Source organism: Zalophus californianus, chromosome 12 (assembly GCF_009762305.2).
Source record: "Zalophus californianus isolate mZalCal1 chromosome 12, mZalCal1.pri.v2, whole genome shotgun sequence".
Lineage (NCBI taxonomy): Eukaryota > Metazoa > Chordata > Mammalia > Carnivora > Otariidae > Zalophus > Zalophus californianus.
In genome coordinates, this window is record NC_045606.1 from 64,416,555 (window position 1) to 64,523,785 (window position 107,231).

The 107,231-nt window shown below is 35.5% G+C and overlaps 1 protein-coding gene across 3 annotated transcripts; it reads right to left on the reverse strand.

The window, feature by feature from the left end:
- Positions 1-11,314: 11,314 nt before the first annotated feature.
- On the reverse strand, positions 11,315-103,032 carry DPY19L2 (dpy-19 like 2). Of its 3 annotated transcripts, XM_027575068.2 has the most exons (22): positions 102,530-103,032; positions 98,171-98,195; positions 96,743-96,830; positions 94,530-94,667; positions 84,900-85,020; positions 81,908-82,001; positions 77,064-77,121; positions 75,254-75,345; positions 74,004-74,103; positions 59,670-59,747; positions 58,838-58,924; positions 52,799-52,858; positions 47,370-47,450; positions 45,100-45,201; positions 43,692-43,763; positions 40,567-40,613; positions 32,263-32,287; positions 26,387-26,506; positions 25,277-25,451; positions 21,910-22,009; positions 20,269-20,394; positions 11,315-13,361 (listed from the first exon to the last, which is right to left on the reverse strand). In XM_027575068.2, exons 1-22 carry the CDS (start codon positions 102,900-102,902, stop codon positions 13,211-13,213), a joined length of 2,313 nt encoding a protein of 770 aa, XP_027430869.1. In that variant the 5' UTR covers positions 102,903-103,032; the 3' UTR covers positions 11,315-13,210. The 3 variants fall into 3 exon arrangements, with proteins under 3 accessions (XP_027430869.1, XP_027430872.1, XP_027430871.1); XM_027575071.2 differs by lacking the exon at positions 20,269-20,394; XM_027575070.2 differs by lacking the exons at positions 32,263-32,287; positions 40,567-40,613.
- Positions 103,033-107,231: the final 4,199 nt, after the last annotated feature.

Below are 107,231 nucleotides of genomic sequence, written 5' to 3' on the forward strand. Positions count from 1 at the left end.
AGCCGTTCACCTGCATGTTCTAAATTGAGCACCTTCCCTGTCTGGCTGAATGCGACATTTATCGTATCTCTGGGAACAGCTCCGCATCCTCAGGAACTACACTGAATCACACACACACACACCTCACACTGTCACAAAATTGCTGCAGAGGGGAATTTGATTTCCTCCAGAGAATTTTAAATTCCAGCAAATGGGTGCAGGTAAACAGAAAACGCTTCAAAGACCTGTGCCATTGACTTGGGCTTCACGCAAGGGGGCAGCCCGAGCCGAGGTAGCCGGGAATCTCCGTAATCTGGAGAGCAGACACCTGACCGGAAGCAGGATCCTCTCCTTTGCTGGTGAGCCCACGGCCGGGCCGTGAGCTGTGGGACTCCGTGAATGTCTCTGCAGCTCCCTGCTCATTAGCCAGTCCTTGTTCCTCGTCTCCTTCACCGCCTGGTGGTCAGCGTCCGGGATTTGGGCCTTCGGGATTCGTTTTAATCGTGCGTGGCAAGACACGCGGCCATGGCAATGACTTTCACGTAGAAAGCTCACACTTCCCCCAGCGGAGGGGGCACCCCGTGCCAGGCTGCAGGGGAAGTCCCGAGGCCAATCAGGAGGTGGAGGGAAGCGGCGGGGAATGTGGGCATGGGGCTTTACTGTGGTTTCAATGGGAAGGAATGGGCAAGCAAATGTAAATAAATTTGGAATTGGTTAGTTTGAATAATTGCAGCCGGAGCTGGGGTAAAGGGGCTGTCCCTTGTTGCCCGGTCCCTGGCTCTGGTGGTTAGGGCAGGTGCGTGACGGCCCGAATCGTGGGAGCATATAAAACAGGCAGTAGGGAGGAAGGGCCAAGGATTGGCTAGTGTGTACATGAAAGGCGCCCTTGTAGCTGCCTATTGTCTCCAGGAATTAGCTCACCCAGAGAGGGGCCATCCCTCCTGGGTCAGCAGGTGCCCAGATGTCAAAGCATCAAAATATAGAAAATAAAAATCGTGGTTAATACCTTGTCTTTACCACTGCTCCTTCTGTCACCGGCCATGTGAGTCCTTACCAAACGCTTCACCGAGTTAAACTGGACTGAATTCCGGGTCTGAATGTGTTGTTAAGAAATCACCCACTTCAGCTTCTGGAGCTACCTTGAAAAAACACTGAATGGAAACTTCCCTGCTTTTCAAAACGATGCCTATGCTGTTCTCCAGTCTCTTCGCGACCCATTTTTGCTTGTGTTTTTCAACCATAAGGATTTTCATTATTTCATCTATGTCCTCAAATTTCTTGTGGTGATAGACCTCTCCAGAACTCCAAGGCTCACATATTTTCCACCCCAATCCAAAAGCTTTGGTCATTTTGTCATTTTTGTGTGTTTTTAGCTGCTTCTCTCTTCTTCCCCCTCCCCCTGAAGGAAAAGCATGGGTGCCAGTGAGTCATACACAGAGCACGGGCTTTTTTAGAGCTGAAAGCCCCTTAGAAATCATCTAAACTAGAGTGAGTTGCCTGCAAGAGAGGTGTTCTCCTGGTCAGGCAGGAGAGAAGCAGCTGCAAACAGAAAATCTAGATATGTGTCCTCAAAGAGTGGACTCCATCAGAGCAATACCGTAAGATGCTCCACTACTTTTCTCTTTTAATCTCAAGACCCCCATTGATTTCCCTTATTTGTCCAGATCTTGTTCTCCATGGGAACCGTGCATGTGGGATCTGTTTGAATAAATTTATTCTGAAAACATTTACCAAGTGCTTGTGAGAAGCCAGGCATTGAACTTGGTCTCGGGCATGCAAAGAAATTGCTTTCCTATTAAGGCACTTTTTGTACCCTCAAGGAAAATGAAAGTAAGTAGAGAGTAAAGGCACCAAAATGCTGTAGATTCTGCAATGGGAGTCTTTATCAGCATAGTGGGGACCTAAAACAGGAAGCAGAAATTTCCTTCCTGCCTATTTTTCTGATCTGGAGAACAAAATAGGGGACTTTGTAGAGAGTCTCTGTATACTCTTGCTATATCCTCATATTTATCTTCTAATGTCTGATGTCTCCAGAGACTCAGTTGAGAAACTTGTTATAACACCAAATTTCTTGCCTTTACTATGGTGACTATATTAATTTTCCCACAGGAGGGAGTGGTGTTGACAAAAAGTCTCTTCATGGAGGATCTCTTTCTACTTTCTACTTCTCGATGGCCCTGCTTCTGGCATACTGTGGACCTATTGAATAGAAGTATGGGCTTTTGTGTATCAGAAGATTTAAAAGTATGAAAGTATTTGACATAGAATATTTTATTTCATAGGAGTGTATGCGAATCCGTAATTATAAACCACCTAAGATGAGACCATGGCATTAGCTAAAATATTCTGAAATTGAAATTTAAGTTTGTTTTTACTTGGGTGGTGGTAGTAGTGGGAAAATAAAGCCCAGAGAGAATCACCTGTTATGATAAGTAAAAGCCATGGCTAATACAAAGAGCAGAATGTGGAAATCTGAGGTGGGCTAGACTGACTCTCCAACTTATGTGGATGATCTGAGAAATTGATCTTAAAGCCCATGTTTCCCACTGGAAATGTCCGTGTCATGGCTCTACCCAGTAAGAGGTTCTGGGAAACTGTTCCAACATGGCGCAACCTAGACACCTGCTGTCTGTCAACCATCACTTCCTTCCCTTTCCCTCCACATCTCTCTTCACCATTCCTCTCCTTCTCACCTTGTTTCAGGCAGTGGGACTAGCAGGTAGGAAAAAGAACAACAGAACCACTTATTAAAGAACCAAGCCACAAACTTTTGCTTCTGTTTACCTTTTTGTTTTCTGATTCTGTCAAGGTAAAATCATCTGCTGTAAAAATGGAAATTTAGACAAGCATTTACAAAGTCCTTCCAAGAGTAAACAGAAATAACCACCTTCCCTCAGCTGCTACTCAACTAGGCTGTGACATTAGGTAAAATTTGTGCACAACACCTCACCTCCCTTGATGGTATTTAGATTCGTTTCCACTTGAGAAGCAGTTATTTCTCTTTTTCAATTTGCTTTGCCTTTACTGGTGAGGAGTTTGTCAGAAGCCAAACTCCAAAGGTTGTATTGTTGTGTTTTTTATATTTGGAGGGAAAGACCACCTGAGTAAAGTCAAAGTTATTTTAAAATTTAAAATACCACTATACCATAGCCATCGCTATTTTGCCAGATAAACTATAATCATATATTTACGCTGTGTGCATTTTCTATGTCTAGCATAATGACCTAAAATTAAAGATATAAGTTAGCCCTCATCAGAGAAACAACACCATAGCACAGCTTCCCAAATTGGCATAGTGAAGTGTTGATAGTAGACTCTAGAAGGGACAGACGGCCCCTGAAGAATAAGCAAAGTATTGAGTGGAGAATAGAAACCCAATCCACTCAGCAGGTGCTCTGTGCTGATCTGACTTTAGCAAGAACAATGACAAAAAGAACAACAGCAAGCAACCTGCTGGGCACTTACTCTATTTTATATGTTTTAGGTGTATTACCTCACTTTTTACTTCAAAAGATCATTTTGAGGGATACCCCTTAATACCTCCATTGTGCATATGAGAAAAATTTTAAACGTTAAATGAATTGCCCAGCTAGTAAGTGATAGAGCAGGAATTCAAGCCCAGTCTTAATCCACATCCTAATAGTTTGTATTTGATCCTTAGAACATCCAATAGGGTACTGGCTACCTAAGAAATAATTTAAAATATATTGATCCACTTTGGGGTAAGTTAGCCATGTAGCACAGACAGAAAGCAGGGGAAAAAATGACCCAAGGGGATCACCAACCACCCTATCTTTATTTTTTTCCTTTAGCCTAAACATTTTCCACATTATGCCTTCATGCAACATATACTGAGCATCTGGTATGTGCCAGGTACTGTGCTGGGAGGAACCCAGAAATAATTAAGGCACAAATCCTGTATTTAAGTGGTGTGTAGCTCAATAAGAGACTTCCGAAGGCAAACAGATAATTTTTAAGCAATCAAACAACGTGGCAAGTGGAGTGGTACTAGCAGACCACGGAGGAGCTGGGCAGGACCGGATTCCAAGAGGAAGGGACTTCTGGGCAGAGATGGGAAGATGAGCAGCAAGAGGAAGCGAGAGGACAAGCGACATCTTACTAGATTGAAGGGATCAATGTGAGTCCAGATGGGACAAAGAGATGCTGGAGATTTCCAGCAGTTCATTATTGCTGAGTGAAATGTGTGATATTGGCAGCGCCCGTGATCTTGGACAGGGAGGGAAGGGCCAAAGTGAAGAGAAGTTCCGGAGACGCAGGAGAAGGAGGGAGATAGATGGAAGACCTAGTACAGACGGGGTAAGGCAAAGAAGAGCCAGGAATGACTGTTCTATTACTGTCTGCCGACATAATCACAACTACAAGTGCAGTTCATGTCTGTGAGTTCTCTTTGTTTCTCCCGGAATTTCTCCCGTTTTCTCTTAAAGCGCCTTTACAACTTTTGTAGGTAGTTCATGACAAATGTTATGATCCATTACAGCCAGCAGATGGCACTAAGTATATATAAAATGAACATTTCTGCACGCTAACTTTATTGGGTCTTTCATATTTATTAAAAAAATTAATCCAGTTTTTATAATATAGTAAACCATTTTGATAAGTATGGGGAATAAACAAGTCTATATTTCAGGTTAAGATAGTTTTGCTTTTCACAATATCTTAAAGAGACTCTACCAAAGCCCAGTTCTTCATTTAAAATAACTGGACTTGGCTAGATTACTTTTCTGACCAAATTTCAGCATTTAACTCTTCATATAACTGCACAGTGTGGACGTACTGTGCCTTAATGGTTTGAATGCCTGGCCTCTATCTTTCTCAAAGGACTTTTCTCCGTTTGGGGAACCCTGAAATTTGATGAAGGTCCAGAGCTGTGAGAAAAGATGGGCAACCACCTAGGCATACGGTCCCTTCTCTCGACAGTGGCTCCTGTGGGATAGGCTCCTAGGGATTACCCTGGGAACCGCCCAGTAAGGTTCTAAAAAGAGAGGCGTTTCCTTGGTGGCACCATCTCTGAGTGGTCGGGAAAATTCGTGGGAAACTAGCATGGGTGAAGGAGTGAAAGTGGTTTCCTGCAGTCAGTAAGGTTCTCTGTATCTGTAAGCCCCACATACACAGGGAAGGGCAGAATGTCTCAGACACCCCGTCAGACTGAAACAAAAGCCCAAACTTGCTCTACCTAGGATTTGGGCTGGCAATCCGCCTAGATTAGCCAGGTTCTCCAGGAAACAGAAGCTGAGACAGAGAAAGGAGGGCAAGAGGCTTGATGGAAGGGGTTATATGGCCATGAGAGGAAGTGGGACTGGTTGGGGAAGCCTGTGGGCTTCGAGGTGCATCCTATGCCCAGGAAAGGGGGAACAAGGGAGATCTGACCACGTCTTGGCTGACTCAGTGAGGATCTTCGGAGAAAAGGTTGCCTGTTTGAGGAGTCCAGCACTGGGCAGCAATGGCCAGGCCCTCGTACCCGCCATGCTGTCATGGGCCAGGACTGCCCAGAAGAGTGGGGCCTCTGCTTGACGACCAGGCCAGAAGCTGCAGGCGCTTGGATTAGAGGCCGTCAGTGAACTGTATTCCTGCAAATGAACAGTAAGTTCCTCCCTAGAGGAATACGCTAGGGGTGGTGTGCCTTTGTGGCTGCCACGCAATACTAGTTTAAAAAAAGTTATTCTTGATAAGATCCCCTTTGTATTCCCTAAGTCTCTTGGATGAAGCTGTGTGAACAAGGTATTTCCCCCCCCAATAACTGCGGTGCTATTTTTGTATAGATGTCAGTTTCTACGCCCTTGGGTCATGGTTCAATTCAGGATATTCCATAAAGGGGCTTTGCAGCTTCATTTGATTAATCTCAAAATCTATCAGTGAGTTAGCTGTAGGTGTTCTGTGGAATTTTTAAAAGGGCCATTGTCTGTATGTGTTCAAAGGATACAAATGAATTTTAATCTCAGCCAAGCTTAGTAAGAGAGTCAGTATCTGCAGAAGCTTCTCTAACATAATTCAAAGCCAAATAAAACTGATCTTGTTATTTGCTCTTTTGGATGACTAATACCTTTCAGAGCCTCCTTTTGTTAATGTCCAATTCAAAGTGGACTCCATCAATCCCATGTATAATACTTTATAACGCACTTCCGCGTGGAGTATCTTGTTGGATCGTCACGATTCTGTGAGGAAGGTATGACAGTTTACAAAGAAACAAAGCCCCAGAGTCACCAGACTGCGGAGTAAGGGCGGGTGTACTGTCTGCCCACAGCAGAGGCGTATCTTCCTTCAAACCCTGCTACTTGCATGACCTGCCGGTCTCTCTCCTGTTTACAGGAGGTACTTCAGCATGCCCGTGCTTTCACTGAACCAAAATGCATGTCCGGGACCGAGCCACCGGCCTCAGTGGTTCTGGGCTGTTGCACATGCTGCTACCCCTACCTGGAAAGGTGCCTTCCCCCCTCCCGTTTAGTTGGTTACTTCCTACCTCCAAGATACAGATCAAGCAGCACCTGTAGGAGAAAAGTCTTCTGTGAAGTGATGTGTTCTGCTCAAGTGGCCCTTCTGTCGTGCCAGGGTGTTGGTCACAGGTGGTTATCACCCACTAGCGTCTAAGCTCTTTGAAGCTAGAGAATCCCGTTACAGTGCATGTGGACAGACTTGCACACTGCATCCATACCGTAGGCGGGGTACCAAAACTGAATGCTGGATTAGACCTCATTTCAAAGAAAAGCAATGTCTCCTGTTCAATATTGCTGAAACCCAGGCTAGAAGTTTTTCTCTTTTGGAAAAAAACATCTCTTTATGGATGTGTTATTAAGTAGGTACATTTTGTATTTTTTCTAATTTTGGTAGTTAACTACCAGAAGAGACGAAAAAATAATTTAACACAATTCAAGAGAAACAGGGAGCCTAATTTGAGGTCCAAATCAACATACTAAAGTTGGATAATAAAAATCTTGACATTTAAAAAAATAAAAACAAATTCAATTTGTAATTTTCCTATATATTATAGAACATGGGTGTTTGTTTAATAGACAAAGGCCATCAAACAGACTGTGCTGGGCTGCAAAAACAGAGTTCTCATCCTATGGAGGCTATTTTAAGGCCAAGACAAAGCCATTATATTGCTCATCTTGACAACAAAAAAGAATTATAAATTGTAATACAGTTTCTATGAATGATGTCTTTCTTCAAAGTCCAATGAACCATATGTGGCAATTTTTAAAAAGCTGTACTAGAAAATCTTATATTTTCTTTTCACTACTATTCAGGATTTTCCAACTTTCCCTTAACGCATGTGAATTATTTTCATACAAAAAACTTTAAAATAATCAAATTTCTATCAAAATTTCTATTAAGTTTGTGCTATTCCATAAACGCATGGTCACATCATCTACCATTTCAAGAATCTAATAAAGCACACGAGTGGAAGCTCATTGAAATCTACAGTCTGACAATTTGTTTGGCTACCTAGACCTCAGTCATCAGAACAACTCCTGTTGCTTGTTTAAGCACATGAGGGCTACTCAAAGAGATCTGATGCTTAAGAACCACTGATGTGATATCAAAGCCCTACTTTGAAGGGTGTAGAATATATTAAACAAAGTATATGAAAGTGTATGTAGATCTTAAAGAACTATAAAATGAACACTTACATACTTAACACCCAGTCAAGAACCAGAACAGGATTGCTGAAGCACCCCACGGTCCCTCCTAGATTGCGTTCTCTCCTAGAAGTGATCACCAGCCTACGCTCTGCATTAATCATGCCTGAGTTTTTATTGTTTTGCCACACATCGATCTCCTAACAATATTGTGTTCTTTGCTTTTAGGCTATATATAAGTGGCATACATATTTACACACATACCCCACCCTTGATAACTTAGTTTTCTATTCTTAACATTATATTTGAGATTCAGTCCTCCTGATACATGAATAGATCATTTTCACTCCTGTACAATATTCCATTTTATTTGGTCTATTGGTGACCCTTTAGACTGTTTTCAGCTTTTTTTCTCTCCAGGTACAAATAATGCTTCCATAAATATTTTTTTTTTTTGAAGATTTTCTTTCTTTATTTGACAGAGACACAGCGAGAGAGGGAACACAAGCAGGGGGAATGGGAGAGGGAGAAGCAGGCCTCCTGCCAAGCAGGAGCCCGATGCGGGGCTCGATCCCAGGACCCCGGGACGATGACCTGAGCCGAAGGCAGACGCTCAACGACTGAGCCACCCAGGTGCCCCTCCACAAATATTCTTTTGTAAAGATCTAAAAATTTTACTTATTTGAGAGAGGGAGAGAAGGAGCATGAACGGTGGGGAGGAGCAGATGGAGAGGGACAAGCAGAATTTGTGCTGAGCATGGACCCCAACACGGGGCTTGATCCCACAACCCTGAGATCATGACCTGAGCCAAAATCAAGAGTTGGATGCTTAATCAACTGAGCCACCCAGGCACCCCGTTTCCATAAATATTCTTGTAATTGTTTTCCCTTGCATATTTGTACAAGCATCTCTTTAGGGTAAAATTGTTGGTTGCAGGGACTACATGCTTTTAAAATTTATTAGGTAATAACAAATTATTTTCCAAGACAGCTATACCAATTTGTCCTCCTACTACAATTTCATGAGATTTCTTGTTGCTCCCTGCTCTCACCAATTAGTATCAGACTTGTACATTTTGTCATGTGGTTTTAATTTACATTTCCCCATTTTCTTCTAAAAGTTTTAAAGTTCTGCCTTTCTAAGTTCTTGACCCATCTAAATTTTATTTTTATACATGAAGTTATATACCTATTCTTTTCAGATTTTCCTTTTGTTTCTCATGGTTAAAAAAAGAATTTTCAAAAAGAGATTTTTTCTTCCCGTTATCTCTAACCCTACCTCTTTTGAGAATACTCAATGGATTTATCAAAGAATATGAACAGAGCTACAGAGAATATAATTTCTAAAGATTAAGAATATAGGGAGTTATTACTGGACATAAAACTCCACTGCTTCACATGAGGCCAAAAACTGTTGAAAATTTACTAATCTTGCTTTCTATGTCCTATTAAGAGAAACTCAGGTTAGAGTAATAACTGTTTAAGAAATTTCATACATAAACGTAACTTAAAAAGTTGACAGTATCCAACCATGAAATTATGATCACTGAATCTTTAAACAGGTGAGGCACTGAGATTTTGAAACTTGGTATTTAATATAAAACATGACATATTGAATATGGTACAAATTATAAACTATTTTAGACAGCTGAAGCATAATCTCCAGCCTACAGAGTAGTAAGAATATACTAACTCACATGGCATCTTCATCAACATTACTAAGCGCTCAATGACAAGACAGACACTAAAAATCAGTACCTGTAACAGACAATCTCAGTGCTGGGCTAGGCCCACATAAACGTGGGTGAATGTAAAGAGGCAATAGACAAAAGGAAATGCAGTCTTTTAACAAACATGAATAGGTACCCAACCTCAGAAGCCATGGAACAAATGTAAATTAAAAAAATAATAATTCTGAGTGTCACAAATTAGCAAGAAATAATTTTAATAAGTCTGACCAATGTCAGTGAGGGTGTTGTGAAATGAGCGTTGTCGTACACTGACTTCGGGTGGTGTATATAATTCTTTTGCAAAGGTAATTTGAGGCAACCTGCATTGTAGGCTTTAAGGGTACCCACATTTTTTAAATGAAATTTAACTTTATGGAATCGATCCTAAGGAAATAATCTGAAAATCAAAAAATCTTACTGCACTAAGATATTCATTGTAGTGTTGTTCTACATACACATACATGCAGTAGCAAAAATGGAAATAGCTCAACAGTGGTTTAGATACATCATCTCTGGCCACACATACACGATGGGCTATTAGGTAGCCATTAAAAATAGTCTCTGTAAAACATTTCCATATCTGCTGTCTGTATAAAGAACAAAACCTAAGACTGTTTGAATTATGTTAAAAGAAAACAAGCAAAATATGACTACAAGTTGGAAGAAAACAGTAAGACAGTAACTGTGCTTGTTTGAATATTTTTCCTTCTTTCAAATTTTTTTCAAAACAAAAATTCCATGAGTTCCTATTGCTTGTATAATAGACACATACCAAATGAAATATAATTTTATTATTAAAATCAGCATGAGAGGCGCTGGGTGGCTCAGTTGGTTAAGCGTCTGCCTTCAGCTCCGGTCATGATCTCAGGGTCCTGGGATCGAGACCCACCTCGGGCTCCCTGCCTAGTGGGGAGTCTGCTTCTCTCTCTCCCTCTGCCCCGCCCCTCCCCCACTCAGGTTCTCTCTCTCTCTCAAATACAATTTTTTTAAAAAATTAAAATTTACATGAAAAGTACTCAATGTTTTTTGATGTGGTGTCTATTAGCAGCAAAAAAGTAGAAGACACGTATCATTCACAGAAGCTATACATCAGCTTCTGACAAGTAGAAGATGGGGGGATGGTTCTAGCTTGTGTGCAACTCACTTCTAGCTATAGTTTCAAATAGGTGTGCATAAATATGATCATAGGAAACCAAGGAAAACTCTTCATTGCACTGAGGAAAATCTTCCCATCACCCAACCCACAGTGTTCACTCATAGTCTTCACATTTCAAAAAAGTAAACAATAAAAGAAATGCAGGGAAGAAGCCAATAGCATTATTTGTACCAAAGCAAAAGCGGTAGCCCGGTATTCCTATTTATTGACACAGAATGAACGTAGAACTGTTTGAGTGCTCGCTTCAGCAGCACATATACTAAAATTGGAACGTAGAACTGTTTGAAATTCTGAGATGAAACAACCTACCATGTAACTTGATATTACTAAACTGGTTATTTAGCGGGCAGGGAGAATGAGCATATGGAACTAACGTTTGTTGAGTGAATAGCTACATGTGCTGAACACTTTAACACACTATCTTACTAATCCTCATCATGACACTGCCAAGTAGGTAGTGTGAGTTCTAATTTCCAGGTGAAGAGACTGAAGCTCACAGTCATGCAACATGACGAAGCTTAATTAGCACAGTGCCTGGCATACAGTAAGTACTCAATAAATACCTTTTGAATGGATGGTAGGTAATACGCCCCGTAAATAGAAGTGCCAGGATTTAAAATTAGACCCATCTGGTTACAAAGCCCACACTATTTCCATCACAGTACACTGCCTTCTGTGTGAGATGATGCAGAATTGTTTTAAAATGGTTAAGAAAGATTTATTGCCGATGTAAACACAGTTAATAAATTCAGGGACTTGTGATTTCTAACTTCATATCAGAATTATTTCAATGTCCAAATGTATGCTTGGGAAAGGATGAGAAAAGACAGAAAACACACAGAGGATCTTCAAGGGTTTTTTTAATTTTCAGATATACATAGTACATGAAAGTAACACAATCCATATTAATACATTTTATCTGTATGGAATACTTAACTAGTTAATACTATTCTTCCCTTTTTGTTGTTGAATTCTACCAACTTCTTCAAAAACTATTTTTTACGACACCATGGAAAATGTGTTAATTTTATGAATGTTAGGTTTTATATCTTTTTTCCGTCTTTGCCCCACATACCAAAACAAATTATTTGAAAATGTTAAAATAAGTAAAACATGGCACGCTTTCTTAGCAGCTTTGCATCCTGTTAAAATATTTTACAACTATAAAAGTTGAAAATAATTTTAATTGTTTTCCTATGTGTAAATCCACATAAGTACACTTTTATAAAATATTTTATTAGCTAATACAGCTCTTCTTTAAAAAAAAATTCTACCAACTTCTTTAAAATATTTCCTATGAAAACATCATCCAGAATTTTAATTTTTATGAATGTTAGATGTTAAGTCTCCTTTCCTTCTTTGCCCCATACCTAGGCCCAAACAAATTACTTGAAAATACTGATAAAATGGGGCATGCTTTCTTAGATGTTTTGTATGCTGTATTAAAATATTTTACAATTATAAAAGTTGAAAAGTAATTTTATTGGTTTTCTTGAATATAATCTCCTACCTACTATACACAAACTAACCTATAGAATTAAGTCATTTTGTTTTCCCAAATGTGGAGGACCAAGAACATAAGGGAATTACAAAAACTCCGAGATGATTAATTTAGAGTAGACAGATATTAAAATAGTAGCATATTCACTGTCTCTCAAGCAGAGAAAGAGTGTTTATCTTTGCATTTGGCAACATCTTCAAGATAACTATTTCCCACTTTCAAAGCATTATTGTTGCATAGGTTTTATATTGGAGGAGGAGATTTATAAAACATCAGTTTCCTCATCCAAAAACAAAGGTAAATGAGGATTCAGAAATATGTTATTAATGAAAGATGATGATTAGAAAGATGGTAATCAGAAAGAAAGACTATGTCCAGTGAGTACAGGGCTATCAAGATGAAAAATGCCTTTGCTTCATTCAGGATCTAGGATCTAAAAATCTCATATGATAAATTTAGCTGGATTTTCTTTGCTGATTATGTTTTAACCCCCAAATTTGGTCATGTACCATAGCAATTTTTATTTTGCCTGGATGTTAAAAGAAAACCCACTGGATTACAAAGACAGATTAATAACCTGTTGAACTTCGGTTGGGAATTAATCAATAGAAAATACTTATCTGGTTGGGTAAATAAGTTTCAAGAGATTCAAAACATTACAAAATAAGTTGTTTTTGAAAATATTTAACTTGAAATGATAAAATATTAAAAGCTATTGAAGATCTTTCCCGAGGGCTAATAAAAGCAAACACAACCTTAATAGACACATGGTTACACACAAATTTCCTCACAGAGGTAAAGAAGTTGTGATTAGTATCAGGATTTTAAGGAAGTATCTTTTCAGAAACTGCATTAGTCTATTCTAAGTGGTTTAAAGAGTTTGAGCTGGTACATACTGGCAGTAGAGAAAATCTGAAGCACCCAGTTGAATACAAAAGGACTTAAATAATACCTTTCATTTATTGAATTTCATTGTTCTTTTACATATATTTTTTCTTTAGAACTTTTAAGATGGACATTTGGTTTATGCAGTATGAAATGATTTAATCATTTAAAGAACAAGCTTAATAAGGCTGACATTCAATGGAAAACAATGAAATAATTTACCTTTTAATAATCAGAATAACTTGAAACCATTTTTATTATCTTCTTTTTACGGGTCCCTTATTAAAGCTTGTGATTTTTATTAATGTAAATAAGGCAAAGTGATTGCTTTCTACACACAGTGTGATGGGTTATCTTGTTTTCAGTTAACCTTTAGTACTCTGTACATACTATTTTGAAATACTGTGGTGAAGTAAGGCCTCCCATCCTTGAGCAAGACGCTACATAAGGGAGGATTAGCTGTATTGGAAGGGTCTTCCACATCCCAAATTTCCAGCATACTGCAACCAGGCCTAAAAAAAAAAAAGGCACATATATATCCATATTAAAAATGCATTCATATACGAAGAGAATATATAAATTATAAAGTAGCTCTAAGATTTTTAGAGACTGTTTTTTTTTTAAGATTTTATTTATTTGAGAGTGAGAGAGAGAGAGAGAAAGAGATAGCAAGAGAGAGGCATGAGTGGGGAGGAGAGGGAGAAGCAGGCTCCCCGCTGAGCAGGAAGCCCGATGCAGGGCTCCATCCCAGGACCCAGAGATCATGACCTGAGCTGAAGGCAGATGCTTAACTGACTGGGCCACCCAGGCGTCCTGAGACTAATTTATTTAATAAAGATTTTATTTTATTTTTTTTTTAAGATTTTATTTATTTATTTGACGGAGACAGACACAGAGAGAGAGGGAACACAAGCAGGGGGAGCGGGAAAGGGAGAAGCAGGCTTCCCGTGGAGCGGGGAGTCTGATGCGGGGCTCAATCCCAGGACCCTGGGATCATGACCTGAGCCAAAGGCAGACGCTTAACAACTGAGCCACCCAGGCGCCCCTTAATAAAGATTTTAAAGTATCATTTCAAAAAATATAAGTTCAACACTTAAGGATAAAAATGAAATTAAGTATATGTTGCATTTTCATGTTCCACTTAACCAAATAACCAATATAGTATTAAACTTAACAGTAAAGGTCCAATATACATTCAGAAATACATATTTAAAAATTTATTTTCAAAATTAAATATACATAAATACATTTTCTAGGTGGTAACACCATCCAGACATAAGGCCCATGAGTAGTAGGAGACAAATTGAAGGAAAGCTACTCTAATTCCTGATGAATTTCACATTTGGGGGCTTCACCTAACTTAAATTAGCATGAAAACATATAGTCCAAGGCAAGGAAGGAAAGCTCTTGTTTGACAGATTTGTTCTCCTCCACCCTTTCCTATTTTGGGTGGCTATATGATTGGACTGACTGGCATACTAGTTCTCACTAGGGAATATCCTTGCAGTAGAGGCAGTAAAGGGAAGAAGTCAGGCAAAATTGGCTATTATTTTTAACAGCTATATTGAGGAATCATTTATGTACAATAAAATGCACCCATTTATGAGTAAAGTTTGATAAATACAGGGAAATGTCTATGGAGTGTGAGTGTGAGTACCACCATAACCGTAATACAGAAAATTCCCAGCACTGAAACAAGTCCCCTTGAGCCCTTCTGCAGTTGGTCCCCTCGCTCCAACTTAGCCCAGGCAAACACTGATCTTTCCACAATATAGTTTTGCCTTATCTAGAATATTCCAGATGTTTATACTCACTGCAGCTTTCATATGTTACATGATAACAATATCATCCCTTTTCCTTCAATCTATACATGTATTTGTATTTAAAATGCATGTCTTACAGCCGACACAGTTGGATTTTGCTTTTGTATTCAGTCTACCAATCTTTGCCTTTTGATTGGAGTGTTTTGTCCCTATTCAGATTTTTGATTACTGATATTGTTTGATTTAGGCTTTTTCCCCTTTTTTCTGTTTGTTTCCTCTTTTTTGATTGTTTCTCTTTCTTGACTTCTTTTATGTCAAGCAAAAAGTTTTACTATATCATCTATTTCATTTATTGGCTTATGCATTTTTTTTGCCTTTTTTTGTGTCGCTCTAGATATTAAAACAGGCATCTTCAATATATCACAATTTACTTAATATTAAACTCAGATTATTTCTAGACAATCATACATTTTATTTTCATTTATTCCCTTGCTTGTGCTATTGCTGTCTCATATATATATGACTTATAAACTCAAAAATATAATGTATCATCTTTGCTTTAACTAGTCACAGGGTTTTAAAAGATTTTCAGAGAATAAATATATATGTACATATAGTGATTAATATTTATCCACATTTTTACCATTTCCAGTGCATTTTAGCCTATCCTGTGTATCTGAATTTTGAATTATCATTTCAATGTCAGTTGACTTCTTTATGAAAAGAAGTCAGATGTTTATCATATCATTCTTCTCTTGCTTTTTTCAAGATTTTCTCTCTTCTCCTTGTTTTTCACCAGTTTGACTATGATGTACCATGGCGCGGATTTCCTTGGGTTAACCTAGCTGCGTTTGTTAACCTTAATTGGATCTCTAGGTTAATGGCTTTCAGTGAACAAGAAATTTTTAGCCAACATTTCTTCAGGTATTTTTTTTCTGCCATTTTTCTTTTCTTTCATTCTTCTGGTACTATATTACCCATATGTTGAACTACTTAATAACACACAGGTCTCTGTGGCTTTTGCTATTCTTCTTCAATCTTTTTGATCCCTGTTCTTTGGATTGGCTGCTTTTTCTTGATTTACCTTCAAGTCATTGATATTTTTCTGTTGTCATTTCAAATCTCTTGAGAATTTTAAAGAATTTTCCTTCATTTATTATACTTTTCAGTTCTAGAATTCCCGTTTTTTCCAGGGAGGATGCACTGATTTCACTATTGAGAATCATATCTTGTCCTTTATTGATATGTCTTCCTTTAGTTCTTTGAACATATTTTCCTTAATTCCTTGAATATAATCATAACAGCAGCTCTGCAGTCTTTCCCTGCTCAATCCTACATCTCAACCTATTTGAATCAGTTTCTACTAACTTTTTTCTTGAGTATTGGTCAGACTGTCCCATTTTTTTGCAGGTCTGGCGATTTTGAGTTGGAAACTAAACACTGGAGAAAATACCTGGCAGTGAGTCTGGAATCTGTTTTGTTCTTCTGATGACTGTTACTTTCTTGTTTCTGTTCTGGTAGAAAATTAACTTGTCTGGATCTCCTGTCTTGTGCAGCAGCTATCTCTGCTCATTTTTTTCAGATTCCAGCTACTTCTTTCTTTTAGCCCTGGGATTTTCATTGAGTTTTTATCAGCCAAGGATTTGGGCAGAGTTATATTTGGAAATCCATCTTCTCCATATTTCCCTTGCTTTGGGGGTTTTCCTCAGAATGTGTAGTTGCTTTGTTATCCCTTATTTCTGCCCTGACACCTTGAACCAGTAATGACTCTGCTTTCTGCTTCCTAGGGTGTGTGCAAGTTGGGAAATGTACATGGTGAAAAGCACAGGGAATTTGCAAATCTCACCAGAAGTTCTCTTTCAAGGATAGATATCTTGGGGCACCTGCATGGCTCAGTTGGTTAAGCACCTGACTCTTGGTTTCAGCTCAGGTCAAGATCTCAGGGTGGTGAGATTGAACCCTATGTTGGGCTCTGTGCTCAGTGCAGAGTCTGTTTGAGATTCTCTCCCTCTCCCTCCCCTTCTGTTCCTACCCCTGCTCATGCTCTAAAATACATAAATAAAATCTTTAAAAAATAAATAAATAAAATAAATAAAAAGGATAGATATCTTGCCCTAGTTTCCACCTGCCCTTTTCCCAAGTTCCCAGAGGTTTCCCACAGGCATGTGCAGAATAGGTTTTAGGCAGAATCTATATTCAGATTTTAGATTTTGGTCTTTCTGTAGTGCTCTTGCTTCTAAAATGTCCCCTTCAAATATCCAGCTGCTTTGCTACTCACAGCTCATCTGTCACCATCTGTCCCCTCAAGCCAGTGGGCTGTGATTTTCTGCTATAATAGAAGAAGGGAGGGGATGGTTTAGGAAGTGCTCTCAGGCAAGTTCACAAATTCAGAGAAGTCCTTCAAGAGCAAATGTTTCTAAGTTTCTCCCTGCTTTTATGTCATTTCCCAGAGACTTCAAGTGGTTGTTTTTAATACCATTAAACCTAACTTTGGATGCATCCTGTTAATTGAAGTATATGCATTTGGAACTATGTCCTTGCTTTAAGTAGTGCCACGGTAATTCTTAATTCCAGTTCCAATTCACGTAAGTCTCAATTAACATGACACTGAGTTCCATGGAACCATGCAAAGAAAAAATAATTTTGACATGCTCAAGTTTCAGTTAATATAGTACCACACAAAGTGAAGAGTGCCTGTGTTTTCACCCAGTTCTTATAACTGTAATCTCTGGGAGCAATAAGTCAAACTCTTCTTGCCAATATTAACTGAACTCCCTCCAAAACTGTTTCTTATGGGTCCTATGTTCAATTTCTTTGGGCCTTCGACAGACCAATAACTCCTAAATTCAGTTTGTCCAAACTATAAAATCCAATTAGCACTTTTCATTATTTTCTTTAACACAGCCTTAGGCCGTTAGGTAAGGAGTATGTAATACTTAATAGAACAGAGTTGTGGAGAAAAGTGGAAGAAGCCAATATTGTAAAAAGAATTGCCTTGAGAGACAATTTGCTATTCCTTCTTTAGAACTTATTCCTGGTGTCTCAGACGGCTATTAGTGATAGCTGTAGAATGATTTTCTAAGTCCCAGAATTTTAGAAGAATTCTTCTTTGCATAAATATTTATTTGTATATTTAGGGTAACTTTTTATTAGAGTACAATTACAGAAGTAAAAACACACAGATCTTAGTGTACAGTTCCATGAGTTTTCACAAATGCATACACTCATATAAAAAACATGCCAATCAAGATAGTGAACACTATCATTAAGAAAAAAAGTTCTTCAATCCCGTTCCAGAGGGTCTTTCCACCACCACCTCTACCCCCTGGTTCCACCACAGCCAACCACTATTCTGATTTCTGTTCCCATTAGTTTTGCATATTTTGAACTTCATAGAATGGAATCACATAGTATGTACTCTTCTGTGTTTGGCTTCTTTCATTCAGCATATTTTTGTGATTCATCCTTTCTTCACACATCAGTATTTTGTTCCTTTTTATTGCCTAGCAGCATTCCATTGTATGAATATACTATAATTTGTTTATTCAGTTTTCTCTTGATCATTGGATGTTTCCAGTTTGAGATATTATGAACATCCTCGATGGACAGCTTTTTTTATATCTCTTGTTTAAATTCCACAAGGAGTACAATTGCTGAGTAATAGGGCAAATATATACTTAAATTTTTATAAGAAGCCTCCAAATACTGCTCCAAAGTGGTTGTATCATTTTTATTCCCATTAGCAATGTAAGAGATTTCTAGTTAATCTGCATCTTTGACAATATCTGGCATTTCAGTTTTTAAGATTTCATCTGTTCTAGAGTATATGTTAGAGTATCCCATCGTGGTTTTAATTTGCATATCCCTGGACACTGACAATATGAAGCATCTTTTCATGTATTTACTAGTCATCACATATTTTCTTTCATGAAGTATATCTTCCCAAGTTTTTGTCCATTTTCAATTGTATTGTCAATTTATTATTAATTTGTAAAATTTCTTCATGTAAAATATGTATCTCTCCTTTATCAGACACGCACTTTACAAACATTTTCTTCCAGTCTGTAGATTCCCTTTTCATTTTCTTAACATCTTTTGAGGAAAAGATTTCAATTTTGATGTGTATGATTTATTGATTTTTTTTTAATGGTTAGTGTTCTGTGTTCCAAGAAATCTTTTAATTTTAGCTTTTACCTTTAGTTCTGTAATCCATGTCGAGTTAATTTTTGTGTATGGTGTAGTATGAGTCATGGTTCACTTTTTCTTCTGTACAGATATCCAGTTAGATCAGCAACATTGTTGAAAACACCTCTTTTTGCACTCAGGTAAAAAAAAAAATTATTTTTTAATTTCCTTTGTGGTTTTTTTTTCTTTGACCCATAAGTTATCCATAAGTTTATTGCCTAATTTCCAAGTATGTATGGATTTACCAGATATTTAGATGTCTAATTATTAATTTTTAATTTAATTCTGTATGACTTCAAATCTTTTAAGCATACTGAAGCAATTTTTATGGCCCAGCGTATGTTTTCTCTTGGTGAAAATTCCATGTACCCTTTAAAAAAATGTATATGCTGCAGAATGTATTTTTCTGTACTGTTCTATAAGAGTAATTAGGTCAGGTTATTTGATACTGTTTGATGTTTCTATCTTTTAATCCTTACACTCTTTTTATCTAATTTTCTCAGTAATAAAAGGAAAGTTAACATTCCCAACTATCATTGAAAATTTGCTTATTTTTTCTTTATATTCTGCACATTTTTACTTTGTGCACTTTGAAGCTCTGTTTAGATATGCACATTTTAGAACTGTTATATATTTTTGATGAATTAATCCTTTTGTCATTATAAAATGTCCATCTTTATTTGTGGTAATACACCTTGATTTGAAGTCTACTTTGTCTTAATAAATTTTAAAATAATATAATGTACACACACATCAACATTATGATGTTCTTGTTTCTTCTTTTACAAGATGCCATTTCTTCCTCGATATATTAGGTATTAAAATTACATATTAAAATTAGCCACTAGAACTTATGAACATCACTTTTCCAAAATGTTTTATGATCTAATTCCTAACTATCCATATGAGAAATGAAAATTCTTAATGTTCGACTTAATACAACTAAGAACCTCTTAGGTCAAGGAGTCTAAAAAAAAGGCCTCAAGATATCCATTAACCATTTTAGAATTTTGTGATTTTTCAGAAATTAAAAATTATGGTTAGGAATGTTTAAATTACTATGACTTCTTGAGTTACCTGAAACTTTTCTCATAAATCTTGTAACTTCAATGTTATCCAGTTGTAGTAAAAAAAATGCTAATGTTTCACACTGCTGTAAATTCAAATCTGTATTTCATACATCTAATACAAATTATCATAAGAATTTGAAAAAGTATGAAGGAAAGCAACATTATTTGTTAAATTAAAATGAAAAAATCTGGGAGCTAAAATACACTATAGTTTCTTGAAATTAGATTCTACTTAAATGATACTTTCCTACATGAAATAATTTTAAATAAAATACTAGAATAATATTTTAATGGAATTTATTTAGAATAAAAATTCTTAAAGAATCACAACTATTGTAATAAAGTAAAACAGTTGTTGCTTAAAGATATTCCATATCATATAGCATAGGGCTCATACTCACTTAGTTCTCACAACACACCATGCCTCTTCTAAAATGTAATAATTCACATGTAACTCCAACAATTTATCTCTCACTTCTTTTGCAGATTTTCGACTATATGTGGAATAAACTATTTTTGTCCGGGCCCTTTACATTCAAAACACAAGTTAAAAATTTTTTTAATAAGTCATAATAGAATGGACTAAAGAAATTTTGCTAGTAAATTAAAATCTCAACACTCACTGGATGGAGCACTGGATGGAGCATTCATATATATGACCTCAAGCAGCATGAATTGTTTTGGGGATAGCATAGATTATTTTTGGAGAGAAGTTTCCACCTTCCTACTTATACTTGGCATGTGCTAAAACTTACAGTGGTTTGAATTTTATATGTACTGCTTGTTAGTGTTTACCAGAACAGACAGACATAAACTGGTTTAGACTCTAGACCTGGGTAGCAGGATAAGAGTTCAGGATATAAATTTGCTTTGCATATGCATAAAATTAATCTGCTCACAGAACACATTCAGATAAAGGTGAACAGAGTAGAAACAGATTTTGGTAGATAATTTCACCTATTGAAATTACCCAAAAAGCATATGAATTGAAGTTGAAATGTAGCAAATCATACATTCAGACAGAGGGCATCTAGTGTAGCAGTCAGGAAGCTTGACAAACAGGATTAGTCACCAAAGTACGGTACAGCTGACAAGTTGGTCCTAAATACGAGTTTTTATGAAATCCTGAATAATTACCATTTATGCATTGGATATTTCTTTTCTTTAACTTATTTTATTTAAGTTCAATTAGTTAACATATAGTGTATCATTTGTTTCAGATGTAGAGTTCAGTTATTCATCCGCTGCATATAACACCCAGTGCTCAGTACATCACGTGCCCTCCTTAACATCCGTCACCCAGTGCCCCTAACCCCCACCCAGCACTGGCCATTTCTTAAAATTTCAAACATATAAGATGTTCAATGTCCAAAACCAGATATAAAGCTTTAAATGATTTAAAATTTTACCTCTAATAATAGGCCAAAGATGCATTAACAGGAAAAGATTACCCTGACAATGACTAAAATGATTAAAATAATTTTTAAAGGTATTTAAAGAAAACAAAGCTTGCATACCTCAATGAAAACCAGAGTTCTCATAACTAGCTAGCAAAACACACCCTAAATTTTCATAAAAGCATGTAATATAGCTAATGTCATCTACTTTTTCTGTTAGAAAATGTTAGTTATAGGCCACAAGTAAGATAGATAATGGTTTCTTAAATCAGGGGAGGGGCTTGTGGGGTTCAGAGCAGGGGCCGGCAAACTATGGCCCTGGGCCAGATCCATCCCATCTCCTAGTACTAGTACTCAGCAGTTCTACTGGAACAAACAGACATACACAGCTTCATCATAAATACGTGACATTTGCACTTTGAGAAAAACTAGCTCTTTTTTTTTCATTTTTCAGAGGTTTATTAAGCTTCCTTTAGAGTCGAAAGGTACAAATTACGATTTCTGGAAGGTTATTATATATTTTTAAACTTCCAGCATGAATATGAAGATGAGAGTGTGTGTGTGCATATGTAAATTTTTTGCTATTCTTAGGAGTCAATATAAGTTGTAAGCATGTCTGGTTGAAATATTCAATCAGTTGCCAACCTCAAGTCTGCATCCTCGTAATGTGGGTGATTCACAATGGGGTGAAGAGTAGACAGCTTGACACTGGCCATCGTAGGCATGGCACCTGCAAAAACAGCATCTGAAAAACAAGGATATATTCCTTAGTGACATATTTTAAAGAAAACCAAAGATCATTACTTATCTATAATATTTGAACTCAAATTAAGAAAGACGAAATACATTTAAATAACCACCATTGGCATTATTCTTTTTCTTTGTTCAATATTGTCTACTATGACAGCTGGCTTCTGTTATCTCTGTGCCAGGAACTGTGTTAAATAAGTATACTAGGATTAAACAATTTAATTTGCACAGCTTTATGAAGTGGGTTCTATGTTACTCTTACTTTGTAAATAAGGAAACTGAGAGCCAACAAAGTAAGTGACTTGTCCAAGACTACACACCTAGGCGGCACCAGAACCGACCCTCAGCCACTTCAGTACAACTTCCTGCCATGTTCAAGCTCAATGTAAAAGACAATACTACAAAAACACATATGACCAGAAAGAATTATAAAACTTCATATCTTGTTCTAATAATTTAAAATGCCAAGAACTGAGAGACTGTTACAAAGGGCAAGTCTAATGCTACATCTTTTATGGTGAAACTGTGTAGTATCTTGGAAGACAAAAATGTTTACTTACCCTCTGGCACTTCTCTATAATAAACTATTATATAGTTTTGAAGGTCATTATCATTTTTTAAAAGATTTTATTTATTTATTCATGAGAGACAGAGAGAGAGAGAGAGAAGCAGGCTCCCAAGGAGCAGGGAGCCCGATGTGGGACTCGATCCCAGAAGCCTGGGATCATGACCTGAGCCGAAGGCAGATGCCCAAACATCTGAGCCACCCAGACACCCAGGTCATTATCATTTTTAGTCAGCATAGGAAAATTACAAATAAGAACAAGGCATGTCATTCAGATCTACCATAAATAACTGAATGTCTACTTGCAAATTAAGTATTCTAAATGTAACTTCAAATGAAAATCTTTACATATGATTGAAATTTGAAGATATGTAAGCCAATCAGTATAGAAATATGTATTTACTATCACAAGGTTCAGTAATTAATGATGAAAAGCTCTTAGGCTAGTGCAGTGGTTCTCAACCAGACGTGATTTTATTTCCTAGGGATATATATGGTCAATTTCTGGAGACATTTTTGATTGGCACACTGTGGGGGAGAGAGGAGCTGTTGGCAACTTGTGGGTTGAGGGAAGGGATGCTGCTAAATATTCTTCAATGCACAGGCTAGTCCCTAAATGTCAATAGTGCCAAGGCTGAGAAAATGTGGGTTAGAGGGACCCAAAGCCCAGGGACACAGTTATCAGGAAGAAAGTATGTGGGTCTGTCCAGCAAAAGCAGGACTCACTGAAGAGAAACCATCTATGGCAGAGAGAAGGGGAGAAATACTCTGCACAGTCTTCACTCTTTTTTTTTTTTTTAAAGATTTTATTTATTTATTCGACAGATAGAGAGACAGCACAAGCAGGCAGAGTGGCAGGCAGAGGGAGAGGGAGAAGCAGGCTCTCCGCTGAGCAGGGAGCCAGACGTGGGGCTCGATCCCAGGATCCAGGGATCATGACCTGAGCCGAAGGCAGCCACTTAACCGACTGAGCCACCCAGGCGCCCCTGCACAGTCTTCACTCTTGATGGTGAGATAAATATGAACAAGATGGGGAAAGAATAGGATACTTTCCTAAGTTTACTGAAGTCTCCACATACACTCTACCAAATGTATTAGAAAATGTATATCCTTTTGACTTGACAGAGCCTCACTAATACATGACTTGGTAAGTAGACCATGGGCTGGATTTCAGTTTCCCCTTGTCCTCTCAACTGAGCACCCTTATGCAGTACACAAACTATACAACCCTGCATGGGGGACCTGAACACAAGCATTAGTCTCACCCATACTAAAGAACATCATGCTGCTTTTATTTTTTTTAATTAAATTTATTTTATTTTATTTTTGAGAGCGAGAGAGAGAGAGAGAGCGCGCACACAAGTAGGGGCAGGAGCAGAGGGAGAAGCAGGCTCCCCGTAGAGCCAGGAGCCCAACATGGGACTCAATCCCAGGACCCTGGGATCATGACCTGAGCGGAAGACAGACACTTAACCAACTGAGCCACCAGACCCCATCATGCGGCTTTTAATAAACATGTGGTAACCACGAGGGAAGTCATAATAGAAGGATGAAAAAGATTTATAAGAAAATCGAAGAAGAGGTGTCTAAAACTGAAGTAGGAGGAGTTTGTGGGAGTTGTCTTAGGATAAGTTGCCAAATGTAGGCCCTCTCTGCCAGGAACCCAAGACAAACACACTGGAACAAAGACAGAAGCAAGAAAAGATTCTAAAAGTAGGTACCTCATAAAGTTTGGAAAAAATAACTGGTAAGGGGTAAGGGAGAGTAAAGGGAGCACCCACGCCTTATACTCCTATAGGGAAAAATTCACCAGAGGATTAATTTTAAAATTCTGATTAAACTGGTCTGGCAGCTGTAAGTGATGAGGAACTGTCACTTCTGAAAACCTGATATCTGAGTTGAGGCTTATAAAAGTTTACCTTAACAATGGCTAATTAATAAAATGGTGACTATCAAATAAGCAAATGAGGAAATCACCCCCAAGGAGTCACAGGATAAATTTAAATAAGCCACAGTGAAGAACTTGTGCCACAGAAAATTACTAAATTTCAAAAATAGTCTTGGGCAAGATTATGGATTACTTATAGAAAATACTGTAGAATATACTTATTCTCTGGAAAGATTTTTTAAAAAATGAAATAAATATCTGCTTCAAGTGGTTTTGGATAAAGACAGGAAGAAAAAAAGGTAAGCTAAAATGATATTTTGGAGTATTTACAAGTAGAATTTATACTCATCTCTTTGAAATGATTTAGTGAAGAAAATAGAGTATCTGAGGTTTTAACTCGTCTTGTGTGCAAATGGTTTTACAGAGTTGGATGAGAGAGCACTGACTGAAGTTATAGAAAGGGCATTGTTGACCTCCCCATGGTCAAAAGTATCTTCTCCAGTGGTCTGTTCACAGGTGTGAAATTTTGTTATTGAAGATTTGTCATTGTTAGGGTTAAAATACGATAATGATCTCAGCATTACAGTACATAACTATGAACAATCATTAATTCCTCATGTTAATTAAAATTCTTGACAATTATCTAGGAGGCATCTAAAGAGGGCACAAAATTGTTTTTTGAAAAGGTTTGACTCGGTGGACACTGCAATTAGCATGCTCAAAATCTGTGAGTGAATAAATGACTGCATGTGTCTGTTTCTACATTTCTATAAATACCTAGCTATACACAGAACTAAAGAGCTACATACCTGGTCTGGTATTATATTTGATCCATTGTATCAGTTCTTCCTGAGGCAAATTATTAAAGTCTCCTATTATGCTCCATTGATTATGGAGGTTTGCACAACCTTGTATTGACATCACTGTTAGAATGCCAAAGATAACATTCTCAAAGTGAACTCTGCAAAAAAGCCATCCAAAGAGCTGAAATGAAAGAAACCATTTATTTTTAATTCTTATATCAAGAGTGCTATAAGGCCAATAATGAACTCTTACCTTGCTACTTAAACCAAGGTGGATTATCATTTGATACTATCAATGCACTAATAATATAATATAACTGTGGTCACCTATTGTTTAAAAATAGTACATATTTTGGAATTATAGGGCCTAGTAAAAATGGAACTTTCTTTATCCTCAAAAGACTAAAGGAAGAAGCACACCTCATCCTTCTAGTACTGATTTACTAACAAGGATTAAGGTTAGCAAATCACAAAAATGTGAAACATCCTAGAGCTAAATCCTGTAATATCTGGCTTTAATGGACATCTAAAATAACTATGGAAACCCCACTAGCAGTAACACATATATTCCTATCAGGAAAATGAACATTATGATATTCTAACACAAGACTCTTTTCATCAAAACTAAGTAAGGTGTTTCTAGAAGTACATTGGTCCCCAAATTCTAGCTTCTTTGTCTAGCTCTTTTGTATAGCAATGGTAAGAGAATGCCAGAACTGACACCTTTTCCTAGGGGTTCTCTGAGCCAAACAGGACAATACTAGAGCAATTACCCTGCATCTACTCTAGCATTAGAAGAACACTTGAGGATCGTTGGGGTGGGCCAAGAAATTCTTGCCCAGACCTGAACTCCAAAGGCCTATGTCTGTGGATAGAATACTAACATAGGGGAAAGTGTATCTTCTCACTTATCATAAGAGTTATCAGTTAAAATCTAGGAATAATTTTCAAAGCTACTGGAAATTGCTTTTATTATTCATAATTGATCATGAAATAACCTTTTAAATCATTTAAACCAAGTGTTTGTATATTTTGGATTACTCAGCAAAGCCATGGTAACTACAGTGCTGTTGCTATAGTTACTATAGTGTAGTGACACAAAAACGAATACATTACCCGTCGAGAGCATATCAAGGAAGCCATAACACACATGTGAGGTGTTAAAAACAACTTCAGCCTCATGATTAAAACGGCAAGGACAGTGAATGCTAACAGTTGCAATGTGTGAAAAATCAGCTGTAAAAACAAAACAAAATTATATTTTCAAATTAATAATATATACTAAAACTATTATCATTCATTAGGACAAGGATCTTTTAATTTAGTAATAAGTCTGGTAATATTTACTCATTCATTCAACAAAGATTTAGCAAATGTGTATTATATGCCACCTACTGTTCTGGGGGCTTTGGATACAAGAGTGAACAAAACAACAGTTAGCAATTTCTGCCCTTGTGAAGCTTACATTTTAGAACATTTAGTAAGGAAAGACAAAAATAGTCATGGCAAGTAAATGAATCCATTATATAGTCTCTTAGAAAGTGGTAAAGGCAGTGAAGAAAGTGGAACAGGGAAAGGGGACTGAGAGTGCAGGGTGTGGTATGAAGTTCCAGGCGGGAGAAGTTGCAATTGCAAGTAGGACAATCAGGGAGAGCCTCAATGAAGAGGTGGCATTTGAACAGGACCCTCACAAGGTGAGGAAGTGAGCCACAGAGACATACAAATATGGAATGCTTCACAAATTTGCATATCATTCAGTCAGCAATAAAAACTGTAGAAAAACATAATCTAGATTATTTTTAAAGTAATGGAATTATATATATAAATATTTGTACTGATGAGTAGGACACCCATTTTATTAAGATGGGGTTCCACCGAGCAAAGGTTTCAGACAAAACTTTTCTAACAGACATATTCATAAAATATCAACCAATTCTTCACAAGAAAAATAGACAAAGAATTAATGCAACCAAAATTTAATACATATTAACTAAATATGTTCTAACTTGCTAATACTCAAACATTAAAGATAATAAGATATTCTCATCTATAAAATGGACAAATATTAATACTGAATGTTAGAGAAGATGCCTTGAAACATACACTAAAATAATTGGTACATTTCTGTAATTTAGCATTATTTATCAAGATGCTACAAAAGAGCCAACTCTTTTGACTTAAATTTCCATTCTAATTTAAGGGAATAATCAAGACCAAAAAAATGCCTGTACAAAGATGATCACTGAAGTGAATTTTTAGCAGCAAAAATAGTAACAACCTATGTGACCAATATAGAGGAATAAGTAAATTACCACATTTCCCACATGCATACAGCCATTAAAAGATTACATGTTAGTAGATTATTTAATGGCATGGAAAGTTTTCAATGTGTATAATTATGTACATACAAAATTATCAATTTTGTGAAAACCATCTATGTGTATATATACATGCATGTGTGGGGTGGAGAAGGCTACAAAAATATGTACCTAAAAAGTTAATAGAGGTTATTTCCTGAATGGTGATTTTCCTGAATTTTCTAACACTTTTTAAACACATGTTATTTTAGAATTAGAAATATCTGATTTATGTTTAAAACAGAATGCAAAGCTGTGTTTTTCCTTTTTAAGTAAATATGTTTGAAAATGGAATTTAATTTTTTCATAATTCTTGAATCCAAAGTTGGGATGTGGAAGATTTATTTCAAAATCAATCCTTCATTTTTCTTTAGTCAAACTCCTCCTTGGACAAAGTCGGGGACATGTTGTGGAGGGAACAAAAAAACAACACACTTCACACCTAAATAGGTCTTTTTGGTTAGGACCATTAAATCACAGACTGGTAGATTACATGGGCCATCTTCTTTAATCATCTATCCAAAGCAGGGGATCTCTTCTGTAAATCTATGAACTGGTTATTCACTAATTCCTGAAAAAGAATATGCCATAGAAGTGCCTATTATAATTATGGATAGCTGTAAATGTTAGAAAATCTTCCCTAAGACTGAACCAATGTCTCCCCATAATTTCCACACCTCTGCAACTGCACAAAATTAGTCTAACCCATTTGTACATGACAGTTCTCTATTATCCAAATGCTGTACTCATGACTTTGCACTAATCCCACCTTCACTCTTAGAAAGCTTTCTATTTTTAAGCTAAATATTCAGAAACTTGGATCATTAGTTCTGTGGTGTCATAATTCTGGATGCCTTGCTCTGGACATGGTACAGATTGCCCATGTTTTGTTAAAATGTGGCATCTAGAAACAGACTACCATAGATGTGGTTCTAATTTATGAAAGTGTACATCTGACTTCTCCCAACATGCCTTCCTTGGGTTATCCTGAGCCACAGGATGAGACTATCATCATCTCTCTGAAATCCAATCACTTGTACTCTTTTTCCATCAATTCTACTTTAGCACCAACTGCTCATATGACGAGAATTAAATCCAAAGGAGTAATTCTTCTTGACTTTCCTCTATTATCTAAAGGCTGAAAAGACTGTTTTCATATGGAGAGCTGAAAGATCCCCACCATTTCCTTATCTTCCCTGCATTTTTTTTGTTTTTTTTTTTTGTGCAGGAATGACACAGAACGACCATTCCAAATGGCACCACTTATGTTTGTTTTCTATTGTTATCCACATGCTCTAACCACTCTACTCACAGGCTACTGACTTTCCATGGACCTCTCTTGCCATAGTTATTTTATCTCCTATTCTATCAAATAGTTTTCTTTTTAACTACTAAGTAGAAGACAGAGGGCTACAGTCAAAAAGCACAGTCCAAAATCCTTTACTACCCTACCCTCAATTTGTTAGTACCTCTTTCCACATAAAAATTACTAAGAAAATCCTCACAATATCTTTTAGAGGCTGGAAGCAAGGAAAGAAGAGAACCCCAGGAAACTATTCACTATCCATCCTTGATATAAGTGAGCCCAACTGGGTAAAGTGTGAGGTAGCAGCTCCCAAGCATAAAGAAAACAAAGACTAAATGAGAAGGCCAGTCCAAATGGCAGACTGTCCGTGTCAAAACTACCTTCCACCACAGTTGTGGAGGTGTCTTGAAAACATGGCAGAGATACCCTTCACTGGCACAGTTAACAGAAGGCAGAGTATTAACTGGAGCGCCAGAGGTCTTGGTCCAGAAGGTACACGAGTTTAAAAGTGGGCATGTACACAGTGATTAACTTAACATTAGGCAGTACTGTAACTCTCTTACATATAACCCATTTAATCCCACAGCCACCATATGAGATAACTATTGTTATTACTGTTGTTTTGGTTGTTCCCAAAAAGATGTAATGTAACCTGGCTATGATCACACGGCCAGGAAGTGGAAGAACAGGGATCTGGGGCCAACCAACTCCCAAGTCTGCTTCTTTAACCACTACACTATGCTTCCTCTCCAGACAATAAAGTATTCAACCACATGGTTCTATTAGTCTGAGAACATAGACGTGTACAGACACCCCAACATGTATCACTCAATCCATTTTTTAAAAGAAGTAACTCTTCCCCCAAATTCTGATTACCTTTTAAAAAGCCATCCTCTTTATGGCCAACAGGACAAATATATATCTACAACTCAGATCTGATTATACCTAATCTCTTGCTTAACAACAAAGTCCAGGATAGTGTTCAGCTTCTTTGCATATAAAGTCTTCGTAGTCTGAACCTGTGTCATTTTCTGCTACTTCTTGCATTTTCTATGCATCAGCAATCCTGATTTGTCTGTAGCTCTGAACGTAACGTACTACCTTATGCCTTCTTTGTACATGCACATGCTTTGACCTTGGTAAATTCCTCCTTTAAGGTCATTAAAAAAAAAAAATCTGTCCCTAACTACCCCATCTCCTTCACACAAATTTAATCATTTTTTCTGTACTACTTTTCTACCTATTTCCTTTGTCAAGGTACATATAATTATCTGTTCACTTTGTCTTCCTCCACTACACATTAAATTCCACAGAAGCAGGGACCTGGTGTATAATAAGCACATAATAAAGACTGAACTGATTAGTATGCAGAATTAACATAAAAGATTAAGATGGGCAAAATAAGGATAAATGGAGAAATGAAAGACAATAAGAAAGCAAAATTAATGTGAGAAAAGAAGGCAGAAAATTAAGGAATACTGTGTTTCTAAAAAGCAGTGGGAACACTGGGTGTTACACGCAAACAATGAATCATGGAACACTACATGAAAAACTAATGATGTACTGCATGGTGATTAACATAATAAAAAATTTTTAAATAAATAAAGTTAAATGAGAAAAAAAAGCAGTGGGTTTAAAAAAATAAAAAGGAGTGGGTTTTAAATACCATATGATAAAATATAAAGTATGAATGTGCACTGTTAAGTAAAACTGGGCAATGTGACAGGACTGATGTGCGTAAGTACAGTTCACATTAGGTGGTAGCATGTGGAGAACGATTAACAGCAGGGACTCTGCTGCCACATGGCCTAGGTTCATAGGCCTTGGTTCCACAGAGCTAAGGTCCCTTCAGCTTTGTGACCCTAAGTTACTCAACTTCTCCATACCATAGTTTTCTTTCACCTGTAAAATATACAGAATAACTGTTCTTACCTCAACGGGTTGTTGTGTGAATGAAATTATAACTGTATGTAAATCCCTTCCCCAAAAGCCCTGCACATAGGAAGCTGTAAGTTCTGACTACTACTTTGAAGGCACTGGAAGTGGGCTGTTAGTGTTCAAATGCAAGCTTTACTACAAATTAGTGGCAGACTTGAGGAAAGTTATTTAATTTCCGTAGGTCTCTATTCCGTGGCCAAGACCTCTTTGCTTTTCATCTTAGACATGTAGCTAGACTCCATTTCCCAGCTCCCTGCAGTCAGGTGTGGCCGTGTGCCTGAGGTCTGGCTGAGGGCAGGAAGCTTACATTTCCATTTCCAGGCCCAGCCCTTACAAAAGCTCTAGTGCATTATCTTCCCTGTTCTTTCTCCCTTGCTGCCTTGATGTAGACAAGCACATCAATCCTCCAGGGCAGCGTCTTCCCTGTTCTTTCTCCTTTGCTGACGTGACGCAGACAAGCACATCGACCTCAGAAGCCTCACACTGCAGATGGCCGAGCTATAAATGGAAGGAGTCTGGGTTCCTCAATCACTGCTTGTTGGTAGGGCCACCCACTAACCAGGAACTCCTGGTTTCAACTTTATGTGAGCAAAGAATCAAACTTTACTGAGTTAAGTCATTGAAATATTAGTGTTTGTCTCTGTTAACAGCTACTTTCTTCTAATTAACATAATTTTCTGATTTGCAAAATGGAAATAATATTACGAGAATTAAAACAGCACAGTACATGGCACATAGTAACTACCAAAAAATATTTGTTATCATTATAGGCTGTTTTTATCAGGTCCAAATTCAGTTGCCCTCTCTTGTAAATTTGGCCTTTCCCTTAAAACTCAAAGTGCTTTTTTACTTAGGAAATCATATTTCCAGCCCCTGCTGGGCTTTCTCTTCATATGCCACAAAATAATTTAGCACCATATAAAATGTTGTCTTATTTGTTTCATGTCTCTGTTGAAAAATTATCTGAGGGCAGAAACACTGCTATACCATCTTCTGTATCCTGTAACACTCTAAGATTGTAACAGATTGCCCATCAAGTCTGGGTGTGGCCAAAGGCCACCAGTCACAAGGCCACAGATGTCTGCCCTGGTGGGCTGAAGCTGACTAGCTCAGTGGGTTAGGAATTAACACTTTTATTGTTGAACGAATAAATGAATAAATAAAAGTAATTTAATTATGCTCTGTGGTCATAAATGAGCCTTCTGTTTTTCAGAAATCCTTACTACTATTCAAAAAAGATGAACACATGGGAAGGATCAGCATTTATTACCAGTGCTGAACCACTGAACCACTGCTGACAGTGCATCTGCAGCAAGGCAATACCTTTGTAAATTATCCTTGAACTAGAAATTAATACACAAATGCAGCAGAGATTAAAATGAAAGTTTTACCTCACCATGTTCAAGGAGCTGTTTTCTGAAATAAAAAACATTCTCTATTTACTGAATGTCCATTATGATTACATATATATAAACTTCATTTATTTGTTAAGTTTAAAAAATTTGATTCCCTCTAAACTACTCAGTAACATAAAAAATATTAGATAATATCACTAAAAATTATAGCAATTTGAAAGGCATGATTACATGATTTATATAGGATTATGTAAAGTATATAAAAAAACCATGCTCTGGTTAAGATAAAATAGGTTTTACTGATTGCTGGAGATTGTACCTCTAGAAGGATTTAAAGAAAAATAATTTCTATGAAATATTCAGCCACGCAGAGTATATACACTGCTTTAGATGTAAGTACTGCTGGACTTCTGAGTTGCTTTTATTTTTTACAACTATAAGTACCATGAACATCTTTGTACATAAAACTCTGAGCATCCTTGAGTGTTTCTTCAGGATAAATTTCTAGAAGAAAAGTGACTGGGTAAAGCATATAAATATTTTTAGTTCTACAAAAGTATATGTCTAAAGAACCTACTGAGCTCTAGGCACTGTGCAGTGAACACAGCCTGAATAGTGTCGATGTAGTTCTCCTCTTAGCCTGCAAGTTGGACTCGTACAGGAGGTATGGGCTGCCTGGTTCAACGTTCCATCAAGAAGATGGAAGACTTTCGTTTTATATGCAGAGGCTTTCTTCTACTATGGATTTGGGGGTTGGAGAGAAAAGTAACACAGTTCAGGTATGACACTAAGAGGTAAGGAAATTCAAGGGCACGCACAGATCCAGAGAATTTTTTTTTTTAAAGGCTGGTCAGGGGAGAGCCTGTCAGGAAAGCAGTACAATCACCAAATTACTCTGTCTCCATTGCAGCTTGACCCTGACTTGCCCAATGGAGGGGGTGGGGCGGGGGGCTTCTTACCTGTCCTGAAATCTACTGGTCACAACAGGACCCTGTGGTGAGCTGCTGTGTGCAAGGGAGGACAGGCCCTGACAATAACTGCTGATGCAAATAAATCTAGTAGCTAATTTAAAATGTGAATGCACAACCAAATCTGCAAACATACAAATGAAACAGATAAATTGATAAAGAGCAATAACAGATGTTCAAAAAAGAGAGGCTAAAGCAAAAGATTAAGAGAACCAACAATTCTCTGAGATAAAGATGTGAATGTTCAGATTAAAATGTCCCATGAATTAATAAACATACAAAATACACACACTCATGTGTACATATGCACATGCGTATCTCAAACTCCATAAATTTCCAGAGAGCAAAACTTTATATAAAAGTTCTCATCTATAATGTTCAATGCTAGAAAACAATAATTACCTAAAAAATGCTGGAAAAAAACCCAGAAATACCTATTAACCAAACCATCAACTTAATGTGAAGGCAAAGTAAAGGTGTTTATCACGTAAAAAAGCGCCCAGCAACCCTTGGGAGGGAGACACTGCAGCACTACTGCCCAATAGGAGCTGCTGGGGCACCACTCTGGAACCTGGGCTGCCCATCCCCAACAACCCTGGGCACAAGCCCCGTGTGGGTCAGCTAGAGAGACACGGCTGCTCTGCGTATGCCAGCATTTCCTTCCCCACACACCAGTGCCTTAGGTGTGAAACTAATGCTGCAAGATAGCCAGAACCCCAAGCCCGCTGTTACTTTCTGAGTGCCTGCACCCCAGACTCCCAGCTTTGTGGCCACCTGATGCATACCCGTGTCCCACAAACTGTCACCACTGTGGGCTAGCCAGGGGCCCACACCCTAAAGCCATTGCTGCTCCATGAGTGCCTGGGCCTCAGTCCCTGAATGGTGGACCCCACTACTGTGGGCTAGCCAGAGCTGCTGGACCCCAGAGCTGCCAGTGCTCTGCAAGCATATGAATTCCAATCCCCATAGTTGCTCCATGGGCACCCACGTATCAAACAACACTGTCACCACTACAACCAGGGCATCCATAAGATGAACCCAGTGCCAAGGGGAATCCCCTTGGCCATGATATGCTCCATGGGGAGAAGATCAGGTGGTCCCCAGCAGCTTCACCACTGCAGATCCTAACAGATCACCACCGTTACAGATATCCATAGCCTTGGTCATTGAGGAGCCCTGCAGTCTTCATTGACGCTAACCTCAGCTGATAAAGTTGCACAGGCACTATACTGCTGAGCTTTCCCCAGGAATGGAAACAGCACACCTTACCCAGCTGGCTCTTTACACCCACCTGCAGGTGAAGGTCTTTCCTCACCAAAACTAGTCCCTAAAGTCTGAAAGAGGTGATTGCTCCATCAAATGTGAAGACATCAATGAAAGGCTATAAGAAACATGAAAGATCAAGGAAGTATGACACAATCAAAGGAACACAACACGGAAATAGAGATCTGTGAATTGCCAAAGATTCAAAATAATTGTTTTAAGATCGGTGAACTACAGAGAATATAGACAATACAGTAAAATCAGGAAAACAATCCATGAATAAAACAAGTTTAACAGTGAGCTAGAAGTTATTAAAAAAAAGAACCAGAAACATCCAGAGGTAAAGAATACAATGAATGAAAATGAAAAATGCAATATACAGCATTCCATCCAACAGCAGGAGAATACACATTCTCCTCAAGTGCACACAGAACATTCTCTACAATAGATCCTATGTTAGGTCACAAAACAAGTCAACAAATTTAAGACTGAAATCATATCAAGTATCTTTTCTAACCACAACAGTATGACATTAGAAATCAATAATAGTAGGAAAGAGAGAAAATTCACAAATACATGGAAATTAAACAATCTAATCCCCAACAATTGATGGGTCAAAGAAATCAAAAGAAAATAAAAAACACCTTGAAACAAATGAAAATAAAAACACAACATACCAAAACTTACAGGATGCAGCAAAAGTTCCAAAAGGGGATTTTATGTGATAAGTGCTTACATTAAGAAAAAAAGATTTCAAATAAACAACTATACACTTCAAGGAACTGGAAGAACAACAAACCAAGCCCAACATTAGTAAAAGGAAAGAAGAAACAAAGATCATAAGATAAATAAAAGAAACAGAGACAAGAAACAATAGAAAACATTTATAAATGAAACTAAGAGCTGGTTTTTTGGAAAAGATGAACAAAATTGATAAGCCTTTAGTTAGACTAAGAAAAAAAGATTTAAATAAATAAAATCATAAATGAAAGAGGGAACATTAAAACTGATACCACAAAAATACAAAGGGTCATAAGAGACTTCTATGAAAATTATACACCAACTGGATACCCTGAAGAAAGGACATATTCCTAGAAACATACAACCTACCAAGACTGAATCACGAAGAAATAGAAAATCTGAATAGACTTAAAACTAGTAAGGAGGTGCACCTGGTGGCTCAGTGGGTTAAGTGTCCGACTCCTGGTTTCGGCTCAGGTCAAGATTTCAGGTCGTGGAATTGAGCCCCGCATCAGGCTCTGCATTCAGTGTGAGGTCGGCCTGTCCCTCCCCCTCTGCTCCTCACCCCTGCCACGCCCACTCTCCCTATCTCTCTCTCTCAAAAATAAATAAAATCTTAAAAAAACTAGTAAGAAGACTGAATCAGTAATCAAAAATTTCAAAAAAAAAAAAAAGTGGAAGACCAGATGGCTTCACTAGAGAATTCTACCAAACATTTAAACAAGAATTAATGCTAATCTTTCACAGATTTTTCCAACAGATTTAAGAGGAAAGGACATATTCTATCTCATTTTACAAGGCTAGCATTACCCTCATACTGAAGTAAGATGAGGATGATAAAAGAAAAGAATATTGTAAGCCAATACTCCTGATGAACATAGATGCAAAAAACCTCAACAAATACTAGAAACCAAATTCAACATGATTTGCCTTAAAAGGATCGTGTAACATGAGCAGGTGGGATTTTTATCTTTGTAATGCTAGGCTAGTTCAATATACACAAATCAATAAATGTGATATGCCACATTAAAAGAATGAAGGATAAAAACCATATGATCATCTCAGTAGACATAGAAAAAGCACTTGACAAAATTCAAAACCCCTCTATGATAAGAACTTTTAACAAATTAGGTACAAAAGGAATGTACCTCAACATAATAAAGGCATGTATGACAAGCCCAAAGTTAACCTCATACTCAATGTTGAAAAATCTCAAAGTTATTCTAAGATCAGGAACAAGACAAGGATGCCCACTCTTACTATTTCTCTCCAGCATCATACTGGAAGTCCTAATCCATTCAATTAGGCAAGAAAAAGAAATTTAAAAAATAATAAAGGTAGAAGTAAAACTATCTGTGTTTGCATATGACATGATCTTATATGCAGAAAACCCTAAAGACTCCACCAAAAAACTGTTAAGACTAATAAATGAATAAAGTTGTAGAATACAAAATCAACACACAAAAATCAGTTGCATTTCTACACAGTCACAGTGAACTATCTGAACAGATAATTTAGAAAGCAATCTCATTTATAATAGCATCAAAAACAATAAAGCAGTTAGGAATACATTTCACCAAGGAGAAGATAGACCTCTACACTGAAAACTGTGAGACACTGATGAAAGAAACTGAAAACAACACAAATAAATAGAAAGATATTCTATGTTCTTGGTTCGGAAGACATTATGTTAAAATATCCACACTACCCAAAGCAATCTAGAGATTCAGATGCAATCTCTATCAAAATTCCAATGACATTTTTCACAGATATAAAAAGAACAATCCTAAAATTCATATGGAACCACAAAAGACCCTGAAGTTCCAAGAAAATCTTGGGAAAGCAGAACAAAGCTACAGGTATTACACTTCCTGATTTCAAACTATATCACAAAGTTACAATAATCAAAACAGTATGGTACAAGAATAAAAATGGACACATGGAACAATGGAACAGAATAGAGAACACAACAATAAACCCATGTATATATGGTCAATTCATCTTTGATAGGGGCACCAACACACAATGGGTAAAGGATAGTGTTTTCAATAAATGATGGTTGAAAAACTGGATATTCACATGCAAAACCATGAAATTAAACTCCTATCTTACACCAGTCACAAAGATTAAGCTGAAGTGGTTAAAAGGCTTAAAAGCAATACCTCAAACCTTAAAGCTCCAATGAGAAAAAAAAAAAAAAACAGGGGAAAAGTTCTTTGACAGGGGTCTTAGCAATGATTTCTTGAATCTGACACCAAAAGCACCAGCAACAAAAGCAAAAATAAACAAGTGGGATGACATCACCTAAAAAGTTTCTGCACAGCAAAGGAAACAATCAACAAAATGAAAAGGCAACCTATGGAATGGGAGAAAATATGTGCAAACTCTGTATCTGATAAGGGGTTAATATCTGAAGTAAATAAGGAACTCATACAACTCAATGGCAAAAAAAATAATCTGATTTTTAAAATGGGCAAAGGACTTGAAGAGACATTTATCCAAAGAAGAACAGGAAAAATGCAAATGTACTCAATATCACTAATAAAGAAATGCAATTCAAAACCACAATGAGATATCACCTCACTCCTTTTAGAACGGCTATTATCAAAAAGACAAAAGACAAATGTTGTTGAGGATGTAGAGAAAAGGGAACCCTTGTGCATAGTTGGTAGGAAATGTAAACTGGTACAGCCATTATGGAAAACAGTACGGAGGTTCCTCAAAAAATTAAAAATAGAACTACCATATGATCCAGCTATCCTACTCTTGGGAATATATCCAAAAAATTCAAAATCCCTATTTTGAAGTGATATCTGCACTTCCATGTTCATTGACGCATTATTCACAATAGCCAAGATACAGAAACAACATAAGTGTCTGCTGATGGACAAATGGATAGACTATGTGGTATATACATATAAGCAATGGAATATTATTCAGTCATAAAAAAAGAAGGAAATCCTGCCATTTGTGATAACATGGATAAACCTGGAGGGCATTATGCTATGTGAAATAGGCCAAAGAAATACAAATACTTTATGTATCACTTATATGTGGAATCTATAAAAGAGAAAAAAGTCACACTCAGAAACAATAGAATTATGGTTGCTGTGGCTCCATAATGGGGGCTAACAGGGGTGATGTTCATCAAAGGGTACAAACTTTTAGTTATAAGATAAAGTTCTGAGAAACTAATGTACAGCATAGTGACTACAGCTAATAATACCATATTATATAAAGTTTGCTAAGACTGTGGATCTTAAGCGTTCTCAAACACAGAAAGGTAACTTTGAGGTGATGGATGTGTTAGATGTGTTAACTGACTTGATTGTGGTAATCATTTCATAATGTGTTTAAATATATATATCAAATCATTGTGTTGTATGCTTTAAATATATTCTTATTTGGCAAAAAATGAAAAATATGAAAGAAAATATTTGGAAATAATTTAATGATTTTGATGTGGGTGTTTCTAAGCAATAAATTAACACAGAAAATGTATAGTTGTGACTGTATAGAAATTTTAAACTTCTATAAAGCAAAAACCATTAATAAACTATAAACTGATATCCTAGAAGAAATGTTATATACATGTAATAGGCAAAAGGTTACTGTCCAGAATTTAAAATACCCCACACATCAATTTTCAAATGGTCAAGAAATGTAAATATGTCACACGCATTTGGAAGATGTAAAACTTCACTGGTCAAGACTGATAAAATGAGTTCCTTTTTTTTAATCTGTCAGAAAGAAAATGTTAAAAGTTTGATAATACTGGTGTTCACACACTCAGCATAAGTTCTCAGTATTTATCAAATTATAAATATTCATATTATGACCTAGCAGTCCCATTTCAAATATTCTGAACATTAAAATAAGTATGCAAAGAAATATGTACAGATATGTTCATTACTCTTAGCACTGGCTGTTATGACAAAAAGATAAATATAATCTTAACACCCATTGCTGTGGGAATGGCTAAGTACTTGGTAATCACTCATTATGATGAACAATAAAATGTGGAGACCACTACAAAGTATGAGGAAGATCTAGGCAGACACCCAAGATACGCTATTAAATAAGAATAAAAAGTTACATAATAATACTGATTCTATTTTTTTATAAAAATATTGTGTTTTTGGAAATGTTTTCTAGAACAATACATACAAACCATTTACAATCAGCACCAGTGAGGAGTAGATCTAAGGGACAGAAACACTCCCTCTTTTCTTGAAATATTATTTCATCTGTATGCATTACTATATGCATGTATTATTTTGTAATTTAAAAAACTGCTCTACACACACACACACACACACAAGGCTATCACTTTTAGGAATGTAATCACCTCCTTATTTTGAGCTAAATATCTTCCCCCCTTTGGTCCCCTTGAGTCTGTCCTCTTCTACACTGTACCCTCTCAAATATTTGAAGACAGCTGTCATGTACTTCTCAATCTTCTATTATTCAGTTAAATATCCCAGGTGCCTTCGTGCATTCCTTATGTGAATAGTTCTCAGAGCTCTAAAACACTCTTTTTACAATGTCAAGGCATTTTCCTCTGGGCTCCATCTGACCAGAACAAAGTAGAGTGGGTCTATTAAGCCCTTTGATTTGGATTTCAACAAATAAGATTTAACCATTTCAACCATAAAGTTCTATTAAGTCCTTCTGACAACCATATGAAACTGTTTACTGAAAATACAAGCATGGAGTACGGGGCTCATGAAATCTCTCTGTACTATCTTCACAATTATTCTGTAAATCTGAAACTGTCCTAAAAAATAAACTTCATTAATACATCAAATTTAATCATATATCTACAAGTATAAAATGTAATTTAAGATTTTCCTCATAAGGAAGTTTTCTTCACAATCTCTCAAGTCCTGTAGCAATGTGTGATTTATGTTTTTCTCACATAATTTGTGCCAGTGAAGTTAGTGACTTCACTTAAACCACCAAAAAATGTGATACAGCAAATGGTTTTAACAAAAATGGCAGAAAAACTGTATCATGAATACACAGAAAAATTTTATTTTCTTTGAAATTTGAAAAAAGGAATTGCCAAAGCAAAACTTTAGCTTACTTCTGTTTATGGACTTTAAATTCTAGTCATATATTAAAATTAAACTAAATTCACTTGAACTTTGAGTTAAGTCAAATAGAAATATCTCCAAAACAAGTCCAAAAACATAAAAGAGATATCTAAGAATAATACATTCTTTTTTTTTTTAAAGAGAACACCTAAGATTGGTTCATGTCTCCTTTCTTAATCAAAATGCTGGTTTAATATACATTCATTTGCTATTACAGTAGTTATTTAATAACTGAATACAGTATGGTTTAAAAACAATTATGATATAATTACCTTAGATAAGTGTTTGCAGATAAGACACATAAAATATCACGATAAACCTGTGAATAGAATAAATTAAGCTTTTCTAAGGAATTATGTGACATTTAACATGCTCTGATTCATTAACATAAACACCCTCACTAGAAAGAAATGTTTTTATTGTTTTTTTTTAAGTTTATGGATTCTTTTTTTTTTAAGATTTTATTTATTTATTTGAGAGAGAGAGAATGAGAGATAGAGAGCATGAGAGGGAAGAGGTTCAGAGGGAGAAGCAGATTCCCTGCTCAGCAGGGAGCCCGATGTGGGACTCGATCCCGGGACTCCAGGATCATGACCTGAGCCGAAGGCAGTTGCTTAACCAACTGAGCCACCCAGGCGCCCAGAAATGTTTTTATTGTTAAAGTGAGTCCTCAGTAACAGTTTAATCCCATCTCTGCCTCAGGCAAATATTTTCTTGAAGTTCTAAATTCCTCTTTTATAAAAAAAAAAGAAAGAAAAAAAAAAAGAAAGAAAGAAAAAGAAAAAAAGAAAGAAAGAAAGAAAGAAAGAAAGAAGAAAGAAAGAAAGAAAAAAAAAAGAAAAAAAAAAAAGAAAGAAGAAAGAAAGAAAGAAAGAAAAGAAAGAAAGAAAGAAAGAAAGAAGAAAGAAAGAAAGAAAGAAAAAAAAAAAAAAAGAAAAAAAAAAAAAAAAAAAAAAAAAAAAAAAGAAAGAAAGAAAGAAAAGAAAGAGAAAGAAAAAAGAAAGAAAGAAAAGAAAGAAAGAAAAGGGTATTGGGGTAAATCTTTTTTTTTTGTATAATTTTTTTTATTTTGTTATGTTAATCACCATATATTACATTATTAGTTTTTGATGTAGTGTTCCATGATTCATTGTTTGCATATAATACCAGTGCTCCATTCAATATGTGCCCTCTTTAATCTTTAAGGTCCATTTCAATTCTAAAATTCTAAGCTCTTACATGTGGGCAACTCCTTATTAGAGTTGAAGTTTATATTTTACTGGGAGGGAAGTGGGCTGAAAGAGGGGAATTGGTTTCCACCAGGGAGGCAGCTTCTTCCATGTACTTTCAGAGGCTATTTTATCTTAACCTTCCAAGCAAAGTAGTAATCTCTCTCTCCTTCCCCCCAACTCTCCCGCGCCCCACCCACCCCCTCCTCCCACCCACGCCATTTATATTCCTGCTTCACTGAAGTTTCTGATTATTATAAAATTAGCTCTGGCATATCTTCTTCTCTGATTTATCTCAGCCAGAAATAACCCCTACAGAAGGCCAAAGAGCACTTACCACAATGTACCACATGATGGTGAGAGAGGGACAAAGGGAGGAGTGAAGGGGAATGTGGGGGCTTCACTGGGCCAAAGAGTCTTTACCTTCAATCCTAGGCAACTTGAAGGTACAGTAAAACATTTACAGTGAACTTCAAGTTTTATACTGTGCACAATATGTGGTTTATAACTTAGAGATAAACAATGAAAAATACATAGTGAAACTTGAATTTTAAAATGAAATCTAAGTTTAGAATTTTTAATTTCTCTCATTCATTCAAGAGCATTTTTTATGGATGATGTTTCAAGTGACACACATGAGATTCTGATCACTTAGGCAAGCAAAAAGCCTATTTAGGGGTTTAGTTAATAGAATATATGCGCTTATAGGAGTTTAAGATTCAGTAATTTCACAGAAAAATCATTCAATATGCTTTTCTTCTTTCTTCCCAGAAGCGATTTCACACAAGTGAAAAAGTAAATGAACATCAGAAGTATTCTTGAGGTAAAAAAAAAAAATAAGCCACAATGGGACAAATAAAGAGAAGGGGTTTATATAGAGACGGAAAGGTGTTAAGCTTTAATAGCTGCAGGGATGGGGACATGTCTGTGTGCACACGTGTGTACACACGCAGCAAATGCACAAAAATGCCTGTTAATGCATACGCATGGTTTGAGCTGTGGTGTGTTTGGGGGCTAGTACTATGTTTATGAGTCGTGGATCTTAATTAAAAAAAAATAGTAATAGTAGATCTAGCTATCATCTTCTCCCATGTTCACTATCTCCCCACTGAAGAGTTAATTCCTGCATTAGCTCCTCTAAGTGGAGCCTTAAAGAATAGCACCTTTTGTCATGATAGAACAGAAAGAGGCTAGTGGAGAGCTAGGTGGAGCCTAGGGGACACTGGGTGTAGTTGACCCATTCCTTCTTACTACCTCTATCCTCTTTCCAAGTGGTCCCTAGGGAACTGGATCAAGGGGAAAACCACAGAGATGTAGAGGCAGATGCCTTCCTCACTCATAAATTTTTCACATTTTATGTGCAAACACAGGAATGAGAAATGTGGGAGCTGGAACTGTACAGAGAAGATATGCAACTTGACTTTAAATAAAGAAAACTAGTTTCAACAGGATCACACCTGGTAGAGTAGTAGAGAAATGTTATTGTTATCTACTTGAAGGTATAAAATAAATACATACTGACTTAAACAATATAAAGATGGTTCAAAAATGCTAAAAACTAAGACCCAGTTTCTTTAGCTAGGCTTTCAGATACACCACTCCCAGACCAAGAAAACCTGCCAGAGGTATTTTAGAACGTTATTCTTTCTCTCGTAATAATACTTTCTTTCATTGAGAAAATAGTGAATATATAGACAATGTTTTAAAGAATATCTATACAGATTTCTCCTGTGCATGTCTTAAAATGGATCAAGACTTCCTCGAATGTCCTTTATATTTAGAAGATATCGAACTGTTGTTTTCCTTTCACAACACCTATGACAATTTTAATTCTTTAGTCGTTTGTGTGATTATTTGCTTAATTCCCCTGCACACCCACTGAGACTGTAAGTTCCAAGATAGGAGCAGGCCTGTTTTATTTGCCCCAGTGGACTAACACTGTGAATGTAGTTCATGGTACATAGCGGGTAACTGATAAATTTCTTTGGAAAGAATAAAGAATATCCTTTCTGCTGAGGCTTTCTAAAAAACCCATGTAATACTAAATAAAGAGAGATCTGAATAAGAAATTTTTTTTAGGGGGTATGGGATCATCCTAAAAATAAAATGGAATTCCGAGCTATTAGCATTAATCCACTTTAGTCCTTATCTTGAACCCAAAAGCAAATGATAAAATATTTTTAAAATACCTTTTTAAAGATAAAATAAGTAATCATCATAACAACTGGAAGCAATAATGTCTTCGTGTATCTCAATGGAGTCTGAAATAAAGCAAATTATTTCAATAGCCATTTATTATTAAATTTTACATTAAATGAGTAAAAATCTATGTCAAATTGACTATCACAATGAAATTTCTTAAAGGTAAAAATGTTTTTGTCATTAAGATTATATATATTTATCAACCTTCATCTTCTAATACAAGAATGAAAATTATAAAAAGTTATACACATGTACCAAAGATTTTAACAGTAAAAGCCATTAAACCAAAAATAAGTTATGTTTATTATTTTTTCCTTTCTTTTGGTTTTATCTTTCTGTTATTTACATAGTATTAATTCTTAAATTTTATGTTTACTGAACCCCAGACCCTACATTATCATTTCCTGGGCTGCAAAATTCCATTATTTTCCTTGGTGAAACTAGAAAAAACAAGGAAGAAACCCAGTCAATGTAATTACTGTAAATATGAGTAAGCAATAAAACGGCATCAGCAGCTAAATAATTCTCAAGACCCATTATTGTGGTTGGAGTGATTTAGCATGTCACTAAATTAAGTACTTCTGAAGGCAGGAACAGAGACATTTTCCTCTTTGTAGCCAGTCCTACAGCAAACTGCCTCACAGATAAATAAATAGTAGTCATAATAGTTTTTGAGTGAACGTATGACTGGTTGGATAGATAAGAGAATAACGTATGCTTAGTAGTAGTATACCTTTCTTGGCAACATCTTGTTAAAATTTTTTACAACATTTGGAGTGTTAAGTGAAATAAAACTAAAGTTTCTGAAAACCAAAACAAGAATTTGGATTTATTTTTCCTGAGCAGTCCCATACCTCTAAGTGACCTAGATTATTAAAAGTAATTGAACTGTATGGGGCACCTGGGTGGTTCAGTTAGTTAAGCGTCTGCCTTCAGCTCCAGTCATGATCCCAGAGTCCTGGGATCAAGCCCCACATGGGCTCCACGCTCAGTGAGAGTCTGTTTCTCCCTCTCCCTCTGACCTGCCCCCTGCACATGCTCTGGCTCGCTCTGTTCTCTCAAATGAATAAATTAAAAAATCTTTAAAAAAAAATAAAAGTAATTGAATTGTAATAACAGTAATTCACTGTGGATCAAATAGTATTTTCAGCACTGTTCCTGGATTATCTCATTTAATCATCATCAATAACTCTTTAAGATAGAGGTCACTGTTTATTGATTTTACACATAAAAAAACAGGTGAGGAATGCTGTATGACTAATAAAAGTTATAGTAAAAAAATGATAAAGTTGGGGGTCTCTGAACAAAAATTGTGAGTTTCAGATTAAAAGGAAAACTCAAGAGCAAAAAACCATCATACCTGTAGAGAACGAAAAAAAAAAAAAATATTCATACCGCTTTTTCCATGAAGTCAAATTCAGGAGCACAGGTGTAAATTAAGGTATCAAAATCTGTATACCTTAGGATTCTGGCTGCTATAAGGTCACTCAGGCGAATCTGGGAAGACAATAAAGTAAAACAAATTAAAATTACACTAAGAATTATGGTTAATAATAATTGGTTATATTAGTAAAGTCTACAAAGGAGATAATCCAAGGTACATAGATGCCCCTCAAAGAAAATTTAAAGAAAAATCAGTGAGCTATACATTGCTATTCACTGAATTATGAAGAAAACTGAAAACAAAGAGAAATATCAAAAGAAAAGAAGAAAGAGGTCAGAAAAAATAAAGATGATAATATAAAGAGTGAGCTAAAATCAACACTCACTGGGCAGAAACCACCATGCAGTTAATCATGAGATTTTATAATCATCATTTATTAAGAAGGAAATAGTCTCATGTTAACCCTTTCACTACACATTGCAAATCATGAATAAATTTTCTATATGTTGTCATTTTCACAAAGCCTCATACACAGATTCCAATTTTTGTTGCTTGTTGAATTTTTCAGACATACATTCAAGCCATTAAACATAAGAGCTACTCATCATAAGAATTACAACTACGCACACTACTTTGGTTTAGTTACTTGATCTCCAAGGCCTTTGAAATAAGTAGCACCAACAAAACTCAATGTAGAACACTTATTTTCTACTGAATATTTACTACCTAATGTCAGTGAGATAGTTATTTTTCCACTGCATTCTCAGAAGGCCAAAAAAAGAAAATATTTGGTATGTAAACCTTAATTCAAATTATTTTGCAGGAACAAAAATTATTTTATATCAAACCTAACAACTGCCTCTGGTTTTCATTTATTTACGGTTCCCCTTATCTACCAGTAGCAAGGATAATTTAGACTTTATTTTTCTAATTTGGACGAGGCCTGATGATTGATAATAATTTAACCAAACCACTTTCATTTCAAGTCTTTCTCATAACTGTTACATATAGGAAGTCACCTAAGAGTACATCAAAGGGGTGTGTGTGTGTGTGTGTGTGTGTGTGTGTGTGTGTGTAAGATTTGTAATCAATTGGGTGACAATGTGAAGCAAGGCAGAAAAGAAAAGCACAGACCAAATTAACAGATAAATAAATGACTTAGAAGACTTCAATAAAGTTTACCGTAAAATGTACAGCCCCTACAGAATGCAAAGTTAAGAACAAAAAGGGAAAGAAAAAAGGAAAATGTGTCAGACATACCAGAGAACAACAGCAACAAATAAACCTAAGGAATCACCATGCAGAGCTAGCAATAAATGGTGAATAAATCCTTACATTTTGTAATTTTATTTAACCTCCACATGTATGTAAGCTTAATTCTCCTGGAGAGTGAAAGCACTTGACCTTTCAGAGAGTATCATAATCCCTTGTTAAAGGTGAAGAAATTTCAGCATTAGACAGGGTCCCAATCGGATAGTCCTACATGAAGTACATTTCAGAGTAGGTTATTGTATGATACATTCATGTGCACTTCTATCCAAACAGTAAGTGTCAAAAATCAAAAATAAATTCCTGCACTTTTTTCTGTTCCCCTGAACTGATTAGCTAAGTAGGGACTTCTGCTTAGACAAAGGCTATTCGGTAAGACATTGGCTTTAAAACAAACACACACCACACATGAGGGATAGGTCCATATATTTTCCAGAAGATGAAAAGATAGAGAACTTTTAACATCTCCCAATTCCCTTTTACAAGTTTTAAAAATATCAAGTCACATCTTAATTTTAGTCTGTAATTATACATATATAAAACTACATTGAGATTGTGAGTTTTATACTTCAAAGCTGAGCACAGCCTGCTTATATATTAACACTTGCAATAAATAAATAACTTATTATTTTAAACAAATATTTTTTAAGATTTTAAAGTAATTTACACACCCAACATGGGGCTTGAACCCACAACCCCAAAAAGAGTCGCACACTCTACTGACTGAGCCAACCAGATGCCCCTATTTGTATTTTAACTGAAATACAAACATAAAACTACTTAAGATATTATTAGTATTTTTCCTGGATGGCTAAGTCAGCATTCATTGACAGTTTTTTCTTAGGGGATTGAAAAGATCATTGAACTGCACAGTTTTATTATTGACTCAGCCAATAATTACCCCTTAGGACTTTGAAGAAGGCAATTAATCTCTAAAAAATAGATGGTTTCAAAGTTTTCATCTAGCTACATATTTGCAGGAATTTTTATGCTTTAACTAGAAAGTACTTACATGATCTGAAACACCTAAGATTTTAGATGTCAGAAATTTCAAAATAATTGTTCCACACAACCAAGCACAAACTTGAATCAGCTAGAAAATAAAATTATAATATAAAAATTAAAAATTACCCAGTTAAAATATTCAATTATATCAACAAATGGTACAGGAAAATTTTAATCATGTAAAGAATATTAATGATGAAGTCTAAAAAAGGATATTCCTTTAGAAAATTTTGTTTAAAGGCAAAGAACTGAAAGAGATGACACTGTTATAAAATATATAACACTAGAGTTCTACAAATTTTAAAGGAATTTTTTAAAAGTTATTTCTTTTCAATTTCTGTGAAAAAAGGAGCTATATGCTTGTTTCCAAATATTATTTCCTAGCTGAAAAGTCCTTTTATCAAAAAGTATAATTAAATTATAAAAAATTCTTCTACCATTCTTTTGGAAATAAAATTATATAAATCCCTCTTCAAGAAAGGAAAATTGAAAACTTAAACTTTCATTTTTTTTTTAAATCTCTTCCTCTGGTTCTTTATCTTTTTTTTTTAAGATTTTTATTTATTTATTTGAGAGAGAGAGAATGAGAGAGAGAAAGCACGAGAGGGAAGAGGGTCAGAGGGAGAAGCAGACTCCCCGCTGAGCAGGGAGCCCGATGCGGGACTCGATCCCAGGACTCCAGGATCATGACCTGAGCCGAAGGCAGTCGCTTAACCAACTGAGCCACCCAGGCGCCCCTTAAACTTTCATTTTAAAGAGAGAAATAGAAACTAAAACTTACATGGGGGTTTCTGTTTGTATTTTATTTCTTTTTTGGTTAACCTTGATTAGAAAGAACACAAATGTGGACTTCTAGATAACCTGAGGAAAATTATAGTGGCCTAAATCCAAATCTCTCCATACTTATCCAACAAGTAGAACAATGCAACCACAAATATAAAAAAACAGGTAACAGTACAAACTTCAAGTTACCTGTAAATAGAAAGAAACAACACATACAGCAAAGTTAAACCTCAAGTCCTGATCTAAGCCTTTGTAGAGAATGTGGGGAGTCTCAAAACCATGTGGAAGAGGGGAGAGGGAAATGAGGGGTCCCAAACTGAGCTGAAATAACTCTAGAAAAAGAAAGTCCACCTTATGTGTGAGAAGACTGGAGAATGGGCTATAGAGCAGGGACTTCAAGGGTTCAATATAAAAAATTCTGATCCCCAAAAGGTATTACTTCTGGAAAGAGAGGAAGAGAAAAGAAAAAAGAGAGAAACTCTCTAGGAGAATGTGTGGAAAAGGAAATAAGAAAGAAAAATTAAGTATCCAGAAAAATAAATGAGGACCAAACAAAAAACAAACAATTACTACTTACTGTCACCGAAAGATGAATGAAGGAAATTATTATTAATTGATAAAACCACATCTTGTTACATTGACAAAAGGTTGCACCTGGATTAGAAAACATCTGCTCTAACCACAAAATAATTAGATGAAAGATGTCTATAATACCTACAATATATCTTCTATAAGTTAAAATAAATGAGTCAAACATTTCGGCTGATGATCTCTGCTCTAATGAATAAAAATCTCACAAAGCAGAAAAAACCTACAATGCAGAAGTAAAAGTTGAATTAAGTAAGCTCAAATAAGCATTCAGAGATTAAAAAACACCAAAAAAAAATTAAAACTAAGACCAGAAATGGACAAAACCAGAAAAAAGATTGAGAGTGCTTGTTAAATACAGAAAATAAATTAAAGAAAAGGAGAAAACCATTGAAAAATGAAGATAATCTCAAGGTAACTAAAGGAGAAGAAATTCAAATAAAAATTCAAAAGAGCACTGAAGACAGAAACAACAACAACAAAAACCCCAGAAGAATAAAAATGAGATTAAAGAAGGTAGTTAAAGAATCAGAGAAAGTGGTAGAAACAGAAGACAGGCAACATATTTATAATTAGAGTGCCTGAAAAAGAAAAACTACAATCCAAGAAAACTTCCTAGACATAAAAGACCTGAATTTACATTTGGAAAGGACTTACCATGTACTGAGGAAACTGACCAGTATGGTAAATTACCTCAAGACATAGCCTAGTAAAACTTAAAAATGAAGAAAAATTCCTTAACAATTCTAGGCACAAAGGCCACATAATTTAGAAGGGCAAGAGAATCTGGTTTGTATCATACATGTTAAAAGAAACATAAAAGCACATCAACGGTGTAGAAGAATTTTCAAGACACTCGAGAAAGTGGGAACCAGGAACTTTAGATCTAGCCCATCTGTCATTCAGGTATAAAGATTATAGAAAACCAGTTTCAAGCATGAAATAATTGAGGAAACAACCTTCCTGAATATAGAAAGAAAGTTAAAAATAAAAGAGAACCATGTAATGAAATATGTAGAGAAAGAGTAAATACAATAAAAATATACATAACATTTATGACATTAATAAAAGTCTTTAAATTCTCACAAAGCAAGACCTGCCATGTGCTGTGCAGAGAAGAGGTATTGAAACAGATTCAAAAAGGTGACAAAGACAAGAGTGACCAAAGCAAATAAGGAGTCATAGTTTATAATCCTGTCATCACTAAGGTTCACACCAACAAACATTAGATATTAAACATATTTTGACATTAAGAGATACAATTCATGAAGAAAATATAGTAAGTATGAACATCTATGCACTGCAACCATCTTTATAAAGCAGAAGTTACTAGACATACAAGGAGAAATAGAAACACACTAATACCTAAAGACTTAAATATACTTTTTCAATACAAGATAGGTCAGTGGGCAAATAATACATATAGCTATAAAAGACCAGAACAGTTGAAAATAAATCTTGTTGATAAATTTATCAAAACATGTCCCATTAATAAAGGATACACTTTCATCTCAAGCAAACATAAAATACTCACTGAAAAAAAATGATCATTAGGTCAGAGAGAAAGCATCTAGGAGTTACATAAACTAAAAATATTACAAACAACCCTCTGTCATCATGAGGTAATAAAACTAGAAATGAATAACAAAGTCAGAAAACCAAAAAGCCCTTCCTCTTGGAAATTAGAAGCCCTAAAGTTTCTATTAAACAAGTCTTAAGTGAAAGAGAAACAAAGTTTTTTAAAATATGATAATGAAAAGTACATATTAGAAATGAAGAAAGTCATTTAAACAATGATCAGAAGAAAATCCATGGCCTTAAGAACTCATATCAATAAAAATGAGAGAAAAGTTCAAATTTGATTCAAACATCTAGCTACAGAGTAACAAAATAAACCAAGAGAAAACACATGAAAGGAAATACTCAAGAAGAGTTTATTATATTTACTTCTTTATGTAACCTTTATTTTGTTTTTTATTTCTTCCTAATGTTCTAAGATTTCTTCTGGTCATCTACCTTCTGCTCAAGAACTTCCATTAACTATTCTTTAAGGGTTGCTCTGCTAGCAACAAATTTTTTTAGTTTTCTTTCATCTGAGAATGTCTTTTATTTCCCCTACACTCCTAAAAGACACTTTCACTGGACGTGTAATTTGTGGTTGACAATTCTTTCAGCGTTTGACAAACGTGATGCAATCTTCTTCTGGCTCCACAGTTTCAGATGAGAAGGTTACCATAATCCAAATCAGTTTTGCCTTATAGGTAACACATTATTTCTCTCTGCCTGATTTTAAGATTTTTTTTTTGTTTTTAGTTTTCAGAAATTTATTTATGATGTGTCCTGGCATGGATTTTGTTGGGTTTATCCTACTTGGGATTCACTCAGTTTCTTGACTCTGTAGATTTATGTCTTTTACCAAATTTGGGAAGTCTTCAGCCATTACTTATTCAACATTTTTTCAGCCCCACTCTCTTTTACCTCTCCTTGTGGACTTTCAATGAGACAAATATTTAGATGTATGTGTGTATATGTATCTAAATGTATGGGTCTAGAAGCAAGGACACTGTGGTAGCAATGAGAACACTCAGCACTCAGATCTTTGGTTTCTAAATACCATACAGAGTAAGATACGCAATATAATTTTTATTCCACAGACATGAAAGAATTACTTGGATTAAAAAAGGTTTGGGGGAGGGGGTTATAAAAAAAAGTGTTAGTTCACAAAACATCTTTGCTTTTCCTTTCTTTTATGAAAAAAAAAGCCATAAAAAGGCAAAATATCCTTTGCATTGTCTAGATGACTAACATGATTTGTTTCTCCCTTTTGCACAAGACTGACAATATCAATTATATCAACTTCAAAATATAAATGTAAGCGGAACATTAATTATATCTCAACTTTTTTCTCCTTGGATTTTTGTTTCTTTGAAATTCTTGAGTTGAAAGCTTGATTTTTTTACTCTTTCCAGTCTGAATTGTAAATACTTAAGACAATACTTAATACATCTTCTTAGTGCAGCTCTGACACAATTCCCTAAATGTCCATGGACACTGTTCTATTTGTTTCCATTTTTCAATAGTTTGTAATGGAAATTCTGACTTTCTTTTGAGTTCAGTTATTAAATGAAGATCTTTGAATTCTCCATTGATTTCTTGGTTTAATCTTTTAAAAATTGCCAATTTTTCTGAAGTAAATAGATCATGTATTAGAAGGGCATGTCATCTAATAATTCAAGTACCCAAATATCCCTATATTTTCATCATTAGGGATGGGAAAAAGCCTCCAGCAGTGAGTAACTGGCAACTCTGTCCATTTCCTTCTTTTGCATTCTGAATAGAAATCTACCTGATCTTACCATAACTTCTCAGTTTTACCCTATTAATATATCATATGTAATCACATAGCTCTTCAATATAGGTTTTATTTTTTAACAGGTATACATCTACATTAAAGACCAAGAGAAAAACAAGGAATGTCATCTATCCAATATTATGAGAATTAGTAATTGCAGTGCCTATCTAATAATACACTTATTTAACTTGGAAACAAAACACACAAATATAGAGGTAACATGGGCCATCCGTTTGCATATTTGGGAAGAAGTCAAATAGATTACGTAGTGGCTGAGATGAAATAAGGGGCTGGGAAACTGTAGGGAAATGGTACAGAGACAAAAATAATAGTCTAAAGTGGGAAGCAGAAGAACAGATAGATGACAGATGTAGAGAAAAGAAAAAGGGAAAGTGGGGTCAGGACTACAGACTGAGTTATTTTGAGGAGAAGGTTAGTAAATCCAAAGAGAGAAACTCAAAATTTAGAAAGCAAGGCAGTAAGGGTACAGCAAGATGAGAAGTAAAGAGAGTCGTGAGCAGAGTGCTGAAATAAATGAACTCATTTCTTGGTAATAACTTGTAGATGTTGCTAAGGGCTATTTCTCACCCTATGTGAGTAGGTATTGATAAGATTTATTGACCATAAGTCATTCAATTTTTAAAGTATATTGTCTGTATTCAGTTTATAGAAATAAAGAGTGTGAAGAAATGGTTAAAAATGTTGAAACTTACCCAAAAGTTGAGTTCAGACACTGCCAATCTTTGAATTTTATTTCTCTTTAGAATTATCACCTAAAATGCACATGATATAAAATGAAACAATTAAATAAAATTGACATTTTATATGAATGATACACTTCAAAAATTACACTGTCACCCACTTCCATCTTGGCTGTAACCACCCATTTTCCTTAATTGTTGATTTTTCAAAATTTGGACCTGGCAAATTTCCTTGTAGTGAGAGCTAAATGCTTTGTGTGCCAAAAAGTTGCTTCTAGAATCAAGTTAATTCCTCACTGAGTTACTTGGGATGTCTAGTGCAGGCCACTCCTCTGAGGGTGTGGATGGTATGTGGGAGGTGTGTGCATGCAAGGGTATATGTAAGTCACCCAGCAAAATCAGTGGTCTAAATTAACATGAAAACCCTTCCTCTCTGAATCCCTAAATAAAATATTTAAAAATGTTTAAAATATGTCTAAGTGAACTTATAAGAAAGAAAATGAATTTTCCAGGTGCCAGAGAAAAGCAGATGACTTTAAAAAACTGAAACAATTAGGAGAGAATCTAGGGCAGTCTTAAAGGAGAACTACAGAATAAAGTTTTAACTATGGGCTTGCATCAAAAGTAGAAAAGGGCTTGGGACTATGGAAGGTAAGAAAGTGGACTTGAGATAGGCATAAAGCTGGGGTCCTCCAAAACCATACCCTTCAGTGCTATCAACTAAATGTTTATGTTCCCCACCAAACATATGTGTTGAAATTCTAATCCTCAATGTGACATATGGGAAGGTGAAACCTTTGGGAGGTAATTAAACCATGAGGGTGGAGCCCTCATCAATGGGACTTGTGCTGTTATAAGAAGAGATATGGGAGAGCTGTCTCTCTCTTCACTATGTAAGGATATAGTGAAGGTAACTGTCTGCAAATCAAGAAAAGAGCCCTCACCAAGAACCAAATTGGCTGGCACCCTGATCATGGACTTCCCAGCCTCTAGAATTGTGAAAAATAAATTTCTGTGTAAGCTATCCAGTCTATAGTATTTTTACTATAGCAGCCTGAACTGACAGACACTCAATTACTAGGAATACTCCTCCTACCATTACTAGAAGGTGGTAAGGTATTTGTTTGTTCTCAAGTTTGGGGTAAAAAAAAAAAGCTTCCTATGAGAAACTGAAATCTTAGGTCTGTGTATTACTTAGATTTTGAGTGGAATTTTGCAACATTAGTTAGTGCAAGGTGAGCCAGGATTCCTGAAATTCCAGCAATAGGAAAATATAAATGTACCAGATTATACACAGCAACACTGTAAATACAAAATATAGAAACAACCTAGATGCCCAGACATGGGACAGTAGTTGAATTACCTATGGAAAATGCACAGTGCAGTGTTATGAAACTATAAAAAGAATGAAGAAGATCTCTATGAAATTATATGGAATGATATCCAGGATAGGTTGTTACAAGATATCTACAATAGGCTGATAAACCAAAGTGCAGGGCCACCTGGGTGGCTCAGTTGGTTAAGCAACTGCCTTCGGCTCAGGTCATGATCCCAGGGTCCTGGGATCGAGACCCACATTGGGCTCCTTGCTCAGCGGGGAGCCTGTTTCTCCTTTTCCCTCTACCTGCTACTCCAACTGCTTGTGCTCTCTCTCTCTGTCAAATAAATAAATAAATAAAATCTTAAAAAAAAAAAGAAAAACCAAAGTGCAGAAAACTACCTATAGTATGCTACCTTTCATGTAAATAAGAGGAGATACAATTTTAAAAATATGCAATATTTATTAGTCAAAAAAAAAAAAAAACTAAATGGGCAAACCAGAAAACCAATGAGATATCTTACAAGAAATGTAGCAAGGTAAAAAGGATAGAGAGAATGGAGTAAGAAGAAATGGGAGAGAGTAACATTTTCTAAATATAACTTTTTGTATATTTCTTATTCTTAGAAACATAATATTTCACCTCAAAAATAAATTATTAAAATCAATCAGAATGGAATTTCTGCTTCTGGTCAAGTTAATATAAAAGGAACCACACATACTCTCCCATCTGAAACAACTAAACCCAAACAAAATAGATTATAAGAGACTATTACGAATAACTAGATGCTAAAAACTGGATTACATAGAAGACAGACTCCAAGAAGCATACAACCTACCAAGACAGAATCATAAAGAAACAGATACTCTGACCATATATATAACTAGTAAGGAGATTGAACAAATCATCAAAAAAACTCCCAACAAAGAGAAGACCAGGACCAGATGGCTTTGCTGGTGAACTCTACCAGACATTTAAAGAAAAATTAATGTCGCCCCTTCTCAAAGTGTTCCAAAAAACTTAGGAGGAGAGAACATTTCCAAACATATTTCATGAGGCCAGCATGACCCTGATACCAAAGCCAGACAAGGATACTACAAGAAAACTAACCTATAGACTATAGCCCTGATGAACATAAATGTAAAAATTCTTAACAAAATACAAGCAAACCAGATTTAACAGCACACATTAAAAGGATCATACACCATGATTAAGTGAGATTTATCTCACAACTAGGATGGTTCAACATATGCAAATCAATTAATGTAACATGCTACATTAACAGAATGAGGAATTGAAAATCACAAGATCATCTCAATAGATGCAGGAAAGCATTTGATAAAATTCAACATCCTATCATGATAAAAACTCTCAACAAAGTAGGAATAGAGGGAAATTACCTTAACATATTAAGGGTAATATTTGAAAATCCCACAGTTAACATCATACTAAATGGTGAAAAAGTGTAAGCCTTTACTCTAAGATGAGGAACAAGGCAAGGATGCCAACTTTCATGATTTCTATTCATATAGCACTAGAAGTCCTAGCTACAGCAACTAAGAAAAATAAATAAAAGGCATAAAAAATGTAAAGGAAGATGTGAAATTATTTGTTTGCAGATAATGTGATCTTCTATGTAAAAACACTAAAGATTACACACACAGTTAAAATTTAAAAATTCTGTAAAGTAACAGGATACAAAATCAACATACAAAAATATGCTGCATTTCTACACACTAACAACACTCTGAAAAGGAAACTAAGAAAACACTCCCATTTAGAATAGCCTCAAAAAGAATAAAGTATTAATAATAAATTAAGTCTTTCAAATCATTAAAGACTTAATACAATGAACTACCAAACACTGCTGAAAGAAACTAAAGACACAAATGGAAAGATAGTATTTGTCTTTCTTATTTTACATAGCATGATGCCCTCAAGGGCCATCCATGTTGTTAAAAATGGCAGGAAAACCTTACATATTTACCTTTATCTTTCATTTTCAGTGCCCTTCACTTGTGTAGAACCAGAATGACATCTAATATTTTATTCCTTCCATCTGAAGGACCTCCTTTAACATTTATTTTAATGAAAATGTGCTGGTCATAAAGTCTTAATTTTGCCTTCATTTTTGAAAGATATGTTTGCTGGGTATAGAACTGTAGATGCACCATATTTTTTCTTTTTTAAAAGATTCATCTATTTATTTGACAGAGAGAGACACAGTGAGAGAGGGAACACAAGTAGGGGGAGTGGGAGAGGGAGAAGCAGCTTCCCACTGAGCAGGGAGCCCGATGTGGGGCTCGATCCCAGGACCCTGGGATCATGACCTGAGCCGAAGGCAGACGCTTAATGACTGAGCCACCCAGGCGCCCCTATTTTATAAAGATGTTGTTTGACTGTATTATTGCTTGCATTTTTTCTTATGAAAAATCCTTACCTTACCCTCTGTTCGATATTTAATATGTCTTATTTCTCTGGTTGTTCTTAGGATTTTCTCTTTATCACTAATTTTGAGCAATTTGATCATAATGTGCCTTATTATAGCTTTCTCTTAGTTTCTTGTACAGGAATTCAATAAAAGTCTTCATATCTTGGTTAATAATTTTCATCAAATTTGGAAAATTTTTGGCCATCATTTCAAATATTTTTCTACCTCCTCCCAACTTCTTTATTTAGACATGTACTTTATTTTCCTATATGAATTGTAAGTGAAGGATTGATATATCACCATTTTGTAATTCCTATTTAATGAATGGATCTGGCACTAAGCACTGATGGCTGCCATCATAAAAAGAGAGGCACCAGATATTATGTGCCTCCTGTTGAAAGAACAATACTATAGACTTGCCAAGGGATCAAACCTGTATAAGTTTTAGGTCCAATTATTAATATACAGTTGACCCTTGAACAACATGGTTTTGAACTGCATAGATCAACTTATACATGGATTTTTTTTTGATAAATACAGTACTGTAAATGTATTTTCTCTTCCTTATGAATTCCTTAATAACATTCTCTTTCCTCTAGTGGTTACTTTAAGAATACAGTACATAATACATGTAATATGCAAAATACACTGTTAGTCAATTTTTATGTTATCAACAAGGCTTCTGTCAATGTTAGTTATCAGAAGTTTTAGGGCAATCAAAAATTATAAGTGGATTTTCAACAGCATGGGAGTGTAATGTCCCTAACCCCCTCCCTGTACTGTTCAAAGATCAATTGTATTATAAATAAAGAATGCAAAGGAAGACATAAAGCTACACCATGAGGATTCAAAGAGCAAAATCTAGAACACAGAACCCTCACATGTTCAATGACCTGAATTCTTAAAAAATAAATTTCTTGGAAATAACACCAGGAAGATATACGGGAAATCTGTAGATAAAAATAGAAACTTAAGTGATGAAACTATAAAGGAAAGCTAGGAGAAATTACCATAGTCCAGATAGTTATTTCTGCTTTATGCCAGTGCAGGGGATTTATAATTGGGGCAGGGCACATAGAGGGCTTCTAGAATGGTTAGAAAAGTTCTCATTTTGACTTGATGGTAGTTTAAGAATGTATGTCAAATAACAGTTCATTTATCAGTACTTACTAGTAATAGGGTACTAAGTATACAAAACATTTGTTTTGTGCAGTGTTCTATATGTGTGCTATATTTCAAAATAAAATGTTTTCATAAAAAGAGGTAGATGATTGCAAGTCCTCTACTTTGCTAACAAAGTCTGATAAAATGCTGAAAATGTTTTGGGGGAAAAAGAAAAAGGAGGGATTACTTACTATGAGACCAAAGAGAAAAGTTTGGGGAGAAAAATGTTAAAATATAGGGATAATCTCAAGAGTCGATCAATGTACCATACATGAAAAAGTGCCATATTTTGGTATTACTGTGGTTCATATCATCTCTGATCATTGTGGAAAGAGAATATCCCAGAAACATTCCAGTGGAGGAAAACACTCCATGTTCTGGCTTGTGAATATTAGAAGTGTGACTATAAAGTAATAAAACAATTTTACTGAGCCACCATTCCAAATACATATCCAAATGAGTATTATCCCATGAAAGTCACATGAGGAGACTATACATTATTCTAATCATGTTGCCATTGCTCAGAACAGTTTGAAACTCCTCTTTCCAAACTGCCTTGAGAGATAATTTAGTTATGGTCAAGAAAATCAATCTAATTATTGTCATACCATATTTTGATCAAGATCTAGATCACCCAAGATCTAATCACCCACCTTGTTCACAAGTCTTTGGTCATTTCCAAAAATTAAATCCACCCTTGAAAGATGAAGATTTGCCACCAATGAGGATATTCAAAAAATGTGCCACAGTCTGTGAAAGCATTTCAGAGACATTCCAAAAATGTTTTGGAAAATGGTAATGTCATTGCAATAACTATTTAGTGTACTGAAATGATGTAGAAGGAAATAAATAATTTTTATTATTAATTATGGCATAGTTTTAAAGTAAGTCTCATTACCTTATGATTGTTTTTTAAAATATTTACCTGGACATTACTTTAAAGAGATAAACTTTGTATTGTATTCATTTTTCAAGAATGAGAGAGAAAAAAAAGCATTATTTGGGGAAAGTTTTTCACATGAGCAATTATCAGGGAAGGGCACCATTTATTCTCCTAAACTTATATTACATGGGTAAACCTACTATTTGACAGGTAAAAAAAAAAAAAAAATCTTCATGAGCTTAGCAAACACTTACCAAAGTCATTAACAAAGATGAAGAATAATAAGAAGATAAATACATTGGATTTCCAAACATCAACACAAAACAAAGGAGAACTGAAACCTGCAAAGTGAAGAAAGGAAACATGTTTTATTGTTATTAGATATATAGCGTAATGCATACTTTGTCTACAGGCATAGTCATTTCTAATATAAACTTCATATGCATAAATAAGATTAATAAATAGATCCTGGCCAAATGATAACAGAATTTCAATACACAGTTAAGTTCGAAGTTTTTCAACACCATAACTTATATACAGCAGAATTTAATCTTATTTCTCTGATACTTGATATAAAGAAAACAGAAAAAAAGCACTATTGTTTCTATTGATTCAGTAATAATAAGAAAGACTTAGTCATAAGTATTAATTTTCTAATCTTATTTTGTTGGACTACTTGAAGATTTCCATCACTAACGAAGCTTTGTTTTCTTATCTAAAGTCTATGTATGTGTTTGGAAACCAAGATTTAAAAAATTCAAAAGCACAAAATTTACAGTGTCACATTAATGCAAAGTGCTAAAAGTCTCAGGTCTTGGGGAGAAAAAGCAATTTCAAAAGTAGTGACAATAATAAATAAAACATAAAATTTTTAAAAGTTTCACAGAACATAAAACATCTATTATAGATCTGAATATTATAGATATAGATATATAATAATGTAATCTTTCCTTCTGGATAATATCAACATCATATATATTAATTAAATACTACTTGCAAGTAGGTACCCCAAAAAAGAGTCAGTTCTGTTTTCTAAATCCTGAAATCTTGTTTTAATATTTAACTTATGAATATTAAAAATGTTACCATGTTCATATAAATGATCTTCTGAAATTTGTTTGGCTCAATGTACCCCACAACATACATGGGAAATAATGAAGCTATCTGAAATAAAAATATTAAAAAAGCAAACATGAAAAAAAGTCAAAAGCAAACACTTCACTATTCATAAGTAAATATAAGAGTGGAATTTATTTCCAATAATAACAATCAAAATAATTTGAACCAACCTTATCATTAAGAACTAGAATAGCTAGAAAAAATATTTCAAAGCCTGTATGAAAGCCACAGATTACTAACAAAGCAAAAAAGAATTAGGAAGTTAAAACCAGAGAAGAGATGAAAATCTACAGTGATGAGCGTGACATTTTAAGTTGCTTTTATGCCAGAAGCATCTGCCAATTCCAATAGAAGCAGATTCTAATAGAGGCAGTTGAGAGATTTCGATGGACTCCTTACTCAGGGCACACCAAGAATGTGATCTCTGCTAAGTCCCCAAGCTTTGGCTTGGGCTATAATATGAGAGAACCAGAAATTAAGCAGCCCTCAGAGAGACTAAAGACCACCTCTGCATTAGCTCATTCTCTTGCTGAATGTGGGTGATTCAAGATTGTTAGTATCTTTATTTGCCTACCAGAAGCAACTTTTAATCTTCTCTGGAAGAAGTTAATATCAACACAGTCCCAAATTAACTCTGTAATTGTTCATGTACAATATCCAACACCACATCAAAACTAACCAGATACAGGAGATAAGACATTATTACTATGACAATAGAAACAGATCCATATAGAATCTACTTCATGGGTCAGTAGATTTTTTAAGTAAAAAGATAGTAAATGTGTTATGCTCTGTGGGCCACATACAATCTCTGCTGTATATTCTTCTTCTATTTTTTTAAACACTTTAAAAATGTAAAAACCAATCTTTGCTTGCAAACTACTGAAAAACATGTTTGGCACATCAGACATAGACTTTCCTTTTGATATGTGCAAGGAAATAACATCTAATACTGAAAATTCCAGAAGAGTATTGGAAGCCATAATAGAAAGTGAAATGTATAACTAAATATTACAATAATCACTATTGAGAAGTCAAAGATGGATTTAAAAGCAAGTTAAATACAACCAACCAAAGAAATGATAAATTGGAAGATAGGTCAGAAGAAAACATTTAGAAAAAACTATAAAATGTTAAAGAGATGAAAAATATGTAAAAGAACATAATAGATACAGAACATACAGTGTAAAGGTCTAATATATTATACTGTATATGTCAGAAAGGGATGAAGGAATGAAATAAAAACTATATTTAAAGAGATTATATCTGAGAAGTTCCCAACATTTACAGAAGAAATAAAACATTGATTCATAAAATATTACAAATCCCCAACAAGGGATAAATTAAAACAAACAAAAACTTGACCACACTTAGGCATATCATAGTAAAAACTGCTTGAAACCAAAGACAAAAAGAAAACTCTAAAAAAGCTAGACACTAGCTGACTTTAAGACTTACCAAAAAGCAGCAGTAATCAAGACAGCATAGTATTGGAAAAATAATAGACAAATTAAACACTGCAATAAAACAGAAAGCCCGGAAACAAAGCCACACAATTACAAGCAACTAAACTTTTGACAAAGGAGCAAAGGTAATTCAATGGAGAAATGATAGTCTTCTCAAGAAATGGGCTGGAAGACTTGGACATCCATCCACAAAAGATGAACCTAGACCTAGACCTTATACCTTGCCAAGAAAAATTAAATAAAAATGGATCTTAGACCTAAATTTAAAATGCAGACTTATTATAAAACTTCTAAAATGTAAGGAGAAAACCTAGATGACCTTATTTGATAATGAGTTTTTAGATAGAAAATCAGAAGCATGACTCATGAAAAAAACTAATAAATTGAACATTCTTAAAATTAAAAACCTCAGTTCTGCAAAAGACACTATTAAGAAAATTAAAAGACTGAGAAAATTTTTGCAAAACTCGTATCTGATAAAGGTCTGGTATGCAAAATATACTAAGAACTCTTAAAACTCAGAAATAAGAAAACAACCCAATTTAAAAAATGGGCAAAAGATCTGAACAAATACCTTACCCAAAGAATATATAGATAGCAAATAACTACATGCAAAGATGGTAAATGTAATATTCCATTAGGCAACTGTAAATTAAAGGAACAAGGACATAATTCTACATACCTATTAGAATGGCTGAAATCCAAAAACCTGATAAAATTGGCAATTTCTTACAAAATTAAACACAGCCTTACACTACAATCCACCAATCATACTCCTAGGTATTTACCCAATTGAGTTAAAATCTTATATGCATGCAAAACCTGCAAACAAATGTTTACAGAATCACCAAAGACTGGAAGCAACCATGATGTCCTTCAAGAGGTGAATGGATAAACAAACTGTGTTATATCCGTACAATGAAATATTATTCAGCAGTATAAAAAAATGAGCTATCCAGTCATGAAAAGACATGGGGAAACCTTAAATGCATATTGCTAAATGAAAGAAGCCAGGGTAAAAAGGCAATATGCTCTATGATTCCAACTAGCCAATATTTTATTTGGGTTATGTTTTATTAAATTAAAGATTACAGAGCTCTACTGCAAATTACAGTATTACCATTTCTTTTATTTTAGAGGACTGCATTCACAGTCATTATTATGACTGGGCCCAGGAATTCTTTAGTTTGGGCCTTTGGAGAGAAAAATCCCATACAATTTAACATTCAGTAGTAATGAGGTTAGTAGTTCACTGTACAATTTCAAAAAATTTGTAAGCACAAAAACAATGGATAATTCACTCAAGAATCCCCAACAGATGTTTGTTTTAAACAGCTGAACATGGTAATACTTTCAAGTAATAATCAATTTACCTGACTATAGTTTCCCAGAGCTTTGCTTATACCTTAGTTACTTGGAGCTTAAAATAGTTTTCTTAAAAACAATGCTATAAATTCAAATCCCTTCAATGGATACTAGAGTACCAATGCTATCTCCACCCTAACAGAACTGACTTGCTGGTGGTAGGGAAAAATAGGCAAGGACAAATAGCTCAGCAAACCGCTCTTCAACACATTATCAAGTGCCTCATAAAGCAAGTTCAGCACAGCAAAAGCTACCATCAAATCTCAGAGTCAGAGAATGCATAAATTATTACAAGTTCTATAGATCAACTACCCAGAATTTGGGAGTTTGGGGCTAAAATCTTACTCTCAAACCCTCTGTCATTTCTTGTTCTCTCAGCATAAATTCCCCACTACCCACCATCACCCCCAAAAGTAGATAAGACAGGTTTAAAGTGGTTCCAGGTAATATTCCAGGTAATGGATAATGAGAACCTAACTGGACTTAAAACTTTACCCTTTTTATTATAGTTAGAATCTCTACCAAGGACTCCCCTGTTGCTTTTTTTCCAGATTTATTAAGATATAATTGACTTCTAACATTGTATGACTTGAAGGTGTACACCTGTTGTTTGGATACACATATATTACAATGTGATTACCACTGCAGTGTTAGCTAAAACCATTATTTCACAAAATTCCCATTTAATTTTAGCACTAAGAACATTTAAGATCTACTCCCCTAGCAACTTTCAAGTACATAAAACAGTATTGTTAACTATAATCACTTCACTGTGCATTAGATCCCCAAAACTCATTCATCTTCTTTTTTCTTTTCTTTTTTAAATAAGCTCCACACCCAGCGTCGAGCTCAAAGCAGGGCTTGAACTCAGGACCGTGAGATCAAGACCTGAGCCTATCAAGAGTAAGACACTTAACCAATGGAGCTACCCAGGCACCCCCATTCATCTTCTAATTCCAAGTGTGTACTCTTTGACCAATAGCTCCCTATTTCCCACCCCCACACCCTGGTAACCATCATTCAAGTCTGTTTCTGCTAGTTTGGCTTTTTAAGTTTCCACATATAAGTGACATGATACAGTATTTATCTTTTTCTGCCTGACTTATTTCACTTAGCACAAGGCCCTCAACGTCCACCTATGTTGTAACAAATGGCAGGATTTCCTTCTTTCTTATAGCAGAATATTCAATTGTGTTTATGTGTATGTGAGAGATATATATATATATCCCATCTTTATGCACTCATTTGTTGACACTTAGTTGTTTCCATATCTTGGCTATGGTGAGTAGTGCTGTAATAAACATGGAAGTGCAAATATCTCTTTGATATTCTGTTTTCATTTCTTTTGGATATATACCTAGAAATGGAATTGCTAGATCATATGATAGTTCTATTTTTAATTTTATAAGGAGCCTCCATACTCTTTTCCATAGTGGCTGCGCAATTTAAATTCACACCAACAGAGCAGAAGTGTTCACTCCCTTCCCATTACATCCTCTCCAACACTCATTATCTCTTACCTTCTTGATGATATTATCCCTTATCGGATACATAGACAAATAAGATTGTATCAAATTAAAAAGCTTCTGCACAGCAAAGGAAACAATCAAGAGTAAAAAGGCAATGTATAGAATAGGAGAAAATATTTGTAGACCATATATCTGATAAGAGGTATAAGAGATTAATATCCAAACTATATATAAAGAATTCATAATACTCTGGGAAAAGACTTTATTAAAAAATGGGCAAAGGACTTGAACAGGTATTTATCCAATAAAGATATGCAAATAGCTAATACATATGCTCAATGTCACTAATTATCAGTGAAATACAAATCAAAAACCACAATGATAATGTTATCTCACACCCATTAGGAGGACTATTATCAAAAAACAGGCATCAGGCATTAATGAAGATGTGGAAGAAAGGGAACTCTTTCACACAGTTGATGCATATGTAAAATTGTGCAGCCACTATGGAAAACAGTATGAAGGTTCCTCAAAAAAATTGAAAACAGGGCACCTGGGTGAGTTTGGTTAAGCATCTGCCTTTGGCTCAAGTCATGATCCAGGGTCCTGGGATAGAGTCCTGCATCAGACTCCCTGCTCAGCGGGGAGTCTGCTTCTCCCTCTACCCTTCCCCCCTGCTCGTGATCTCTTTCTCTCTCTCTCCCAAATAAATAATCTTTTAAAAAATTTTTCTAAAAAAAAATTGAAAATAGAACTATCCTATAATCCAGCACATTTTTAGGTATTTAAGAATTGAAAATAGAATCTTGAAGAGATATTAGCATCTTATGTTCACTGTAGCACTATTCATGTATCCAAGGTGTGGAAATAACCTAAATCACAATCAATGAATAAATGGATTAAAAAATGTGTCATACACATACAATGGCATATCATTAGCCTTAAAAAAGAGGGAAATCCTACAATATGGAACAATATGAATGAGGCATTATGCTAAGTGAAATAAGCTAGTCATAGGGCAAATACCGCATGATTCCACTTTATGAGATATCTAGAATAGTCAAACTCATAGAAGCAAAGAATAGAATAGCGATAGCCAGGGGCTGGGTGGAGAGGAGGAAATGGGAAGCTGTTAATCAATACATATACAATTTCATTTATGCAGCATCAAAAACTCTAGAGGTCAGCTGCACAACACTGTGCTTGTAGATAACAATACTGTACTCTATCTGTACTTAACAAGTTTGTGAGGAGGAGATGTCTCATGTTAAGTGTTCTTACCACAAACACACACACACACAAACACACAGATGCATTTTTTAAAGAACATTACATAATAATAAAAAGAATGTTTAACAATTGTGCACATCATAATATTGCACCAAAATATTTAAAGTAAGAATTTGCAGAACTAAAAGTAGACATCAACAAATCAACTGTTGAAGTGGAAGATTTTAAGACATTCCTCCTCTAGTAACTGAAATAAACAAAAATAGATATCTAAAAAATTTGAACAGCACAATTAACAGACTTTGCCTAATTAACACATGTAGGACTATATACCTAACAAATACAAAATACCCAATCTTTTAAAATGCATCAAAAATAGAAAATTGAGTATACTCTGTTATCTAATTGCTTTCCTATATAAGGAAACAATCTAATGAAACATCTGAGAACAAATTTAATAAAACATCTATGTAACATTGAAGGAAATCAAACAAGAACTAAATAAAAGGATATATATCATTTTAATGGTCAGAAGACGCAAAATTTTAAAGATCTCAAAGAAATTTTTTTTACTGAAATAAAACTTCTTCAAAATGAAAAGGAAAAGAATATGTATGGAACCTCCTGAGATTTCATCTAAATTTGGGGGGTGGGAGAGAAAGAAGTCTAGAACACAGGTTTTAAGAGGGATTAGGAGGATAAAAATGCAGTTGCTTTCTGCTGTCTCCTGTTGAATCCCCCTCATTTAATAGAATAGTTACAGTTGTCAGAAGGAAGTTCATAAATTCACTTGGAGAGGAAAATTAATCTTGATGCTAATTATGAAAAATGTGTCATATAGGTACTTATATAGGAAAGCAATTAGATAACAGAGTACACTCAATTAATGATAGTTTCACAAAAGGTACAGAAATATCCTTCAAATGCATATTTATTTTATTAATGCTGCATGAAAGTTGAAGGCATTTTAGCAAGGAAGTAAGATAATATAGCCAAGTGTATAACCTTCAATAGAGAAGAGTTCAAAGGCCTTAGAGATGCAACAAAAATAAACTGGAAAATGCTGGAGCTTTGCAATTGGACAGACTTGATTTTAATTTAATCTTTGAGCCTTTGTGTCTTTATCTGTAATATCCATCTGACTGGACTCCTTGAGGATTAAATGCAATAAACTCTAATACTGAAGTCTAGCATATGTTAAGTTTACTTTTCTTTCCTCTCATAGACCAATATTGTTAGGATATCCAAGTCTAGACCACCTTTCTTAAGTATCACATATAAGCTTTGGCTAAGAGAAACACTTCATGGGTGAAAATTCTGCTCAGTTGCTGAAATGTTATTTGACTTGCTGGTTGAAAAGAGAACCCGCTCATTTAAATACAAGCAACAGAGTCAACATTATGCTGTGAAACTCTTTTCTTCTTCCCTCTAGATAAAGGTTTCATCATGATCCTGCAGATACTAGCCTCAAGGTGAGTAGGTCTGAGGGTGGGTGAAATTTTTTTTCCAGGAAACAAAAAAGAATTTTGAATCAGATCAGGCTTTGGACCAATTTTGTTCCTGAAATCAGAGATGACTGCATTGTGCACTGAAAACATAAAAATTGAAATTGAACATAAAACTCTTCTGTAAACTTTTGACTTCCTGTTACTTATACATAGAATTTAACATAGATGGGCCTTGAAGGCATTATGCTAAGTGAGGTAAGTCAGACAGAGAAAGACAAATACTACGGTATCACTTACATATGGAATCTAAAAAAGCCGTACTTGTAGAAATGAAGAGTAGAATTGTGGTTATGAGGAGCTGAGGAATGGGGGAATAAGAGAGACATTGGACAGAGGGTCCAATTTGCAACTAGAAGATGGATAAGTTCTAGAGATCTAACACACAGCATAGTGATAATATTCAATGCTATATTATATACTTCAAAGTTGCTTAGAGACTAAATTTTAAATGCTCTCACCACAACAAAGAAATATTATGTGACCTAATAGATATGTTTAACACTAAGGTGGTAATCATATTGAAATATAATAATGTATCAAAGAACATATTATATACCTTAAACTTACAAAATGTTACTTGTCAATTATATCTCAATAATGAAAAAAAAAGACAAAAAAGAAACTAAAAGCTTAACACATCTTTTGAATGGAGGAGAAAATCATTAAAGCAACATCAAAATTACCCAAACAGGTACTTAAAGAGATTCATCAGCACCAGTGGATTAATAAATGTGCTTCCAAGGAAGTGGATGCACATTAGAAATCTATGTTGGCATGTGCAAAATAATGGAAACCACAGACTTCCTGTGTTACAACCCGGAAGGGCCAACTATAAGGAAGTAAAGCAAAGAGAATACTTTAAACATGCAGCACGAATTAAGTTGAGGTTATAATTTAATTTTTGTAAATAACTAGCAGCAGAAGCCTTCTTGGCACAATTTCTCACTGCCAATAGAGAACATTATTATTATCAGTGTGGTTAGTTAAGGTGGAAAGGAGTTCTATGTAAAATTTGGCTTATCATGAAATTTCAACAAAATTAATCTTCAACTAATTTCCCAGCTCAGTCTCTTGCCATTAGTTACTTAGTTGTTTGGGGAACAGGATATGGCCCCAAATTCACTCAAATAATGTCATGATTGAAACTCTGAGAAATGGTGTCCAGTAAGATTCTGCCCTTCAGACAAAAGAGCCAACAGCTAGATTAGAAGCAGATAGCCCTTTTACCATGAAGAGTAGGATTGGCCCTTACCATGTTGTGTAACTTGGTATCCAAAATGCTTCCTAAGATAAAAGGAAAATCTACAGGCAAATTTATAGAGATCATCTCAAATATAAACAAGAAAAACTGTGAATTAAAGTAATAGGAGGGGGAGGAGCAAGAGACCTAAATTTCGTCTGGTCCCAGGAATTCAGCACCAGGGATCAAACCATTCTGAACACCTATGAACTCAACAGGAGATCGAAGAAAAGAATAGCAGCAACTCTCTGAACAGAAAAGTGACCACTTTCTGGAAGAGTCATATTCTATCCCTTCATAGTAGTTAACCTTACTTTTGGTATATATATAAGTTGTTCTCTCTTTAAAATTTTGGGATACAGTTTCTTCTAACAGACCAAAATATACCCTAAATCTCTACTGTATGGCTTTGTTCTAGTCTCCTGCCTGATCACATTCTCTCCTTTTTTTTTTTAAATCCTCTTCTTTCTTTTTTCAACCAACTTCTTATCAATTTGTTTTATAAAATATTTTATGGGGCCGCCTGAGTGGCTCAGTCGTTAAGTGTCTGCCTTCGGCTCAGGTCACGATCCCAGGGTCCTGGGATCGAGCCCCGCATCAGGCTCCCTGCTCAGTGGAGAGCCTGCTTCTCCCTCTGCCTGCCACTCTGCCTATCGGTGCTCTCTCTATCTGTCAAATAAATCAATAAAATCTTTAAAAAAAATAAAATAAAATCTTTTATACTTTTCATCTTTACAGTCATATTCCATCCATTCATATTTACCCTTATTTTTGTACATATATAAGTTTTTCTTTCTTTAAAATATTGGGAGGCACTTTCTTCTAACAGATCAAAATACACCCAAAATCTAGTGTGTAGCACTCATCTGTGCACCAGCCTGATCATATTCTTTTCTTTTTCTTTTTCTTTTTTTTTTCATTTTTCTTTCTTTCCCTTTCTTTTCCCCCAGTTTCAGGTCTCTTCTGATTTGTTTAGTGTATATTTTCTGGAGATGTTGTTACCAAAATGCCAAATGTTGGCATTTCGTTCTCTCATTCATCTATTATCCTGTGGACAAAATGACAAGATGGAAAAAAATCACCTGAAAAAAAAAAGAACAAGAGGCAGTACCGATTGCCAGGGACCTAATCAATACGGACATTAGTAAGATGTCAGAACTAGAGCTCAGAATGACGATTTTAAAGATACTAGCTGGGCTTGAAAAAAGCATGCAAGATATTAGAGAAACCCTCTCTGGAGAAATAAAAGAACTAAAATCTAACCAAGTCAAAATCAAAAAGGCTATTAATGAGGTGCAATCAAAAAATGGGGGCTCTAACTGCTAGGATAAATGAGGCAGAAGAGAGAATTACTGATATAGAAGATCAAATAATGGAAAATAAAGAAGTTGAGAAAAAGAGAGATAAACAACTACTGGATCACGAGGGCAGAATTCAAGAGATAAGTGATAGGGTAAGACAAAACAATATTAGAATAATTGGGATCTCAGAAGAAGAAGAAAGAGAGAGAGGGGCAGTAGCTATATTGGAGCAAATTATAGCAGAGAACTTCCCTAATTTGGGGAAGGAAACAGACATCAAAATCCAGGAGGCACAGAGAACCCCTCTCAAAATCAATAAAAATAGATCAACACCCTGACATCTAAGAGTTAAACTTATGAGTCTCAGCGACAAAGAGAAAATCCTGAAAGCAGCTTGGGATGAGAGATCTGTAACCTACAATGGTAGAAACATTAGATTGGCAATGCACCTATCCACAGAGACCTGACAGGCCAGAAAGGACTGGCATGATATATTCAGAGCACTAAATGAGAAAAATATGCAGCCAAGAATACTATATCCAGCTAGGCTGTCATTGAAAATAGAAGGAGAGATAAAAAGCTTCCAGGACAAACAAAAACTAAAGGAATTTGCAAACACGAAACCAGCCCTACAAGAAATATTGAAAGGGGTCCTCTAAGCAAAGAGAGAGCCTTAAAGTAAAGAGACCAGAAAGGAACACAGACAATATACAGTAACAGTCAGCTTACAGGCAATACAATGGCACTAAATTCATACCTTTCAATAGTTACCCTGAATGTAAATGGGCTAAACGCCGCCATCAAAAGACACAGGCTATCAGATTGGATTAAAAAACAAGACACATCAATATGCTGTCTGCAAGAGACTCATTTTATACCCAGAGACACCTCCAGATTGAAAGTGAGGGAGTGGAAAACGATTTACCATGCTAATGGACACCAAAAAAAAGCTGGGGTGGCAATCCTTATATCAGACAAATTAGATTTTAAACCAAAGACTATAATAAGAGATGAGGAAGGACACTATATCCTATTTAAAGGGTCTGTCTAACAAGAAGATCTAACAATTGTAAATATCTATGCCCCTAACATGGGGGCAGCCAATTATATAAGCCAATTAATAACAAAAGCAAAGAAACACATCGACAGCAATACAATAATAGTAGGGGACTTTATCACCCCCCTGACTGAAATGGACAGATCATCTAAGCAAAAGATCAACAAGGAAATAAAGACTTTAAATGACACACTGGACCAAATGGACTTCACAGACATATTCAGAACATTCCATCCCAAAGCAACAGAATACACATTCTTCTCTAGTGCCCATGGAACATTCCCCAGAATTGATCACATCCTAGGTCACAAATCAGGTCTCAACCATTGCCAAAAGATTGGGATCATTCCCTGCATATTTTCGGACCACAATGCTTTGAAACTAGAACTCAATCACAAGAGGAAAGTCAGAAAGAACTCAAATACATGGAGGCTAAAAAGCATCCGACTAAAGAATGAATGGCTCAACCAGGAAATTAAAAGAAGAATTTAAAAAATTCATAGAAACATGAAAATGAACACACAGCTGTTCAAAATCTTTGGGATGCAGCAAAGGCAGTCCTAAGAGGAAAGTATATAGCAATACAAGCCTTTCTCAAGAAACAAGAAAGGTCTCAAATACACAACCTAACCCTACACCTAAAGGAGCTGGAGAAAGAACAGCAAATAAAGCCTAAAACCCAACAGGAGAAGAGAAATAATAAAGATCAGAGCAGAAATCAATGAACTAGAAACCAAGAGAACAGTAGAACAGATCAACGAAACTAGGAGCTGGTTCTTTGAAAGAATGAACAAGATTGATAAATCCCTGGCCAGACTGATCAAAAAGAAAAATGACCCAAATAAATAAAATCATGAATGAAAGAGGAGAGATCACAACCAACACCAAAGAAATACAAATAATTATAAGAACATATTATAAGCAACTCTATGCCAGCAAATTAGATAATCTGGAAGAAATGGATGCATTCCTAGAGATGTATCAACTACCAAAACTGAACCAGGAAGAAATAGAAAACCTGAACAGACCTATAACCACTAAGGAAATTGAAGCACTAATCAAAAATCTCCCAAGAAACAAGAGCCCAGGGCCAGATGGCTTCCCAGGGGAATTCTACCAAACATTTAAAGAAGAATTAATACCCATTCTTCTGAAACTGCTCCAAAAAATAGTAATGGAAGGAAAACTTCTAAAGTCGTTTTATGAGGCCACCATTACCTTAATCCCAAGCCCAAATACCCCATCAAAAAGGAGAATTACAGACCAATATCCCTGATGAACATGAATGCAAAAATTCTCACCAAAATACTAGCCAAGAGGATCCAACAGTACATTAAAAGGATTATGCACCACCACCAAAGTGGGATTTACTCCTGGGCTGCAAGCTTGGTTCAACATCAGCAAATCAATCAATGTGATATAATACATCAATAGAAGAAAGAACAAGAACCATATGATCCTCTCAATAGATGCAGAAAAAGCATTTGACAAAGTACAGCATCCTTTCTTGACCAAAATCTTCAGATTATAGAGATAGAGGGTATGTTCCATGCTCATGGACTCGAAGAACAAATATTGTGAAGATGTCAATGCTACCTAGAGCAATCTACACATTTAACGCAATCCCTATCAAAATACCATCCACTTTTTTCAAAGAAATGAAAAAAATAATCCTAAAATTTGTACGGAACCAGTAAAGACCCCAAATAGCCAGAGGAAGGTTGAAAAAGCAAAGCAAAGCTGGTGGCATCACAATTCCGGACTTCAAGCTCTATTACAAAGCTGTCATCATCAAGACAGTATGATTGGCACAAAAACAGACACATAAATCAATGGAACAAAATCGAGAGCCCAGAAATGGACCCTCGACTCTATGGTCAACTAATCTTCGACAAAGCAGGAAAGACTGTCCAATGGAAAAAAGACAGTCTGTTCAACAAATGGTGTTGGGTAAATTGGACAGCCACATGCAGAAGAATGAAACTGGACCATTTCCTTACACCACACACAAAAATAGACTCAAAATGGTTGAAAGACCTCAATGTGAGACAGGAGTCCATCAAAATCCTAAAGGAGAACATAGGCAGCAACCTCTTCGACCTCAGTTGCAGCAACTTCTTCGTAGACACATCGCCAAAGGCAAGGGAAGCCAGGGCAAAAATGAACTATTGGGACTTCATCAAGATAAAAAGCTTTTGCACAGCAAAAGAAACAGTCCACAAAACCAAAAGACAACCGACAGAACGAGAGAAGATATTTGCAAATGACATATCAGATAAAGGGCTAGTATCCAAAATCTATAAAGAACTTATCAAACTCAACACCCAAAGAACAAATGATCCAATCAAGAAATGGGCAGAAGACATGAACAGATATTTTTCCAAAGAAGACATCCAAATGGCCAACAGACACATGAGAAAGTGTTTAACATTGCTCGGCATCAGGGAAATCCAAATCAAAACCTCAATGAGATACCACCTCTCATAAGTCAGAATGGCTAAAATTAACCAGTCAGGAAATGCAGATGTTGGCGGGGATGCGGAGAAAGGGGAGCCCTCCTACACTGTTGGTGGGAATGCAAGCTGGTGTAGCCACTCTGGAAAACAGTATGGCGGTTCCTCAAAAAGTTGAAAATAGAGGTACCGTACGACCCAGCAATTTCACTACTGGGTATTTACCCCAAAGATAGAAATGTAGTGATCCGAAGGGGTATGTGCACCCCATGTTTATAGCAGCAATGTCCATAGTAGCCAAACTATGGAAAGAGCCAAGATGTCCATCGACAGATGAATGGATAAAGAAGTGGTGTGTGTGTGTGTGTGTATATATATATATTCCATATATATATATATATAATGGAATATTATGCAGCCATCAAAAAGAATGAAATCTTGCCATTTGCAACAATGTGGATGGACCTGGAGGGTATTATGCTGAGCGAAATAAGTCAATCAGAGAAAGATATGTATCATATGATCTCACTGATATGAACAATTCTTAATCTCAGGATACAAACTGAGGGTTGCTGGAGTGGTGGGGGGGTGGGAGGCATGGGGTAGCTGGGTGATAGACATTGGGGAGGGTATGTTCTATGGTGAGTGCTGTGAATTGTGTAAGACTGTTGAATCGCAGACCTGTACTTCTGAAACAAATAATACATTATATGTTAAAGAAAAGAAGAAGATAGTAGGAAGGGAAACATGAAGGGGGGGAGATGATCCATGAGAGACTATGGACTCTGAAAAACAAACTGAGGGTTCTAGAGGGGAGGGGGTGGGGGAATGGGTTAGCCTGGTGATGGGTATTAAAGAGAGCACGTATTGAATGGAGCACTGGGTGTTATACGCCAACAATGAATCATGGAACACTACATCAAAAACTAATGATGTAATGTATAGTGATTAACATAATAAAATTTAAAAAATAATAAAAAAATTAAATAGGAAAAAGTCTTTTGCATGTTGATCATTAAGATCTGCCTAACTAAACCAGTCCATTAACTGAATGTAGATTTACATAATTTTTTAAAAATCATACACATATGTAAACTATAATTATTCCACATTTTTGAAAATCTATTAGGTCAGAAACATAATGACATTATAAAACTTCTATAAAAACAACCAAGTACATCTTGCATTGAAATTAGTTTAAAATCATCTTACCTGTGTAAAAAGTATAAACTGAGCAAACTGCCAGGGAAGCATAAAAGCAACATTGGAAAGACAGAGTGCAATAAAATGCCTTCTATTACTGATCGAGGTCCTTAATAGAGAGAATTGATACCAGTAAGTTTTACCATAAAAGTAGCCTATCACTAAACAGAAAAGCTAACTGAAAAATGATGAAATCGAATGACCCCTTACCTTTGATGTAAGGCAACAAAATATAGTTAAATTTAAAAGCCCATTAAAAAGAACTGAAAATACCTGGGTTATAAAAATGCTTAGCATAAAACAATCTTAATTAGGGCTTTAAATATTGTATCTCATTTATCAGTAAATACAATACTTTAAACATAAAAGTTTATTTTCCTTTCACTAAGCATATTAGAAATTTAATACTCCAGCAATATGGTCAGAAAATAGTGTGAACTGACCCTTCAATATCTCAAAATATATAGCCTATACGAGCCATAGCAGTTTTACATACCACTGCTTTTAGGTTTCAAAAAGCAATGAAGAAAAGTGTAAGTGTTGGTGCAATATTAACGACTATGAGAACGCTTTAAAGAAAAAAATTAAAACAATGACTAAAGAAGAATTCTAGAATGCAGTTATAAACTACTGTATGTTGAAGTTTAAACTGCCCAGTCTACAATTAAAAGATGTATCAGTAACCAACACCTTTTACCACAGATGGTTTTAGTATCTTTTAGAATATGAAAAAAGAATTGTAAACATTTTGTGTAAATAATAAAAGTTGTATTAGATTTTGATAAATCCTTATACTATGGTATATAAATTTTCAAAAGCAAAATTTTAAATGTTTATGTTGTTTAGTAATATTATCACAAAATATAGTATGTTCTGTTATCTTATATTTACCAAACAAAAGTGACTTCTGGCTAAGCTACAGAGTATATAGCATATGTACTCAAGGCTACAGTCCTAAATGTTGTGGTTAACACATTTCATTCCATGAAACCCCTGACTAGTTAGAATAAAATCACTTCCAAAAATTGGAAAATAAACCATCTTTCTAGGAATTTAGATTACCTAAAACCTGTAGTCTAGACTCTTAAATAGAAAGCAACTTTTTACATAGTAATTTTAGATTACTTTCTCAACTGGATACTCTATTTTTAAAGTAACTAAAAATAAAGGGAAAACAAAATTTGATAATTATAACTTAATATGTTGAAGTATATTTTAAGAAAGTTAAAATTTATTTAGATTTATTTTATAAAAATTACCTGAGAATCAAAGTTAAAATGCACATCTGAAGTACAAGAAATGGGTATGAAAAACTTTCCCGGAGAGGTGGTGTCCACATTACACGGGTAGCCTGAAATCAATAAAATACTTCACTTTATGTTCCATCGCAATAAATATTAATCTAAAAATCATGAGTAGGTTGGTTTTAATAATTTTAATACTAGACTCATTAATTTATGAATGCCTGGGATAGCTTCTCAGTTTCTGGAGCTCTCTTAATGGGCATACGGGCATTAGGTAGAGAGCCATTAACCAGCAAGTCCAGAAGCAAGTAAAACCTAAAAATGCCAAACATAAGAAACCTAAAGGGCAAACAAGATGGTAGGTATAGGAGTGGTGAGGATTTTGGAACTGAAAAACCAGATCCACATTCTAGCTCTGCAGTGAGGACCCTGGCATCCCAGGGCTTTGGCATGTATGTATGCCCAGAAAAAAATCTAACCAAGTGTCACCTGGGGCATTCACAAACACCAAGAGAGTTTAAACATAACAAGTTTAATGAGTATAAGCACACACTACAAGTAATTAAAATTGTCTCTGAATTTGTGAAATACACCTTCAAAAGAGTTAACTGTTAAGTTTCTAAAAACACCTGGAAGTATTTGGAAATCACTAATGTGATACATAAATGAAAGTACTGACATTTTGTATAGACTTTAAAACTAATTATTTTTAAGACATGAGTGAGAATATTATAAAAGTTTTATATCAAGAACTCTAAAATTCTAGAAAGAATTGAAACTCTTATAAACTCTTATTACTCCTCTTCCAAGAGACCAAAACTAAACTTTAAAAGATGGATTATGGTATGTATAAGAAAGTCAATTCATCTGGCATAATCAAAGAAAAGGTTTTGTCTTTACATGAACACACTGGTAAATGAATGCATTTGTTTAAGTTTATATATTTATGTATAATTTTTATGATTCCTTTGTCTGATTTTCTAAAATTCATCAATTATTTACCTTTTCTAGTCGTAATGGAGAAAAACTTCAACCAACCCTATGTAACCCATGCCACAACATATTATATAGTTTCCAAAAGCTAGCAGTCATATTCTCTCACTTTCCAATGCTACCTCTCAGCATCGAACAGAATCTGGCACAGGTTACATACTCAGTATACTGTTGAATGAATCTAACACACTGTCGAACAGAAACTGGCACAGGTTACATACTCAGTATATTGTTGAATGAATCTAACATATTCTAAGTAAGTTTCTATGAGCTCTTTGTAGGTGGACTATATCCCATCGGACTGAGTTAGTAAATTTCTATTTTGAATTCAGCTTTTTGTGTAATTGAAAAGGCATGATGTAATAGAAGGAAGCAAGGTTTTGGAGCCAGACAGATGGAAAATGGGAAGCTCAGTTTCACCAGTTATTGAATGTGGAATCTTGTATAAGTAACATAACAACTATAAATTTCAATTTCATATCTTCTACTGTGAGGATAATAACCACCTTCCATAAAAGTGTTATGGGAGTAAATGAGATAATGTTTATATAAAGTGCCTGAACTCAATAAGTACAGTATTTCCTTTTTCAATAAAATAGAGTATTTGGATTTTCTACAAAATATAGGTACACTAAAAACCAGGCAAGATATTTCACATCATAAATTCTAATTATGTAAAATGTGGATAGACATGATTAAAATATGAATATTAACATGATAAAATATTGCAAAGCCCTAAATAACATGCAAATTATATATTGTTTTAATGAATATATTTCCTTGTTCCTATAGAGCCCCTTCTATCTTAAAAATTATTTTCTAGAAAACAAACCTCTCCATGGTTGAAAAAGTAGCATAATACTGTAATGAGACCTCCAAGTTGAGTCCCACTGTTTAAAAAAGAGTATACATTAATAATTCATAAAAATATAGTGAGTTTTTTACAAAATTATCTTAGAATTTGAAGTCACATTTAAAATGCTATAGTACTAAACCCCATACAAAATAATGCAAAAATTTCAAAAGTATGCATGTAATGTTTTAATCTTGAATGTACAAGTATACAAAGTATACACACAAAGTAATCTGAATTTCATAATTTGTTGTATTTAAAATATTTTCTAAATAAAACATATAAGATGTGAACGTAAAAATTTTTAACAGGCAGGCCAGGACTTCAAAGTCCATATTGCATTCTCTGAATTTTCTGGAGGCCAGTTTTTTTTTTGAAATTGGATTTCAGTGACTGAGACACAAACACAAGAGGCCAGCAGTTTCACTTAGCAGTGACTTTGAACTGTCTAAATTACTGCAAACATTCTTTGGTTCAGTCCCAAAGAAACCACCATGCAGAATACAAAACTCAGATCCTGAATGGCTGGTGATCATCAAAGATTAAGAACCATTTCTTAAAGTTGCCTTTTCTTTGTAAGTTGTCATCACTGTATCCACAGCTTCACACTTGGAAGACAATAAATATCACATGAATGATGGAAGAACAGAAGGAATGAGCTCAGAACAAGCAAAGCTAATGGGAAGTGATTTACCATTAACAGATTTTCACTAAAGAAAATTCAAAGGATGTCTTTGAAAAGAAAGAAATTGCGAGGAGGAAGGTGTGAGAAGCAGAACAAATGCAGCCTACAGAACGTAGGATCATGTGGATATAAATCTAAGCAAGATTTGACAATATAAACAGCAATAACTGCCTGCTGTGGAGGGGTAATAGAGGCACTAAACTATGATAATAATTATAAGATGTGAGGGGCTGTTTTGAAGCAAAGTGTCCTAAAATTCTTTGTATTGATCAGAAGGGGAAAGATCTCAATTAATTTTGGACTTGATAAAGTCAGATATGCATGTTACCATTTTATCGTTAACCACCAAAAGAAGAGAAATGGAAAATTTCTATTCTTCCTTCCAAGTTAGCACCAACAGGGGACAGTGGCCAAGGTAAGAAATAAAAAATCTACCCCCAATTCCTATTTCTTTTGTTTCTCATATGCCATCACTTCCAATCTCCTCACAGTTTTGGCAACACTTTTACAGCCAACATTTTTTATATCTACATATCCTTCTCAAAGACTGGAGCCTAATATGATATTACAGAACTGTGTAACCAGTTTAGAGAAGACCATCCCCTCCTGAGGAGCTCTCCCAATGAAAAATACAGATTTAAAAAAAATTTAGTCTTGTGTAACATTTTCCATATTAAAAAAGAATAGGAGCTAATTTCAAAAATAGAACATTTTAAAGCCTGCCAACATAATCTAGAAGTAATTCTTTTCCCTCAAAATACTGAGTTTATATTTTCCTATAAGGCATAAATAAAGTACATAAAATTTTCTAGTTCCTTGAACAATTATAATGTGAACATACTTGTAACTAAAAGCATAATATCATTGGAATAGAAAACTGATCATCACACTCTGAGTCCCCACTTGATACTCCTTCAGACAGCCACTATCCTGATTTCTGTGATTATTAACATAACCACATCTATACACATATCGACAGTATGATTTAATCTGTTCTTAAACTTTACACAAATGGAAGTTGCATCTTTTAAGTTTGTGCTTACCTTCATTCATTCAACACTATATTTGTAAGATTTGTCCATGCTGATGTGTGTGGCTATAGCTCATTCATTCTCAATAGTGTATAGTATTCCACTGTATTAATGAACTGTAACGTGTACATTTCTCTGTTGTTAGATATTTGAGTTGTTTTCAGTTTGCAGCTATTACAAACAATACTGTTATATTCTTGTACATACTTCCTGATGTACATGTACAAAATTTCTTAGGCATATGTATACATACGTATTTTTATATATATTAGTATAATTGGCACACAATGTTACATTAGCTTCAGGTATACGACGTAATGATTCAACATCTATACTCACAAGTGTAGCTACCACCTGTCACCACACAACGCTATTACAATGCCATTGACTATATTCCCTATGCTGTACCTTTCCACCCTGTAACTTATTCATTCCATAACTGGATGCCTGTATCCCCACCCCCCTTCCCCAGTGGCAACCACCAAGTTTGTTCCCTGTATGTATATACTTTAAATAGGAATTGTGGAGTTAGAAGACATCTACACCTTCAACTCTACTAAATTATGCACAGTTTTTCCAAAATAGTTTTACTAATTTATATGTCCATCTGCCATGGTTAAAAGTTTCTTTTGCCAATCTAGTAGATGTGAAATAGTATGTCATGGTTTAAATTTGTATTTTTCTGATAACTAATGATGGTGGTCAACTTTACATATGTTTATTGGGGGGTAATTTGGAATTCTTCTGGTATATGTTTGATCATGAATATTTTGTGCAGTTTTCTATTGGGCTGTCTATCTTCTTAGTCTTTGCCTACCCTCTAGAATATACATTCCATGAAGACACAGATTGTATTCCTGGCACCTAGAGTACTGCTTCTGGTCACAGTAAGCATTCAGTAAATTAAATCACCAAATTAATGATTGTAATGTCTGGATACTATGTTGGGTATATGATTTGCAATATCTTTTCCCAGTCTGTGGCTTATCATTTTATTGTATAATATCTTGAGGAACTTAAATTCTTCCCATCAAATTTATTAGTTTTCTTCTTCATGGCAAAACTTTTCTTAAGTTTAAAATAAATCTTTTCTTATCCCAAGTTACTGATATTCTTCTATATCACATTTTAAGCATTTTATAACTTTGTCTTTCATATTTTGTAATCTAACTTGAATTTAATTTTCATATAGTTCCAACTTCTCTTTGTTCCTTATGCTCTTTCAATTATTCCAGCACCATTTATTGAGAAAATGGTCCTTACCGACTGATGTACAAGATCCACTCTATCATACATCAAGTGTCTTTAAATGGGACAAGTGTTTTTGAGACCTGCTTTATTTCACAGATCTACTTGCCTATCCCTATGCCACAATCACATTGCCTTATTTATATTGGCTTTATAATACAGAAATGATTACTAAAGCAAGTCCTCCTATCTTGCTCAAGAATGTCTCCACTATTTTAGGCCCTTTGCATTTCTGAACAATTTTAAAATCAGTTTACCAAGGCAAACAAAATTAGCAATGTATTGAATCTATAAATCAATTGGAATTACTCTCAACTTTTTAATTTTGTCTTCTAATCCATGATTTATTTATATTTATTTAGATATCCATTTATTTAGATTTCCCAAAAGTCTCTAAAAAAGTTCTACAATTTTCCCAAAGAGGTCATATATATTTCTTGTCAGATAGTTATCAAAAATTTCATGCTTTCAATGCTTTTCTAAATGGCATCCTTTTAAAATTTCACTTAAAAAAACAAAGTATAGATTTACAATGTCTGCATATTAATTTTTGTATTCAGTAACATAAATTTTCTTATTAATACTTTATCCATAGATTCTTTTGGATTTTCTACATAAAATCTTGTGATCTGCTTTTAAGGACAGACACTTGTTTCTTTTTTCCAAGTTTTCCAATCTTTATACTTACTACTACTTTTTCTTGACTTACTGTGCTGGATAGGATACCTGGTACAATGTTGCAAATGTCACAATTTTTTATTGGTACTATGCTAGTATTTTTAAGCTGAAAATTTCCTAAAACAAGAAGTGTATATATATGTTAATCTCTACATAGACATAAACCCTATGAAAACCCAATATGAACTCAATACTTACCGAAAGATTAGATCTAGATTTTTAACTTTAAATGTTGTGCAGTTCAAGAATAACATTATAAAGAAAGCTGATGATCAGTTAGGAATATATTCTGCTGTAAGAAACAAAACCTAACAGAAGTGACTTAAATAACGTGGATGTTTATTATGTCATTCAACAAGAAAATGAAAGGTAAGTGTTGGCATTGGTTCAGCAGCACAAGGTCGTTAGGGCAGACTTATGCTATGTTTATGGCCTTTCCCTCAGGGTCACAAGATGACCGCAGCAGCTCCAGGTATCGCACTTAAGTTTAAAAGCAGGAGACAGAGAAGGGACAGCTGAAATCTATCCTTTTATGAGAAAGACAAATGCTTTCCTAGGTGTAAACAAGACTGATTTCACCGTATTTTTCAATGAAAAAACTACCTCATATGGATATCCCAAGAAGCAATGGAGAGTGGGAAGCAAAATACATAATTGTCGTAATTAACTTCAACCTATCACCTGAGACTGGACACACTGCTACCCCAAACCAAACTGTGGTACTATTAACAAGAAAGATAGGTTATCAAATGTGTCTGCTACAGTGATACACGTTTTCTTTTACTGCTTTCTTAATTTCACATTTACAGACACGAAGATTAGAAATAATCTGCCACTAATGCCAACCAAAGATTCCTCTGTTATAGTAATTTTACATATTGTCTAGAAGTATTCTCGTTAAAAACTTCAAGGAATCTTAATTAGTTTAAAAAAAATCCCCACAAGGATAAAAGAGAGGCCTTTAAGATATTTTATTTATTTTTTATTTTTTTGGCCTTTAAGATATTTTAGTGACAGCTCCAGTTTCTGGTTGTGCAATATTAGCTACGTTTCTGAAAAAAATAAATTTATAAAATTCTATATTAATCAATTCATCTCATAATCATCCTTTTCATTTAATCAGAAAATGTCAGCCAGTCCTTATAAGCCCACTGAAAGATCTTTTAATACAGTAATCTTACCTCAGGTATGCACCATATATGAAGAACAATCCCATCATTACTCCATTTAAAATAAAAATCACAGCAACATAAAAGCAAGCAGGGTCTCCCAATCCTTTAAAAAGACACAGATTATTCAGTATTTAATGAATAAATGACTATAAAGCAATTGGGCATAATTATCTCAGTGCTTTATAATCAAGTGTTCATGAACTTGCTGAAAACATTCACTGTTCAGATTGCTGCTCTATTTAATAGTTACAGAAGTACTTTCCTTTACTTGAGGTATTATTATACTGTAATGATTAGCTGGTGCTTCACTTTGTTTAGATGATGCTGCTCTTGTTCATTATCTACAACTCTCTGTGGGGAGTCACCGCATGCATTACAGGAGAAAACCCACTGCATTATTTTTTCCTTTGCCAGGCTCTAGGATGAGTAAGATATGGCCCCTGAACTCAAGCAGCACCTTTAGTCCATATGAGATGACCTACTTACTTGATCCATTACTATGTATAGACAAAACCTTAATTCTTAATATATCCCACATATAAATGTGTGTGTATGTGTGTGTGTGTGTGTGTGTGTGTGTGTGTGTGTGTAAGCACACATATAGCCTATTAGGTGCTATACAATCATCACACAGAATTCCCAGAACGGATCTATGAGATTAGTTAGCAAGAAAATACTCTTACTACTGACTGAGATAACAGAACACAGAAAACTTAAATAGTTTGCCAAAAGGTATTTAGGTGTAACTGATGGAGCCAAGATCTGAAGGCTGGCTTTTCTGATTCCTTCTACTTCTCTGACCATTTCTTTTCAGGCTGTTGTAATAACCTCCTCTATTACACACCACACCTCTTCACTGTTGGATCACCTTAGGTTCTGTCATAGGCCCTCTTCTTTTCTCAATCTGCATATTCTCCTTAAGGAAATTCTCTTTTTAATATTTTCACTTATTTTATAAATTCAATTAGTTAACACATAGTGTATCATTGGTTTCAGATGTAGAGTTCAGTAATTCATCAGTTGCATATAACACCCAGTGTTTATTACATCATGTGCCCTCGTTAATGTCCATCACTCAGGTACCCCATCCCTCCCACCTCCCCTCCAGCAACCCTCAGTTTCCTATGGTTATGAGTCTCTTATGGTTGTTTTGTCTCCTTCTCTGATTTTGTCTGATTTTATTTTTCCCTCCCTTCCCCTCTGATCCTCTGTTTTTTTCTTAAATTCTACATATGAGAGAAACCATATGATAATTGTCTTTCTCTGATTGACTTATTTCGCTCAGCATAATACCCTCCAGTTTCATCCATATTGATGTAAATGGTAAGATTTCATCCTTTTTGGTAGCTGGGTAATATCCCATTGTGTGTGTGTGTGTGTGTGTGTGTGTGTGTGTGTGTGTGTGTGTGTGTGTGTGTGTGTGTGTGTGTGTGTGTGTGTGTGTGTGTGTGTGTGTGTATCACATCTTCTTTATCCATTCATCTGTTTATGGACATCCGGGCTCTTTCCATAGTTTGGCTATTGTGGACATTGCCACTATAAACATTGGGGTGCAGGTGCCCCTTTGGATCACAACGTTTGAATCCTTTGGATAAATACCTAGTAGTGCAATTGCTGGGTTGTAGGGTAGCTCTACTTTTAACTTCTTGAGGACCATCCATACTGTCTTCCAGAGTGGCTGTACCAGCTTGCATTCTCACCAGCAGCATAAGAGGGTTCCCCTTTCTCCACATCCTCACCAACATCTGTTGTTTCCTGACTTGTTAATTTTAGCCACTCTCCACAGTGTAGGGATAGAGGGAACATACCTCAATATCATTAAAGCCATATATGAAAAGCTTCCCACAGAGAATATCATTCTCAATGGGGAAAAACAGAGCTTTTCCTCTAAGGTCAGGAACACAACAGGGATGTCCACTCTCACCACTGCTGTTCAAAATAGTACTAGAAAAGTCCTAGCCTTAGCAATCAGACAACAGAAGAAATAAAGGGCATCCAAATTGGCAAAGAAGAAGTAAAACTTTCTCTCTTCGCAGATGACATGATCCTTTATGTGGAAAACCCAGAAGACTCCACCCCAAAATTGCTAGGTCTCATACAGGAATCCTTAAGGAAATTCTTATACTTCCAAGGCTCCAATGATCATCTGTATACAGATGACTCCAAGTTTATATTAGACCAGAACTTTCTTCTTCCTATATATGTCCAGGCAGGTAGCCACTTGACACCTCCACTTTGCGGTCTCCCAGGTACTTTAAACTACTGTAGCAATTCAAACCTGCTACTCTTAAAATGTTTTTACCATTCGGAGAAACTCAATCACTTAAGCCAGAAACCGGTGTTACATGACTTCACTCTCTTTCCCCCTCCCATCAATCCATTACCAAATCTTGTCACTTCTGCTTCCAAAATCTCCCAAGTATCTGCATTTTCCAGTTATCTGTCCTGCAGTCAGCTGCTGAGAGAATAACAGTCTCCTCTCTGGCAACACTGAACCCACTTTTGTCCATTACTAATATCTTTTCCATATAACTGGCAAAATAATGTTTTTAAAATGTTAACTTGCTAAAATTATTCAATGAGTAAAGTATAAAATCCTTAGCCAGCAAGTGGTCTTTTGTTTTCTGACCCTTGCTTACATTCCCAGCATCATTTCACACCATTTTTCTCTCTTTCTCTCTCTGCACCCAGAAGTCTAGCATTCTTTCAGTTTTCTCTCGCCTTGGGACTTCTGAATATTCTGGTTCCTATTCTTGAAACACTTCTCTCTTACTCCTAACCTTAGCAACCTCATTTTCTTATTTGTAATACCCATCACGACTGTAACTACTAATGCCCTTCTTACACGTAAACTCTGCGAGGGTGAGGTCCGTGACTACCTGGGTCATCTTGATCCCAACAGTAAATACTAACCTATCACTCAGTGACAGCTTAATGAATATCATATATGCACATATATACAATAAATGACAACACAGCAACATTTTAGAAAGAAACATGCCTTCACAACTTTGAACTTCATTTAAAGGTTCTACTCTGGTGACATTCCAGCAGGTCTTAGCTTCTAGTCCAAATAAATTCATTATTCCCACAAATGTGCGATAACAGAAGGCTATAATCACCTACAAAGACAAAAACAAAAAGAGATGATGGAAGAAAAGATCCTATCTTCATAATAATAATTTTTCCAAAATACTATTTTATGATGGTTTCCTTTGACATTATAAACTTTGACAAATTTATTTAAATCATTTCACTTGGAAAACAGTCATTTTAAAGTTATATATATACACATACAATAAACTAAATTTGTATATTACTGATTAGTGCACATCTGCAAAAATTTGTTATGATCACCATCTCTGTAGTATTCTTTGATCAATTCTACATAAATAACAGTAGCTGTAAAATAAGTAAATAGCATAATTAAAATATGATGGTGATTAATAGGAAAATACAGTGATTTACAGGAATATTTCATAACATTTCATTTATTGAATTTATTTGCTTCACAGTCTAAAAAATATAAAACCAACTGCATATGGAGTAATAGCTCCTGTGCCCATTAAAACTTTGACCAAGCAGGTTTAATTAACCAATTCTTCCCATTCTGCAAACCACTTTGTGAAGTTTAAAGACAAGGGAAAAGAACAACCATAGAAAACTACAAACAAAATGCTCATGCCTGAGAGTTTTTTTTTTTAAATAATTTATAGATTTGGGAAAAATAACACAACATCATTGGGAAAAGAATAAAAAAATAAAGAGTTCAAAGTGAAAGTGAAAACCACCCAGAGCTAACTATTTTTTAATATTTTGGTGATCATCCTTCCAGTCTCCCCCTTGGTATATAAAAACACTTAGCTAGATCCAGTATCCTATAATATTATGTAAGATGCTAAGATAATACACATCACCAAACATCATAAACATCTTTCCATATACAAAAAGTATAAATTTATTATTTTATTACTTACTCTTATAAACCTGACCTTATACAAAAAAATTGTAGTATATATTCTTGTGTACTTATCATCCATGTACGAAAACTTACCACATTAAATGTATGTGCTAAATCTAGAATTATATTCCTTTCTGAGACACAGCTTGATAGAATAAGAAAACACTGCTTTGAAGTCAGAATTGAACACAAATTCTGACTCTGCAAGTTATGGTTTGATATCCTGAAGTAAATCCTTCAACCTCTGAATGTTGGCCACTTCATCTCTAAAATGATGTTAATAATAACCATCTTGCAGGAGTGATGGGGGATTAGAGCTCACATGCTGGCATATAGTTAAGCATTAAATGCTTTGCCTTTTCAAAATACATTATTCCAAACTTAACACTTTTAGCTTTGGGTGAGAAATTAATCTCCTTATGAACACAAAAAGTATGGACATTCATTTCAACATTGAAGTACCGTATAAGGTTGCAAGCATATCTAGATCTTCTCCATATTGTATCTACACAATGTGAAATAAGACTGAATGATTCCTTGTTGCCTCATCCTTTATGATACTATTTAAGTTATCATGATTATTTTTCATAACATCAAGGAGACTGAAAACTGCTAATTATTCACTATCTTTGAATAAGTAAAAAGAAAAAATTAGCTGTCTTAAGAGAACATACTGTTAGAAATTAACGCAACAAGAAACAGCGATTTTACTAAAGTTGTAAAAATAACCCTAAAACTAGTGTAATAAGCTAAATCCTCATCTTATACACACAGAATAAGTCAACATTAACTAAAATTGAAGATTCGAGAAATCAGTTGTCTTTTAAATTTTTGCACTTACACTAGAGTCATACAGATAATCATCAGAGGAAATAAGAACAGAAGAGTGTCTCTGAAGGTAAGCTGGGATATAAAGAAAGCTGGTGCAGAAAACAGCTTCTTTCATCTTAGAACTTAGGTCTATACTATACAATTGTTACTACTGAAAATTACATTGAAAAATACTTACAGAAATTTTATAAAAAGGGGGGGCACCTGGGTGGCTTAGTCGCTTAAGTGTCTGACTTTTGATTTTGGCTCAGGTCATGATCTCAAGGTCGTGAGATCGAGCCTCGTGTCAGGCTCCACACTGGGCATGGAGGCTGCTTAAGATTTTCTCTCTCCCTCTCCCCTTACCCCTCCCCCACCTCTTTTTTCCCCCCTCTCTAAAAAAAAGGAAAAAAGAAATCTGGGAAGCCCCCAAGTACTTGGAAATTAAACAACATAATACCAAATATCCAACAGATCAAAGAGAAAAATCAATGGGAAATTAGAAAATAACTTGAACAGAACAAAAATGAAAAACAATATATAAATAGTTAAATAATACGAATTTCTGCTTTGGAGAAGATGGAGTAGACGTACTTTCTGCTCTTTCTTCTGGGAATTATATAAATTAAACATAAGAAGACCCTGAAAGGTAGAGAGAAGGCAAACTACCTAGGGATCTTAGGACCCAAGGAACAACATGGTGATGAGTTTCCTGGACTTTCCTTTTGCCTCATTTTCTCAGATTTGTAGTTAAAGAGCCTGACAACCAGAAACACCAATGGGTTCAGACACAAAAAAAGACTGACAAAAGCCTGCTCTCTCTAGCTAAAGGACCAGGAAAGTGGCAGCCTAGGAATACATAAAAATTTTATAAACAATAATCTCTCCCCTCACCCAAATACCACAGAAAACAACAATAACAACAACAAAAACCCATATGGTCCCACCAATAAAGGTCAAATTGGGAACTAGACTTCAACCTTCTCTAAACTTTTAACAATTCATCTCAACTCACCCACTAAGATGTTGTTAAGACAAAGCCAAATAGGATGCTCTCTATCCCCATGGTGTCAGTATAGACCATGTAAGGAGCCTGGACTTCTACCCCAACCAGCAATAAGTCATCCTTTTCCCTTCCCAGTGTGGTAATGTCAGAGGAGGCTTAGTGAGGAGTCAGGGCTTTCATTATCACCCAGGGGTAACAAGGCTATCCACACCATGGTGTCTGCAGAGATCGGAGTTGGTCAGAACTCTGATCCCACTCAAACGTAATGAGGAATACCTCTACCCTGGGGTCAACAGAGGCCAGGAGAGAAACCTGGACTTCAATACCCAACTGGCAATAACAAGATGGCAGACGTCCTCCTTCCTTTGCTGGAGTGATGCCAAAGAAAGCCAGGTAAAACTAAGGTTTAAATAAGATCCAGTTTCATAAAATAATGTTCAAATGTCCATCAACGAATGGACATTGATGTCCAATATAATGAAACTCACTCATCATATCAAGAACCATAAGGATCTCAAACTGAATGGAAAAAAAAAGAGATTCCAAAAATGAGACGACAAAAATATTAGAATAATTGCTCCAATGAGAAATTATGAATGTGCTGGAAACAAAAACCCAGAAAGGCTCAGGAAAGAAATAGAAGATATGAAAGAAACAAACAAAAATTTCAGAACTGAAAAATACAATAACCAAAACTAAAACTCAATGGATGGGCTTAACAGCTGAATGAAGGGATAGAGGAAAATAATCCATGAACTCACAGACAAAGCAATAGAAATTGCTCAATCTGGGCAACAGAGAAAAAACAGATTTGGAAAAAATAATAATAATAAGGTTCCCTAGGGACCTCTGGGACTATAAGAAAAGATCAAACATTTGTTATCACTGAAGTCTTGGAAAGAGAAAAGAGAGAAGAAACCAAAGCTGAGCAAAACAAAAATAGGATAAAACCAAAGAAATCCACACCAAGACACATTACACTTTTGAAAACTTTTAAACATCATACTTCTGAACACTTGTGAAAACTAAAAAATAATAGACAGATAAATAGCAACAAGGAAGGAAAAAAAAATCTTATCTAAAGGAGAAAAACAATTCAATTGACAACAGATTTCTCATCAGAAACCATGAAAGGCCAGAATAAAGTAGCATAATTATCAAATGCTGAAAGAAAAAAACTGTCAACCTAGAATCCTATATCCAGCAAAAAAAAAAAAAAAAAAAAAATAGTCTTCAAGAATTAAAGGGAGTTTTACATGAAGGATGAAACAAAACTAGTAAAGTATATTGTTAGGAGACTTACCCTAAAAGAATGGCTAAAGAAAATTCTCTAAACAGAAATGAAATTATAAAAGAAGGCATCTTAGAACATAAGGAAGAAATTTTAAAAATGGATAAAATAAACTTCACTTCTCGAGTTTTTTAAAAATAAGTTTGAAGGCTAAAAGAAACATCATAGTACTGTCTGATGTAGTTTTAAATAGATGTAGAAGAAATATTTAAGATGATGATGTTATGAAGGGAGAAGAGTAAAGAGATGTAAAGAGAGGTAAGCATCTCATTTGAACTAGTAAAATGAAAGCAGAAGTAGACTGTAGTAAGTTATGCATAGGTAATATACATAATATAGTGAGGTCACAGGGCAAACTCCTATTCCCCATATTGGAGACTGACAGGCAAATTGAGAGAATCACAACTTAGTGGAACAGAAAGCCATAAGCAAAAACCCCCACGGGAAGCAGTTGGAGAGTAGGAAAAAATTAAACTATAATTGATAAATTGCTGGAGGCATAAGGTAGACAAGTCTGAGAGTCAAAATTCCAGGGAGACCCAGTAATAGGGGAAATGCCAGCACATTTATGAGTTTTACTTCTAGGAGCTCACCAGGCTCTTACAGCGAATATCAGAGAAAAATCTCCTGCTTTTGGCAAGGGGTAGTAGAAAAAAGACCATTTTGAAATACACCAGAGCACTCTCTTCTTCTTAACAAAGCCTGCCTCAGGAGAAATTATTTTACTAGAGCCAATCTACTAAGGTTTTATCAGAACCTAACAGAGAGGGAAGCAGGGAAATACCCAATTCCAGCCCCTTCTAGCCATCCTGTTGCACCTAAGCAGGAGAAAAAACCTGAGAAGAACTTGTGAAGTTCACAGCCCAGAGGCACAGGTTCATAAAAGACTGACACCTAGTGAGAGGATTATAGAATACTTACACCACACTACTAAAAGCCTATTTACGGCAGTTCTTATTACTCAGGACATCAGGTCCAGCTATTAAGAAACGATTACAAGGCATACTAAAAGCCAAAAACACAGCTGAAGAAATAGAACAAGCATCAGAAACCAGACATGGCAGGGATGTTGGAATTATCAAATTGGGAATTTAGAACAACTATGATTAATATGTTAAAAATTATAATGGATAAAGTAAATAGCATGTAAGAACAGATAGGTAATGTAAGCAGAAAGAAAGAAATTCTTAAAAAGTACCAAAAAGAATTGCTGGAGATCAAAAACACTGTAACAGAAATCAAGAATGCCTTTGATTGACTTATTAGTAGACTGGACATAGCTGAAGAAAAATCCCTGAGCCTGAGTATATTTCAATAGAAACCTCTAAAACTGAAAAGCCAAAATAAAAAAGACAAAACAAAAAAACAACAACAACACAGGGTGCTTGGGTGGCTCAGTCGGTTAAGCCTCTGCCTTCAGCTCAGGTCATGATCCCAGGGTCCTGGGATCAAGCCCAGGTTCTGGCTCCCTGCTCAGTGGGGAGTCTGCTTAGCCCTCTCCCTCTGCCCCTCCCCCACCTCATGCTCACACACATGCTCTCTCTCAAATAAATAAAATCTTTAAAAACAAACAAACAGTAACAACAAAAAAACCCTGGAATATTCAAGAACCATGGGACAATAAAAGGTGTACTATACACATAATGGGAATACCAGAAGGAGGAGGGAGAAAGGAACAGAAGAAATATTTGAAATGACTCAGGAGTCCTTCAAATTGATGTCAGATACCAAACCACAAACCAGGAAGCTCAGAGAACACCAACCATGATAAATGCCAAAAAATGACACCAAGGAATGTTGTATTCCAACTACAGAAAATCAAAGATAAAGAAAAAATTCTGAAAAAAGCTAGAAAAAAAAAGACACATTACTTATATGGGAGTAAAGATAAGAATTACATCTGACTTTTCCTCAGAAACCATTCAAACAAGAAGAAACTGGGCTGCTATATTTAAAGTGCTGAGAAAAAAAACGAACTTAGAATTCTGTATCATGTGAAATTATCCTTTAACAGTGAAGGAGAAATAAAGACTTTCTCAAACAAAAATTGAGGGACTTTGTATAAAAGTTCTTTAGAGGGGACAAAAAAAATATAGATCAGAAATTTGCATTTACATAAAGAAAAAAGAGCATCAAAAAAAGAAAAGTGAAGATAAAATAGAAACTTTCCTTTTTCTTATTCTTAACTGATCTAACATATAAGCTTTGTTCAAAATAGTAACAGCAACAATGTATTCAACTATGTATAATTATGAATGTGTATATATTTATGTATAGGTGACATGAATGACAGAAAGGATTCAGGGGTTGGGAGGGAGGAATTACAATTATTTTGTTATTATAAGGTACTGACACTACCCAGGAAGTGGCTTAATATTATTTGAAAGAGGTCTTGGATTAGTGATAAATGTATATTATAAACTCTAGGGCAACCAAAAAGTGTAAAAAAAAGAATTATAACTGATATCCTAAAAAAGGAGAGAAAATGCAGTAATATAAAAGCTCAATTAAAACCACAAAAGGCATAGAAAGAATGGAAGTAAAAACACTAAAAAAAACAAAGGCAACAAATAGAAAATAGTAACAAATATAGTAGATATCAATCCAACTTTATCAATTATTACTTTGAATGTTAATGATATAAGTGTACCAATCAACAGATAGAAATTGTCAACGTGGATCAGAAAAGAAGACCCAACCACATGTTATCTAAGAGAAACCAACCTTAAAAATGAATACGCCTATACGTTAAAAGTAAATGAATGGAGTAAGATAGTCTACACTAAAACTAATTAAAAGAAAGTGGGAGCAGCTATACTAATTCCAAACAGAGCAGACTTTACAATAAGAAAAGTTATCAGGGGTAGAGAGTGGTATTACATAATAATAAAGAAGTCCATTCTACACCACATAATCCTTAATGTGCATGCATGCATCTAACAAGAGAGCATCAATAAAATTGATATATCTCTAGCCAGCCTGAGGAAAAGAGAGGACATGAATTACAAATATCTGAAATGAAAGAAGAGGATGTCACTACAGATCCCATGGACATTAAGCAGATAATAAAGGAATAATAAAAAACCCTTTGCCCATAAATTTCACAATTTGATGAACCAATTCCTTGAAGGACACACCTCTTGCCAAAACTCACATAAAAAGAAACAGACAATCTGAATAGGACTATCTCTATTAAATTTAATTAATAATTAATAATCTTCCAAATCAGAAAGCACAAGGCCCAGATGGGGTCACCAGTGAATTATACCAAAGAAAATATACCAGTTCTCTAGAATCTCTGCCAAAAGATACAGCAGAGGGAACACTTACGAACTCATTTGTTGAGGCATTATGCTAACACCAAACCAGAAAAAGGTATTATAAGAAAACTACACACAATACCTTTCATGAACACAGATCCTCAAAAAAAAAAATTAGCAAATCAAATCCAACAGTGTATAAAAATTATACAACCTGACCAAGTGGGATTTACTGCAGGTATGTAAAGCTGGTTCAAAATTTGAAAATCAATTAATATAATCCATCATATCAACAGGCTAAAGAAAAAAAACTACAAGATCATATCAACAGACCCAGAAAAAGCAACTGACAAAATTTAACACCTATTCAAGATCTTAAAAAAACTCTCAGTAAACCATGAATAGAGGGAACGTCCTTAACTTGATAAAGAATATCTACCAAAAGCCCATGGCTAAAATCACACTTAATGATTAGAAACTTGAAGCTTTCCCACTAAGATCAGGAACAGAGCAATGATGTCCCATCTCACCACTCCTGTGATGAGACAACTCAATAGGGGACAGGCTAGTTATCACAAAGGAGCACGTGGAAACTTCTTAGAATTATGAAAATGTTGTATAACTCAATTGTGGTGGCTACACAGTTTTACACATGTGTCAAATGTATAACTCGAACTGTACATTCAAAACAGGTGTAAAAAAACATTTATTGCATGTAAGTTATACCTCAACAAAAATTAAATAAACAAAAAGTAGCCAGAGACAAGATATGTTCAGCACATATTACTAAGGATTACTCTACAAAATACATAAATTTTGCCAACAAATCAGTAAGAAAACAACTACCAAGTGGTGATAAAGATTTATACAGGTTATTGATAGAAGAAAAATCCAAATGACTATTAAACATGAAAATATTCTTAGCTCCACAAATAATAAGGGAAGTACAAATTAAAATAAACAGTATATCACACCCATTAGAAGAGCAAAACCAGAAATTTTGATAAACTGAAAACTAATAAGGATATGAGGAAAAGTAAATACTCCTACACAGCAGTGTGAATGGCTACATTTGCTTCAGAGAGCAATTTAGCACTATCTGATAAAGTCAGCAAAATATATACTCTATAACACAACAATTCTACTTTTAGAATATCCTACAACAAATCTTACACATATACACAATTAGAAAACACGTACTAGAACATATGTTCTGGAACTATTTATATTTAAAGCCTGGAAAAGATATCCACGAGGAGGGAAATGTATAATCTTGGAATTCATAAAATGGTTAAAATTAAAGAAAAAATATACATATACACAGCATTCAAAAATATAACATTGAGGAAAAAGTCATGGAGTATTTTGTTCAGTATAAGAGCATTTATGTAGATTTACAAAAACACATAAAACAACCCTTAAAAATAAGGAACAATGAAAACACATTACATTCATGATGATGATACTTGTGGGAATGGGAAAGGAGCAAACTCAACTGGGAAGCAAAACAAAGATGACTGACTGTATTTACAATGCTTTAAGATACCTGAAGCAAAAATTAGAATAGAGTAGCATTTATTTATTCTAGGTGGATGATCACACCTTTGCTTATTTTCTCAAAGTTTCTAATTTTCAACATTTCAAAATCAAAAATATAGTAATTTTTAAAGCTATAAAATAAGAAAAGTCTAAGAAGCACTAATCTTTAACAAATGTGCTGGATTCTGTGATAACTTAAAAGTAGTGCATACAATGACATCAAATTAGCATTTATCTTAACAGTTCAAAAATTGAACTTACTAATTTTTTGTCATTGTTCCAATTTCTAGAATCTGCAGACTACCATAAAATCCATACTCTTTTAGGCTAAGCTATGGAAGATATTCATAGACCTCTGACTATGTGCCTAAATAAATCTTGCTCTATTAATGTAACTCCAAGGTCACTGGTCTGCTCATAACTTTCAGTGCTCCTTCATGAGACCAGTATGCCCATTCACAGGGTCTCCAAAGCCAACAGACCACCTCCATTTAGAACACATTTTGCTCGTTCCCATTTGGCTCCTCTAATTATGCTGGTCATTACTTCCACACTAAGATTTGTTTCTTTGACTTTATGTAAGCATAGTTTCTGGGGTCTTTAAAATTTAGGAGAGGAATTTTTGATACTCTGCTCAACTATAAGGACACATACAATCAATAAACCTTAAAGGTTCCCTCCTTTTTGTAACATCATTGTACTTACTATTTTTATCTGACACAAACAGATCATTCTAGAAATATTTTTCCCCAAGTGGTACTCACCTCTGGATAAAGGTGGAAGCGTTTCACTGTATTAATTACAAGGGGATATTCAGTGAGCCTGTCATTCATTATCATCCACAGTCCTTCCAAAAATGAAGGTGCTTCAATAATGGTCTTGAAGTAGGAATAATAAAGTCCCTTAAAAATGCACAAATTGTTGATGTAATTAAATATGAACATTTTTAGAACAATTTCTTCCAAATAAAAGGAAAAGGTCAATAATAAGACTTCCTAATTTCTCCTTGCTACTGCATTCTTGGGCTCAAAAAAAGGCATGCCTTTTCAGGTTATCACTGTGCTATACTTTCATATTTTCTGTATGTTTGAAAAAGAGTGGGAGGGGTGCTTAAATGCTTTAAGGAGTTTTTCTGACCATGGCTTAAAACATGAATACAATACATTTTTAATTCCAGCACGCCTGATTTTGCCTGATTTTGCCACATTACGAGATGCCTAGAGTTGAGATCTGTTGAATTCTGGCATAAATAAAGATGCCTTCATGTCCTTATGCAACTTTGTATATAGATAATTACTTTTTTTCCACCTCTTAAGAAATAACATGCAATGATCACAAGCAAAAATGAGACAGAACTTAATGCTTGCAACCTACTTCCTAGCTCCATCTAACAGCTCTGCACATGTCAAATGTTATGTCAAAATAAATATCAATTGACTACTGTTGTTCATGCCACAAATGCAGTCCTGAAAAAGGGATTAACTTAGTGTATTAGTCCAGCACAGGAAATAATGACTTTATTAGGCGAGCAAAAGTGCTGTTTAGTTCAAATTCAGAGATTAACAAAAGCATGTGGTTTCATATTACTTTCTTCATCAAGTTCCTGCTTTTCTTCCTAAAATCTAAAAGCAAATAAAGGGCCACACTGTTTGTAATACATGCTCCCAAAAACATTAGAAACAATCTCTAGCTCTACACTCATTCATGCCTCTACAAGGACTTGGTTTTAACAGATGAAGCAATGCCAGTGGCTACTAAGTTGAAGTTCTGTTTTAGCTGATGTCTGAAAGAGCTTTTCCTCATATTTTTGATTCGTAAATATGACTGCACATAAGGATTGTTCCTTTCGGCTTAGAAGGACAAGACAATACTACAGCGAAAGGATATTTAATATGTAGAAGTCTACATTTAGAGAAATAGGAAATACACAAATACACTTTTATTAATAACATCTACTGTTTTTTGTGCCAGGTACTGTGTTAACGTGCTTCATTCATTATCTCCCTTCATAGTCAATAAAATCCTGTAAAGCTAGAATTATTTCTAGACAACAGATGAGATTACTGAGAATCAGAGAGGTTAACTGACTAGCCATCACACAAGGAAGCACAGACCTGCTATCTGAATCCAATTATTTGTCATCAAAGCCCAGACTCTGCCACAGCTACACAATTTACTTAAGAATATCTTTTTTTTTAAAGATTTTATTTATTTATTTGAGAGAGAGAATGAGAGAGAGAGAGCACATGAGAGGGAGGAGGGTCAGAGGGAGAAGCAGACTCCCTGCTGAGGAGGGAGCCCGATGTGGGACTCGATCCTGGAACTCCAGGATCATGACCTGAGCCGAAGGCAGTCGCTTAACCAACTGAGCCACCCAGGCGCCCATACTTAAGAATATCTTACATCCTCTCTTCGGAAATAATACCTATAAAATACTAAAAATTTAAATGCCATGCAAATGTTAATGTATCCATTTTTTCAAAGGATTAAGTGGGATATTAGGGTGAGATTTAAAAAGCAGTGGGTGAGGTACCTCCATTAGACAAATCTGCAGAGATAGAAAGTACAACAGAGGTTACAAGGGGCTGGGGACAGGGGCATGGGGAGTTGGGTGTTTAATGGATATAGTTTCTGTTTGGGAAAATAAAAAAGTTCTGGAGATGAATGGTGGTGAGGACAAGCAATTTCTGATAACATTCAGTACCCCTATACCACTTCTTAAATGTTGTCTTTGCTCTCCTTCTTCCCTAGCTATTCTAATTGATCTTTTTTATATTTAAAAGAAGTCTGCATTAGAAAAGTAGAGTACTGAGGTAAGTAAAAGAATCCTAAAACCTTTTCTATTTACATAATAAACCTAGGTTATAGCTTGAGAAACAGTGCAGTTCAACAAAAATTCATTTCAGTTCCTAATAAATGTCTACCTTATAGTCTTACTATTCTTAAACTACAAATTAATTTATTATAAGAAACTAACCATTTCAGTTCGAAAAGTCATCTCCCGTTCTAAAGATGATAGGTGGGAAAAATGACGATCATTTTCAAAAAGTGTTACTAAATGTATCCTAGAAAAAAAATGAAGCACCATATTCTAAGAATAAGAACATTTCAAAACCAGTACTAAAATAGTTAACTAAGTATTAAAGTACAAAAATCATAAAAGGAAAAAGAATAAATGAGATAATTTTATAATTTGCTTAGTAATTTGCATATTTTTAGGCATTCATGATTTAGTGTAGCACACAGCTGAAATTCCTTAACTCCTTGGATCTTAATCAATTGTTTACTAAAACTCCTGTGGTATCTCTGCCCCTTCCACTCCATGCCTCTAAATCAAAGTTTAGAGAAAACTTAAAAAACCAAGTTTTTAAGTTTCACAAGTGATTCTGTTGTTAACAGTTTTGAGAAATGCCTCTGTGACTGTCGAAAAGCATTTGGAATATAATTTTAAATAAAATTACTTTAGATTAAAGCAGTTTAAAAATAGAATACCATGTAAGGGATCAACTTGCAAGTACCAAAGAACACAGAACTGTACTTTAAGATATTTGATTAGTGCAACTCAAGAAAACAGCTCTAGGCAGTGAAAATGGGAACATAAGTGATAAGTAAAATTAGTCAGCAATTATGCTACTCTTCATTTACATAGTAGATGCTTTCCAAATAAACAGAAAGCCAAATTCCAAGTATCAACCCTGTCTTCCACTCACCTTGATTCACATGTGAGATATATGTCTGGATAACAACAGCTATAGGAAATGTTTCTTCCCAGTATAGCCATAGTTCTAAAGTCAAAATCTCCCTGCAGCGGAGACTAAATGGCCAGAGCAGCACTGTCCCAGAAGGATCTGATCCCACTCTTCCCAAAAGTAAAAATTCCTGAGTTCAGGTAGAAATGAAAATACATCAGAGGAAAAATATTGTTTTACTTTTAATTTTTACAAATAGATGCCTTGTGTAAAGTACACGTACACACACGCTGAAAGGCTCATTTAATCTGTATTCCTACAGCTGAGGCTTTATTTTCATTTCTACCTGATTTCTAATTGACAGGTGTTATTAAAACTTTATTTCTAAGTTTATGTCACTAAGAACCCACAATTACTATAAAATAAGAGTTAAAGATGAAATAAATATGCAAAGTACACTAGAAAAGCTAAAGATTAAGGAAATAAAGCGGTGAATTCTTTGGTAACACAAAAATATTTTAATTCCTAAATATTATTCCTCTAACACATCCATTTTGTAAATTCTGCTTCACATGTTTTTTTAAAAATTACATGTACACAGAATGTGCACAAACACATTCTATACACATAGCAAGTGGCTATTGTTTTATTGTATGCAAACAGCAATGTCAATTTTTAATCCAAATGTTTTTATTTAAAACCGAAACAAATCTTACCAGTGCAAAACTCCCACAAATGCAGCTGGAAAAACAAAAACAAAAAGTCATTAAAAGCTGCTTTATTATAATATACCTTTAAAACAACTATTTCAAATGCATTCCCTTATATGCCTAAAGAAAGAGCACACACAAGGAAGATGGCTAGCTAATTCTCTCTATATAAAATAGGAAAAATTTACAAACTGACATAAAACAAATTGTGAATAGTGTTGACCTCTGGCGGGGTTCAAGGAGCAAAGGGAAACTTGGAAGTGTACGTTTCATTTACATAACTTGCAAAAAAAGTGATGAAATTATTAATGATTTTGACCTTTGGGGGGATTTTCACTTTATTCTCTCTTCTCCCTCTTATTCTCTATTTCTTTACATACATTTTTTAAAACAAGCACATATATACACTGTGCTCAGCTCAATCCTTTCAGAAGTGACTCTAGCCTACAGGCTGGTCCACTCTAAACCACCTTCCCTGTGCTCGTCAGAAATTGTTAAATGCAGGAAGTCGATTCCTCAGCAGCACATCTGAAAACCCCTATTTATGGAGTTTTGATTGCCCCCAGACTACTGGCCTGGGAGATTCATCTACAGTCGCCCAGTCTGCACCCTATGCATGAGGCTTTATCAGAGGGTGTGGAGATAGGTAAAACAGGAACACTACTGTGCGTATGGGTCTTTCTGAGGAGCTGCAAACACTGTCTGTCCCTGCTGGTGGCTGGGATGCTGCTTGTTTTCAAGGATACCATAAAACTGGGAAGGGGGCACAGGATGAGGCCAAATTAAAAAGCCACAAACCCTACTGGTCTTACACAACTGCAGTAGTGTTTTTGAATACATGTTCTTTAGGATGTTGTGAACCTTTGGTTAATTTATAAAGTTTTGAAAAGTTGATTCTGACAATTTTCTAAGTATTTTTGTCACTATCACAGAGGAGTGAATACCCTATTCCTAAACTCCTGCCTCCCCTCCTATTTTATAATAGTACTATTTTATAAACATAATTTTATAATATAAAATAAATAAATTATAATAGTATTTCTTATGGTTGTCCCAGATATACTCGGCAAGTCATTTTAACAAACCACCAACTTTAGCCTCTTAAAAATTCAAGAAATTACCTTGACTAACAAAATAAATGTAAATCAATATATTAATAATAATAGCAAATTATAATTTTGAAAAAAAATTCCCAATCATGCTTCTCCAGCTCTTGTTCTCCATATTCCTAACCATCCTGGGCTTATTCCTACCACTCTTCAGTACTTCTCAGAAGAATTGCTTGTTTTATACCATGATCAGCAAACTACAGCCCATGATCTGATTCTGTACGGTCCACAAGCTAAAAATGCTTGTCACATTTTTAAAGGGTACACAAATATGAAAGAAGAAGAATAAGCAATGGAGACCATATGTGACCTGTGAAGCCTAAAATATTTACTACCTGGCTCTTTATAGAAAAAGTACATACTCATCTACGGCCATACCACCCTGAACGCGCTCGATCTCGTCTGATCTCGGAAGCTAAGCGGGGTCGGACCTGGTTAGTACTTGGATGGGAGAAAAAGTACATACTCACTACCTACCTTAGCTCTTTCTAATACGTGATATACTCTGAACCCCTCTGAAATTAAACCTGTATCTTCTTTCTCAACTTGTCAGGCTTCATTAACTTTAAGATACATACGCCATCCTATTTCAACCATATTTCTATTCTTTCTTAGTCTCTAACAATTACATGTACTAGAAAAAAAAACTCTTAAAAATGATGTTTAAGGAAAGGGAAAAGATCAAATACCCTACTAAACCCATCTAGCCTTCCCAAAATCCTCAAAATATTCGTGTCTTTCATTCCCTCCCCAACCCCACATTCCACACCTGAAAAAATGGTAAAGTGTAATGATTCCAATATTCTAAATGCACAAAGCCTCTTCCAAAGATGTGATAAAAAGCATGTCTCCTGACCCCTATATCCTGTCAATCTTACCTCTGAAAGTGACCTAGCCTCATAGTTCACTGAAACAGAGATCATTTGATGCAAGCACTCCCAACTTCTCTTATATCTACTTTAACATTTCTCTACATATTAATTCTCATTTTTCTATTCCCTACCATCTCAGCAAAGGAAGTATCTCTTCTCTTTTCCAGTTAGCTTCTCAAATTTGTGCCTCTAATTCCACCCTTCTCAAAATTCCAAGACTTCGCTCCATCAACTATTTCCTCTCTTGGAACCTGAATCTCACCCTCTCCCCAAGACCTTTCTCTACAGCCTTCAATTCTCCTAGGCCTTAAAACACTTCCGTTGATCTAAAAGCCCTTCAAACTATGACATATTCTCTCCCCCACCCAACCCATAACCCCATTTGCTGACAAGATTCTTAGCCAGCTTCTTTCTTCTAAGTTCTTATAACTTTTTAAAAAAAAAATGACCAATGACATTTTAGTTAACAACATCAATGGCCTCTTTAAACTCTTACGTTTTTCAAACCTCTCTGTAGCATCTGACCAGATTCTTGGATTTCTTCATCTTTTATTACCAACTCTTCCAGTTCTTCCATGCTTCTGACCACTCTGTTTTTATATGCTTTTCTGACTTTTCCTTTTCCTTTCACCTCTTAAAACTAAGTATAAGAGGTTTTCCCAAATATCTCTGCTTTGCCCACTTTTCTCTCATTGGGAATCTTAATCTTAAAGTTTCAATTCACTTCTACATGGACAATTCCCAGATCTACAGTCCTCATTGCTAAACTTTCTCTGTCCCTGTCCTTCCACCGCACCACGTACCCAGCCCTCACAAAATGCTTCCATTGACGCTCACCTCTGTCCTCTCTTCTCCATTCCTGTTGTTGCCACCCTCTCTAAAACCACTATTGCCTGGATTCCAGTATTCAATTATTTTTTTCTGCTTCTTTTTTCCATCCATCCCCAGTCTATTTTGCAAACCACTGTTAGACTAATGATGTCACTCTATTTAAAAATTATTCAATGCTAACATTGTGAATGTACTAAATGCCACAGAATTATTCACTTTAAAATGGTTAATTTTATATGATGTGTATTTCATCTCCTTTAAAAAAATTTTTTTCTTAAAGAATCAATCAGTGCCTTCTACAGAATGAAATTCAAATTCTTTAAACCAAGTTTTGAATTAGATTCTCCACTGCCGGTCCCAGCCAACCTTTTGAACTTGACTTTCCACTTCCTCTTCCTTTTGTATCCTTCCTTTCCACCTTACTTTACCTTTATGTTTTCTCACTTCTTTGACTTCAATTATGCCATTTTACTGGCCTCTAATACTTGTTTTCTGCCTTACACATCCAAATGTTAGCCTTAATATCACAATTCCAATCCCACCTTTTCCTAAAAGTCTTCTCTGATCTCATATCCCACCTCCAATCCTAAAGTATTAGTTTGCTCTTCTTGAACTCTCCTCAGCACTTAATATACTCAGTCATTATTTCACCCAGAACTCACTGAGTGCCTTCGGTGTGCCACACATGGGTGCTCAGGCGCTTGTGTTTGGGATGGCAAGACGGCTCCAGTATCCAAGACCATTCTGAGTCTGGATGTGGGATGTTATCTGTTGCCGAAATTAGACATCTGATAAAATGTAAGTGTGAATTCCCATCTATTATTCCTCTAGTACTTGTAACACCCCAAATGTGGAGACTCATTGTTCTTTAACATCAGCAGTCAACTTAGGATGAAAAGAAATCACAACTTACATTAGCAGACATTTCTTTACGTTTCAACGTGTATCAGTAGCCAGTCTGACCAAGGGCTAGGCTCAAATTTTATTCTAATGAAACAACAACATTTAAATTAACTCTTAAGCAACAGAAAACGAAGAATGTAAATAAAGAAAAATCTTTCAAGTGCTTAAGTTAGAAGAAAATTCCCCAAATCTAGGCAGTGAAGTTCCACAGCAAAATGAAAGTCAATGAGTACTGACATGAGGCAATATATTGTCTAATTTGACCTTATTTCCACTATTAAAGATTCTCAACTAATTAAACCAACACTTAATTTTGCTTTAAGGTGCAAGAGGAACATGTCTGCCCCCAAGAACTAGCCTAGCCTATCATATTTACAACCTGCGATAAATGGCTGCCCTGACCAAAATGACATTTTGTTGGTGACACAGGGGTGATCACTATGCCCCCAAACCCTGGAAAATGTTTTAAAACAAGAACAAAGGGAGCTGGAATTCTTGTCAGCGATTTTCCCGACCTTGGACCTTGTCATTAGGACTGCCCAGCTTGTTTGTTAGGCTGATCTTTAAGACTCACCCAAACCACTTGAAACCCGAGGATCAGAGGGCATCCTCCGGCCCTGCCACGGTTTCTCCCGGCCTCCTCTGCTCACCTATGCCCAAAGAGGTCCTGCTGTTGACCTGACGTCTCCGCAACTGCTGCACCTTGTCCCGGAGCTGCTCCAGCAAACAGCTGAGAAACTGGAAGCGGCCGAGAAGGGTCTTCGCGACCACCTCCATTTGCATGCAGTTCTGCGCGTTCAGATTTCGGGTCCTACGCGGCGAGTAGTCCCGGGCGCCCCCCGGCAGGTTCCCCCCGCCTACGGGAAAAGGGGGCTGTGGCTTTTCCATCTCCGCCTGCGACTCCTCCATCTCCGGCTGCCCGGCTCCGGTGGCCCGGCGCCGCCGCCTGGACGGCATGGAGCGGGAGGAGTGCACCGGCTCTGAAGCCGCTTCTTTGAGCTTACTCCTCGTCTGCCCGACCATTTTCTCATAGTCCCTGTTCGGAGGGAGGTGGGTCTCTCTCTGGCGAGGGCCCAGCCCAGTCGGGCGAGGTCCGCAGGGGCCTAACTCGGCTCACAGCCTCAACGACTCGTCCCCGCCGCCGTTGCGGGCCGCCTGGTTGTCAGGACGACCGGGAAACCTGGAGGGCGGGGCGTGAGATCCAGGCCTCCCTGCTCTGCTCGTGCGTCCTACACGCGCACCGCGCACCGCCTCGGCGCGCAGCCCACGCGCACGGCCCCAGCGCTCTGCGTCACGTGCATCCCCCAGGCGTGTCGTCCCCCGCGCGGCGCCGGCGCACTGCCCCACGTAAATACCTGCGCACACCCTTGCGGGCCAGACGACCTGTGCCTGGGTGGGGCTCCACGGTCCGGCTGGTGGGGAAGCAGGAGCTCTCTCTGATTTACTTCTTTTTTTCGAGTTCAGGCATAGCTTTGTTATTTTTACCAAAAGGTTGCACGTCTGGAAGTAATTAAAAGGGAAAGAAATCTTAGTTGAAAGAAAGAACCATAGAAAGAGAGCGAGGGAAGAAAGAGGTGCGCCTCCCACTTTGGGAACATCTCTCTCCCCTCCTATGAACACCTTGCAATGGACATTAAGTGTCTCCTACATAGAGGGATTGGCCCAAGGCCATAGGCAACATGTGGCAGAGAAGGCTGAGCCAGGTGAGTCTAACCTCAAGGCTTCGGGTTGGCACTAGAGTTGATACCGCCTTTCCCCTTGGAGGGCGGCATTTATAAATCCATTCTTGAAGTATGTGGCCTTTGAAACAAAGTTATTTTATCAGGCAAAAATGTGTTTATTAAGGAATAGCAGAGAAATGCAATTCAGGACATGCAAGCTATGGGCAAAACGATAGGCAAGTACAGCAAAGGAGAGGAACTTATGAGAAGGAGACAGTTGGGAGGGGTTATTTTGAACAAAAATACATTGGAAAACATTAAGAGTGCAGGGTGATGAGGGTTTCTCATTGGCGGAGTTGCTGGCTTAGCAAAATTCTTGTGGGAGATAAAATGTACATCCCTTCCTGTTAGGGCTTGTAATGGAGGATTCTTTCTAGTTCAGTCTTCGGTTGTGGTCTGTAATTCACCTCAGTGAGGGAGCTCCCCCTTCTGGCCTATAGCCTCCATTTGAAATGAGGTTTCCCTTTATTAATTTTCACAAGTGAAAGTATGTGTCCCAACAGTGTTGCTAAGATAGAATTCCTTGGGCATAGAATCATTGTGCTCAGTGCTCTCACCTTCCTAAACCAGACCTACCCGGCGTCACATTGGCTACGTAGCCAAACATGCCACAGCAGCTAGCAAAAATGGACGGAGTTCTTGACGTTTTCCATGTCCTCTGGCACCGCTGGAGTCCACACCGCTTCACTTCCCATCTGTTTTGAACTCCCTCATCCCCACCTCCCCCATGTGATAATCTATGGCTCATTATGGTCAGATTAATTTTCCTGATACAATATCCTTCAAAAATGTTCATGGTTCCCATAACCCACAAATGAAATGTAAACTCCTTGGCTTGCTCATCAGTGCCTTCAATAATCTGCCCCAATCAGCCTTTTCCACTTCTCTGGACACAGATCTTCCAGTAATCTTGAGTGAGGTGCAAAGCATGAGACTCCATAACTATCCCTTTACTCATACCAGAAAGCTATTCCCTAGTCCCCTAGCTCTTTCATCCATTTCTCCCTGAGCATCTGAGTTCTTTCACCTTCCAGGCCCCAGCCCACATTAATTCCCCCTTCTCTAAAGGTCTGAAGCAATTATTGACCATAGTATTCATCTTGTCACTTATTTAAATTCAGTAAGTACTGTTATTAATTTGTTTCCTAAGTTTTTTTCAGGGAGAATTTCTACAGTGCTGGCACTGTTTGGTGCTTAAAATATTTTCTCATTTAATTCATAAAATAACTTTATTCAAATTAGAAAATTGAGGATCAAGGCTATAGTAATTTGTCCAAGTTTTGACAGCTAAAAATTGTCCAATACTGAGTTTAAAATGAAAGGTATTTATGGGTGGTTGATAAAAATATGTTACTGAATAAATATGCAAACTCAAAATACCTTATTTTTATGTATTTTAATATTTTTGAGAACAGTAAGTGAAAGGCTATGATTATTTTTTATTAGAGTTATATTAGATTCATAAAATGAACTGGGTAGATTTGCACCTTTTTGCATTAGAACATCTAGTTTGGGAGCCTTTCTTTTTTTCTTTAATCTTTCAGTTTCCTTCATGATTATTGGTCTATTTACATTGTCTACCTTTTCTGCGGTCTATTTGCGAAATTTCTGTTTTCCCATAGACATTTCAAGTTGGCTGAATTCTACACCCTACTCTACCTGAGATTAATATGGCTATGTGTGCTTTTTTTAAAAAAAAATTAGAAATTGCCCAATGAATCTGTTTATCCCTCAACTCTCTGTGATTTTAATAGGTGTGTTTCTTTTAAGCTGTATGTTGTTGAATATTTTTAAGATACTCTAAGGGTCCTTGTTAATAGATTATTCAAGTGATTTTATACACTTTATGTTTTTTTCATGAGGGGTGGGAAGGAAGGAGTGGCTGCTACTGGAATGTTGACCAGATGTCATTTTCAGTGCCATTTTCCTGTACAGTTCTGAACTGAACTTTCTGATTTTGGTTTCCTACCCTTCAGTTTATTTTGCCTATTTCCTATGTTAACACTTTTTGGTCAGTTTGTTTATTTGTTTTCTGGAAGTTCCAGTCGCCTCTTGGATCACTCAGTGTACTAACAGAATAAAACATTCTTACCCTTGGTTTAGCCCTTGAAAGTACTAATCTGGTCATTTTTTCTATTTAAAATATAATTTTTATAAGAATGTTCAATGTATTATTATTTCTATTGGTGAAAATTAGAAATAACCTCCACATCAAATAATACATTATAGAACACTCATGCAATGAAGCATCCCTAAATTGACTAAAGTCATTTGAATATTTAATAATATGGAAGAATACTCATGATATAGGGTTTAAGGTATAAGAAGCAGGATATATATGATTCAGGCATATAGCAACACATAATTAACTATATGCCAGGTTCCATTTTAAATCTTTTACATAGTGGACTCATATGTGGATGATTACTATGGTGTGACCTTGAGCTAGTAACTTAGCCACTCTAAAATTTCTCATCTGAAAAATGCTAAAGCACCTAAAACAAAATACATGCTTAATTTAAAAAAATGTTCCTATATCTTGCTCTAGATTGACCATATTAAAAGTATACTGGTCAGTATTACAATATTTTGCTAACCTGGATTCTTTTTCATTAAATTATATTTCTGTATAGTTCTATTATTAGACAGTAATGTGAGTGCTAGATTCATTAGTTAACTTAAAAAAACTGAGAGACAGTTGCATAAATAATTATGCATTTTCTTACTAAGAACCCCCAGTGCCTCCATTCAATACGTGCCCCCTTTAAAACCCATCACCAGGCTAACCCATCTCCCCACCCCCTACCCTCTAGAACCCTCAGTTTGTTTCTCAGAGTCCATAATCATGGAACACTACATCAAAAACTAATGATGTAATGTATGGTGATTAACATAACATAATAAAATAAAATTTAAGTAAATAAAATAAAACTAGTTTCTCTTAAAAAAAAAAAGGAATAGATTTGTATATGTGAAGGAAAACATGGCTGAATAGAATCATGGCACATTTTCATCTTTCTATAACTTCCAACAGCAGTCACTTATTTTACTTAGTTATTTTGGGGTTTTTTTTTAAGATTTTATTTATTTACTCATGAGAGATGGAGAGAGATAGAGAGGGAGGCAGAGGCAGAGGCAGAAGGAGAAGCAGACTCCCTGCAGAGCAGGGATCCCAATGCGGGACTGTATCCCAGGACCTTGGGATCATGACCTGAGCTGAAGGCAGACGGTTAACTGACTAAGCCACCAAGGCGCCCCTACTTAGTTATTTGAACAGACAGTTATTTGAGTTGTATTTTAGCTACATGCTTATTAATGACAATAACTTAAACTAGTATGCCTGATATTTATTCTATGATGAACTGACAAGTAAAATAACACATTATAATTTGGTATAATACAATATATTCTTGCATATTATATCCTATTTAAAGTGAATATGCCTCGTGATTTAGCAAATTGTTTCTCTTACATAGAGATTTCTAATTCTGTCTGTATCTAAAACTCATCTGTTTCCTCTTTGTCTCTTAGGAAAGCAGTTGGTAATTTTTACCCAAAAATGCAGTGAAACAAAATAACCAGCAGATGGCAATAATGACTTGTAAATCAGAAATTTAAAAAAAATTTTTTT

Excerpts from the sequence above, each read along its gene's own strand:
- DPY19L2 (XM_027575068.2), bottom strand. The coding sequence starts at position 102,902 with ATGGTCGGGCAGACGAGGAGTAAGCTCAAAGAAGCGGCTTCAGAGCCG. Across the intron at positions 52,859-58,837 it reads CATCTTTGTTAATGACTTTG|GTGATAATTCTAAAGAGAAA; the intron begins GTAAGTGTTTGC and ends TGTGCATTTTAG. Across the intron at positions 22,010-25,276 it reads CAAATATAATACCAGACCAG|ATGCTGTTTTTGCAGGTGCC; the intron begins GTATGTAGCTCT and ends CTTGTTTTTCAG.